Source organism: Bubalus kerabau, chromosome 4, assembly GCF_029407905.1.
Source record: "Bubalus kerabau isolate K-KA32 ecotype Philippines breed swamp buffalo chromosome 4, PCC_UOA_SB_1v2, whole genome shotgun sequence".
In the NCBI taxonomy this organism is placed as follows: domain Eukaryota; kingdom Metazoa; phylum Chordata; class Mammalia; order Artiodactyla; family Bovidae; genus Bubalus; species Bubalus kerabau.
The window spans coordinates 58483921-58608478 of NC_073627.1; the positions used below are offsets into that span (position 1 = coordinate 58483921).

The 124558-nt window shown below is 41.9% G+C and overlaps 2 protein-coding genes and 1 non-coding gene across 5 annotated transcripts; 1 reads left to right on the plus strand and 2 right to left on the minus strand.

Moving 5' to 3' along the window:
• Positions 1–19447: 19447 nt before the first annotated feature.
• LOC129649766 (phosphatidylcholine transfer protein) lies at positions 19448–55213 on the minus strand. 3 transcript variants are annotated; one of them, XM_055577568.1, is made up of 6 exons: positions 54804–55213; positions 28925–29042; positions 26118–26197; positions 23020–23191; positions 21831–21898; positions 19448–20722 (listed from the first exon to the last, which is right to left on the minus strand). In XM_055577568.1, the coding sequence occupies exons 2-6, from the start codon at positions 28965–28967 to the stop codon at positions 20660–20662; spliced, it is 426 nt and encodes a 141-aa protein (XP_055433543.1). In that variant the 5' UTR covers positions 28968–29042; positions 54804–55213; the 3' UTR covers positions 19448–20659. The 3 variants fall into 3 exon arrangements, with proteins under 3 accessions (XP_055433543.1, XP_055433541.1, XP_055433542.1); XM_055577566.1 differs by lacking the exon at positions 54804–55213 and adding an exon at positions 48248–48530; XM_055577567.1 differs by lacking the exons at positions 21831–21898; positions 54804–55213 and adding an exon at positions 48248–48530.
• On the minus strand, positions 30488–119748 carry LOC129649765 (phosphatidylcholine transfer protein-like). The gene is made up of 8 exons (XM_055577565.1): positions 119501–119748; positions 104263–104377; positions 100592–100671; positions 98996–99167; positions 97942–98009; positions 96764–96810; positions 71654–72409; positions 30488–30676 (listed from the first exon to the last, which is right to left on the minus strand). The coding sequence occupies exons 1-7, from the start codon at positions 119639–119641 to the stop codon at positions 72334–72336; spliced, it is 699 nt and encodes a 232-aa protein (XP_055433540.1). The 5' UTR covers positions 119642–119748; the 3' UTR covers positions 30488–30676; positions 71654–72333.
• LOC129651906 (small nucleolar RNA Z195/SNORD33/SNORD32 family) lies at positions 82283–82367 on the plus strand. The gene has a single exon (XR_008714403.1). It is a non-coding gene; the product is annotated as a small nucleolar RNA Z195/SNORD33/SNORD32 family (small nucleolar RNA).
• Positions 119749–124558: the final 4810 nt, after the last annotated feature.

Consider the following 124558-nt stretch of genomic DNA (forward strand, 5'->3'; position numbering starts at 1 on the left):
TAATGTCTCTGCTTTTGAATATGCTGTCTAGATTGGTCATAACTTTCCTTCCAAAGAGTAAGTGTCTTTTAATTTCATGGCTGCAGTCACCATCTGCAGTGATTTTGGAGCCCAGAAAAATAAAGTCCGACACTGTTTCCACTGTTTCCCCATCTATGTCCCATGAAGTGATGGGACTGGATGCCATGATCTTCATTTTCTGAATGTTGAGCTTTAAGCCAACTTTTTCACTCTCCATTTTCACTTTCATCAAGAGGCTTTTTAGTTCCTCTTCACTTTCTGCCATAAAGGTGGTGTCATCTGCATATCTGAGGTTATTGATATTTCTCCCGGCAATCTTGATTCCAGCTTGTGTTTCTTCCAGTCCAGCATTTCTCATGATGTACTCTGCATATAAGTTAAATAAACAGGGTGACAATATACAGCCTTGACGAACTCCTTTTCCTATTTGGAACCAGTCTGTTGTTCCATGTCCAGTTCTAACTGTTGCTTCCTGACCTGCATACAGATTTCCCAAGAGGCAGATCAGGTAGTCTGGTATTCCCATCTCTTGAAGAATTTTCCACAGTTTATTGTGATCCACACAGTCAAAGGCTTTGGCATAGTCAATAAAGCAGAAATAGATGTTTTTCTGGAACTCTCTTGCTTTTTCTATGATCCAGCTGATGTTGGCAATTTGATCTCTGGTTCCTCTGCCTTTTCTAAAACCAGCTTGAACATCAGGAAGTTCACGGTTTACATGTTGCTGAAGCCTGGCTTGTAGAATTTTGAACATTACTTTACTATAGTGCTATTGAATGAACTCTAATACATCTACTGGAATAGAGGAGGGGGTTTTGGTTAAAAAAAATAAAATTATTAGGAAATTGATATTAATCATTAATTGATATGATTAATCAATTAATTGATATTAATCATTAAAGGAAATCGATATTTTTAGACAAAGGAGCAAATATGGGATGATGTGACAAAAATCTACAAATATTTGAATGGCTGATGGAAAAGGAGGTAGAGATAATTTTCAAGATGGCAGCTAAGCTGGCTGTATATGCATATGTGTATATAAAATAGAAATGTCATATTTTATATTTCCATGTTCACATAACTACATACATGAGAATTAAAACAAAGGATTTAAACATAAGAATTGTTATGCTTCATGGTCCAGAAAGAGACAGAACATGGATAAGAACTTTCAAAGGAAGCCAGAGGTCAGGACTCTTGTGGAAGAATCTAGTAAAGGTGGAACACAACACAGATGATCCCTGTTCAGAGGCTGTCTATCTCTTGTGTCTCTCGTTAGAGTAGCCAGGTTAATTAACCACCTTTGACCACTTACACACATACACCAGGGGTAAAGTAACCAGCCTTGAGATGAGATAAGTGACCTTGGGAGCTTCAAGCAGACACGCAGAGCAGTTCCTAGGCTGGGTGATGCAGGAGATGGTCTGGAAGTCTAGCTAACGGCACCATGAGCCCACCACCTCCCAGAGGAAACAGGGGGACAGTGAGCCTCAGCGGTAGCTCCCATACCTCCTCTAAGGAAGCAGAATGCCAAGCTGGAATCTCGACTGCAAAGGTGAACAGCAAATATCCTATGGAAATATACAACGTAACCACAAATTTATGTTCTAAATCTGAGGGGAGGGATAAATTGGAAGACTGGGATTGACACACACACACTACTATATATGAAATAGATTACTAATAAGGACTTACTGTATAGCACAGGGAACTCTACTCAATACTCTGCAATGGCTCTTATGGGAAAAGAATATAAAAAACAGTGCATATATATATATGTATAACAGATTCACTTTGCTGTACACTTTAAACTAATACAACATTGTAAATTAACTATATTCTAACAAGAATTAACGGTTAAATAAAATAAACCTCCTATGTTTAAGCCAAAAAAAAAAAAAAAGCCTACAGCATAAAAAAGAGACAGTAAATTCAATAAACAGATCTTATTCTCAAAGGAGTAGAGTTAATAAAACAATAGAACTGGGTGTGTGGAACACAATTGATATGTTCTTTCCTATTTCTGAGAGGAAAAAGCTAGGGCTAATAAAGGAAAGTAGCAGGAAGTTAGACTGCAGCACAGGGTGAAGTAAGTGATTATCAAATAGTTATTATGACAGTTATGATCAATCAACATGGGACTTCAATTGACAAACTTTTGTCATGCTTTTGAAAACTCAGTAAAAGGCATACAACGGTGCATTACCAAAACGGAACAGTTTAACAACAATAATAATATCTGTATCTATTTATCCATCTCTATATATTTAGCTAGCTGAAATTTGCTGGCCTAGATACCAGGGAAACTATCGTAATTAGACCTGGTGAATAGTAGCCCTGCAACAAGTATCAAATGTATGTAAGCACCATCAATGTAAATATATGTTCATCTAATTTACCAGCAAAATGACAGGCATGGTGTTCACTGGATTTTCATTCTAGTAGGAAAGTTAGCTAATAAGTAAATATATAACATATGCAAGCAGTGATGCTTTCCAGGAAGAAGAATGCAGATCAGTCAGGGATAGAGAACACCCTGTGATCAGTTTGATTGGTTCGGGAGGTGAGGGACTACTTTAGACAAGGAGACACTTGAGCAAAGGCCTGAGTGAAGTGAGTCACCTATCACTGTGCAGCCAGAATCTATAGGCTAAACAGCATTTCTTATCTTAAGGCTTCAGTGTGTCTGGAGCTTGGGTGTGGCTGAGCTGGCCCCAGGGTCTGGCCCAGTGTCTGCTTGCAAAGCTGGACATGATGGTAGGATTCTCTTCAGTCTCAGGAGGTTGTTGGCAGGACTCAGTTCCTCCCAGCCTGTTGGACAGAAGGTCTCAGCTCCTGACTGGCTGCCGGTCAAGCAGCCACCCTCAGCTCTTTGTCACAGAGGCCTCTCCGCAGGAGAGCAACTCACAAATACCAACTTGCTTTGTGAGAGCAAGTGGGAAGTGCCAGAGAGAGTGAGTGAGCAACCTTCTGTGTATCCATCACAGTCTTTCACAGCCTAACCTGTGGGTGACATCCCATCACTGTTGCTCTTCTTTGTGTGCTTAGCTGCTCCGTTGTGTCCGACTCTTTGCGACCCAATGGACCATAGCCCACCAGACTCCTCTGTCCATGGAGTTCTCCAGGCAAGAATACTGGAGTGGGTAGCCATTCCTTTCCCCAGGAGATCTTCCCGACCCAGAGATTGAACCTGGGTCTCCTGAATTGCACAGATTCTTTACTGTCTGAGCCACCTGGGAAGCCCCTTTGCTCCCCTTTATAGCGGGTTTATTTTGGCCTGTTTTTTAGGGGTCCTCTAGCCCTGGGCCTCAGACTGATAGTGATCCGTGGCCTGTTAGAAACCAGGCTGCATAGCAGGAGACGAGTGGCAGGTGAGAGAAGAAAGCATCATCTATATTTACAGCCACTCCCCATCACTGGTATTATTGCCTATGCTCCATCTCCTGTCAAATCAGCACAGCAACAGATTCTCATAGGAGGGGGAACCCTACTGGGAACTGTTCATGTGAGGGATTTAGGTTGTATGCTCCTTATGGGAATCAACCCCCAACCCGGTGCCCATGGAAAAACCATCTTCCACAAAACCAGTCCCTGGTGCCAAAAAAGGTTGGGGAATCACTGCTTTAGAAGCAAGTCACTAGGTCCAGCTCACACACAGGGGAGAATGTCACAGACATGAACCCCAGGAGGCAGGTCCCTGGCAACCAGTCAGAACGCCACCCACCACAGGAGGGCGCTGTCCACAGATTTGGGGGAAGAGCTCTGAAGATGTGGAGAAAAGCAGATGCGAAGAACAGGATGTGTTTGATGGATAGAGAAAGTCTGGAAAGGAAGAAGAGGAGGGGGTGGAGCTTATAGGGTAGGCAGGGCTCAGATCCTAGGTCATATGGCACTTTTCAGGTCTTAGTAGTTCGGTTTTGAATATGAGTGTGAAGAAAATTCCTTGGAGGGATTTGAGTTAAAGAGATTGGAAAAAAACCTTCCTTTTATGAGATCATGGGGATAGCAAATTGTAAATCCATTCTACTTGTTTGTTTGTTATCATTTATTCTTAATGACCTTTCTAAGGTGAAGCTGGCAATTCCATGTCTACAAATACTTCATATTAAAAAAATCATGTTACTTTATTGATTCTTAACACCCTGAATCTGACAGGCTAGTTGTCTATAACGAGATGATTTGTAATTGGGTATTTTAGTATTTGAGCTTCCCTGTGTTTCAAGGGGAAAGAGGATTAGCTGATTTATTATTCATAATTATGATGATTTCATTATTCTTCTTTGTAATCAATTGAACTTGTCCCACTTCAACCACAGGCAAAGTCAGGAAAACAAGGAGCTGGGTTGAGAAGCAATATGGTCAACCTGATTCTGACTGTGCGTGGGGAGCCACAGGGGAGGTTCTCCTAGAGGTAGTCAGGAAGTGCAGGGTCTAACTCCTCCTGGAGAGCACATTTAAATTGCTGATTCCTTCTTCCTAGTTATCTGGGTCAGTTAATCCCAGCACAGCTGCCAGCAAAACTCTTGCCTGGCTAAGCTTCTCTGCGTTGAATTCTCCCCCAAGTTACCTTGCCCAGTGATGTCAGAAGGTATGCATGCCCGCCAACCCTCCCCTAGTGCAAGATGCTGTGTGTGCTCTTTGCTCAGGAAACATCTGCTTGATCCAGCAGGTCACTTGCTGTTTCATAAATTAGTGTCCAGAATCAGATGGGAAGACAGAACTTCAGCAATTACTCAACCCCACCAGCAAGTTACAAACTAAAATGAGAAGAGAGGAAATGGGCTCCCCCGGCCTCCCTCTCCAGAGACCCAGTACCTTGTCTGCACAATCACGTTTCCCAGCTTGTGATAGAAAAGGAATGCTGTTTACAAGAGCCTGATTGCTGGAAGGGGAGAAGAGCCAAGCAGCATGGTGGAAGGGGAGCTCCTACTTGCATGCTTTCAGCAATCCAGCAATTATTCAACACTGGCCTGAAATCAGCCTCCTAATGAAGAGTGTTATTCACTGTCCTTGGAAAATGAAACTCCACATTCATTGGTAAGCAGAATCCATGACCTCTTGGGAACAGACCCAGCCCCTCCGAAGCTGTTTAACACAGAACAAAAGTTGTTGTATGTCCTTTACTGAGCTCTAAGCATTATTTGTATTCTGCTTGGTTTCTGTTGGTTTTCTTCTCAGTTTATGAACCACTAGCAACAGCAGCAGGGGCTTTCTTGGTGGCTTAGCTAGTAAAGAACCCGCCTGCCAGTGCAGGAGACGCAGGTTTGATTCCTGGTCCAGAAGATTCCCTGGAGAAGGAAATGCCCACCCACTCCAGTATTCTTGCCTGGAAAATGCCACCCTCAGAGGAGCCTGGCAGGTGACAGTCCATGTGGTTGTGAAGAGTCAGACATGACTGAGCACTCACTCATACATATACATATGAACCACTAGAGAGGAGCTGAGTAAAATAGACAGGAAACAATGGGTATGGGAACTGCCTCCCACCCCCACCAACCTCTATATCTGTCCCTGAGGCAAGCAGGTCAACTTCCAGCACCCTGGCTGTAAATTAAAAGCGCTTTCCTTCTTGAACTGCTTTGCCTCCTGCCTCTCTCACCTCCCCTAGTTATACCAAAAATAACTTTCTAGTGTTTTAACTTCTAGACAGTCATCATACATTCACCAAAGGTGTTTGAACAGATGAAGAAGCAAAGAAAAAAAGTTGTTTAATTTTTAATAATAATAAGCAAAAAATAACTAAGGCACAAAACAATTATAGTTGTTAAAAATTCATTTCTAAAAGCTCACTCTTTTGTTAAGAAATAAATGGAACACAAGATAAAGTGTAAATTTTTATATCAATCTTTCTGCCACAGGCTCAGATTGAGATCCTGGAGCTTTAGGGTTGCTGTGTCATAATTGATTCATTCACTCCTTCAGCAGATAGTTTAAATGCTGTGTGTCTTCTCTATATTGAGTGCATAGCGGGGAACAAGACAAAGGTCCCCGCCTTCTTGGAGTCTTTATACCTATTGATGTATTAGGATGAAATGATCTAAAATGTGTGACGTGCTCAGACTGTACCTGCCATTTAGAAAGTGGTCAGTAAATATTCACTATTATTCATTATTACCCACCTCTGTGCTTTAGACTCAAGCCATTCCTTTTATCTCCCCAAATTTCAATGGAAATCTTCTTCACATTTGGTCAAATTTCTGTCCAAATTCAATTTTATCACAAGGGATTGGCTCACACACACAATTATGAAGATTGAAAAGTCCCCAAAATATTTGGAAACTATTTGCTTCAGTCATGTCTGACTCTCTGCAACCCCATGGACAGCAGCCCACCAGGCTCCCCTGTTCCTGGGATTCTCCAGGCAATAACACTGGAGTGGGTTGCCATTTCCTTCTCCAATGCATGAAAGTGAAAAATGAAAGTGAAGTCACTCAGTCGTGTCCAACTCCCAGCAACCCCATGGACTGCAGCCCACCAGGCTCCTCTGTCCATGGGATTTTCCAGGCAAGAGTACTGGAGTGGGCTGCCATTGCCTTCTCCGATTTTTTTTTTTTTTTAAGTAGACATAGCATGAAATATAACTGTTGTGAAACTTTTAGTTATATACTTTTACCTGCTTTACATCTACTTGATTTCCTTCTTCTTAACACTTACGTTTAGATCACTCATGAAAATTTCACAAGGTACTAAACAGCTAACCATCAGCTTATTATCTTTCTTGGCTGTGCTGTGTCTCGGTTGCTACTTGCGGGCTTTCTCTATTTGTGACGAGTGGGAGCTACTCTTTGCTGCAGCTCACAGCTTCTAACTGTGGTAGCTTCTCTTGTTGCAGAGCTCCCAGCCCTAGAGCATGGGGACCTCAGGAGCTGTGGCTCAATAGTTGTGACTCACAGGCTTAGTTGCTCCGTGGCATGTGGAACCCTCCCGGGCCAGGGATTAAACCCATGTCCCCTGCATTGGCAGGTGGATTCTTAAGCACTGAACCACCAGGGAAGTCCAGCTTGTCATCTTCCTTGCTACAAATTCTGTAATAGAGACAACATAAACTTATTTGACTTTTAGCAAACATGGGTAGAATAAAATGCTGAAAATGCTAAAGATACACCTGTTTTAATTAAACTGACTAAACTAAAACTAGCTTTTCTTCTTTGACAAGTGTGCACAAACCTTTATGGTGAATCTTGCTTTTCTTTTAGTGATAGAGCACAATGCCGCACATCATGACTTACGCAAAGCCATATTCCTTTATGTGTACTTTTCGAAATGATCCTCCATTGAAAGGGGAATCTCAGGGATTCAGAAAACTTTGGAGTTGTTTTTGGTCCAACCCTCATGAGAACTTAGGTATAATGACTGCCTTGAATGATGTAGGATATCAGAGATGGTGGTACAGCTGCCTATCAAAAATGAGGGCATTTTACTCAAAATTTTTAGTCTGAAGGTGTTGACTAAAAAAAAAATGCACAGCATGAGAATTGTGAGTTAAGCTCATTTGGGGGCAAAATAGGGACTAGAGCCCTGAAGAAAGTTTCTCAGATCGCTTTGAGGAACTGCTCTGAAGAGGTAGGGGCTGAGGGCAGTGTATACGTGATTTTAGTGAAGTGGATACACACTGTCAGGCCCACATTTTGGCAGAAGGCTTCTGCCAGTCACATGAAGTTTGCTACTAGTTATGAGGGGCAGATGTCTCTGCTCCTTAATGATTTTAGTGACTTTCTAGATAGGAGAAGAAGCAAGAAGTTGGGCTCATAAAATCGTCCCTTGAAAATATCTACCTGAAGAGGTGCCTCTTCTACTAGAACTTCCCAGAGAAGAGAGTGCCTTATTCCTGATCTTTGCCCTGAATTTCTTTCAGGGTATGTCAAATATCCGTGACTGCAGTGGCTAGTGGTATCATACTCATAGTGACAGATTGCAAGTGCCAATTTTCAGTGTGCAGTGCGCTATCATGGTCATAAATTGGACCATGGACTGGGAGGCATTTCATGATTATTTTGTGCCAGAGTGCTAGGATCGCTTGCTCCTAGGTCAGGCTAAGATTTCGTTGATGGGCCACTTGGTGTGCTGTTACTGGACTAAGCCCCATAAGAGCCAAAAGTCCCTGGACCATCTGCCTGACTAGTATGTTGTGGTCCAGGAAATGATTCCTTCTTGTTGCTACTTCCCATATCCAAATTTACACTTATTACCACCATTGATTTTATATAGAAATAAATGTCTGGTCAACTGCTTCAGGTCAATTAGTCATTAATTCATGAGAGACTCAGTCACACATTTGGTGAGACATGAAACAGCAATCTTATGAAATAGGCAAAATATAAGTAATATAGTTAGTAGTACTTGTAAGGTTGTAAGTAAGAATTCAAGACAAGAACTTTCATTAGGCGCCACCCAGTGTATCCCCAGGGTATCTGATGTAGTGTATTCTTTTTTTTTTTTCTTTTTTTTTTTAAGTTCCATAGGTTTCTTTATTTAGTCAGTTAGAAAGGTTTATTTCCAAATATTAGTATTTATTATTTCATATCCCCGTATATTTCCTTATATATATTTTTTGTACTTTCGATATCAGTTTGATGTAGTGTATTCTATACTGATCCTTTCCTTTAAAGGAAATGATATACTGGAACTGTTCATAAGGCCAGTCACAGTTCTTCATGTTATTTGGCTGGTTACACTTAGTATTTACTTGCACTTTTCCCAACATAAGGGAAGGGGTCTTTAATGTTCATAGCAATGGTCAGAGTAGCTATGATTGATTGGCCAAGTGAGGGAGTCCCTTCTTTTAGTATCAATAGTGGCCCAAACAGAGTTATAACTTCTTCTTTCCAGAATAATTTCCTAAGGTCATTCAGTTAGAGCCTTGAATGGAGAAATCCACCATGGTAATCCAGAAGTACTGGAAATAGGTGATTGAGTATAAACTCAACAATTCAATTAACTTTATCTGTACATATCATGAAATATGTTTATTTCATAAGCAAGTGTGAGCAATTATCAAAGTAATTGGCGTACAAGCTTGCTTTGGAATCTTGGATCAGCTGTCTACTTTTTCTTACCATCCTGGTCTGATACTTTCTCCTCTGTGTAAGCATTGTTTTAAGGTGATTTTGAAGTCAGCAGTCCTGTGTATAGCTCAGTTAATTTCAGGGACCCTCTCTAAGTGGAAATAGTAATCCAAGCATCAATTTCCTTTAGGTTCACTGTCCATGAGTACCTGATGAGAGTCCTTCCATTTAGGTTGAAGATAGTCCTTTAAATGATGTCTTTCCCAGAATGTATAATCCCCTGGTTGCAGGTTGGGACCTCTGATCTTCATCCAAAGACAGACTAATGAGAAAACTTCAGAAACAAACTAGACTATCCTTTTAATAATTCAACTAAAATTTACAACAATGTAATAGCTAAGAGCTATCTGGGAAGTGACTCAGTAAATAAAGACCTCAGCGAACAAACTTGAATTTACTCTCCACAGAAATATAATCTTTTTCTCTCTAAAATTACCCTTATTTCTACCAAGTATAGCCAAGTAATACTTATTTGTTTACAAATTAATTCTGGTTTCAATAAACTTGGTCTGGTGATTTATACAAGTGTAACTATACAGGCTCTTTTGAAATTGGCTTTGCTGAAAGGAAAAGGCTTTGCTATAAGGAACTTCAGGTTGAATTATCAAAAGGCCTCTTACTGCCAGGAAAGCCACATCAAAGGCTTGTGACAAATTTGACCTGAGTTAACAACAGATATGAGTAAATTCCTACCTTTTAAAGACAAAACACTTTGAAATTCCTCCACCTGTTAGGAAATGGCTTTCCTAATTTGCTTGATTTTTAAAGTTGCTGGGAACCTAAGAGTTTCCCATCTCTGGAAAGATCAAGCAGAGAGAAAAGATAAATATTTCAATTCTGCTTATAAGGTATAATTAACAAGTTTCTCTAACTCATAATTATCTGAAGGGAAGAGTGTCTTTCATCTGGAAAAGAAAAATGTTAGTAATACTTTAAATAGAAACCATAAATTTATAACCTTATTCCCCAGTTCACATAGACCTATATAAATAGTCCTTTTGTTAACAGTTTTATGAAGCCATCAGGTTTTCTAATAGAATTGTTTAATTTCAACCCAGATCACCAGTATGGATCTGAAAGTTATCAGAATCTTGTACTTGTCCAAAAATCTTTGCTAAGAATATTCTTGAAGAGGACCCATTTTTGCAAAGGTGTCAGAATAAAACAGTAACTGTCTATGAATGACAAAATACAAGAAGTCACAGTTAAAGTCCTGCTTACAATGAAACTGAAAAAGAAATTTGTTTACTCCTGTGGCATAAAACATTTTAAAAATGACTAAAATTATGACTGATAATATTTTGTCAGGACACACCAGATTCTTAGAGATTCCATATAATTTCTAGACTAATGACATTTACTCATACAGTATAACCTAAGAAGATTTATTACTTATTTGACAATACTTCCCTTGTAATTTAACATACCAAATAAACCTACTTAATTTATATTTCTTTAGAATGTCGCAGTGCTCCTTTGAAGCATCCAAAACTTCGCTAGAGGTCAAAGGAACTACACTAGAATTTGATTTGGGAAATTTGTCATCAAAATATGGAAAAGTTTCAAAGTACTTGGTCAAACAAGATCATAGGTCACTGTGAATCAATGTTTACTCACTTAAGCAAAAGGACAACCAAAGATTTCAAAGGCAAAATAAGAAAGTTATAACAGACTCCTGGTTAAAAGTAAAATGAACTTTACAATCTGCTATGAAAAACAGGTCAATATTTTAAGAAAGCTGTCCTCTTCACAGAAAAAAAAGCAAATTCTGGTTTTGCACCAGCTTACTTTTTAAACGTACTCAATTAAATTATTCTAAACAGCCAGTTTTTACCATGCACAAAACTTTTTATTCAAGGTTCCTTTACCACAAACCTTCCATCACTTTCTGTATCTGTATTAGTTTGTCATCAATTTTTTTTCCCATCAAGAAACAATCAACTCTAAAACAAAATTACTTCATTTTCCTTTAACAAAATGCAATTCCATTTGTCATACCTTCCTTTATTGAAAACACATATCCTACTTTGCTACTGTATACTGAAATGTTTTTCTTACTGCTTCTAGTAGCTTTAATTATATATTTAAATTCAACCCTTAAAAATCTTAATTTCTAGTGAAAACTAAGAAATAAGCAATTATGAACTTTTATGTTAGCATTCTGTAGATTGGCAAACATAAACACCAATAGTATTTTCTAAAAACATGTGCTTTCTTATAGAAAATATCTCAGTTTGACACCAAACTTATTTATTAATCATCCTAAATACCTTTAGTTTCTTTGTAAAATGAAGTCAATGTTCAGTAATTAATGTTTTAGTATATTGTTTTATTTGGAATGACCTAATCAATAAACTTTCATCATTTAATTTATCACAACTCTTCAAGTTACCAAAATCTAGAGAGACTTTTTAATTTTTTTTTCTAATTTAAATATAATTGATTTACATTGTTGTGCTAGTTTCAGGGAAACAGTAAAGTGATTTGTTTTCTTGCATTATAGGTTATTAATAGTAATTGAGCATAGTTCTCTCTGCTATACATTAGGTCCTTATAGGTTTGAGAGATTATTTTTAAGTAGATATTCCTAATATATAATTATTCCTAAGGAGTTCACCCAAAAGCTCTTATCTCATTTACTTATTAAAATATCATTATACTGTTTGGCTGAAAGTTTAGTTTCAGGTACAAAGGATTTGTTAACAAAAAAAAGCACTCATTACACACAAACAATTTCAATATTTAATAGAGGATTAATTTAATTTCAATATACAATCATTACAAGAAAAGAGAAACAATAGAGAAGAGTAATGGCACATACATCACCAAATTGGGCTGACCAACATCTGGACTTAAACAGTATCCTGGGAAGTCGCTTGTTAACAGCAATCTAGAGTCCAATTGGGAAAAGGTCCTGGGCAGGGTGTCCACTCCATGGGTGAGTCTTCAGATTGTAGTTTCAGGGACTCCCCCTTGTCATTCCAGGCCACAAACTGATATCATCATTTTGGGCACAAAAATGCAGCTCTGGGTTTTACTTTAGTCTTTTTACAATGCTATTTGTTTCAGCTTATGAGTCATAGGCTTATGTTAGGCCCTGAGCAGTTGGCCAGACTTCCAGGGCTCAAGAATTCCAAGACCCACTCCCTCTCTTATCTAAAGTGCTGCCTGATTTGCTGTGCTTTCAGGCAAGCATGGAATCCAAGCAGTGCCCAGGCAGGTGGGTAGCCAGGTCAGAGACCTCCTCTCCTGCTACTGAAGCCTGAACAAGACTTCCTCCATTTTAGTGTCCCTAACACATACAAAGTTATTTTTCTCAATGAAAAATTTACAACAGATATGATAAAACCTTACTTCACTTCTATCAAACCTAGGTACAATTGCCTGAATTTAGAAAAACATAGGGGTTAGTCTATGTTTCTGAGAGTATACTTGATCTGTATAATGCTTGTTCATCTTTAAGCCAATTAAATAGAATTTTAAAAAAATAATTTTGGAAATACCATTCAGAGACACAAACACATCACCATCTATAGCATCCATATACAGAAATACAAAAACATACAAGCAGAGCTCTTCTAAGTTTAATTTAAAACTTTTAGACATAAGAAAGATATAATATGAAACTCACTAGTTTATTAAAAAAAAAAAAACAGGTCCAGTGTATTTCTGGAAGATGAAATAAATTAAGTTTACCTGATCAGATAGTATTTTACTAGTATTTGTAAAAGAGACTTTTAAGATTTTTGATAGTTCTTATTTTTAAAATAAACTTTTCTTTTTTTTTCTCTTCTGATAACAATTCCCTTGCTTCCTAGAGGAGACTCTGTAAATACCTACATCTCAAAGGCACAAAGAATGGAAGTTGCACCACAGACTTTTGTTCCTTAAGTCCAGAACATTGACAATATATGCAAGATTTTTTACATTAAAGGGTACATTTGGGGATTGGTGGAAAGGATAAGCAGGCTTTGAATTATTTCCAGAGCATTTCTGTTGTTAAAAAGGCTTGATCTGTAAGACAGTTACTACAAGTTCTGCTGCTGCTGCTTAGTCACTTTATTCGTGTCTGACTCTCTGTGACCCCATGGACTACATTCTGCCAGGTTCCCCTGTCCATGGGGTTCTCCCGGCAAGAATACTGGGGTTCAGTTTCTCAGGTGGCAATCTGAATGATATGGAGGCCATCTCAGCCATCCAACAATGTTATCCTCAATTCCCTTCTTTACATCAGGAGAAGATCTTCAACTAAGCTGAAGATCAAAAGGTCTTATGTTCCAGATTTAGAGCTATGTGTCTGTGGAGTGCATAGGTAAATTCTTCCACAAAGGCTTCAGAATGTTTCTTTCCCTCTGGTGATATAGTTTCACTTCAGCTTAGAAGAAAAGGCCTTAAAAAAGTTCCCATCTCGTTCTGAACATCAACTTCCACATTTGGCCAATCTCTAATCAGAGGGCTACTCAAAAAAAAAAAAAAATCCTTTGAATATCCCGTCAGGATTCAACTGGACAAACAGTACATGGATATTTCTAGCAGTAAGTATTCAACAACTCCATGGGGGCAAAAGCTATCCCCAAAGAATGCAAAAGACATTATCCTCCCAAGATCCAGAGCTACTCCCAAACATAACCAAAAGAAAAGAAAAAGGCTCAGACAATCCCCGTGAAAGCTGACAGCAGGGACAGGACCCTACCACACATAAGAGTGCAACCCACACTTCCTTCCAGCTAAAATGCTTAGGTCTCAAACTGGTTGTGGCCACGCCAAGTTCTCAGGGCAAAAGAGACAGGAATGCAATGGCTGTGCTTGAGAAAGAAGGGATCTACAGCCACCAGGTACTCAAAAGCAAATTCACAATGCAAAGATCTATTTCTTAAGAATGTTTTCAGCCTGCCAATCCAAATTCATAAAGGAAGGGAGAAAGTGAAATTTTACTTCCTCTATTAGCCAGGCACCACAGATGGAGATAATGATGAGAGAACCGACTTTGGTAAGAATTCTTACCTTTGCTGGCTTCTGGCAGTTTTTCTAGGATCCTGTCTGCAAGCTCTGGAGTGACCAGTGTGATCCAGTAGGTCCCATCCTGGTCATCTAAACTTTTACAGGAGGAAAAGTCATTTTCCCTCTATCTTTGTGATGAGTTCTTGGCTGAGATCCCCCTCCCCGTTTTCTAGATCACATCATACTTGATAAGATTATCTAGGTTACAAGTTTTCCACTGTGGCCACTGTGATTCAAGATTATCTTTGGTAAAGTTAGCCTGCTTGTCCAGCCCTAAAACAAAATTTTATTACCTGAGGCCTCATACTGTATGCAGTCCAACTTAACAGAACCAGTCTGACTCTAGATTCAGTCCAGTTTCTAAGCTTGACCCAGTCCAATCCCAGTCCCAATCCAGTTTTTTAAGTCAGACCCACTCTGACCAGTTTCTGGACAGTCAAGAAGATGTGCTCAAATAAAGTCTGAAATCTCTTGGAAAAGCTGCAGAAGTAGAATCTGAGAGGGACTTACTCACCAACTCCAGAGACAGCAAGAAAGCAGAGTTCAAGGGCTCAACAGGTATCCAAGTCTAGTTGCTTTTGCTTCTGGGGGCCTTTAGGAGGGGGGGTCTCCTTCAGTTCCCTCTTCTCACACCAGAAAGGTTAAAAGATAAAGTGAGGAATATTAAAATTTTTAGGAACTTGTTTAAGCAAAAATCAGTTCAATTGGGTAGCATGCCTCCCAGGAGATAGAAAGGAGCACCAAGCGGAAGTACAAAATAAAGAGACTTTTGTGGGCAGAAGGGAGCAGAAATGAGGTTCTATTAGGAAAACAGCATGCTTGTTATGGCAAGGCTGTTTTCCTTTAGGGGAGGGGTCTATCAGGCAGATTAACCAGCACTGATAAGGCAATTCCTGGTGGACTGGTTTGAGATTCTATTTCTGGGAGAGCCAAGCTGTAATGATTGTCCTGGATTGGGATGCGGGGCTTTGCATGAGGCTCCATTTGAGGCCTGCTGTCTTGTTTTTCCAGAGAAGGCAATGACACCCCACTCCAGTACTCCTGCCTGGAAAATCCCATGGATGGAGGAGCCTGGTAGGCTGCCGTCCATGGGGTCGCTGAGGGTCGGACACAACTTGAGCGACTTCCCTTTCACTTTTCACTTTCATGCATTGGAGAAGGAAATGGCAACCCACTCCAATGTTCTTGCCTGGAGAATCCCAGGGACAGGGGAGCCTAGTGGGCTGTCGTCTATGGGGTCACACAGAGTTGGACACGACTGAAGTGACTTAGCAGCAGCAGCAGTCTTGTTTTTCAAAGCAGTTAGCCACAGAATCCTAGAATAGTACATGTTTTCCTTCCATATGGTGGCGATCACATCCTCTTATTATCATAAACTGTGTGTATCCATGTCTGTAGTCTGCTAATTCCCTTTATGAACTCCACTGCCTAGCATTGAACCTGGCACGCCAGCTGCAGAACTTGCAAACACACTCACATAACATGCTGCCTGGTTGCTATTCCATTATAGATCTGATGAATGGAGAGTATTATATGTGTCCAAGTAGACACAGAAATATACAAATAGATTAGCAATATAAACAGTTTGTTGACATCTTCCCATTTTGTTGGTTCTAAACTCTGAGAACCTAAACCTATTCTGTTTCTATATTCTCAAGGAAAAAAAGAAATCCTCCTTGTAGTTGGGGAGCTGTATAGAAAATTAAGCTTTGGGGAAAGTTTAACAAGCTGGTCTGCTTATTTTTTGCATGACTTCCTTTTTTCTCTAGCTCTTCTGGCTCCTGCACTGACTCTGCTCTGACAGCATGCATGACACACACTAGAAGGCATGTTGATAGCAGCATGGGCCAGGAGCGCCAGGGGGATGGGCATGGATGTTCCCTGCTTCCCTTTTTCTCTGGTTAAACTTCATAGGCTGATGTTCCACCTTCGACACTAGGTGTGGGTGTGGGTACTGAGTGTGCTGCCGGACAGTAACGAAGCTTCGGGATGACAAACTTCCCGCAGCTTGGAGAGCACCTCCATGATGGTGCTGCAGGGATGCTGGAGATGGTGGAGACCCGTGGGGGAGTGAGCAGCTGTTAGGATTGATTATGTCTTATCAGGTCACTGCTGAGCCTAAAATCCTTCAAAGCTTTCTAGTATTCTGGGTATAAAATAAAAGTCCTTGCCATGTCTCTCAGGATCTCCCACAGCCTCACCACCTCCTTCTTCAGCCACATGTGAGATGCCTTCCTCCACTCTCATTGCTCAGATCTCCTGGCCTTTGGTTGCTCCTGCAACATGACTGGCTCTCCTGCTTGACAGATTTTATGGAAATTGTTCCTTCCATGTGGAATACTTTTCTTCTCCAACCTCCATCCAGCCAACTCCAACATGTTCTCCCGGACCCCTCAGAATTGCTTGGTGCCCCAGGTTTAGACTCTCACTCACTTTATCTGCTCTTTCTCACAACTCATCATCCTTCAAGAGCTCCTCCACTGTGTCTTCTTCACTAGATCATAAGCTCCTTAAAGGTGGACTCCAAGCCTGTCTCACTCATCCCAGGAACTACCATGCCTGTCCCCTTGCCAGATGGATGCCAAACCATTGAAAAATATGTGAAGTAAATACAGACCTCAAAGCATTTAAAGTTAATTCTCTGGGCCAACTGGGTGGTGCCCCCAGAAACATGAAAACTGAATGGGCTCTTCCTGCATTTCTTTCAAACCCAGCTGGGAAGGAGTTTTGAAGGGCAGGCATTAGAAGTGGGGATTCTGGGAAAGGAATCTCAGCCAGGGAGCCAGGCCAGGGCCTTCACTGTGATATAGGAACATTTTCAGGAAGTGACCCTCTGCTAGAATTCCTCAGTCCCAAGGTAGTCATTAGCTTTAAACTACTATGCAGTGTGAATAACTCACCTGTGGAAGAAAATTTAGCACTGGTACTAATGCTATTTTCATCATGAAAATCCTGAAATCCTGACTAATCTCAGCTGAACTCAGTCCAGACTGAGCCATTTCCATAACATTAAAGTATAATGCCTCTTGAGAAACCTATATGCAGGTCAGGAAGTAACAGTTAGAACTGGACATGGAAAAACAGACTGGTTGCAAATAGGAAAAGGAGTACGTCAAGGCTGTATATTGTCACCCTGCTTATTTAACTTCTATGCAGAGTACATCATGAGAAATGCTGGACTGGAAGAAGCACAAGCTGGAATCAAGATTGCTGGGAGAAATATCAATAACCTCAGATATGCAGATGACACCACCCTTATGGCAGAAAGTGAAGAGGAACTCAAAGCCTCTTGATGCAAGTGAAAGAGGAGAGTGAAAAAGTTGGCTTAAAGCTCAACATTCAGAAAATGAAGATCATGGCATCTGGTCCCATCACTTCATGGGAAATAGATGGGGAAACAGTGTCAGACTTTATTTTTTGGGGCTCCAAAATCACTGTAGATGGTGATTGCAGCCATGTAATTAAAAGACACTTACTCCTTGGAAGGAAAGTTATGACCAACCTAGATAGCATATTCAAAAGCAGAGACATTACTTTGCCAACAAATGTCCATCTAGTCGAGGCTATGGTTTTTCCAGTGGTCAAGTATGGATGTAAGAGTTGGACTGTGAAGACAGCTGAGCGCCAAAGAATTGATGCTTTTGAACTGTGGTGTTGGAGAAGGCTCTTGAGAGTCCCTTGGACTGCAAGGAGATCCAACCAGTCCATTCTAAAGGAGATCAGCCCTGGGTGTTCTTTGGAAGGACTGATGCTAAAGCTGAAACTCCAATACTTTGGCCACCTCATGCAAAGAGTTGACTCATTGGAAAAGACTCTGATGCTGGGAGGGATTGGGGGCAGGAGGAAAAGGGGATGACAGAGGATGAGATGGTTGGATGGCCTCACCGACTCGATGGACATGAGTTTGAATGAACTCCAGGAGCTGGTGATGGACAGGGAGGCCTGGCGTGCTGCGATTCATGGGGTTGCAAAGAGTCGGACACGACTGAGCGACTGAACTGAACTGAACTGAAAGTATAACCTGTAGCCATGCCAGCAAAGCCACCTCTTAACATGGACCTTTCAAGGATAGACTAAGGAGATCTACAGCAACTTGAACCACTAAAATGATGACTTGGGGAAATAATTTGCCTTGAATTAAATTATTAAATATTAAAGTAGAATTTAATGTAATCCAATCAAATGTCTTTATCTGAATAGATTTTCCCTTCTGGGTGGTGTGTCATTTGGTCAATCTCCAAATCATTAAAGTCACTCACTACATACCATTTGGGTGCCTAGGATACACTCCGTCAGGGGTCAGTAATCTCAGTGAAAGAAGGGTTTCTACCTATGAAGATCTTATTGTCTATTCAGAGAGACAGACATGAGAACACAAGTGAAGCAAAGGGTTAGATGCATGACAATACGCTTACAACTTCCAAATTCCAAATGATACATTCAAACCCTGCAGAATCAGACCCTGAGGAATCCAGCTAAACCTCCATGGGACCATGTGTGTTTCTGGGGTCGCTGGCATTTCCTGTTGGCTCAGGGGTCCTCAGTTCCCACACAATCTCATTTTTCAGTGCTGCTTAGCACCGTCATCTCCAACTTAGCAAGCACGAATGTTACAGGGCCTTTACTAATTATAAGCAAGCTCGGTGACTTTTTTTAAATCGCCTTACCAAGAAATTAAGTATGCTTAGTATTCTCAGTGGTTTTAGCAGATTACTGAACACTGTTAAACGTACACTTTGCATGACACCATTTCATGTGAAGTCTTTGCTCAAAGACTATAATCCTAGTGCTTCTCTTTCAGTGACTTTATACATTAAGAAAAAAAAAAATCACCTTGACTTCTATTACATAAGACATTCAGATTTACTTTACCTAAAATTAAATTCCAGCTACATTACTGAGAGTGATATTGTAATGATACATTTATGAAGTATTCCCTGATGTGTATGACTCTACCCCTATGACCAGTGTCCAGGGCAGGGGTTGACACATGGTTTAAAGTGAATCATGGGATGCTTCACAGTCAACTGGAAAGAAATGCTGTCTTTTATTGACTCGGTGTGAACTCAGGAAGATGCAGGTGTTTCATTTTCTGTTAGCAGCGATCCTGCCACCAAACACGGTCCAACATTAAAGAAACCTTAAAGAAGGACAGGGTTGATTCCCAACATCAGTTTGAGCACCTGTATCAACCCCCACCTGAGGCCATGCTACACCTGGCCTTGCATATAAGTGGGCCTAAAATTCCTTTCTATGTTCAGGGCTATGAGTTAGGTCGGATTTCACTTGCAAACCAGAGAGACCTAACAGTCTCATTCGCAGGGAACAAGGCAGAGAGGAGACTGCAGACAAGACAATTATAAGTCATTCTGTATTTATTTGGTATTCAATACACCTCCCTTCCCAGACAGAAAAGACACAGTCTGAGGCATCCCATTTTAATAAATCTTCCACATCCGGCTTTACATTCTGAATTTTTATGCCCTGTAATTGAGTTTTATTACCATCATACAGAAGTGATTAAAATGTTTCCCTGAGATTATAAGGCTGTGCCTTTGTCCACAGAATACCTTTCCTTCCAAAATTCAAGAGAAAAGTAGGAAAAGGGAAGTCTTCTGGTTGGTGGGAGAGGCAGGTAACTTAGAATTCCTGAGAAAAAGGTGTAGAGTCAACCACACCACTAATAGATTTTCCCTGGCTGTGAACTCTTATCCTTTGAATGTCTCCAAACATTTCAGAATGAAAATTCATTTATTCCATATAAAGACATTTTAGCTCAATTATGTGCAGAGCAGTTTTCTGTTAACTGCTAGAGTTGCCTTGATGCCTCAGTGTCCAGTAAAATGCAGAGCTAGTGAGGTATGGACAGCCCTCCCAGGGGCATATGGGAAAAAGCAAAAGCCGAACATGGATAATGAGAAAAAAATTGTTATCATACTACGCAGTTAGGCCTGCAATGTTTTTCAAAACAGTTTGAAATCAAAACAGCCTATGATCCTCCCCAGCTAGGAATGGGCAGGGACTTAGTGGACGATTATCTCAAATTAGGCAATCCAAGTGAGCAAAGCATAAGGCAAATGGACATGAGTCTTCCAGTCTTGGAGCGATGACAGTCAGCTCTGTAGGCAATGCAACTTCAGCAGGAAATCACCCTCCCAGGTTGCAACAACTCACACGTGGGAAGGAGCTAGCTGAGTGGGATCAGTCCCTCTTAGGCAGTGTTGCAAGCCCTCCACCCAGCATTCCCCTAGAATGGCACAATGGAAGGACTGCGTTCCCTACTGAAGATTCCACGTTTTAAGAACAAAGGTTTAAACAAAGGTTTCTTTGTTTAAAGAAACAAAGGTTTCTATAATCTGACCCACATTCCAGGGTGGAGAAAGGCAGTAGGTCCCGGGGTGGGGAGACTGGGAAAGGGAGCAGATGTCAGGCACACACACACTCAGGGACAAAGTGCTAGAGAGCCTGCAGGCCTCTGAGCACGGAAAAGGGAAAGGCAGGCTGAGCATCGGGGGCGTCGCACTTCTAGGAACAGCATCCCTCGGACACAAAGCTCCCAGCTTCCTCCCCTAGGTTTTCTTGTAGTTCTGACAGGCTTTCACCATGTCTTTCAAGAAGTTAGGAACTCCATTCTGCAAAGGAAAGGAGACTGTCATTTCTGTATCCTCACAGCGATGACTCCTGATTCTTGAGGATGTGGCTAAGGTGAAAGAAGATGGCTTTGGGAATATAGATATGACAATAGGGACCCTGAGCAGATTTCCACAGAATGCTGCCACAGATGATGATAAAAGGGAAGACGCAGGACACAGGGTAGGCGGGGGCAACTGTTGTAAGACCTTGTTACATATTTTGGCTTTTGCTAATAAACAGCTAAGATATTTATGAGAAATCATTTTTTTGAAAGGAAAGATAAAACAGGAAGTGGCATGGCAGGGGAAAGAAATAAGAGCAAAGACTTGCTTTATAAAATTAGACAATGGTAAGGATTGAGGGGCAAGAGTGGGTATGTCATCCTTTAGTTAAAGAGTTGTTCACTGTTTAAGAAACGCCCCACACATTGTTCTATTTACTCCTTCTTTACAGGGTGGGGTTATCTGTCTCCATTTTTAAGGGGGAAGAAATTGATGGTTTCCCTAGATCACACAGTCAGAAGCAGGGCCAAGATTCAAACTATCTCGTGTTTGATTCAAAGCCTTTTCACTCTCCCAGGGAGCTGGTGAGCCCTCTCACCAGTAAGTAGGACCTTACAAAGCAGGCTGAATGGTCAGCATGATTCTAGGTTCTAGGCAGTCTCGAATGACCCGGGTACCACTGGGGTTCCCTCTCCTTACTGAAAAGCAAAAGAATCACAAAGAACCTGGAGACTTCTCCAGGCTTGAATATGGTTGGTTGTCTCCCGAGCTAGGTCAGACTAACTCCTCCATGAGCAGATACAGGGTCCCCGGCACCCTTGTTCCTACAAGGAACAGGCTACTGTTTGGGAGGTTCCAGAGAGTGATCCTGGAGGGGTCTTGGCGCAAAGCAGGGTGGGGCTGGCATTCCTTCTAAAGTTTGTCTTTTGTCCCAGCCTCTATCCTGGGTATTGGCCACGACAGGCCTAACATAGTCCATCAACCAAGCAGTTTCATAAAACAGCATCATGAGGCCTGAGACAGCACATCTCTTCAAGCTGACAGCCCCACAGGCTAAGTCAACAGCTGTCAAACACACCACCCCTCGTGCTTCCTGGGGTCTCACCTTAGCAGCCCAGTTAATGACCCAGGACGGAATCTGGCCACCTGGATTATCGAAGTAATACATGAAAACTAGAGAGAGAGAGAAAGAACAATTCAGGAGGGAACCTGTTAGGAAGATACATACAAACCTTGCAAATCTTCCACTTTCATATCCATCCCAGAAAGTAAGGATGCAGGTTACACAGGACTCCAGCAGACTGTCCCCTCTGCCTTGCCTTGCAGGAGACTTACATAGAAACATTGTGGAAAACAGCGAAGGCACCTTCTGCAGCTATTTATTAATCACCTGGCCCCACTCCCGTACTGTTGCCTGGAAAATCCCATGGATGGAGGAGCCTAGTAGGCTGCAGTCCATGGGGTCACTAAGAGTCGGACACGACTGAGCGACTTCACTTTCACTTTCCACTTTCATGCTTTGGAGAAGGAAATGGCAACCCACTCCAGTGTTCTTGCCTGGAGAATCCCAGGGACGGAGAAGCCTGGTAGGCTGCGGTCCATGGGGTCGCACAGAGTCGGACACGACTGAAGCGACTTAGCAGCAGCAGCAGCAAGCAATACACTTAGACACAGTTTCTCATTTAATTAAGGCTCTCATTAATTATATTAATCCTAAGAAGTTGCTAAGATTAAATGCCCATTTATAAATGATAAAGTGAAGATTCAGAAGAGTGGGATGACATGCCCAAAGCGGCACATCTTAACACACATCACAACTAAGTTTAGATTTCGCCTCAGCCTCAAGCCCACACCCACTCCAGGTCAGCAGGTGGCTGCACGGAACTCCTGCACCCAGTGTCTCTTCTGAGGCTGGAACTCAAGGCAGACAGGTTCTGAGTCCCTGGGTTTTTGCTGAGGAGGAGCTGCCGCAGAGGTGGTCCCACCAGCCCTCCTGCTCACCCCTGTCCAGCTTGTGCATGTACAGGACCTTTCCAAAGTGAGTTTCGAACTTTCTGATTCCCTTAGATGTGCTAATTTCATCTAGACAATTAAAGAGTCAGTAAAGAATGAACTGATCCACATGCTAGTCTACCCAAGCTTCTGGGGGTGAACTTATTCGCTCTTCTTTCTCTTGACCTGTGGCCAGTCTCTGACCTCAGGGAATAAGCATCCTGCATTTTCCGTGCCTGCAGTCAGTGCAGTCTTCACACGGGGGGCCCTGGCAGGCACCCCAACCCGTGCCCGCTTTTTACCTTTGCTCCCCTTCTTGCCATCGCTCTGGATCGCCAGACTCTGCTTGTACTGCTTCACCCGGATCACACCCGACTTCTCTGGAAACTGCGGCTCAGAGGTGCTCTGGGCCAGGATCACGTGGACCTTCTGCCCCTCAAAGTCCAGCTCTTGCCGCTGCCGCACGTAAACATACTACACGGCAAGTCAAGGCTCAACAGCAAGGCCCACATCTCAGCTAAGCGGAAGGGAAGCCCACAACAGAAACAAAGGCACATGATTCCATTCCTCCACTTGGTGACTGCTCCCTTGCTCTGTTAGCTCAGGTCCTGCCCCATCTGCCTACCCACCTTACAACAGTCTGGCTCCTCCCACCTGGTGTTGTCATTTGAGAGGATGCATTACCCACTTGATATTGGTTCCCTGCCACTTTAATTATCTGGGGAACCCACTCCTCCTTTCTCCAAGAAGGCAATGAGATCTCAGACTGGTCACTTATCAGCTGTGTCATCCTGGGTGTGCTACTCAACTTTTCTGCTATTGGTTTCCCTCTACAGGAAAAAAGGGTAACACTGCCCTGCAGATAAGCTTGGTGGGAGCATGGACGAGAGACTGAAGCAGAATCTCACTCACTAGACAATGGGGTCATTGCTCTCTGTCCTCCCCCAAAGGCCCTCATCATTGACCTCTATGTACAGAGGATGGTCAGGCAAGGGTGCTTACACCTGGCAATCATAGGAAGACGCATGAATAATCAAATAATGAGTAGGCAGATGGCCTCACTGGGTCTGGCTCACCAAGTATCACAAAGCCATTTCATCTCAGTAAACACTCCCAGACCAGCCACTATGTCTATGGCACTATTACAGGGAAGGTAATTCGATTTTAAGAAACAACAGAAGTCACCACTTACTGAGCCCTTATCACGTACATATATCATGGACTTTATGTTTAGCATCAGCTTTGAAACTGAGAACATCACTGTGAATTCAGTATAAATATTCCCATCTTACAAATGACGAAATTGAGACTCAGAGCAGTAAAGAAAGTTGCAGAAGATCCCACTGCCCAGCTGATGTGACGGAGTCTGTATTTGAACCCAGATGAGGCTCCAAAACCTGGTGAAATTTTCATAGCTGCAGAGGGCTCAGCTCTTTAATATGTTCATCGGACTTTCCAATGATGGAAATGTAGGCTTCATAGTAGAAGGAATTAAAGCTTAAAAATAATCCAAAAAAATCAGTAAAAGTATAATACAGCTTCACTAACTGCAGCAGCCACGGCCATGGCGGCAGGCTGCTCAGAGTCTCTGCAGCAGCCACAGTGGTCTGGCCCTCCCCAGGCATGCTGCGGGACGTCTGTCACCCCCACATGCTATTCCCTAGCAAGTAAAGTGCTTACGTGTTTTCAGGAAGGGATGATGTTGCCTTAGCTCTGCATTTCCTCTCTCCCAAGCATTCTATTTTTTCCTCAGCAAATACTGTCCCACAACTCGCTCAGTTCACGTGACAGATATCCCCTGACACTCACTGCAGAAACAACTTGATATATTAACTGAATTTTCACAGAGTTCTTTCAGCAGTTGGCAGGTCCAGTGTGGCACCCAGGCTACGACTGGAGAAACACCCGTTCACTGAAGCCCAGGGAAGTGAAGGCCTTTTCCAAGGTCACACAGCAAACCAGGAGTGAGCACACACTCACCCTGGGAGCCTTCCCTCCAAAACTAATGTTCTTTTCTTCTACACTGTTCTCTGTTCTCAAAACCTGAACAGCCCTGTAGATACAAAGACTGAGATGCTCATTATGGGATTGTGTGGCACTGGAAAGACAACGCAACAGAACTGCAAGGAGCCCCAAGCATCTGCTCCCCAGAACGCCCCCCAGCAGGGTCCTGTGAGGTCAGAGAGGTGGGTTTGCTCTGGTCCAGATCACCGTCTCTGGACACAGCTGGACCTGGGTCCACACCTGAGTCTGCTGCCCGTAACGGTGAGACCCTGGCAAGAAGCTGATCAGGGTTCTGAATGTCCCTCTGCCTCAGTTCTCTTCCCTGTCTGAGGGAGACGATGGCTCCTAGCCTGCACAGTTTTGGCAGGATGAGAGAAAACCACGTAAAATCTCAGAGATTAAGTAACCACAATTGGCTGAAATATATACCACCTGTATGCAAACTACCTAGCCAAGAAATAACCCCTTATGGAGTCTGTGATGTGACCGAGCCAGGGTACAGCAATCACACAGGAACAATCCCGACACACACTCCCACGCCCCCTCTCTTTCCAGAGCACAATTATTCAGGAGTACACAGGCTTACAGAATGTTACAGCTGGAAAAGATTCCGGCAGTCATCCAGTTCAGTGGTTTCCAACCATTTTTTTTTTTAACCTCCAAGATCCTTTATTTAAAGGATCCTTTATGGAAATTCAGTGTATAAGACAATCAGCTGCTATGATTGAAGAAAAGAGTGAGGTCAAAATCACACCTACCCCCACCCCTATTCCACCCAATCTGTCTACCCAGCAAATGTTCATCAGACCCTCCTAGCCTGGCCCTAAGGGGGCTTCACAGAACCCTGGAATGTCAGCTAAAACTCCCCACATCTATTCAACTGCTTCATATCATAATCGAGGAGACGGAAGGGGCAAAACATAACGCACAGTGTCCAGAGCCAATAATCAGGAAGGAGGGGAGGTGGACAGAGCTGGAAATGCGGGGCCTGAGTTCAGCCCCCAGTCAGCTGCTACGTAAGTCAGCCTCTGTCGCCTGACTTCTCTGGGTCCCGGCTTTCTCCTCTATAGACTGAGGGAATGTACCGAATACTCTTTGTGAAAAGTTGTTTTCAGATGCCCAATTCTGTGGCACAAGGGCTTCCCAGAAAAGGTTCAAGAAAGTATGAGTCACCTTCCTGTGACCCCAGTTACAGATGCTCCATGTCGTCAGGCCCGGAAGTCACACTCTGGGGTCTCTGAAAGCCACACAAGAAGGGAGAGCTTTAGCAGATGCTTCTGCAAGACTCAAAGACAATGTTCTCCACACCTGCTGGACACGCCACCATTGGGTGACAGTCACAGGGCGCAGAAGCACTTTAGAAAGCTGAGTCACGGTGCACCTCTGGAAAGGATACATCTCTGTTAGACATGGGAAAGGGGTACTTCACTTGCCAGTAGACCACTGTTTCTCCATTGCATTCTTTTTCATAGAGTTCTAAGAAAAGAAACAAAACAAAGAAGTTACTGAATCTGGAAGTCTCTGGTTTCAATTAAGAAAAAGCTTTGATATGCTGCCGACCCTTTAGGGATGATAAAACACTAACTCACAAGGCACAGAATTCTTGGAAAAGTCTGATAGATTCATTACCACTGAAAGCTTGTTGCCAAGAGGCAGAGTCTAATAGATATAAAAATGCCATAAAAATAAAAGAACCCAACAAAAGCTGTTCATCATATAGCATAAACAGTCTCAAAATTCAGTGAAACCAAATTAGGAATTAAAATTTAAGGTTTAAAAATCAGGGTAACCACTAGATGCTGAAGCTGAAACTCTAATACTTTGGCCACCAGATGCGAAAAACTGACTGATTTGAAAAGACCCTGCTGGGAAAGATTGAGGGCAAGAGGAGAAGGGGACGACAGAGGATGAGATGGTTGGATGGCATCACCGATGTGATGGACATGGGTTTGAGTAAACTCCGGGAGTTGGTGATGGACAGGGAGGCCTGGTGTGCTGCAGTCCATGGGGCTGCAGAGTTGGACACGCTGAGCGACTGAACTGAACCACTAGATGTCACTATATTACCAACAGTTACACTGTTGTGCCCTTACTCCCCTCTTTAGACTTCTTGACTCAGTACATGTGTCCTGGGACTAAGCCACCCAGTCTGGTGTGTTCAGTTGAGAAATGAAGGTTCCAGAGAGTTCCATGTCCTTCCTAAAAAGCTAGGAAGTGGCCTAACTGTGCTAACTCTAAGTTTCTTGCCTATCTCCCATGCTGTTTTCTGTCACAGTTACAGGGACCAATCCACCATGCTATTGCATGTAAATAGCATCAGCAATTGGAGGGAGATAGTAAAAGAATGCTATGAAGTGTACAGACTCTGCCCCTAAACTGTATGGGAAGCTTCTAATTAACCATTTAGAGAAGAAGCCAAGCCAAGTCCACTGGAGGAACCAAAAGAGTACCTTTAGGAGATACTGACTTTGGCAATGTGTTAATTTAGCTTTTGAAATAACAAAATCTATTAGAAGCAGACTATGGGTAAAGAGCTTGCCAGTCCATTGGTCCAAGAGGCTGCAGATGCCCTTGAAAGGAAGGGAATGAGTGGATATCTGTTGCTTTGCCTGCTTGGCTTTGACTCCCCTGTTCTTGTACCAGCATCTCATTCTCCTTCAGAGCATCACCTTTCTCTTCTTCACTATGTAGTTTAAGCAGAAGTGACTCAGTGATAATTACAGGGCTGGGAAATTGAGCCAGACATGGCCATGGTGATTAGTTTAGGGAAGGCGTATGTGGACGAGACTTGGCCACTCTTGTAAGTTTAGGTCAAAAGTGCTTTCATAAAGGCTGTCGGGTAACTCACAGAAGATCTAGGAGGACTAGAGTTAGGTGAAGAACCTCAGGATTACTCCAGAGAAGTCAAACTACTGCTGCCTCTGGACTTTATTCCACAGTGGGGACGTCTGATGCCAAGTACCACACATCAGAAACTGCCAATGTCCACAGTACATGACTGAGCCATGGCTGCCAGGGAAATGGACAGGGAACACCTGCCTTCACCCTTGAATAGGTGGGCATCACAATTCCCCCTACATAGGAAGCCTATTTGATAACACTAAGCGACCCAAAATCATGATAAATGTCCCCAGTACATAAGCGCATGATCGATGCTGAGGCAATTAGAGCCTGTCCTGTGACTCTGAATGCAATGAGTGGGAAAATTCCTATTCCTCTGGGGTGATGAACTTTGTTAGAATGTAAGCCTGCCTCTTGTGGTACCAGGCATCTTTGTCATGACACAAGAATCTGCCCGATAACGTGGTCCACACAGGAGAAAACAGAGTAAAGCTGGAGAAATGAAGTAGTGAATGCAGCTGACCTGGAACGAGACACACATGCTGTTTCCAATGTCATAAACCAAAGCAAAAAAAGCTTTTTCCTTTTCTCACACTGGCATTTGTTACCTTTTGTTTCTTGCAACCAAGATTCCTGCCCACAGCAAGGCTCTGTCAAGGTCTCTGCCCCCCCGGGCTAGCTGTATTTATTTCACTGTGACTGACTGGGATGGCAGAAACTACTCCCCGCTGTAAGTGGCAGGAAGATCCTCTATCTATCGCTGCTCATAACTCTCCATTACTTCCAGGGAAAAATCGAACCCTAGCCTGGTGGTTCAGCTTAGGTCCTTGGGGCTCTGGGCCCGCCTTCCAGCCTAGTTCCAGAGTCTGCTCCCCAACTACTCAACAGCACCCAACTACTCACAGTTCTCTAACATTTTATGTTATTTCATGCCTTCTCTACTTTACTCGTGCTGTCCCCTCGGCCTTGAATGCCCTTAAACCACTCAGCCCCTCACCTCCTCACATATATATATATATAAAATCTTGTTGCTTATAAAACATTGATTCAACCTCTAAAACAAAGCTTCAGTACCACCTTTTCCAAGAAGACTTCCACGATCACCTAGGTTTATGGGATGACAACAAAACTTAAAAATAAGAACAAAACAGCCCTCAGAGAGAACTGGAGAGTGACTTTAATAGTATGCAAGGAACAAACCCTGAGAACAGCAAAGTCATATTTAACTTAGCACTTTAAGATGCATTTGCTAAAATTTAAAATGAAAAATATAGCAAAGTTATACCTTTTGCTTACTAATGACTAGAATAAATAACATGGGATTCTACTTTCTAATTGGTTTTTAAAAACTGTGTCACTCACCTTTAACATATTGGTCCCACTGTTTCCTATAGGCTAAGTCCATATAGACATCTGCAAGCAGATCTGGTAAGCAGTCCTCCAGAACACCAAAGACCTTATACGCATACAATCCAGTCTGCTACAAAAACAGAACAGGCAGAAACAACCTGTTGATTGCCACGTTAAGACTACACAGCATCTGAAAAACACCTGTTCATGTAACACCATTATTGAGCACTTTCCCTTGGTCCTGGTGACACAATGGTGAAGGGCCAGACGGGAGCCTGTCCCCATCGGTCCTATATATCCGGCCTTAGGCATTGGTGCTGGTAACAGCTATATGTTACCCTGGCAATTTAAAAGAGGGTTATGTGACAAATGGTGCCTGAGTTTCAGGGGGAGCAGAGCTAGTGGTACTTTCCTATCTTATCAGGTGTTCAGGAAATATCTCCATGAGGAATTTATCCAAAGTGTCTGTTCTAAATGCTAGAAGGAGTTCAGCACGGGAAGATGAGGAAATCCCGTTGCTGGCTTGGGAGAGGGCCCTTAGGTTGATGGGCTGGCTTACTCAGGGAACAGAAAGCCAGGGGTTCTGGAGCACTGTAATAAGGGAGAGCTGTAGCAGCTGAGGCCAGAGAGGTAGCGGGCCTGGGTCCAAAGGGTTTTGCGACTCAGGGTAAAGGGGTCAAGATTTTAGTTTAACTACTGTGGGAAACCAACTCACGACTTCAAACAGGGAAATGACTTTAAATGGGGGTGGGCAACCTTTAAAAGATGATTCTTGCTGCTTGGTAGAACATAGATCACGAGGAGCATGGAGACGGGCCAGAAGACCTGGGCAGTGGTCCAGAAAAGGAATGACGGTGAGTGGACAGGGAGGTAACAACAGTGATGGGGAGAGCTTAGACATTCAGTGACACATTTCGGAAGTAGTATTAGTAGGAACTGCCAGCAGATGGGCTGTGGGGACAGAGAGAGCAAAGAATTGAGGATAACTCTTGGGGTCTTTCTTGAGCAACCAGGTAGATGGGAGAGGAGGTTCTTTGTGGGTTGTGGGGTAACCAAGAGCTCTACCTTGGGCAAGTGGAGTTTGAGATGCTTATTAAATACCCACATGGGTGTATCATATAGGCAGCTGCTGCTGCTGCTGCTGCTAAGTCGCTTCAGTCATGTCCAACTCTGTGCAACCCCATAGATTGCCTCCTACCAGGCTCCTCTGCCCCTGGGATTCTCCAGGCAAGAACACTGGAGTGGGTCGCCATTTCCTCCTCCAATGCATGAAAGTGAAAAGTGAAAGTGAAGTCACTCAGTCGTGTCCGACTCTTAGCGACCTCATGGACTGCAGCCTACCAGGCTCCTCCATCCATGGGCTTTTCCAGGCAAGAGTACTGGAGTGGGGTGCCATTGCCTTCTCTGATATAGGCAGCTAGCACCCAGGATTTAGACTACTATTTTAAATAACCACAGGCATAATGAAACCCAACACATTGTTTTTACCAATTCCAAGACACAATTTTTCACTAATCGCTCCTTTTTTTCCTATAAATGATTTATGTATAAAAGAAATGAATGGGGAAAGAAACATTAGCTTTAAATCATACTAGTCCCTTTTATTCAGGAAAAAGGTCATTTCTATATTCTTAGTTACAAGAGATTCTCTTCTCTTCATGTTAAGCTCCTCTGCGAGGGTTCTGGGCTGGAGTCGGTGACACTATACATTTCACTCCGTACAGTGGCAGCTCACAATTCCTGGCTCCCACCTTGTCAAAGGATCTATTATTAAGATAAAATCAGTGGCTCAGATTAATTTCAGTGCAAAGGCAAACAAACAAAAATGAAACTTTTAGACATACTCATACTTTCAGGTGTGAAAGCAATCCTTTGACTAATCAAACATGAGTCAACTTGTCTTTTTAAACACTGTTCCAGAGAATCATGTGAAGTCAAGGTGTAAACATGGAGAGTCTTTCTAAAGATCCCAAGGTTTCAAGGGTCTCCTGACTCAGGTGGGATAAGTACACCCCAGTCTGGGAATCTCAGATGTACATCAAAGTACCTGGCAGGTAATGGAAGGTAAAATCGAAACTTAATTCATAAGGTTTCAGCTGTAAAAATATACGGCTTTATACCAAGGGTTTCCAACCAGCCAATGACAAACTGGTATGCCTTACCCACTATGTGCTGTGCCATGGATGCCCCACAGGAAGGGCCTTCTCCCCTCAAACTCGCATATGGGAAGATAGTGAGGGTTTATACACAACACACATCTACGCCCACATACACTTAAATCAGCACCGACAGAGAGACAATGCGCTTCTGTGCAGGAATATTGGGTCCCCATTTTCTATACTATTAATCTTGGGCCTAAGACTAACATTGGGTCCAATACTAATAATATTGGGTCCCCATTTTCTATACCATTAATCTTGGGTCTAAGACGAATATTGGGTCCAATACTAATAATATTGGGTCCCCATTTTCTTGATATGGCTTCCCTTGTGGCTCAGCTGGTAAAGAATCTGCCCACAATGCAGAAGATCCCCTGGAGAAGGGAAAGGCTACCCACTCCAGTATTCTGACCTGGAGAATTTCATGGACTGTATAGTCCAGAGGGTTGCAGAGTCGGACACGACTGAGTGACTTTCACTTTCACATTTTCTTTATATAGAGAAATATCAATAACCTCAGATATGCAGATGACATCACCCTTATGGCAGAAAGCAAAGGGGAACTGAACAGCCTCTTGATGAAAGTGAAAGAGGAGTGTGAAAAAGCTAGTTTAAAACTCAACATTCAAAAACCTAAGATCATGGCATCTGGTCCCATCACTTCATGGCAAATAGATGGGAAATAATGGAAACAGTGACAGACTTTCTTGTCTTGGGCTCCAAAATCACTGTAGATAGTGACTGCAGCCATGCAATTAAAAGACACTTGCTCCTTGGAAGAAAAGCTATAACAAACCTAGATAGCATATTAAAAAAACAGAGACATTACTTTGCTCACAAAGGACTGTCTGGTCAACGCTATGGTTTTTCCAATGGTCATGTATGGATGTGAGAGTTGGACCATAAAGAAGGCTGAGCACTGAAAAATTGATGCTTTTGAACTGTAGTGTTGGAGAAGGCTCTTGAGAGTCCCTTGGACTGCAAGGAGATCAAACCAACTAATCCTCAAGGAAATCAGTCCTGAATGTTCATTGGAAGGACTAATGCTGAAGCTCCAACACTTTGGCCACCTGAGGCAAACAACTGACTCCTTAGATGCCGGGAAACTCCTGATGCTGGGAAAGATTGAAGGCAGGAGAAGAAGGGGATGATGGAGGATGAGATGGTTGGTTGGCATCGTTGACTTGATGGACATGAGTTTGAGCAAACTCCAGGGCTGGTGATGTACAGGGAGGCCTGGCGTGCTGCAGTCCATGGGGTCTCAAAGAGTCGTACACGACTGAGTGACTGAACTGAACTGATTTTCTATACAATGAGCAAAAGGGATAATTATGTATAGAAAAAAATGATCTTCTTAGCTTCAGATGAGTTAGCTTTGGTTATCTGGATGCATTAAGACAAAGTGTTTCCTGGAATTAGTCCCTTCCCTCCTGAAGTAGTTTCTGCTCTTAGTGACTTCAGTAATATCACAGAAAAGAAAACAGAAAGCCCTCTAGAAAGAGAAAAATAGAGTGATGCGACTTAACGTGAATACCAAAGAATGAACTACTATGACAACTGCCTTTAAACATTCCCTTCATGGCAGGACTGAGAAATGCCAGAACACCAGAGAAGCAAAATGCTTGGTGATACCTTTGCTAGTCCATCAATAAAATGTTCTTTTCAAGCACTGAGTAGCCCACTCAAGTTCTGGGTCAAAGCAATTTTTTACCCCTCATTTCTTTCAAAAGAAGGGGTTTGTTTCAAAAGAAACAAACTCATATTTTCATTATGTCTCTTAAAAATGAAATTTTCATAATTATAAAAGTAAGTCATATTCATTGAAAAAAATTAGAAGATGCCAAAAATAATAAAGAAAACTAAAACATGTAACTTCATAATCCTCAAACACCAACTGATATTTTGCATATTCTTTGAGTAAATAAATATTTCTGTGTGTTATAAAATGGGAATAAGATAGTATAAACAGACTGTATTCCTATTTTTAACTACATCATTTTGAAACTGAGTGATCACAGCTAATTTTTTTATTCTGTAAGTTATTTCTGTTTCCATATACTTTCACAATTATGAACACTGCTGGAAAAATTCTTCCAAATGGACAAACCTGGTTCATAATTCTAACTTCTTCATTAGGCAAGCAAAATGCTTCTTCAGAGATAAATTTTAGGGTCAATGACATTAACATTTTAATGCTCTTTATACTTTTTATAAATCTTGTTTCTTGAGGTATGCCTGTATTGCTATGAACTTTCCCCTTAGGACTGCTTTTACAGTGTCCCACAGGTTTTGGGTTGTTGTGTTTTCATTTTCATTCATTTCTATGCAAATTTTGATTGCTTTTTTGATTTCTTCTGTGCTTTATTGGTTATTCAGCAGCGTGTTGTTCAGCCTCCATATGTTGGAATTTTTAATAGGTTTTCTCCTGTAATTGAGATCTAATCTTACTGCATTGTGGTCAGAAAAGATGCTTGGAATGATTTCTATTTTTTTTTTTAATTTACCAAGGCTAGATTTATGGCCCAGGATGTGATCTATCCTGGAGAAGGTTCCATGTGCACTTGAGAAAAAGGTGAAATTCATTGTTTTGTGGTGAAATGTCCTATAGATATCAATTAGGTCTAACTGGTCTGTTGTATCATTTAAAGTTTGTGTTTCCTTGTTAATTTTCTGTTTAGTTGATCTATCCATAAGTGTGAGTGGGGTATTAAAGTCCCCCACTATTATTGTGTTATTGTTAATTTCTCCTTTCATACTTGTTAGCATTTGCCTTACATATTGCGGTGCTCCTGTGTTGGGTGCATATATATTTATAATTGTTATATCTTCTTCTTGGATTGATCCTCTGATCATTATGTAGTGACCTTCTTTGTCTCTTTTCACAGCCTTTGTTTTAAACTCTATTTTATCTGATATGAGTATTGCTACTCCTGCTTTCTTTTGGTCCCCATTTGCATGGAAAATCTTTTTCCAGCCCTTCACTTTCAGTCTGTATGTGTCCCCTGTTTTGAGGTGGGTCTCTTGTAGACAACATATGTAGGGGTCTTGTTTTTGTATCCATTCAGCCAGTCTTTGTCTTTTGGTTGGGGCATTCAACCCATTTACGTTTAAGGTAATTACTGATAAGTATGATCCCGTTGCCATTTACTTTATTGTTATGGATTCGAATTTATACACCGTTTTTGTGTTTCCTGTCTAGAGAATATCCTTTAGTATTTGTTGGAGAGCTGGTTTGGTGGTGCTGAACTCTCTCAGCTTTTGCTTGTCTGAAAAGCTTTTGATTTCTCCTTCATACTTGAATGAGATCCTTGCTGGGTACAATAATCTGGGCTGTAGGTTATTTTCTTTCATCATTTTAAGTATGTCTTGCCATTCCCTCCTGGCTTGAAAAGTTTCTATTGAAAAATCAGCTGTTATCCTTATGGGAATTCCCTTGTGTGTTATTTGTTGTTTTTCCCTTGCTGCTTTTAATATTTGTTCTTTGTGTTTGATCTTTGTTAATTTGATTAATATGTGCCGTGGGGTGTTTCGCCTTGGGTTTATCCTGTTTGGGACTCTCTGGGTTTCTTGGACTTGGGTGATTATTTCCTTCCCCATTTTAGGGAAGTTTTCAACTATTATCTCCTCAAGTATTTTCTCATGGTCTTTCTTTTTGTCTTCTTTTTCTGGGACCCCTATGATTCGAATGTTGTAGCGTTTAATATTGTCCTGGAGGTCTCTGAGATTGTCCTCATTTCTTTTAATTTGTTTTTCTTTTATCCTCTCTGATTCATTTATTTCTACCATTCTATCTTCTACTTCACGAATCCTATCTTCTGCCTCTGTTATTCTATTTGTTGCCTCCAGAGTGTTTTTATTTTCATTTATTGCATTATTCATTATATATTGACTTTTTTTTTATTTCTTCTAGGTCCTTGTTAAACCTTTCTTGCATCTCCTCAATCCTTGTCTCCAGGCTATTTATCTGTGATTCCATTTTGATTTCAAGATTTTGGATCAATTTCACTATCATTATTCGGAATTCTTTATCAGGTAGATTCCCTATCTCTTCCTATTTTTTTTGGTTTGGTGGGCATTTATCCTGTTCCTTTATCTGCTGGGTATTCCTCTGTCTCTTCATCTTGTTTAAATTGCTGAGTTTGGGGTGTCCTTTCTGTATTCTGGCAGTTTGTGGAGTTCTCTTTATTGTGGAGTTTCCTCACTGTGTGTGGGTTTGTACAGGTGGCTTGTCAAGGTTTCCTGGTTAGGGAAGTTAGTGTCGGTGTTCTGGTGGGTGGAGCTGGATTTCTTCTCTCTGGAGTGCAATGAAGTGTCCAGTAATGAGTTATGGGATGTCTATGGTTTTGGGGTGACTTTGGGCAGCCTGTATCTTGAAGCTCAGGGCTGAGTTCCTTTGTTGCTGGAGAATTTGCTTGGTATGTCTTGCCCTGGAACTTGTTGGCCCTTGTGTGGTGCTTGGTTTCAGTGTAGGTATGGAGGCGTTTGATGAGCTCCTGTCAATTAAAGTTCCTTGGAGTCAGGAGTTCCCTGGAGTCAGGGTTTGGACTTAAGCCTCCCGCTTCCAGTTATTGGTCTTATTTTTACAGTAGTTTCAAAACTTCTCCTTCTATACAGCACCATTGATAAAACATCTACGTTAAAAAAGAAAAGTTTCTCTACCATGAGGGTCACCCAGAGAGGTTCACAGTGTTATATGGAGGAGAAGAGGGAGGAGGGAGTTAGAGGTGACCCAAATGAGATGAGGTGGAATCAATAGTGGAGAGAGTGGGCTAGCCAGTAGTCACTTCCTTATGTGCACTCGACAACTGGACCACTCCGAGATGTTCACGGAGTTATACAGAGAAGGGAAGAAGGAGGAAGGAGACAGAGGTGGCCAGAAGGATAAAAGGGGGGAATGAAAAGGAGGGAGACAGATCCAGCCAGTAATCAGTTCCCTAAGTGTTCTCCACCGTCTGGAACACACAGAAATTCACAGAGTTGGGTACAGTAGAGAGGGGTTAGGGAGGAGACACAGGCGACCTGGTGGAGAAAAAGGAGAGTCCAAAGGGAGAGAGAGCAGTCAAGCCAGTAATCTCGCTCCCTAGTGAAAAATGGGTACTGAAGATTGGGTTCTTAAAGGTACAAAATTGGTAACAAATACATAAAAGCAAAAATTAAAAATCTAGAGTAGAGTTTGGAATTTCAAAAATACGATGTTAAAGAAAAGAAGGAAAAGACAGAGAGAAAAAATGAACAAACAAAAACAAACAAGGTCGTGAAAATTATAAAGAAAATACAGGTACAAAATTGATAACTAATACCAAAAAGCAAAAGTTAAAAATCTAGAGTAGAGTTTGGAATTTCAAAAATACAATTTAAAAAAAGAAGAAGAAAAAGAAAGAGAGAAAACAAACAAACAAACAAAAACAAACAAAGTCGCAAAAATTATAAAGAAAATACAGGTACAAAATTGATATCAAAGACAAAAAGCATAAATTAAAAATCTAGAGTAGAGTTTGGAATTTCAGATATACAATGTTATATAAAAGAAGAAGAGAAAGAAACAGAGAAAAAAAAAAGTCACAGAAATTATAAAAAAAACTATAGGTACAAAATTGATAACAAATACCAAAAAGCTAAAATTAAAAATCTAGAGTAGAGTTTGGAATTTCAAAAATATAATGTTAAAGAAAAGAAGAAAAAAAAAAGTCAAAAAATTATAAAAAATATATATATATAAAGTTTGCTGAAGAAAAAAAAATAGGGTCTTTTTTTTTTGCAAAGTAATAGGTTATAAAAGTGAAAATTAAAGGAATAATAGAGGACTTAAAATTTTTTTAAAAAATTAAAAAAAAAAGAAAGAATGATCATAAAAACAGTAAAAATATATCTAGGACTTTCTCTGGTTTTGTTACAAATCTTTAAGAAAGAATTTTTCCTATTTATACTCTCACCAGTAGCAAAGAAGCATCTCACCAGGACTGGGTACCACTGTTTGTACAAATAATTTAGTAGAAGGAAGCATAAATCCTTGTTTTATTTCAGCAACGTACTGATGTGTAATTCTCTTTCAAATTAAAGATATAATTCTGGTGCAAAATTTTTTGCAGATACGTTTTGAAATGTTCCAAGATTTCAATAAATGACTCTAAACAAGTCTACTCAAGAGGTACTTGGCTTTTCCTGAAGGTCCTTCAGAAAAACAGTTTTAAGAATGGCTCAATTTCTTTATCTAAAGTAAAATGCAATGCATGCTTTTCTTTTTTAAATTACTTTTAATTGCAGTATAGATGATTTACACTGTTGGGTTACTTTCTGCTGTACAGCAAAGTGAACTACTTGTACAAATATCCACTATTTTTTAAGACCCTGATGTCAGAAAGATTGAGGGCAGGAGGAGAAGGGGGAGACAGAGGATGAGATGGTTGGATGGCATCATTGACTCAATGGACATGAGTTTGAGCAAACTCTGGAAGACAGTGAAGGACAGGAAAGCCTGGCGTGCTGCAGTCCATGGGGTCACAAAGAGTTGGACATGACTGAACAACAGAAAAACAACATACTTTTCTAATGACCCACTGATTACAGGATACTGTGCTTTCCTACACCACAGGTGGTAAAAGAATTATTCAGTGGTAGATAACCAGCTAATATCATGTGTAGAATATAATTCCCAGAAGAAACAGGATATTCATTATAGCATATACTCTCTTTCTTACTAAGAAAATTGCACAGCTGATCTCTTCTATAAGTAGAGGCAGCCATAAGACAATACCTCCTTCTTTTGAATATGGGTATGATGTCTAGAGCTGAAGTAGCTATTTAGTGATTCAGTTCAGTTCAGTTCAGTCGCTCAGTCGTGTCCAACTCTTTGCGACCCCATGAATTGCAGCATGCCAGGCCTCCCTGTCCATCACCAACTCCCGGAGTTCACTCAGACTCACGTCCATTGAGTCAGTGATGCCATCCAGCCATCTCATCCTCTGTCATCCCCTTCTCCTCCTGCCCCCAATCTCTCCCAGCATCAGAGTCTTTTTCAATGAGTCAACTCTTCGCATGAGGTGGCCAAAGTACTGGAGTTTCAGCTTTAGCATCATTCCTTCCAAAGAAATCCCAGGGCTGATCTCCTTCAGAATGGACTGGTTGGATCTCCTTGCAGTCCAAGGGACTCTCAAGAGTCTTCTCCAACACCACAGTTCAAACAATAAAAATGAGAAAGCAGAGTGAAAATATTCAGAGTTTTACTGACATTGTTGATCAACTGATTCAATGCCAGCAACTGCTAACGTCTGGACTACTTGCTGCTGTTGCTGCTGCTAAGTCGCTTCAGTCGTGTCCGACTCTGTTCGACCCCATTGACGGCAGCCCACCAGGCTCCCCCGTCCCTGGGATTCTCCAGGCAAGAACACTGGAGTGGGTTCCTTCTAGGTGAGAAATATAAACCCCTCTTTGGGGACTTCCCTGGTGACTCAGCTGGTAAAGAATCTGCCTGCAATTCGGGAGACCTGGGTTCAATCCCTGGATTAGGAAGATCCCCTGGAGAAGGGAACAGCTACTCACTCCAGTATTCTGGCCTGGAGAATTCCACGGACTGTATAGTTCAGGGGGTCCAAAGAGTCGGACACAACTGAGTAACTTTCACTTTCACTTTTCACTTGTTTAAGACTTTGTTAATCCAGTTGTCTGTTACTTGCAGCTAAAAGCAAGCCTACTTATTACAAGTGGTTCTTATTGAGAATTTTATTTGAGCTCTATGATCCTGAAAAACAACAGAGATTAAGAAACTCTCCCATGCTTTGTGTTTCAAAAAACATCTTATCACAAAAGAATCACTTTTACACACACACACACCCTTTGTTTACCTATCACAAGGCCAGACACAACACTTCTAAATTCCCTTTGACGGTCCCACAAATGATCCGCTAAGCTACTAATTCCAAGGATCAATAGGCACAAAATGCTTGTTAACCAAACTAGTTAAGCATCTCCTTCCTCCAGACTCTAAATTTTGGCCCAGCCTCAGTCTAAGCAGAATCCAGCCCTGCTGAGAATGAATTGGCGTCAGGGTAAGACATTCTGTTCTATTCTCTAGCAGACCACCTTCACCTCACTTCCCCACATGCGGTTTCAGTCTTGCTGACTCCTCTCTCTCTGTTAAAAAAAAAAAAAAAAAAAGACCTTTCTGCCTCTCTCCTGAGAAACTCACGGATCTTATGGTCAAAGTATTCTTCCTAATACAATAACCTCCAACTCTAAGTCCAGGTTTGTTTTTTATTTGACATTAAAGTAGACTGACAAAATAGTACTGATCAGACTTCTGAACATTTCCAAGCATGTAAGACTGTAATTCATTAAAACAGTACAAAAATACATAACCATTACTGAAACAAATAGTTAAGGAAGAGAAATAAGAGATAATGGACACAATTAATGGACATTAAGCTGCAGCATATTTAATTCTGCATAGAAATCTGAAACTTCACACACTCTATTACAGAAAATTCCACCTCCTTCCACTATGTACCACAGGAAAAAAAAAAAAAAAACACAGCAACAACCACCATGGGCCCACTATATTCTTGGGCCTGAGAAAACCGTCAGGCAAGGTGTACACTTGGCTTTCCAGCTTGGAATGGATTTGCCTTGGTGATCCGTCAGCGTCACTACAGCTGCCATGCATTCTGCGCTGGAAGCTGTCCAATCACTCTGCCCTAACTCTTTCAATAATACGAACATTTATTTCTCTAAACACAGTGCAGGTTCCAGTTTTAGGTTCACTATCTTGTGTAATCTCAACAGAGCCCTGTGGTATCAACAGGGACACTGGTGTCATGTCCCTATGACATGAAGCTCAGAGAGGTGACATACTTCCTCGAGTTCTACAGTTGGCTCTGGGGACAGCCAGAGAGAGGAGGACACCGTCCACTTCTTCTCCCCACGACGGCTCCTAATATGGCTCTACTCTCTCCGCACACTTGCTCCAAGCCACTGCTCCAACGACAAGCTAAAGATGTCAGTAAAGATGGCACAGGCTCTCAGAGCTGGAAGGAGTCTTAGATCCTTATGTAAAAAATGACAGAGATGCATCAAAAGGCAGCTGATGACTCCTGCTGGCAAAACCTGGATGGGAAACTTTCCTTCCAGTCCCTAACCCAGTGTTCCTGCCCCAGACCACCCAGAAATATGCAAATCTGCAGAGACACCAAGTAGCTTGGTGGTTGTCTAAGACTGGGAATGGGAACAGGAGATGACTGCAAATGGGGAACAGGTTTCTTTGGGGATAACACAAATATTTGAAAATTAGACTCGGGGAAGGATGTGTGACTCCATAAACTTACTAAAAATTAGTGAACTATACACTTAAAATGAGTAAATTTTGAGGTACTTAAATGATACCTCAAGAAATACAGCTGTTAACACTAGAAGATTATTAAAACTCACTCAAGGTCACACATGTAACGAGCTTGACCTGAAGCTCATTCATTGCAAAAGAACCTGGACCTGAAGCCAGCGATGTGACGGCAGAGTTCACAGCCTATGATCCCGCCTCCAAGAGTCACTGGCCTCTCCCAACATATTATTAGAGAAATAACAAGCCGTCGGAGTAGACAGAGCTGTGGCCAAGGTGACCGTGTGATTGACCATTCTAGCGGACAGTTCTGAGTGAAAGAGCTTTGTCATGTGTTTCATCAGGACAAGCATAATGCAGGTCTTGAAGGGTAGAGAAGAACATAGATCACCCTACTCACAGCAAACACCATTTAATTTACTAGGGCCTTCAAAATGTATCCTCTCATTGGATCCCTGGCACAACTCTGGCAGAAAAGGAATTATCTCCAGCTTACACATGAGGAAGCTGAGACTCAGCTAGGGCCCTAGGTTCATAAATCCCAAAACCTCAGAGCAATTAAGCATCAGAACTGTATTTTAGACCAGGAGTTACTGAATCTGTCATGCTATTTTTCACAGTCCACAAGGTAACAATAGTTTTTAGATTTCATAGTGATTATGTAAGGCAATATACAGCGTCTTAGTCTATAAAGCCTAAAGTAGTTTCTATTTGGCTCTTTACAGGAAAAAAAATTTGCAATCCCTGCTTTAGACCATTGCCGCCACCACTTCTAAAAACATACAGTCCAGAAAAGCTCTGGATTACTAGAGTCATACTGCTATTCCACATGCAAGAGAGGAATCTTTGCATTATAAACCCCAAATATGTTATGTTTTATTTTAAATCACATGTGGGTTTACCATTTAAGCTCAGACCACTCTTCAAAGTAAATCTGTTGATATTGAGCACACCATACAGGATAAACAACAACAATCTTAAACGAAACATATTCAAACTCAGAAAACCAAAGAGAAAAAGAAAATCTTAAAAGAAGCTGTCAGGAAGGAATGGGCCATCACTTTACTTATAGAGGAATACCGATGATAATTATAGCAGATATCTCATCAGAAACCACTCTGCAAAAAACAAAGGGGGTAGGGTGAAATATATACTATTTTGAATAAAATAAATCACTGACCTAGAATTCTATATCCAGTGAAACTGTCCTTCAAAAGTAAAGAAGAAATAAAAACTTTTTCAGACAAACAAAAACAGGGAATTCATCAGCAGCAGACTTGGCTCTGGAAGAAATGTTAAAAGAAGCTTTCCAGGGAGAAAAACATATGATATAGGTCAGGAACTCAGATAGACATTGCATAAAAGGTGCCCATTTTATTGTCTTAAAGTTTCTGGAAGGTATGAACTTTCTGTCTGATGAATACATCAGGCATCACCAAAATGCAGGTACACAATAAGTTCTGAAACACTGCTTGAATGGGTCATGAAGCAGTATTTTGAAGGTTTCTACTCACTAGGGTGTATTCAAACAGCCCCAAACCAGCTGTGCAATACAAAGTCTGACTTATACCCGCAGACAGGCATGGGGGATCCTGCTCCCCACTCCCCGCTAAGGCATGCCTTCAAATCTTGGACCAGCACCTTGCGATCGGTCAGCATCTTCATGCTGCCTCAGACCACAAGCTCATCCTGAGAGAAGTGAGGAGACAGAGAGGTGAGGCTCCAACATTATCTATCCAGTTACACTGAAGGGCGATGGGGCAGGAGAGAGACAGAGAGAGAGAGAGCTGACCTCCACCAGTGGCAGAAATTAGAAGGAGACTACACTTGGTGCTACACATGGCTATTTTAAGCCATGGTGGTCCTACCCACTCGTAAATATGGCTTCACAAGTGTCCTGAATGCATCAACTGCTCCATCAGTCATGTTGGTACCTGGGAAAAGGATGGGAGAAGGATGGGAAAAGGGAGAAGAGTCCTGTCACCCAGAAGTGAAGAGGTCCATGATGCAAGTTGGATTATGATCCCATCTGGGAAATCAGAGTGAAGCTTCTCTCCCACTGAGGCATATCTGTTTCCCTGGCAGTTTACTTTCTGCTTCCTTCCAAAAGGCCAATCTATCTCTCGACGCAGCACGGCTGAACCTAGTTTTCCCAGTAAGGCCAGGATCTCAGTAGTTCAGTAGGGCAACAGCACAGGAAAGAACAGTCCCTGGGAAAGTACTGTCTGCTCTTGACCAAACTCACTGATGAGAAGACCTTTGGAGGGACAAAGGCAGCCACTTCGCACAGTGCCAGACACTTGGTTTCAAATCATAAGAAGTCAAGCCCTCAGTCAGATCTTTCCAGACCAACATTTTCTTGGTCTAAATCAATGATGTGAGCCTCTAAATGCCAGTTTCACACCATGTACAGGCAGGTCACAGTGTCTACTGGCATAGTATCCAGCCTAAAGCTCCAGGGAGACCTGACTGCAGATCTCTGGGAAAGCTTTTGCAAGTGACCCACAACCCTTCTCTCCCGGGGAACCTTCTCCCTGCTGTTCAGGGGACCACATCCACTCCCAAGTGGCCACTAATTTAAAAACCAGGAAGAGTTGGTCTTCAAGTGGACATGACTTCCATCTTAAGATAGTCCTCCTTTTCTCTCTTCCCTCTCCTGCCTCTCGGTGCCACCATGTGGGGTGGTGCAACTTGAGCACCACGTGAGAAGCTCCCCTTATTTCAATGGTTCACAAAGTATAATCCATGGAGCTTCAGTATCACCTGGCATTCGGTAAAAATAAAATGTTAAAAAGAAGAAGGAGGAGAAGTAAAGAAATGTAAAGCCAACTCTCAAGTCCCACCCAGACCCACTGAATCTGAAACGGAGTAGGATATTAACTGTGAATTTTAACAGGCTTTGCAGATAAATGTTAACAGGCTTCGCACATGAGTCTAGTGTTTGCTCAAGGTGAAGAATCACTCTGTCATGTATCATTTCATTCAATGTTCGTAAGAAGCCAATGATCCTAAAAAGCAAGAATTATACTTGTTTTGCAAATGAGGAAGCTGAGATTTTAAAATGAAAAAGCAGCCGGCCAATATCCCCCAAGTAGTAAGTAGGCCCTGACTCCTGGCCACTCTCCAACACCAGGTTCACCCTGGTCCTGCGTCCTTCTGGCCCCTCCTGGAAAGGGAAGATCAGCCTGGCTCTGGAACTTAGCACTCAGCGTTCCCTCTACTGCAATGGTTTATAACACAGCATGCTCATTAAAATTTCTTGGGAAGCTTTCACATTAAAAAACAAAAAGAAGCAACAAAAACATATTTTATTTTGAAGCATTTCAAACACACCAAAGTAGACAGGACAGAATAATCAGCCTCTAGGACAAAGGGGAACTTCTCAAAAGGACCATCCAAGCTCCACTCCAACTCTGTTCACGATGGGGCTCTAATAGGGCTGAGAGGTGTCCTGAGAGCTCCCCAGGCAGCTCTTGAGCTTTGAGGAACACTCTCTGATCCATTTCTCCTCTGATATTTGCAGGACGCAATCTCTTCTTTCATTTATATCTCCACTCAATTGTTAACCTCTGGAAGAGGGTTTTTCCAGATTCCCTGTATCTAAAGCACACCTGGATATCCCCACCTCCACCATAACATCTCTGTATCCCTTCATCCCACTTTGCTTTTTCTGTAGCATGTTCAGCTGCCATTTCATTATATACTATGTTTATTATCTTCAGTGAATACTGTTTATTGTTTAAGAAGCTCATTCACTGAACCAGCAGCTCCAACTGCCTGCTCTCTGCTTATGCCCAGTGTCTGTCAGGGCACTGCCACATGGAGGCACCCAGTGAATGTCTCCTGAATAAATGAATGACAGTGGAACAGAGCAGAGACTGTAACTCAAAACTGTCTGCCTCCAAAATCCATGCTCTTTTCCACAGCACCACATAGACTAGCATAGCACACAGCAGTCTTGCCCTAGCTTCGCTTTCAGTTCCATTCAGTCGCTCAGTCGTGTCCTACTTTTTGCGACCCCATGGACTGCAGCACGCCAGGCCTCCCTGTCCATCACCAGCTCCCGGAGCTTACTCAAACTCATGTCCATCGAGTCGGTGATGCCATCCAACCATCTCATCCTCTGTTGTCCCCTTCTCCTCCTGCCTTCAATCCTTCCCAGCATCAAGGTCTTTTCCAATGAGTCAGTTCTTCATATCAGGTGGCCAAAGTATTGGAATTTCAGCTTCAGCATCAGTCCCCCCAGTCAATATTCAGCACTGATTTTCCTTAGAATTGACTGGTTTAGCTTTGCTTAGCTTGGAGAAAAAGAATGTAGTTCTGAATTGAAGCAAGCTATATATTTGGTACTGAGTTTATCCAAGTACACTGCTTCGTGTCTAAGTACTAGATATGAGGGCTTGTGTGGCTCGCTCTGGGTCTTACTGCCATCCATAAAATAGGAAAATAAACCTGTCTCTACCTATCTTCTATATTTGTTGAGAGGGATATATGAAAACTTATGTGTAATAGCATTTTGTATATTAAGGGGCCATGTAAAGATAAGTTAGCACTACACTTGGGGAGAGAAAAAGAAGGTGAGACCAAGGAAACAGAGTAGGCAAAGAAAGCAGGAGAAAAGCAAAAAGAAAGGGTGATGGTAATTGGACAGAATGGTTGCAAAGAGACTTTCTAAGTCTAAAATTCTGTGATTTATTAGGAAAAGAGAAAATGGAAAAGTATCACAAGGTACTTTTGATGTATCAAAAGTAGCCATTTGTTCAAGAACAAGATTCAGAATTCTTTGTGTCTACTAAAAAGAAGCCACAATCTTTTTTAGTTTAAAATACAATTTATCTGTTATACTGGAAACTCTTTCAAGTACCTCTATGCTTATGTCAGTCTTTTCAAATCATGTGATAGTAACTTTGCTAGAGCATCATTTTTAGATCATGATCACACCTCCCTGATTCAGACTCACAGCAGGTTATTCCCTGTAGAAGAGTCAGCCTGGTTCAACTGGATAAAAGTCACTGAAAAGTCTGAGAAGGGGGACTGTCTGATTCTTCTTATTCCATAAATTCCAAATGGTACGCCCCTGATGAAACAGCTAATATGATTTGTATGCAAACCATGATGGACTGCCTTTATCATAATCAGGACATTCATCCATTGAACATGTCCCTTAGTCAACAAAGATTTAGCAAGAACTTTGATGAAAAGGGTTATTTTTGTATGGGTACCAAACGTAACCTTACTGAAACAAAATCAAGCATTTCAAGAAGCCTTATCGGATTACCTGTCTCAGCTTCTGCTTATGGGTTTCACATTAACAAGAAATAGGAGAGACAGGAAGAATCAAGGGACTCATTCTAGCAGGGTGGAAATCTGTAGATGATTATTAAGAAATAAGATGAATAATGCGTCTATGATGGGACTGAAATAAAGGTCTTAATGCAACTCCATCAAAAGTCAGATGGATCAATAAGACCCCCTGCTAGTCCTCTAACATTAAAGGGCCCCAAACAAGTCCACTTTGTACACGAGTCGGAGGAATTTAAAAAGCCAGACGATAACAATTGCAATGAAAAACCTGACCTGGAATGACCTGGGCAATAGTCTGGTATGTAAACCAAGGTGAAAATTAACAGAGGGGCCAGGATTTGCTGGTTCGACCTCCAGTCAGGGACCTGGGGACCCAAGGCCATATGCACAATGGCTCTGGGCTGGGAAGTGGGTGGAGGAGGAAACAGAGTCACATAATATCAATAGCATGCATGGTGGATGAAACCACACTGGATGACAAGACAGAAGAGGGCACAGGGTTTTGGGGTAGATAAGTGCAGGTCTAGGCAGGCCGGGACAAGCTGAATTTACTTGGACATGGAGTGGCATTCAGAAGACAAGATTTACTAACTGAGGGATTCGAGGGAATTCTCTTCCAGGAGGAAAGTAAAGGATGGGAGTCAACCTGGAAAGAAAATGAGGCTCTATCTAGCAAAATGGGTCAGGCAGCAAATAACACTGGATGTGCAACTAAGGTTCTAGGAAAGGGCTCACACCCGACACAACAGGGTCCCTAGACACTGAACACACATGCAGATCATGGTGGCCATGGGCAGTGGCCCCCAACCTAGCTGCTGGGGCTCAAGGCCATGCCTATGGCCTCCAACTTACAGGAGCTCTCTGGAAAGACTTGTAGCTTACATCAATGTACTATAACTGCCCTCATGCCCAGAACAGGTGGAAATATGACTTATATCATGGTTCAGAGAGATAGGAACTGTTCTGAATACCCATCCTCCCCCCAGGAGGGAGGTGGGCCCTGCTCCATATCAATACACAATGGAAACAATACAAAGCCAGACATTCTGCCTCAGCTCAGGCAGCCGCTGCTGTGGGATAAAAGGCACAAAAGCAAAAGAGCACAAGCCCTTCAAGGGACGTGAGGGGAGTGGTCAGGGCTGACGGGAGGACAGGACCGGTGTGGAGGAGCCATGGGCCCTGGACCAGCCTAGTCCCCCGAGCACAGCCCACCTGGCATACTTGCCCTCTCAGAGTCAGTGGAGGAGTGTATCATAGCACAGGTCTGGAGCTAGAAAGCTGAGTTCCAACCCCAGAGTGAGTCTTGAGCCATCAACTTAATCTTTCCATATATCCATTTCCAAATTGGTAATAAGGTGATAGTCTATATAGTGCCTGACAACATGGCACCGATGTGAGAACTAAGTCAGTGTCTGCAGAGCCTTGAGTGTAAGACAGCATGCAATGAGTAGGCTATTACTGTAGGTTTTATTTTTTACGCAATCAACAGGGCCATTGGAAGGGGCATGATAAGATCACAATCTCTTTCAGGTGCTTGATTTCAGGTGTGCTGGATGGAAGGGAAAGGGTGGAAGGCCAAGAAGCAAGTCAGAAGATCACTGCAATTCTAGGGAAGAGGTGGCACTCAGAGTGACAAAGGTCAGGGGAAAAAAGGGAAGGGGAAGGGGCCAGACATCAGATACATCTGAGCAGTGAATTGCCAACATTTGGCAAATGCCTGGATGTGGCCGGTGCGGAAAATGAAACAATTTTATCCAGAAGATCAAAGGAGTTTTTCTGAAAACATATCCATTTTTGCAGCCAGGTAAATGCTTAAACGACACTCAGATATTAATTCTGCCTGCTCTACACTGAGCTTCCCGCTCATCCTGTTGTACCCAGTGACCCTGTTACACACAGACTCAGAGTTCCTCCCTACTCTAACAGTTTCAGACTCTGGTCTCTACCAGGAAACCTGCACTTCACTTCCCTTGCCTAAAGGCGACTTCTAACCTAGTCACCACGCAGCAGCTAACACACAGAGCAACCGATGACAGACCATCATTCCACCTGGCCGGCTCCAAAGGCCTGCCGGCACACCCGCAACTCCATTCCTCCTACCCTTCAACTATTCCCCAGACTTTTTCTCAGGCTAAAGCTATTCGGTGCAATTTACAAGGAATGGGGCAGCACTCAAAGGAGCAAGTTAGTGAAATGACTAGAGTCGACGGTAGGTCCCTTCTCAGCAACATTCCTCACACCACACATACCACCCTGTACATCCACTCTCTGAAGAGCCCAGTCGCTTTTCTTCCAGGATTCAATCTGAACATACTCCCGGCCACACAGATACCACTGGCACCCACCCGGGAGAGAGGTTCACTTCCCTTGCAGGCAAGTGGGTGGGGCTAAGCAAGAATCCTCAGACCCACGTTTTCACTCTGTCATCAACTTGTAACAAAACACTTGCCCTGTCCGGTCCCCTCACCCCCGCCCCCCGGGAGCACCCCCCACCCTGCCCCCCGCAGACTGCCGCCCGGCGGTCCTCTGGGGGCGGACAGCTACCTGGTCCAGCAGCCGATAGACGCTGATGCCCTGGGTCTCCACCAGCAGCTCCCAGGCGGCCCCGGAGAGTGCGGGCCGCTGGAGTTCGGCGCAGGCCTCCCGGAACTGCTCCTCCGAGAAGGCGCCGGCCCCAGGATCCATCCTTCCGCAGCGGCGGCCCCGGGGCCCGGAAGGGAGAGGGGACAGGCAGGGATCGTGTTCGGAGGCGGGACGAGAGAGTGGCCCAGAGCGACTGGCAGGGACCTGAGAGGGACCCGGACGCGGCTGGGGGCGGGGCCTCGGGAGCTTCGGGGCGGGGTCTATAGGGGCGGGGCCTCGAGGGGTCGGCCTGGAGGATTGGGCGGCCCCAGGGCTGCGCGGTAACGCAAAGGAAATAGAACTAGAGAAAGGTCGGACTTGATCTGCATAAAGGTGGAGGGCTTAGGAAATGGGGAGGCTTTCAACAGACAAATTGCATTATTTCCAAATTGCTTGCATGTCTCTCCTTTACTTTCTCTGAAGAAGGTTAGGGAAGATCTCAGAGCAGTTGAGTAGAAGTGGGAGGTGAGATGGAAAGAGTGGAAATGCTTGAAAATCTCAGGGGTCAGATGCTACAGCAATGTTCCGTTTGCTCTGTTATGCACTTTAAAACATTGTTCTGAGATGAGGTCCATGGGATTCCCCAGAAGGCTAAATTAGGGGTCCATGGTACAAAAAAGATTAAGAACCCTATTCCATAATAGTACAGTGCCACCACCGGGAGGGTGAAAGATGATCTCAAAAGGTATCGTGGTGTCCATCCAAGACTTCTGCTGCTTGTATAATTTAGATCTTTTGTAACTCAAAGACGTTTTTGTTCCCTCAACTCCCTTTGTTTTACTATATTTCTTACCGCCACATTGTACTTGGTTTGGATAAAGTGGACAGTTTAAATGTCAAATCAGATAACACCGCAAGGATGCCAGAAAATTCGCAACCATTTCGTAATCTGTAAAATGGAGTAAAATTGTGCCACCAGTTAGAATTGAGGAGGTGACCACATAAGATAAACATAGAACATGTTTGCACAATGCCTATCAAAGTACATGTTTATAAAAATTTCCACTTGCCTTATATTACTATATTGAAATGTTTGTCTTTCTATAATTGAAAGGAAGACTTGGAAGTTGAAGGCAAACTCTACATTTATGTCCATTTCCAAGAAGAGAAATAAAATAAGACTTGGCAGCATAAATGAATTACGCCTTTATTCAATTCCATGCTGGTTCTGTTCTGTTTCATGAGGATGGAAAGAGGGATGTGGTAGTTCCTGACACAAAATGCATGAAAGATCAGAGACTACTGTTTTGGTAATGCCTTTTAAGTTTAGTCATTTTATTTTAAAACATATTTAGACTAAATTTCAATTGTTTTGAAACATGAATTTCTTCAAAAGCCATTGACTATGAAGTATTTTCATATATTGTCAAGGAATTCTATTTTTAAGGTGGGTGTTGACGAGGCTCCACCTTTATATTTTATACCAATTGGTTAATGAAGACAACCATGAGGGTATAAATAGTATTATGAAAGATATAAGGTAGGAAATTTAAATTGTATTTATTACACATGTTTAAAAGTGTGCTTATCTACTAAATTCAGAAGGTGAATGTATATGTATTTGAGTATACTGAGATTTACAACAATGTTTATTTTATTACAGATAATGAAGGAAAGAATCATATTATAAAATAAATTTTGTGGCAAAAGTCTGAAAAAGACTTGGAAGGGGGTCCAGAAAGACCTGTTTTTCTCCAGGACTTGTCTGTTGTAATAGGCCAGCCTGTTTCGTTTGTGAAAAACACTTTCTAGAGGAATTTCCAACAACAAGGCAAGTGAAGAATAATATATTTGCGGTTGCCGGGTGGCTCAGATGGTAAAGAATCCGCCTCAATGCAGGAGACCCAGGTTCAATCCCTGGGTTGGGGAGATCCCCTGGAGAAGGCCATGGCAACCCACTCTAGTATTCTTGCCTGGGAAATCCCATGGTCAGAGGAGCCTGGCAGGCTACAGAACCTGGGGTTGCAAAGAGTCAGACACAACTAAGGGGCTAACATTTTCACTGTTGAAAATCCAAAAGGACAAAAGTTCCAAGGGCTGGAGTTAGAGTTCTAATACTCTCACTGTGGGCTAGAGATGTAGTGCTGGGCCATAGTGGTGGAAATCTGGCTCAGGGACTCCTTCATAAAGCCTGGCTCCTCTAGGAGCTGCTGCTTCCATTCTATGAAACCAGAAAAGTCCCTGCCTGTAGACCATGGAGCCTTCAAGGAACTCATGCTTTCCCCGAAGCTGTAAGGAAAAAGAAACAGAAAGGCAACTAGGGGAAATCACATCCCAAGCTTATGCCAGAGATGGAATTTAAATTTACATTACCAGCAACTGTATGGGAGTCACAGGAGATAAATTAATACAAACGACCTTTGAAACCCCTGGGACTCTGCCAGAATCAAAGCCAGTGACACTTTCACAACTAGGACCCATGAAATTATCCAAGAGAAAACAATACCCACAGAAGGTGCACGTACAAAAATTGAGTTACAAAGAACTGAGGGAAACACTGTGGAAAACAGTTTGACAATTTCTATAAAAGTTAAGACAGCCTTCAGAATGGGAGAAAATAATAGCAAATGAAGCAACTGACAAAAAATTAATCTCAAAAATATACAAGCAGCTCATGCAGCTCAATACTAGAAAAATAAACGATTCAATTAAAAAAAAAAAATGGACCAAAGAACTAAACAGACATTTCTCCAAAGAAGACATACAGATGGCTAATAAACACATGAAAAGATGTTCAACATCTCTCATTATTAGAGAAATGCAAATCAAAATCACAATGAGGTACCACCTCACACCAGACAGAATGGCTGCTATCAAAAAGTCTACAAAGAATAAATGCTGGAGAGGGTGCAGGGAAAAGGGAACCCTCTTACACTGTTGCAGGGAATGCAAACTAGTACAGCCACTATGGAGAACAGTATGGAGATTCCTTAAAAAGCTGAAAATAGAACTGCCAAACAAGCCAGCAATCCCACTGGGCATACACACTGAGGAAACCAGAACTGAAAGAGACACGTGTACCCCAATGTTCATCGCAACACTGTTTACAATAGCTAGGACATGGAAGTAACCTATCTGTCCATTGGCAGACAAATGGATAAGAAAGCTGTAGTACATAAACACAATGGAATATTACTCAGCTATTAAAAAGAACACGTTTGAGTCAATTCTAATGAGGTGGATGAAACTGGAGCCTATTATACTGAGTGAAGTAAGTCAGAAAGAAAAACACCAATACAGTGTATTAACACATACATATGGAATTTAGAAAGATGGTAACGATGACCCTATATGTGAGACAGCAGAAGAGACCCAGATATAAAGAACAGACTTTTGGACTCTGTGGGAGAAGGCAAGTGTGGGATGATTTGAGAGAATACCATTGAAACATGCATATTATCATATGTGGAATAGGTCACCAGTCCAGGTTCGATGCATGAGACAGGGCACTCAGGGCCAGTGCACTGGGATGACCCTGAGGGATAGGATAGGGAGGGGTTGGGAGGGGGATACTGGATGGGGAACACATGTACACCCATAGCTGATTCATGTATGGCAAAAGCCACCACAGTATTGTAAAGTAATCAGCCTCCAATTAAAATAAATTTAAAAAATAGTTAAACATACAACCTACCATATAATGTAGCCATTCTATTCATAGATATTTTTCCAAGAAAAAAAACTACCACTGCTCATATTGACATAAATGTTCATACCATCTTAAGTTGTAATAGCCAATAACTGGAAGCAACTAAATGTCCTTCAATGGGTGAATTGATAAAAAACAAATTGTGATATATCCACCAATGAATTATTACTCAGCAATACACTTTTAAATGATTCATATATGTGTATGAGTTCATTCCAATCCCTAAGAAAGGCAATGCCAAAGAATGCTCAAACTACCACACAACTGCACTCATCTCACATGCTACCGAGTAATGCTCAAAATTCTCCAAGCCAGGGTTCAGCAATACATGAACGATGAACTTCCAGATGTTCAAGCTGGTTTTAGAAAAGGCAGAGGAACCAGAGATCAAATTGCCAACAACCACTGGATCATCGAAAAAGCAAGAGAGTTCCAGAAATACATCTATTTCTGCTTTATTGACTATGCCAAAGCCTTTGACTGTGTGGATCACAATAAACTGTGGAAAATTCTGAAAGAGACGGGGGTACCAGACCACCTGACCTGCCTCTTGAGAAATCTGTATGCAGCTCAGGTAGCAATAGTTAGAACTGGACATGGAACAACAGACTGGTTCCAAATAGGAAAAGGAGTTCGTCAAGGCTGTATATTGTCACCCTGCTTATTTAATTTACTTGCAGAGTACATCATGAGAAACGCTGGGCTGAATGAAGCACATGCTGGAATCAAGATAGCTGGGAGAAATATCAATAACCTCACATATGCAGATAACACCACACTTATGGCAGAAAGTGAAGAACTAAAGAGCCTCTTGATGAAAGTGAAAGAGGACAGTGAAAAAGTTGGCTTAAAACTCAACATTCAGAAAACAAAGATCATGGCATCCGGTCCCATCACTTCATGGCAAATAGATGGAGAAACAGTGGAAACAGTGGCAGACTATTTTGGGGGGCTCCAAAAATCACTGCAGATGGTGACTACATCCATGAAATTAAAAGACACTTGCTCCTTGAAAGAAACGTTATGACCAACCTAGACAGCATATTAAAAAGCAGAGACATTACTTTGCCAACAAAGGTCCACCTAGTTAAAGCTATGGTTCTTCCAGTAGTCATGTATGGATGTGAGAATTGGACTATAGAGAAAGCTGAGCGCTGAAGAATTGATGCTTTTGAACTGTGGTGTTGGAGAAGACTCTTGAGAGTCCCTTGGACTGCAAGATCCAATCAGTCTATCCTAAAGGAAATCAGTCTGGAATGTTCATTGGAAGGACTGATGTTGAAGCTGAAACTCCAATATTTTGGCCACCTGATGCGAGGAACTGGCTCATTTGAAAAGACCCTGATGCTGGCAAAGATTGAAGGCATGAGGACAAGGGGACGACAGAGGATGAGATGGTTGGATGGCATTACCAACACTATAGACATGAGTTTGAGTAGGTTCCAGGAGTTGGTGATGGACAGGGAGGTCTGGCGTGCTGCAGTCCAAGGGGTCGCAAAGAGTTGGACATGACTGAGCTACTGAAATGAACTGAACTGATAAGTTTGTGTGCAGATGTATGTATAATATATATATTATATTATAAATATAATGTAATATGTGATATATAAATCATTCAATTCAGAGTAAAGTAGCATATAATTGCAACTTATGTTAAAATTGTGTAACCTGTAAATAAAATGTAAAGGTGATAAAAACAACTGATAAATTTAGGTAAAGGTAGTAATATTTTCTGAAGAAGGCAATGGCACCCCACTCCAGTACTCTTGCCTGGAAAATTCCATGGACAGAGGAGCCTGGTGGGCTGCAGTCTATGGGGTCGCGAAAAGTCGGACACGACTGAGCGACTTCACTTTGACTTTTCACTTTCATGCATTGGAAAAGGAAATGGCAACCCACTCCAGTGTTCTTGCCTGCAGAATCCCAGGGACAGGGGAGCCTGGTGGGCTGCCATCTATGGGGTCGCATAGAGTTGGACACAACTGAAGTGACTTAGCAGCAGCAGCAGTAATATTTCCTATTCTATTCCTTTAAAATTTTTGTATATATGTAATTATTCAAAATTCAAATTTTGAGAAAACCCAGCTGTACGTGTTTATATGAGATATAAATAAAATAAATTACACAGAAAATGTAGAGGTAATGTCATGGAAAAAATACACAAGTTAGCTTCAAACTAAAGAAAACTGATGTGGCTGTAAAAATATCAGATAAAACAGGCTTTAAGGCAAGAAAAGAAGTTCCTGAGTTAAAGGACAGAACTTTTCAGGAGTTCTGAATGCCTAAATTTTTATTCACTTCACAGTATAATCTCAAATACATAAGGGAAAAATGTCACCAGTACAGTCTTCCCTCAGTATCTGGGGTATTGATTGTAGGACCCTCAAAGATACCCAAATCCACAGACACCCACATCCCTTATGAAATGGTATAATCTTTGCATATAACCTATGCACATCCACACATACATCGTAAGTTATCTTTAGTTTACTTGTAATGCCTAATACAATGTAAATGTTACAAAAAGAACTGCCTGTGTTAAGCATTTTCAATTTTTTCTTTTTGATACTTTCTGGATTTTTTTTTTCTTTTCAATGTAAGGTTGACTGATATCAAGAAAACTCACGGATATGAAGGGCTCACTGTACAAGGAGAAATCAGCAAATTCACATTCACAGTGGGACATTGTAAAGGTTTTTTTCCAAGAAATAGATAGATCAAATAGACAAAAAATTGGTAAAGATATGAAAGGCTTGAGCATATAGTTTACATGCTTGATATAAAGGTTTTTATAGAACCTCCTAGCCAATAAATAGACACAATACTTACAAACTCTCATAAAATATTCATTAAAGTTGATGATTCCATAAGTCACAAATGATATTTTCAACCAACTGGAAACACTCTATAGCATTCTCTGGTGACAATTGTAAAAGACAAAAGAAGGGAAGAAAAAGGAAACAAAATTAGCCAATCTCTCCCCCCACCCCATATATTTGAAAACAAAACAAAACAAACACACACTTATTCTAGGAACTAAACCAGCAATTAATTCCCTGCATCAAATTCCTTGGTGCTTAAAATAAACAGAAACTTCTTCTTTCCTGCACCTACTCTTGACTGACTATTGTTTACATTAAAACACAGGAACTCCTGTTCAGTTGTATACTATGAATAAATCAAAACCCAACACATAAATTGGTAGAAGACATTTGTTACTCACAAAGCCAACCAAGAATCAATACTGATAATATATACAGAACTAGGAATCAGTGGGAAAAAAAAACTCAAATAACAAAATTGAAAATGCGAATGGGTAGAAAACCCAAACAACATATGAACACATGAAAAGCAGCTAAATTTCCATAGCAATTGGAGAAATGAAAAATAAATTACATCATTAATTGTTTACATTAAATTGGCAAAAACTAAAAAATTAGGTGTTGGTGAATATAGAGGAAAACAATAGCTCTGACAAAGTATTCTAGTTAAAATGCAACTGATAGCATGAAACACAGATTGAAAAGGTCAATTAAATGTGAGGATACACATACTGTATCTCCAACAGTTGCATTCCTATTAGTATATTGAGAGAACTGCTAATATTGCATAAAGAATTCACATTGTTTTAATGGCAAAAAAAAAAAAAAAAACATAAGGACCATCTACCAACCAAAAATCAATAAGTAAATTGTAGTTTATTCATTATACATCTTTTAAAATTAAAGAAAAAAAATCTGTAAATCATGGACAAATCATGAAAATATTGATGAATAAAAAAGCAAGTTATAGAAGGATGTACAGAGTAAGCTACTTAATAGTGTTTACAGACCATAAGTTTGCCCTGAAAACTATGAATGTGAATGAGAAGGATACTGTTAACTTCAGCAATAACTGATTTATTTTATTTCTTTAAAAAGTATGAGTCAAATAAGGAACAATATTAATGTATATGCTGGATGGTGGGTTCAAGAATGTTACACTCTACACATCAGTAATGCTTAAAATTCTCTAAGCTAGGTATGTGAATTGAGAACTTCACATACATGAAGAATCAACAATACATGAATTGAGAACGTCCAGATGTTCAAACAGGATTTAGAAAAGGCAGAGGAACCAGAGATCAAATTGCCAACATCTGTTGGATCATAGAAAAAGCAAGACAATTCCAGAAAAGCATCTACTTCTGCTTCATTGACTACGCTAAAGCCTTTGACTATGTGGATCACAACAAACTGTGGAAAATTCCAAGAGATGGGAATACCAGACCACCTTACCTGCCTCCTGAGAAATCTGTATGCAGGTCAAGAAGCAACAGAACCAAACATGGAACAACAGACTGGTTCCAAATCGGGAAAGGAATACTTCGAGGCTTTATATTGCCATCCTGATTACTTAACTTTTATGCAGAGAACGTCTTGCAACATGCTGGGCTGAATGAAGCACAAACTGGAATCAAGATTCCCTGCTGAAATATCAATAACCTCAGATATGAGACGATACCACCCTTATGGCAGAAAGTGAAGAAGAACTAAAGACCCTCTTGATGAAAGTGAAAGAGGAGAGTGAAAAAGTTGGCTTAAAATTCAACATTCAAGGGAGGAGCTAAGATGGCAGAGGAATAGGATGGGGAGACCACTTTCTCCCCCACAAATTCATCAAAAGAACATTTAAACGCCAAGTAAATTCCACAGAACAACTTCTGAATGCCGGCAGAGGACATCAGGCACACAGAAAAGCAACCCATTGTCTTCAAAAAGAGGTAGGAAAAAATATAAAAGACAAAAAAAGAGACAAAAGAGGGAGGGATGGAGCTCCATTCTGGGAAGGGAGTCTTAAAAAGAGAGAAGTTTCCAAACACCTGGAAACACTTTCACTGCCGAGTCTGTGCCGAGCCTTGGAAGCACAGAGGGCAACATAACAGGGAGGAAAAATAAATAAACAATTAAAACTCACAGATTACGAGCCCAACGGTAACTCCCCCAGCGGAGAAGCAGCGCAGACGCCTTCACCCACCACTAGCAGGAGGGGGCTGGGCAGGGAGGCACGGGATGCATCGCTTAGAGTAAGGATCTGTCCTGAATGTCCCGAGCGCCATCTGAGCGAACTAATTTGGGCTAGCAAACCAGACTGTGGGATAACTACCACGCGAAATGCCAGCTCTAACCTAAGACACCACCAGGCCCGCTCACAGAACAAAGGACTGAACAGAGATAGCTGGCTGCAGACCATCCCCCTCCAGTGACAGGCAGCCAGAGCCGAAAGGGGACAATCGCAGCCCCAGAGAGACATTTTCTACAAAACTGTAAGCAGGCTTCTTTGCTAACTAAGACTTCTTGGGGTTCTGGATGGTCAACATCCACCTGAGAAGGTGTGCTGGTTGTACACCCAGAAAACCGAGCGGCGGGGAGGCGATAAGTCGCACCAACTGCGCTCTCCAAATACCTCATCACCTGAGCTGCTTGGACCTGGGAAGGGCACAAAATGCAGGCCCAGCTGAGTCTGTGCCTCTGAGGACTACCCGAGTGCCTGAACCTGAGTGGCTTAGACCTGGGAGGTGCAAGCAGCCCAGGGCCGGCCTTGGATGGTTCCTGGTGGAGCAACCTAGAGCCTGAGCAGTGTGGGCAGGGAGGATACACACGCCGCGAATGGGGGCAGGCCCAGTGTGGCTGAGGCACTGCGAGCACACACCAGTGTTATTTGTTTGCAGCGTCCCTCCCTCTCCACAGCGCGACTGAACAAGTGAGCCTAAAAAAAAAAAAAAAAAAGTGTCCACCGCTGCCCCCTTTGTATCAGGGCAGAAATCAGACACTGAAGAGACCAGCAAACAGAAGAAGCTGTAACAGAGGGAACCACCTTGGAAGCGACAGGCAATAGATTAAAACCCTGTCATTAGTACTGACTACATAGGAAGGGGCCTATAGATCTTGAGAAATATAAGCCAGACCAAGGAACTAGCCGAAAATGAACTGACCCCACAATACCCACACCACCACCAGAGAAAATCCTAGATATATTTTTACTAATTTATGATCATTCTTTCTTTCTTTTTTTCTATTTTAAATTTTTTTAAAATTTTTAAGTCCTCTATTACTCCTTTAATTTTCACTTTTATAACCTACTATTACTTTGCCAAAAAAAGACCCTATTTTTTTAAAAGCAAACTTCATATATATATTTTAAAAAATTTTTGTGACCTTGTTTATTTTTTCTTTTCTTTTTCTTTCTTTCTTTTTTTTACTTTTTCTTCTTTTCTTTAACATTGTATTTTTGAAATTTCAAACTCTACTCTATATTTTTAATTTATGCTTTTTGGTATTTGTTATCAATTTTGTACCTATATTTTCTTTATAATTTTTGTGACTTTGTTTTTGTTTATATTTTTCTCTTTCTTTTTCTTCTTCTTTTCTTTAAAATTGTATTTTTAAAATTCCAAACTATACTCTAGATTTTTAACTTTTGCTTTTTGGTATTTATTATCAATTTTGTACCTATATTTTCTTTATAATTTTTGTGACTTTGTTTTTCTTTTTCTCTCATTCGTTTCCTTCTTCTTTCCTTTAACATTGTATTTTTGAAATTCCAAACTCTACTCTAGATTTTTAATTTTTGTTTTTAGGTATTTGTTACCAATTTTGTACCTTCAAGAACCCAATCTTCAGTGCCCATTTTTTACTTGGGAGCGAGATTACTGGCTTGACTGCTCTCTCTCCCTTTGGACTCTCCTTTTTCTCCACCAGGTCGCCTGTGTCTCCTCCCTAACCCCACTCTACTCTACACAACTATGTGAATTTCTGTGGGATCCAGACGGTGGAGAACACTTAGGGAACTGATTACTGGCTGGATCTGTCTCCTTTTCATTCCCCCCTTTTATCCTCCTGGCCACCTCTGTCACCTTCCTCCTTCTTCTCTTCTCTGTATAACTCCGTGAACATCTCTGAGCGGTCCAGTTGTCGAGTGCACATAAGGAAGTGATTACTGGCTAGCCCGCTCTCTCCACTATTGATTCCACCTCATCTCATTCGGGTCACTTTTAACTCCCTCCTCCCTCTTCTCTTCTCCATGTAACGCTGTGAACCTCTCTGGGTGACCCTCACGGTGGAGAAACTTTTCATCTTTAACCTAGATGTTTGATCAATGGTGCTGTATAGAAGGAGAAGTGTTGAGACTACTGTAAAAATAAGACCGATAACTGGAAGCAGGAGGCTTAAGTTCAAACCCTGACTCCAGAGAACTCCTGACTCCAGGGAACATTAATTGACAGGAGCTCATCAAACGCCTTTATACCTACACAGAAACCAAGCACCACAGAAGGGCCAACAAATTCCAGGGCAAGACATACCAAGCAAATTCTCCAGCAACACAGGAACGTAGCCCTGAGCTCCAAGATACAGGCTGCCCAAAGTCACCCCAAAACCATAGACATCCCATAACTCATTACTGGACACTTCATTGCACTCCAGAGAGAAGAAATCCAGCTCCACCCACCAGAACACCGACACAAACTTCCCTAACCAGGAAACCTTGACAAGCCACCTGTACAAACCCACACACAGTGAGGAAACTCCACAATAAAGAGAACTCCACAAACTGCCAGAATACAGAAAGGACACCCCAAACTCAGCAATATAAACAAGATGAAGAGACAGAGGAATACCCAGCACATAAAGGAACAGGATAAATGCCCACCAAATCAAACAAAAGAGGAAGAGATAGGAAATCTACCTGATAAAGAATTCCGAATAATGATAGTAAAATTGATCCAAAATCTTGAAATCAAAATGGAATCACAGATTAATAGCCTGGAGACAAGGATTGAGAAGATGCAAAAAAGGTTTAACAAGGACCTAGAAGAAATTTAAAAAGTCAATATATAATGAATAATGCAATAAATGAGATCAAAAACACTCTGGAGGCAACAAATAGTAGAATAACAGAGGCAGAAGATAGGATTAGTGAATTAGAAGATAGAATGGTAGAAATAAATGAATCAGAGAGGAAAAAAGAAAAACTAATTAAGAGAAATGAGGACAATCTCAGAGACCTCCAGGACAATATTAAACGCTACAACATTCGAATCATAGGAGTCCCGGAAGAAGAAGACAAAAAGAAAGACCATGAGAAAATACTTGAGGAGATAATCATTGAAAAATTCCCTAAAATGGGGAAGGAAATAATCACTCAAGTCCAAGAAACCCAGAGAGTCCCAAACAGGATAAACCCAAGGCAAAACACCACAAGACACATATTAATCAAATTAACAAAGATCAAACACAAAGAACAAATATTAAAAACAGCAAGGGGAAAACAACAAATAACACACAAGGGAATTCCCATAAGGATAACAGCTGATCTTTCAAAGAAACTCTTCAAGCCAGGAGGGAATGGCAAGACATACTTAAAGTGATGAAAGAAAATAACCTACAGCCCAGATTATTGTACCCAGCAAGGATCTCATTCAAATATGAAGGAGAAATCAAAAGCTTTACAGACAAGCAAAAGCTGAGAGAATTCAGCACCACCAAACCAGCTCTTCAACAAATACTAAAGGATATCCTCTAGACAGGAAACACAAAAATGGTGTATAAATTCTAACCCAAAACAATAAAGTAAATGGCAACGGGATCATACTTATCAATAATTACCTTAAATGTAGATGGGTTGAATGCCCTAACCAAAAGACAAAGACTGGCTGAATGGATACAAAAACAAGACCCCTACATATGTTGTCTACAAGAGACCCACCTCAAAACAGGGGACACATACAGACTGAAAGTGAAAGGCTGGAAAAAGATTTCCCATGCAAATAGGGACCAAAAGAAAGCAGGAGTAGCAATACTCATATCAGATAAAATAGAGTTTAAAACAAAGGCTGTGAAAAGAGACAAAGAAGGTCACTACATAATGACCAAAGGATCAATCCAAGAAGAAGATATAACAATTATAAATATATATGCACCCAACATAGGAGCACAGCAGTATGTAAGACAAATGCTAATAAGTATGAAAGGAGAAATTAACAATAATGGGATATTTTTATTATCCCATTAACAATAGTGGGAGAATTTAATACCCCACTCACACCTATGGATAGATCAACTAAACAGAAAATTAACAAGAAAACACAAACTTAAAATGATACAATAGACCAGTTAGACCTAATTGATATCTATAGGACGTTTCATCTCAAAACAATGAATTTCACATTTTTCTCAAGTGCACATGGAACCTTCTCCAGGATAGATCACATCCTGGGCCATAAATCTAGCCTTCGTAAATTCAAAAAAATTAAAATCATTCCAAGCATCTTTTCTGACCACAATGCAGTAAGATTAGATCTCAATTACAGGAGAAAAACTATCAAAAATTCCAACATATGGAGACTGAACAACACGCTGCTGAATAACCAACAAATCACAGAAGAAATCAAAAAAGAAATCAAAATGTGCATAGAAACAAATGAAAATGAAAACACAACAACCCAAAACCTGTGGGACACTGTAAAAGCAGTCCTAAGGGGAAAGTTCATAGCAATACAGGCATACCTCAAGAAACAAGAAAAAAAGTCAAATAAATAACCTAACTCTACACCTAAAGCAACTAGAAAAGGAAGAAATGAAGAACCCCAGGGTTAGTAGAAGGAAAGAAATCTTAAAAATTAGGGCAGAAATAAATGCAAAAGAAACAAAAGAGACCATAGCAAAAATCAACAAAGCCAAAAGCTGGTTCTTTGAAAGGATAAATAAAATTGACAAACCATTAGCCAGACTCATCAAGAAACAAAGGGAGAAAAATCAAATCAATAAAATTAGAAATGAAAATGGAGAGATCACAACAGACAACACAGAAATACAAAGGATCATAAGAGACTACTATCAGCAATTATATGCCAATAAAATGGGCAACGTGGAAGAAATGGACAAATTCTTAGAAAAGTACAACTTTCCAAAACTGGACCAGGAAGAAATAGAAAATCTTAACAGACCCATCACAAGCACGGAAATTGAAACTGTAATCAGAAATCTTCCAGCAAACAAAAGCCCAGGTCCAGACGGCTTCACAGCTGAATTCTACCAAAAATTTAGAGAAGAGCTAACATCTATCCTACTCAAACTCTTTCAGAAAATTGCAGAGGAAGGTAAACTTCCAAACTCATTCTATGAGGCCGCCATCACCCTAATACCAAAACCTGACAAAGATGCCACAAGAAAAGAAAACTACAGGCCAATATCACTGATGAACATAGATACAAAAATCCTTAACAAAATTCTAGCAATCAGAATCCAACAACACATTAAAAAGATCATACACCATGACCAAGTGGGCTTTATCCCAGGGATGCAAGGATTCTTCAATATCTGCAAATCAATCAATGTGATACACCACATTAACAAATTGAAAAATAAAAGCCATATGATTATCTCAATAGATGCAGAGAAAGCCTTTGACAAAATTCAACATCCATTTATGATAAAAACTCTCCAGAAAGCAGGAATAGAAGGAACATACCTCAACATAATAAAAGCTATATATGACAAACCCACAGCTAACATTATCTTCAATGGTGAAAAATTGAAAGCATTTCCTCTAAAGTTAGGAACAAGACAAGGGTGCCCACTTTCACCATTCCTATTCAACATAGTTTTGGAAGTTTTGGCCACAGCAATCAGAGCAGAAAAAGAAATAAAAGGAATCCAAATTGGAAAAGAAGAAGTAAAACTCTCACTATTTGCAGATGACATGATCCTCTACAAAGGAAAACCCTAAAGACTCCACCAGAAAATTACTAGAACTAATCAATGACTATAGTAAAGTTGCAGGATATAAAATCAACACACAGAAATCCCTTGCATTCCTATACACTAACAATGAGAAAATAGAAAGAGAAATTAAGGAAACAATTCCATTCACCATTACAATGAAAAGAATAAAATACTTAGGAATATATCTACCTAAGGAAACTAAAGACCTATATATAGAAAACTATAAAACACTCATGAAAGAAATCAAAGAGGACACTAACAGAGAGAGAAATATACCATGTTCATGGATTGGAAGAATCAATATAGTGAAAATGAGTATACTACCCAAAGCAATTTATAGATTCAATGCAATCCCTATCAAGCTACCAACGGTATTCTTCACAGAGCTAGAACAAATAATTTCACAATTTGTATGGAAATACAAAAAGCCTCGAATAGCCAAAGCAATCTTGAGAAAGAAAAATGGAACTGGAAGAATCAACCTGCCTGACTTCAGGCTCTCTTACAAAGCCACAGTCATCAAGACAGTATGGTACTGGCACAAAGAAATATAGATCAATGGAACAAAATAGAAAGCCCAGAGATAAATGCAGGCACATATGGACACCTTATCTTTGACAAAGGGGACAAGAATATACAATGGATTAAAGACAATCTCTTTAACAAGTGGTGCTGGGAAAACTGGTCAACCACTTGTAAAAGAATGAAACTAGAACACTTTCTAACACCATACACAAAAATAAACTCAAAATGGATTAAAGATCTCAACATAAGACCAGAAACTATAAAACTCCTAGAGGAAAACATAGGCAAAACACTCTCCGACATACATCACAGCAGGAATCTCTATGACTCACCTCCCAGAATATTGGAAATAAAAGCAAAAATAAACAAATGGGACCTAATTAAACTTAAAAGCTACTGCACAACAAAGGAAACTAAGAGCAAGGTGAAAAGACAGCCTTCAGAATGGGAGAAAATAATAGCAAATGAAGCAACTGACAAACAACTAATCTCAAAAATATATAAGCAACTCCTACAGCTCAATTCTAGAAAAATAAATGACCCAATCAAAAAATGGGCCAAAGAACTAAACAGACATTTCTCCAAAGAAGACATACAGATGGCTAACAAACACATGAAAAGACGCTCAACATCACTCATTATCAGAGAAATGCAAATCAAAACCACTATGAGGTACCATTTCACGCCAGTCAGAATGGCTGCAATCCAAAAGTCTACAAGCAATAAATGCTGGAGAGGGTGCGGAGAAAAGGGAACCCTCTTACACTGTTGGTGGGAATGCAAACTGGTACAGCCACTATGGAGAACAATGTGGAGATTCCTTAAAAAACTGGAAATAGAACTGTCTTATGACCCAGCAATCCCACTGCTGGGCATACACACTGAGGAAACCAGAAGGGAAAGAGACACGTGTACACCAATGTTCATCGCAGCACTGTTTATAATAGCCAGGACATAGAAGCAACCTAGATGTCCATCAGCAGATGAATGGATAAGAAAGCAGTGGTACATATACACAATGCAGTATTACTCAGCCATTAAAAATACATATGAATCAGTTCTAATGAAGTGGATGAAACTGGAGCCTATTATACAGAGTGAAGTAAGCCAGAAAGAAAAGCACCAGTACAGTATACTAATGCATATATATGGAATTTAGAAAGATGGTAACAATAACCCTGTATACGAGACAGCAAAAGAGACACTGATGTATAGAACAATCTTTTGGACTCTGTGGGAGAAGGAGAGGGTGGGATGATTTGGGAGAATGGCATTGAAACATGTATAATATCATATATGAAATGAGTCACCAGTCCAGCTTCGATGCACGATACTGGATGCTTGGGGCTGGTGCACTGGGACGACCCAGAGGGGTGGTATGGGGAGGGAGGAGGGAGGAGGGTTCAGGATGGGGAACACATGTATACCTGTGGCGGATTCATTTTGATATATGGCAAAACCAATACAACATTGTAAAGTTAAAAAAAAATTTTTTTAAATCAATATTCAAAAAACGAAGATCATGATATCCGGACCCATCACTTCATGGCAAATAGATGGGGAAACAGTGGAAACAGTGACAGACTTTCTTTTCTTGGGCTCCAAAATCACTGCAGATGGTGACTGCAACCACGAAATTAAAAGACACTTGCTTCTCGGAAAAAAGCTATGACAAACCAAGACAGCATATTAAAAACATTACTTTGCTGACAAATGTCCATCTGGTCAAAGCTATGGTTTTTCCATTACTGGTTTTTCCAGTAATCATGCATGGATGAAGAGTTGGACCATAAAGAAAGCTGATGAAGACCATATGAAGACCATAAAGAACGGAGAAGAATTGATGTTTTTAAACTGTGGTGTTGGAGAACTTGAGATTCCCTCGGACTGCAAGGAAATCAAACCAGTCAATCCTCAAGGAAATCAGTCCTGAAAAATCATTGGAAGGACTGATGCTAAAGCTGAAGCTCCAATACTTTGGCCACCTGATGCAAAGAGCTTACTCCTTAGAAAAGACCCTGATGTTGGGAAAGACTGAAGGCAGGAGGAGAAGGGGATGACAGAGGATGAGATGGTTGGATGGCATCACCGACTCAATAGACATGAGTTTGAGCAAGCTCCAGGAGTTGGTGATGGACAGGGAAGCCTGGGATGCTGCAGTCCATGAGGTTTCAAAGAGTCAGACACGACTGAGCAACTGAACTGAACTGAACATTTCTGTATATTTGAAATTTGTGCAATTTAAACCAATAAAAAAAAATTCTAATAAAGTTATGAGACTATAATTGTCATTAATAATAGCAGAAGAAAACGAAAACACCATTCTAAGATACTATGAAAAATGAAGGAATAATGAATGCTCACCAATGCCTAATTTTGCACAGGGAACAAAGTTAGGCTTTACCTATTGTGATTGATCAGTGTTTTTGGTTTTATTTTTAGTTGGGGGACTAAAAGAATATGTGTTCTTATTCACTAATAAAAGGTATTAGGCACCAAGAAACTGAAAAGTTAATGAAACGTATTATATCATAGACAGAAACATCTGTGTATAGATCAGAACTACTTTCCTTGGGACAGTTTTCACAGTACTAATTTGGTTTGTGGATTTCCAAGATAGAGCCATGATCACGAAAACTAGCTTTGCAGTTAAAAAATTTTGGTGTTTAAGAATCAGGCAAGTCACTTCAATTTTTTAAACTTAATTACATAACAGTAATATAAATATAATAATACAAATGAAAGCATTTTGTAAAGTGAAAGCAAACACTTATGAAATGTGTTATCTCAGAGCATGTTCAGTCACCAAGTCATATCCAACTCTTTGCAACCCTATGGTCTGTGGCAAGCCAGGCCACAGATGGTCCCTCACCATCTCCCAGAGACTGACCAAGGTCATGCCCACTGAATCAGTGATGCCATCCAACCATCTCATCCTATATTGCCCTCTTCTTCTGCTTTCAATCTTTCCCAACATCAGGGTCTTTTCCAGTGACTCAGCTATTTGCATCAGGTGGCCAAAGTATTGGAACTTCAGCTTCAGAATCACTCCTTCCAATGAGTATTCAATGTTGATTTCCTTTAGGATGGACTGGTTTGATCTCCTTGCTGCCCAAGGGACTCTCAAGGTTCTTCTAAAGTGCCAGAGTTCAAAAGCATTAATTCTTCAGCACTCTGCCTTCTTTGTGGTCCACCTCACATCCGTACATGACTACTGGGAAGATCATAGCCTTGACTATATGGACCTTTGTCAGCAAAGTGATGTCTTTGCTTTTTAATACACTAGGTTTGTCATTGCTTTCCTGCCAAGAAGCAATGGTCTTCTAACTTCATGGCTGCAGTCAGCATCTGCAGTGATTTTAGAGCCCAAGAAGAGGAAATCTGTCACTGCTTCTACTTTTTCCCCTTCTATTTGCCATGAAGTAATGGAACCTGATGCCAAGATCTTATTTTTTTTAATACTGAGTTTTAAGCTGGATTTTTCACTCTCCTCTTTCACCCTCATCAAAAGGCTCTTTAGTTCTTCTCTTTCTGCCATTAGAGTAGTATCATCTGCATATCTGAGGTTGTTGATATTTCTCTAGCAATCTTGATTCCAGCTTGTAACTCATCCGGCCTGGCATTTCACAAGATGTGCTCTGCATATAAGTTAAAGAAACAGGGTGACAATGAGCAGCCTTGTCACACTCCTTTCTCAGTTTTGAACCAGTCAGTTTTTCATGTAAGGTTCTTACTGTTGCTTCTTGACCTGCATACAGGTTTCTCAGTAGTTAATTCGAACTTCTATAGCTGAGCTGATGTGAATCTGTTTCAAAGGCCATCCGAATCACATTTGTTTTATTCTATTCAACTTGTAATGTTGAATGTTGTCTGTTCCTACTAAAATACTCAAGAGTTTTATCTTACTAGGGCAATGGAGTGGCAAAGTAGGGTGATGAACCTGTTGCCAGGCTCCAAAGCTCATAAAATAGTAACCTATAAATTGGTTAAGAGTAGATTAAGTCTGCTGAATACTTGTTGTAACAGAAAGTGTGCTAAGGGTTTTCATTTAATCTTTAAAATACCAGTTTTAAAATCCATTCTATTACACTCTCCAGATTTTACATGAAGAAACTGAAGTTTAGAAAAGTAAAGTAACTTGTCCAAGTTCGCATGAGTAGATCAGAGGCAGAGCCGAAGTTTGGAGCCAGTTCTGTTCAATTCTAGAACCTATTTCTCATCTCTAAGTCACCTCTTACTGATATGGGATCTATAGACATGAAGCAGAGAACATAACTTTTAGTCCAATTAGATCTGCAAGCATTTTTATGCCTAAAAGACTGTAATGAATCATAGCCTTAAAAATATAAAATGTAATACTAAAAAAGAATTTAGATATCACCCTTAGTTTATTCTTTTACTTATTTAAGTACTCATTTGTTTATAGATGTTTATTGATCAATATTTATCAAAGTGGCTACATTAAAAGATAAAAGAATAAAATTAAATAATAAATAAATAAGAATTCTCCTTAAGTACTGATCCCCTGGAGAAGGGAATGGCTACCCACTCCAGTATTCTTGCCTGGAGAATCCCATGGACAGAGGAGCCTGGTGGGCTACAGTCCATGGGGTTGCAAAGGGTCAGATATGACTGAGTGACTGAACAAGAACAACATGAGATTTTATGCTTTCATGGCTATAATAGCTATTATACGGTACAAAGATGCATGAGATGCAAATTCTTATCTTTAGCTTGCTGTTCACAATAACACAATTTACTACAGAAAATAGTTAGTGTATGTTACATATTATCTAGTCCACCACTTCTATAAATGAGAAAATTGTAGTATAAAGAGTTAATACCTTGAATAAAAACTTGATTATCCAGTTAATCAAATCATGTTGTCACCAATCCAATGAAGACTAAGGGTCCCTAGTGTATTCCACCTGCTAATATAAATACAATGCACACAAATCAGCTGCTAGGGAAAGGACTTTATAGTTTTGCTTGTTGAAATATATACCTTAGATAGTTCAAAAAACTAGATCTGTTTGACTCCTGAAAGGGAACAGAGAATAAAGTTATCCACCACCTTCCAGTAAAGGGATTCAGAGAGTAGCTGGAAGTGTTGTATTACAAAGTCCCTTCCGTTTCCCTGACTAATCACCACAGGGGATGTTTCAGGCCAAGTCTAGGGTTTCACTTCGGTTGTGATCCCCAGACTGAAAAGCTGCACTCTCATATTAATTGGCATAAAAATTGGTGCCTTGAATCTTCCCTTAGAGTAGAGCACTCAAGTTTGGAATCCAAAGCCTGACTGGGATTGTAGACCATGTTCTTCATAACTTCTACCAACTTAATTTAGACCATTTCCACCTGGAAAAGGTCTCTTTCAGGTCCTCTCTGCTCACTGTCTCACTAGGGTTGCATGTCCATGAGAGTAGATCAGATTTCTTTGGAAGTCAAGAAACCTTACAATGATACTACTCTCTTTCCTTCAAAACCAAAATATGATTTTTCAAGTTTTTGCCATTTGTACTTCCCATATGTGAGCTTGGATTTGTCCACTTCTTGCTATATGCACTTCTCACCTCGCCAAAGCTGCAGGACTGCTCCTGACATCCTAGTGACCTGTTGATGGTCTCTCTGCGGGAGTCCACTCCTGACACAGAGACAGAGAGCTGCATTAAAATGCTGAGTCATCCCCTGATCTCACCCCATCCCCTGGCCTCCTTGTAACCATTCCTGGGCTTCAGGGTGCAGTAAATACCATTAACATTTCTTCCCTGGCCTGTAGAGGCCTCTGCCATCTGATTGGACCTTCCTGCACCTCCTCCCCATCTTCTCCACCCTCCCTTAACTCACTAGGCCACAGTCTGCTGTTCTTTAGTTTCTGGTCATACCAAGTGTCTCCTCAGCTCAGAAATGCGGCCCTCACTCTTTTCTCTGCCTCAGCTGCTCTCCTGACACCCTTCACTCATTCCAGTCTTTTGGATTTCAGCCTAAATCTTCCTTCTAGGGACTTTTCCTCAGCCTATTTTATTTGTTATCTCAGCCATTTACCTTTTTTCCTATATAAAATGTACTCCCTCAGTGGGGAGAGTGGAAAAGCAATGAAAAGTAAACAAATAAGTGCTATTTGCTCTCCAATGATGATATTGATCTGTAGTTAGTTGAGCACATGCCTTCTCCATCAGAGCATAAGTCCAACAGCAGAGACCTGTCCATCCCTTTCACCACTGTATTCCCAGTTATAAGCCCATACCTGCACGTAAATAGGGCTTCCCTGGTGGCTCAGCTGGTAAAGAGTCCGGCTGCAATGTGGAGACCTGGGTTCAATCCCTGGGTTGGGAAGTTCCCCTGAAGAAGTGAACAGTTACCCACTCCAGTATTGTGGCCTGGAGAATTCCATGGACTATATACTCCATGGGGTCACAAAGAGTTGGACACAACTGAGCAACTTTCACTTTTACACATAAATATCTGCTGAGTGAATTAATATAAGAATTCTGTGGATCTTCCTATATATTCACATGTATATATATATGAATATGAATTGTGTACCTAATTATTTTGTCAGTACCATTAATTTTTAAGTTGTGCTCAGTTTTCTACACAGACAATCATTTTGTCAGGAGTAGGGAAGATAAATGTTTCATAGCTTATCCAATAACTATACCAAGTATTTTCCTTTCCCATGTTATCATATGGACTGAAACATCTGAGCAGATGTCTCCAGCTCCATCATGGGAAGTAGAGTACATGAGCAGGGAGAGCTCCAGAGCCCCAGTCTTGGTTCAAAACTGAGAGCTAAGCTTTTGTTGGTTTTCTAATCACTTTGCAAAAGAGTTATGAGGGGAAACGGGTTCTACTCTCAAAACTAAACTTGAAAATCACTGGGCTAGAACTTCTGGAACATATGAACAGTGGTATCCCAGCCATCCTTGTCTTTTTTAGAAATGATCATTTATTGACTATTTAATATGAGTCAGGTACAAGCTCTAGGCATTGTATATCAATATTTCCTTTTAACAAATAGTTTTTAAAAGACTAAGTGAAATGTCCATAGATGCAAAGAAAGTAAGTATTACAGTCAGGATTCAAATTCAGTTCTTTCTAATTCTAGCCGTTTCTCATAATTACGAAGTTAAATAAGGCCTTATATAAGGAGATTTTGAAATACTTTCTCCCCGTTAGTAATTTGACAAATTGTACTTTCTAAAACACGGCCACGACAGTGCCTCTCACCCCACATAAGCCCCTGTGTCGTGACTGTGACAGCCACACCAGCGAGAGGCAGAGCCTACGTCCCCTCATCGCGAGCCAGGGTGACCTCTGCCCACACCCAGAAGTGACACGCTATAACTCCTAGGACCAAGTCACAGAAGAGAACACTGCTTCCTGTTCCTCTGGAGGCTTGCCTCAGTTTCTAGACACCATGACGTGAGGAAGGCCAAGAAGCCTTGGAGGGGATCCAAAGGCCCTAGTCCACAGCCCGGGCTGAATTCCTGGCTGGCAGGCAGAACTAGCTTGCCAGCCATGCAAGTGTGTCATCTTGAAAGTAGATCCTCTAACCCACCGTTTGTATACTCCATTGAGTTGCCCCAGCAAACACTGCATGGAGCAGAGGTGAGCTGGCTTCACTGCTGCTGCTGCTGCTGCTAAGTGGTTTCAGTCGTGTCCGACTCTGTGCGACCCCAGAGACGACAGCCCACCAGGCTCCCCCGTCCCTGGGATTCTCCAGGCAAGAACACTGGAGTGGATTGCCATTTCCTTCTCCACTGAGTCCTGCCTAAGTTGCAGATACACAAACAAAACAAATAATGGTTGTTGTTTCAAGCCGCTAAGCTTTGGGGTAGTTTGTTAAGCAGTAATAGATAACTAAAACAGAAGACATTCTATACACCAGAAAAGGTGAAAAAATTCTACTAACAATTAGGTTTTTGAATATACAGATTATATGTATTAGTATCAAGAATACAAAAAACATCGACAAAGCAAAAGACAACCTACTGAATGGGAAAAAGTATTTCCAAATGGTATGACTGATAAGGGCTTAATATCCAACATATATAAACAGCTCGTATAACTCAACATAAAAAAAAAAAAACCTCAGTTGAAAAATGAGCAGAACTGAATAGACATTTTCCAAAGAGGAAATTCAGGTGGCCAACAGGCACATGAAAAGATGCTCACCTTCGACAATCATCTAGGAAATGCAAATCAAAACCTCAATGAGATACCACCTCACACCTGTCAGAATGGCTATCATCCAAAAGAACACAAATACAAATGTTGGCAAGGACGTGGGAAAACGGAACCTTGTTACACTGTTGGCAGGAATGTACTTTGGTGCAGCCACTGTGGAAAACAGTAAGGAGATTACTAAAATAATAAAAATAGAATTACCGTATGATCCAGCGATTCCACTCCTGGTGTATATCAAAAAAAAAAAAAAAAAACACTAATTCAAAAAGACAAATGCACTGCAATGTTCATAGCAGCATTATTTATAACTGCCAAGATATGGAAACAACCTAAGTGTCTGTCAACAGATGAAGGACAAAGAACATGTGGCACAGGCGAGGGGCTGCTGAGTCTCGATATCATCTGCCCACCGTGGTGCTGGGCACTGGCCTGCATTGCCTGTCTCCGGAGGCCCAGGATAAATATAGCAGTGATGCTGATGCTGGCAAACAAACTGAAGCGCGAGGACAGTCTTAAAGGTCCTGGGTGTCACCCACAGCCTCTGACTCCACTCAGGGGGTTTCTGTGACAGACAGGCTGTTTGTTAAAGATGTTGCAGAACTTGAGGCTAATTTACCTTATAGGTGTAAAGTGCATTTTTCCGACCCAAGCGAGCTTCATTACTTTCAGCTGTCACCCTAGATAAGGGTTACTAACAGGTTGGAAAATTTCAGTTTGAAGCTGAAGTTTTCGATGCATACAACACGGTGCTTCCCAAAGTGAACTGCTTGACCCAGATCTGGCACCCCAAGTCCACAGAAAAAGGAGAGATACATCTCAGGGCACTGACTGGGCCCCCACAAGGATGCTGAAGGATGTTGTTTGGAGAAGAAACTCTTTATTTACTGATCCTTTGAATTTTGGTGATCCACTGGATATAGAAGCTGCAGAACATCATTTAGGGGACAAGGAGGTCTTCTGGAATAAAGGGGAAGACTACATTAGCATTACACCAGAGGATATGGGGAGAGGGACTGCAGGGCCCTGGACTGTGCCTTAGAAGTTGGTCTCCAACTGAAACCAGAAGGGAGCCTCCTCCCAAGTACTCAGCTCCCCTCAGTCCCACTGGGCCACCCAAGTCCTGTGATCCCTTGTTGTCCTGAGGAAGAGCCTCTTCCAGGCCACCCATTGCAGAGAGCCCCACATAAATATAGCCAGAAAATATATTTGGAGTTCTAAAAGAGTTATCTGCTTACCTTAAGATGCTTATATTTTGAACTATACCGCATGGACTGTTGATGAGATTCTCGAGAAGTTGTAATGAACTCAGCACTGAGGCTTGAGTTTGCTTTTCCCCCTCTCAGAGTTAGTCCTTACACGGGTGTTGCTAAGGGTGTGTTCAGCGCAGTCACAGATTGGCGCTCAGAACCCTGCTACAGACTGTGATTGGAGGCGAATTCTGGTAGCTGCTCCCATGAATGTCGCCCCTACTTAAATGCAGTGAAGCTTCCCAGAGTACAGAGCCATTCAGTGTAGAGCTCTTACTGCAATGTGTATTTTCCTGAATTTGGAAGAAATAATCCATGTCCCAGGGCTTCCCTTATGGCTCCGAGGGTGAAGAGTCCGCCTGCCATGCGGGACACCCGGGTTTGATGCTTAGGTTCAGAAGATCCCTTGGAGGAGGGCATGGTGACCCCCTCCAGTATTCTTGCCTGGAGACTCCCCATGGACAGAGGAGCCTGGCGGGCTACATTCATGGGGTCTCAAAGAGTCAGACACGACTGAGCAACTGACCACAACATGGCAATCCATGTCCCAAAAGTTCCTGGTGCTGGAAAAGAGACTACAGCAGGCCCTGGGCACCGCCCACTGGGACGGACGGTGATGGGAGGCCGGGAGCCAGCAGGGAGGTCTGGCAGTGGCTGTGGATGGCCTGGCATGTAACATGGTCTCCCCGCAGTTCACATCAGGGGATGCGCTACTCCTCCTCTGATACCCCTGTGAGTCCTACAAGATCTCCCCTCCACCTGGCAGGACTCACGTGTTTGATGTATTTTTGGGGGCTGGATTCTGATTCCCTGAACCTCAACCTCAACCTCCTCACAATACGTGGTTTCCAGGTGATGCATGGTGCTTGACAGTAAAAGATTTTTGTCTCTTAAAAAAGGAAGAAGAAGAAGTGGTTTATATATACAATGAAATGCTACTTGATCATAAAACAGAAGGAAATTTTGCCATTTGCAGCAATATGGATGGACTTGGAGGGCATTATGCTAAGTGAAATAAGTCAGAGAAAGACTGACTGTATGCGATCACTTATATGTGGAATCTAAAGTAGAACAAGCTAATGCCTATAATGAGAAAGAAGCAGACTTACAGATACAGAGAACAAACTAGTGGTTACCAGTTTAGGGAGAAAAGTGGGGAGGAGGGTGAAGAGGTACAAACTGTTAGGGATAAAATAGACTACAAAGACATATTGGACAGCATGTGGAACACAGGCAATGTTTTACAACTAAAAAGGGAGTATAAGCTTTAAGACTGTGAATCAGTGTAGTGTAGACCTGTGACTTACATAGTACTGTGCATCAACTAGACTTCAATATAAAATATTAATCTCATCCCCCCAAAGAAAAAAGTACAGTGATTTTATGCTACCTTTCACTAAGCTATTACTGTTGTGGTTTACAACGTCAATCCTCTCCTTAAAGAATTATATTTTTACTTTTGCAGAATGCTTCAAAACCATGCTTTTATTGTTCAGTTTTAGCTCTTTTAAGCTATGTCTTTACTATTCTTGAATTCTTAATTTTGACCCATCCTCAAAGTTCTGTAAGCATTGATGATTGGCATTTAGCTTTAGGAAGAAGAGCTTGATTTGTGTTCCTTTCTAGAATGCATGACTTTCTGTGTTTTAAAAGCTTCAATTCATGCAGAAAGCTTGGTTTGTCGTTTATATTCAAGAATTTTGCCTTAGTACACCTAGGCATGTGTTTCATTAGTTTTTAGTGAGCCTTTTTTAAAGATTATTTATTATTTTGGTTGCCCTGGCTCTTTGTTGCTGCATGCGGGCTTTCTCCAGCTGTGGTGAGTCGGGTCTACTCTTCCTTGGGGTCGCGGGCTTTTCATGCAGTGACTTCTCTTGCTGCCGAGCACGGGCTCTAGGCGTGCAGGCTTCCATAGCTCAGCACATGGGTACAGTCGCTGCAGCTCCTCGGCTCCAGAACGTGGCCTCAGAAGTTGTGGCGCATGGGCTTAGTTATTCCCCAGCACGTGGAATCTTCCTGGAGCAGGGGTGGAACCTTTGTCTCCTGCATTGGCAGATGAATTCTTATCCACTGGGCCACCAAGGAAGTCTTCAGTTCAGTTCAGTTCAGTTCAGTCGCTCAGTCGTGTCCGACTCTTTGCGACCCCATGAATCGCAGCATGCCAGGCCTCCCTGTGCATCACCAACTCCCGGAGTTCACTAGTGGATCTTTGTAAAGCTTCAAACAAATATTTCTTTAACTCAAAAATGTCTTCTGTCATTTAATTGTTAATTGTGTTCTTCTGGTTTAATTTCCTGCTCTGGAATTCCTATTTTGCATAATTACATCTGTTGGATTCCTTATTTCTTATCTTTTTTCTCATTATTTTCAATTATTGGTTGTTTTCCTGTGAGTCTTGAGAGAGCTCTCAAGTTTTTTTTTTTTTTCAGCTTCATTAATTGATTTTTTTCCAGTATAATTTAGGGCATTCATTCCTTCAGCAGGGGGTGAACATGCCAAAGACATTTCTAATTTTCACTCATTCTTTCCAGACCTCAATTATTTCCTTATTCATGATAATCAATCCTCATTTTGGAGATGAACTATCTTCTTGGGTCCTATTGCAAACAAGATTTTAAATCTTTTAAAATGTTCGCTCTTTGCTTGTGACATATTTTGGTGCAATTTAGTAGGAAAAGATAAGCAGCGCTGGGAATGGGAACTGAAAGGAGAAATATTCGGCAGTACTGTGTACTGTGACTCTTAGTACTGATGTATCTGTTTTAGACTCCAGGGTTAATTATGGAGTGTTATCCATTTTGGCTCTAGTTTCTAACATATCTTCATGGAGAATATGAAGCATAAATATTATGCAAAAATAGCAATGAGAAAAGCTTAGGCAGACTCAAAGTGCTCTCATAAGGATGGGACATCTTGCAAGGCAACACCATGTAGCCGTTTTGATGATACATTTATTGACATGGAAAGATGTTTGCCATATACAGTTAGTGCTAAAAGCACATTTTTGAAAACATATGCAGCCTGATCCTATTTTTTGTGAGAAAAATAGCATACATATTAGTCATAGTCACAGGCTGGAGAACTGTAATCTTTCTGTTCAAAATGGGGCTTCCCTGATAGCTCAATTGGTAAAGAATCCTCCTGCAATGCAGGAAACCTGAGTAAAGAATCCGCCTGCAATGCGGGAGCCCTGGGTTCGATCCCTGGGTTAGGAAGGTCCCCTGAAAAAGGGAACAGCTACCCACTCCAGTATTCTGGCCTGGAGAATTCCATGGACTGTATACTCCATGGGGTCTCAAAGAGTTGGACACGACTGAGCAACTTTCACTTTCACTTTGTTCAAAGCAGTTCAATTTGCTAAATCAATACAAACTTGCAGTCAGTAGAGGGCGCAAGAAGTGAGGTGAAAAAGCTGATGTATGAGTAGGATGAAATTTTTCATAACATAAAGATTATTCTGATTTTCTCTCCATTTGTTTATCAAAGAAAATTTCAAAAGGATCACAGAAGCATAATTGCAGCTTGACTATCATTCTGCAGAATGTTTGGTGTTAGCTAGAGAGTCAAAGCATATACTTTCAGTGGGTAAAGGGAACAGAAAATTATAGAGTGCCTATTTTGTGCCAGGCACTAACATATACATAATACACTGTAGTATGCTACATAGAACATATTTTGATATTGCATCAGACACTGCAAGCAGATTAACACAGTCTTGATTAAACTATAAATCTTGGAGATACTGACAAAATCTCACAGCTACAGATCACTTTGCAGTTATTAAATGCTTTCAGATTTACTATTTCTTTTCATACAACATTCTGTAGAACAGACTCTTCTTTTAAAGATGAAGGTGGGGTGGTTTCTGGAGGTGTGTCAAGATGAGAGATTCTCTGAGCAAGGTTTTTATTTCTGGGTATGCTGATTTCCTCATGCTGTCTCTCAAATAATCAAGAAATCTTCAGATATAAACAACACCTTGGCCTCATGAAAGAAGCTCATGATACTAGCAATAAATAATACCAACATACATCAAAGGATTTGTGTTCTCCATTATTTTTTTTATAGGATTTGACATGATACCTCACATCTCTGACTCTTGGATTAATTAATATAGATTTGGTGGTTTCCAAAAGTCAGTGCTGTGAGAAGGCTCAAGAGAGGACCCCAGTGACAACTAGAAAGAAAGAGGGGCCCTCAGCCTTATAGCTACAAGGAACTGAATTCTGCTGACAGCCCCACAAGCTTGGAAGAGGATCCTGAGATCCAGAAAGGAATACACCCCACTGATATCCTGATGGCAGCCTTGTGAGAACCTGAGCAGGAAACTCAGGATGGTCTACAATAAATAATCAAACTGATCACATGGACCACAGCCTTGTCTGATTCAGTGAAACTATGAGCCAAACCATGTAGGGCCACCCAAGAGAGACGGATCATGGTACAGAGTTCTGATAAAACGTGGAGAAGGGAATAGTAAACCACTTCCTCATTCATGCCTTGAGAACCCCATGAAAAGGCAAAAAGGTATGACACTGAAAGATGAACTCTCCAGGATGGTAGGTGCCCAATGTGCTACTGGAGAAGAGGGGAGAAATAGCTCCAGAAAGAATGAAGAAGCTGAGCCAAAGTGAAAACAACACACAGTTATGGATGTGACTGGTGGTCAAACAAAGTCCAATGCTATAAAGAAGAATATTGCATAGGAACCTGGAATGTTAAGTTCATGAATCAACATAAATTGGAAGTGGTCAAACAGGAGATAGCAATGGCACCCCACTCCAGTACTCATGCCTGGAAAATCCCATGGACAGAGGAGCCTGGTGGGCTGCAGTCCATGGGGTCGCGACGAGTCGGACACGACTGAGCGACTTCACATTCACTTTTGACTTTCCTGCATTGGAGAAGGAAATGGCAACCCACTCCAGTGTTGCCTGGAGAATCCCAGGGACGGGGAAGCCTGGTGGGCTGCCGTCTATAGGGTCGCACAGAGTCGGACACGACTGAAGCAACTTAGCAACAAACAGGAGATGGCAAGAGTGAACACTGACATTTTTGGAAACAGTGAACTAAAAGGGACTGAAATGGGTGAATTTAACTCAGATGACCATTATATCTACTACTGTGGGCAAGAATCACTTAGAAGAAATGGAGTAGCCCTCATAGTCAACAAAGAATCCGAAATGCAGTGCTTGGATTCAATCTCAAAAGCAACAGAATTATCTATGTTCATTTTCTGGGCTATCTATTCAATATCATTAATCCAAGTCTATGCCCCAACCACTAATGCCAAAGAAGCTGAATTTGAATGGTTCTATGAAGACCTACAGGACCTTCTAGAACTAACACCAAAAAAAAAAAAAAAAAAAAAAGATGTCCTTTTCATCATAGTGGACTGGAAAGCAAAAGTAGGAAGTCAAGAGATACCTAGAGTAATAGGCAAGTTTGGCCGTGGTGGACAAAATGAAGCAGGGCAAAGGCCAACAGAGTTTTGCCAAAAGAACACACTGGTCACAGAACAATCCCTCTTCCATAAACAAAAGAAATGACTCTACACATGTACATTACCAGATTGTCAATACTGAAATCAGACTAATTATATTCTTTGCAGTCAAAGATTGAGAAGCTCTATACAGACAGCTAAAACAAGACTGGGAGCTGACTGTGGCTCAGCTCATGAACTCCTTATTGCAAAACTCAGACTTATACTGAGGAAAGTAGAGAAAACCACTAGACCATTCAGGTAACTTATGATTATACAGTGGAAGTGACAAACAAATTGAAGGGGTTCGATCTGATAGACAGAGTACCTAAGAACTATGGATGGTGATTTGGGACATTGTACAAGATGTTGTGATCAAGACTATCCCTAAGAAAAGGAAATTCAAAAGGGAAAAATGGTTGTCTGAGGACGCCTTAGAAAGAGCTGAGAAATAAGAGAAGTGAAAGGCAAAGAAGAAAAAGAAAGATATATCCAACTGGATGCAGAGTTCCAAAGAATAGCAAGGAGCAATAAGAAAGCCTTCCTCAGTGATCAATGCAAAGAAGTAGAGAAAACAATAGAATGGGAAAGACTAAAGATCTCTTTAAGAAAATTAGAGATACCAAGGGACATTCCATACAAAGATGAACACAATAAAGGAGAGAAATGGTATGGACCTAAAAGAAGCAGAAGATATTCAGAAAGGTGGCAAGAATACATAGAAGAAATATACAAAAGTGATCTTAATGGCCCAGATAATCACAATGATGTGATCACTCACCAAGGGCCAGATATCCTGGATTGTCAAGTCAAGTGGGCCTTAGGAAGCATCATTACAAACAAAGCTAGTGGAGGTGATTGAATTCCAGCTGAGGTATTTCAAATCCTATAAGACCATGCTCTTAATGTGCTTCACTCAATGTGCCAGCAAATTTGGAAAACTCAGCAGTGGCCACAGGACTGGAAAAGGTTAGTTTTAATTCCAATGCCAAAGACAGGCAATGCCAAAGAATGTTCAAACTACTGCACTTTTGCACTTATTTCACATGCTAGCAAGGTCATGATCAAAATTCTCCAACTAGGCTTCAACAGAACATGAACCGAGAACTTCCAGATGTGCAAGCAGGATTTAGAAAAGGCAGAGAAACCAGAGATCAAATTGCCAACATCTGTAGAATCATAGAAAAATTAAAAGAATTCCAGAAAAACACCTACTTCTGCTTCACTGACTAAGCCTTTGACTGGGTAGATCACAACAAATTGTGGAAAATTCTTAAAGAGATGCGAATACCAGACCACCTTACATGCCTCCCGAGAAATCTGTATGCAGGTCAAAAAACAACAGAACGGGACATGGAGCAACAGACTGGTGCCAAATTGGGAAAGGAGTACATCAAAGCTGTTTATTATCACCTTGCTTATTTAACTTATATGCAGAGTACATCATGCAAAATGCCAGGCTGGATGAAGCAAAAGCTGGAATCAATATTGCCAGGTGAAATATCAATAACCTTAGATATGCAGATGACACCAACTTTATGGCAGAAAGTAAAGAGGAAATAAAGAGCCTCTTGATGAAAGTAAAAGAGGAGAGTGAAAAATCTGGCTTAAAACTCAACATTCAAGAAATGAAGATCATGGCATCCAGTCCCATCACTTCATGGCAAATAGATAGGGAAACAATGGAAACAGTGACAGACTTTCTTTTCTTGGGCTCCAAAATCACTGCAGATGGTGACTGCAGCCATGAAATTAAAAGTCACTTGCTCCTTAGGAAAAAGCTATGTCAAACCTAGACAGCATATTAAAAGCAGAGATATTACTTGGCTGACAAGGATCAGTCTAGCCAAAGCCATGATTTTTCCAGTAGTCATGTATGGATGAGAGAGTTGGTCCGTAAAGAAAGCTGAGTGGTGTAAAATTGATGCTTTTAAACTGTGGTATTGGAGAAGGCTCTTGAGAGTCCCTTGGACTGCAAGGAGATCAAACCAGTCAATCTTACAGGAACTCAGTCCTGAATATTCATTGGAAGGACTGGTGCTGAAACTGAAATCCGATACTTTGGCCACCTGATGGGAAGAACTGACTCACTGAAAAAGACCCTGATGCTGGGTAAGGTTGAAGGCAAGAGAAGGGGTTGACAGAGGATGAGATGGTTGGATGGCATCAGCGACTCTATGGACGTGAGTTTGAGCAAGCTCCAGGAGTTGGTGAAGAACCAAGAAGTCTGGCATGCTGCAGTCCATGGGGTCACAAAGAGTAGGACACGACTGAGCGACTGAACTGACCTGAGCTGATTTGGAGAGATGCACTGAAAAAAATATGAAAAATAAAAGCAGTGTGGAGAGGATATGTCCTGTTTGTTGTTTTTCCTCTAAAGTGGTCTCTCTTTTAAAAAGTAATCATGATTGTGAATGGTGGTACTCTTGTTCTTTTTAGTACTTATTTAGCAAAAGACAGCAAGCACATAGATACAGAGGACAGATTAGTGTTTGGATTGGGTGTCATAGGTGAATTGGAGCTTTTTTGTTCATTTGGATTTAAATAAGTCAAATCGTTCTTTGAAAAAAAAAATTATATCATTTACACAAAATCTGTCCCATTAGTGTTAACTCTATCCCCAGAGATGCCAGCTGAGACTCACATGGGACCTTTGTCAATGTCTGCTGTGACATGACATTTACTGCTTGCCAATTCTTGGCCCATTCCAATTCCCAACCATCATTGTTCTGAGATAATTTTCCCAGAGTGTGAGAGGGAACAGGGAGAAGAAACTCATTCAGGAGGAATCATTCCTAAGGCATCTGGATACAGATGAGATCTCCTCCTATGTGCATGTCATGCAGACTTCATTTAGATACAAAGGGATGGGACTGGGTTCCTAGTGAGAAATTTAGTCTCTTCACTTCTGCTTGGTCTGTATGGAGCAGTTCCCTGGTTACTTCCCCTGATTTGTGACTGGTTGACCACGCAAGGGAGGGAGGAGGGAAGTCAGCTGAAGGGGCAGCAGCATCCCTCTGTCAAAGGCCCTGGGAGGGGCAAAGGGGGTTGAGCAGCACAGGGGAGAGTGAGTCATTTCTCTCCACTGACTGCAAACTCCACACTCACAGCTCACATCTCTCAGGAATCCAGAGTCCTCTTTGCCACAGTGGTGGATATTTTCTTCCTGATGCTCTTTGCCATCATGAAGTGAAGTGAAGTGAATGAAAGTCGTTCAGGCATGTCTGACTCTTTGGGACCCCATGGACTGTAGCCTGCCAGGCTCCTCTGTCCACGGAATTCTCCAGGCAAGAATACTGGAGTGGGTAGCCATTCCCTTCTTTAGAGGATCTTTGCAACCCTGGGATAAAACTCAGGTCTCAGGCATTGCAGGCAGATTCTTGACCATCTGAGCCACCAGTGAAGCCCATCATAAGTCTGCTCGTTTTGTCCTACATTATTTATCTGTTCTAGGGGCCTGCAGAGGCGATGTGGAGTCCACAGCTTGGGGAGGTGGGGGAAGATGAATCGGACTGGCCTAGAATCCTGCTTGGGGATGCACCAGTGAGTTTTTGCTTCTGGTCACTATTTTAGGCATTGATTGAAAAACAAAACTGTTAAAAATCTTGTTTTCCTATTTTTTCCTTAGATGCATTGATATAGCATTTCTCAGAACACTCTGAAAAGTGTAAGAGGCACCAACTTCTTTCTTAAAGACCTAATTTAAAATGTAATTATTGGGAGGGGAGTTCAGGATTGGGAACACATGTACACCCGTGGTGGATTCATGTTGATGTATGGCAAAACCAATACAATATTGTAAAGTAATTAGTATCCAATTAAAATAAATAAATAAAAAGAAAAAAACAAAAATAAAACCGTAAATGTGAAGAATTTTGCAGTAGAATGACTTTGGAATAGTGTCAGGGCAGGGGGAGGACTATTAATTCTCAGCTTTCTCTTCAAGGTGGGTGCTCAAAAAAAGTTTGAAATCCTACACCAGTCTCTCCCTCCTCATTTTGATTTTTACTGGTCTGAAATTCCCAAGCACACACTATTCTCGATCAGCAATGAAAACTACTGGGGTTCTAGGCTGCCAAGCTTCTCAGTCAAGCTCTCCAGGAGGCCAGCGATGAGGACTTTACCCACACATGTTCATGTCTCCCACTCATGAGATGAATCCACAGGCACTGCCATCCGTGGCCACCATTCCGCCTGCTTGGCAGGGGCAGCAATGTCTTCGCATGCCCCACTGAGCAAGCCTGCTGTCCTCTGCCCACAGGCATACTGCCCCGAGGACCACACGAGGCCAGGCTGCTCTGGACTGCCTCGGGGCATTTCAGGGATCCCAGCACTCCATGACAAAAAAGTGGATGATGTTCCTGCTGCTCTCTGAGTCCTGCGTCTGAACCTTATGCAGAAGTTTCCCTACCTAGGGCACCTGGCTCAGGAGGCTGGCTGGAGAACCAGGCAGTTACAGCCACCCTGGAGGAGAAGAGGAAGAAGAAGGTCAAGATCTATTTCCACAAGAAGCAGCAGCTCATGAGACTATGGAAGCAGGACAAAAAGAACAGAGAAGGAAATTTACAAGTTCCCAGAGATCCTCAATACCCATGCATTCCTACTCTGAGCACTCAATAAAACAGACTGCTTATTCTTTTTTAAAAAAACAAAAGCCAAAAACTGTCCATGAGCTCTTCAGATAACCTAATAGCAGATGCGTGGCATCCAGTCCCATCTCTTCATGGCAAATAGATGGGGAAACAGTGGAAATAGTGACAGACTTTATTTGGGGGGGCTCCAAAATCACTGCAGATGGTGACTGCAGCCATGAAATTAAAAGATGCTTGCTCCTTGGAAGAAAAACTATGGCAAACCTAGATAGCATATTAAAAAGCAGAGTCATTATTTTGCCAACAAATGTCCATCTAGTCGAAGCTATGGTTTTTCCAGTAGTGATGTATGGATGTGAAAGTTGGACTATAAAGAAAGCTGAGTGCTGAAGAAGACTCTTGAGAGCCTTGCAAGCAGTTCCAACCAGTCCATTTTCAAGAAAATCAGTCCTCAATATTTATTGGAAGGACTGATGCTGAAACTGAAACTCCAATACTTTGCCCACCTGATGCGAAGAACTGACTCCTTGGAAAAGACCCTGATGCTGGGAAAGATTGAGGGCAGGAGGAGAAGGGAACGACAGAGGATGAGATGGTTGGATGGCATCACTGACTCAATGGACATGAGTTTGAGCAGGCTTCAGGAGTTGGTGAAGGACAGGGAAGCCTGGCATGCTGCAGTCCATGCGGTCACAAAGAGTCAGACACAATTGAGCAACTGAACTGACTGAGATGGGGAAAAGTGGAAACAGTGACAAATTTATTTTCTTGAGCTCAAAAATCACTGCAGACAGTGACTGCAGTCACAAAATTAAAAGATGCTTACTCCTTGGAAGAAAAGCTATAACAAACCCAGACAGCATATTAAACAGCAGAGACATCACTTTGCAGACAAAGGCCCATAGACTCAAAGCTACAGTGTTTCCTGTAGTCACTTACAGATGTGAGATTTAGGCCACAAAGAAGGCTGAGGGACAAAGAATTGATGCTTTTCTAATTGTGGTGCTGAAGAAGACTCTTGAGAGTCCCTTGGACTGCAAGGATAAAACCAGTCAATCCAAAAGGAAATCAACCCTGAATATTTATTGGAAGGATTGTTGCCGTAGCTGAAGCTCCAATACTTTGGCCACCTGATACGAAGAGCTGTATCATTGGAAAAGACATGATGCTGGGAAAGATTGAAGGCAGGAGGAGAAAGGGATGACAGAGGATGAGATGGTTGGATGGCATTACCGACTCAATGGACATGACTTTGATTTAACTCCAGGAGCTAGTGAAGGACAGGGAAACCTGGCATGCTTTTAGTCTATGGGGTCACAAAGAGTCTACTTAGGGACTGAACAATGACGACAATGGGAAAAACATCCTGTTCATTGCTCTAAACCATGTGTTACTGTAAAAATACTTAGACCTCACCATTTTAGAAACACCTACCACTTCTTTCAGATGAGATATCTCCAAGCCTTGTATTGAAAGGAAATTATTATTTTAACCTTAGAGAAGGATCATGAAGTACAGAAAAAGTTGGAATATAGAGATTATCTGTGATGCATTTAAAGAGGAACAGAATGATTCAGGGTGGTTTTTTGAGATGGTCAGACTGCAAAGAAAATACTCTGAGGAAGTCAGGCTTCAATAGTCACAAACTTCAAATGGAAGAGCTAGATTAAATGGTAACCAAGCTCTCTTGTAGCCCTAACAGTATATGCATTCAGGACTTTTTGACATGTCTGTGTAGTTTTAATATTTGTGAATGCTTGTAGCCTTCATGTTTGGGATGTGAAATAATTAATGGGGAAGTTCTGGCTGACTGCAGCTGGATGGTGGCATACACACACACACACACACACACACACACACACACACACACACAAAGTATCAAAGCCTACGTTATCATGCAGCAGAGGTTTTTCTCAGCTGAACTCAACATGGAAACTAATTCATTCTGTTAAAAAAGGGAGGGAGGTATATAAACCAGCCCACCACAGTGCTGGGAGAGCACAGAGGCCACAGCGATGGAATGCCCAGGGTGTAAAGGAAGTCATAAAGTAGGTAAGCAAAGAGAGAGAGACAGAGTGGGGGGAGACCCTTCCTGAAGATAATAAATAACTGGAGAGGAATTCCATAGGCTGTACTAGAGGAAAAACTCTTTACAAAGAGTGAAGAGGCTCCCTTATTAATGCCACGTATTCTGTGCAATTACAGATGTAAAACCTGGTAACTTCCTGCACTGACATTCAAGGCCAGGAAACAAGGGAGCCCCAGCACAGAACAGAACAGAATGGTGCTAAGGAAAGTGTTTGACAGCCTCTGGAGGCCACAGAACACTGGACCAGACTTGGGCAGAGAGGGCCCCCTCAGGCCCGGCTGGGTCCTTATTAGACCCACAAGGCCTATCTTGGGCAGGGAGTTGAGCCTTTAAGGCTTCCACAGTCTGTTCATTTTAACAAAGTTCCTTGTGTTTATAATGCTCCAGATTAAAGATCTCTTCCAGATATTGGTACAGGGCACTGTACTGTTTGCATAACCTGAATTTTCAGTACTCCCCAAGCTTTGTGTCTGGAGAAAACATGAGAGAACCCTGTCTTCCTCACGTTGCCTTCAGCAGGCTTCCTTCTCCACTTTGCACTTTTACAGACCCATTCTCATTCCATCCATGGGCAACGCAAAGGCACAAGGCTGAGGGTTACAAGTGAGGGAAACCGAGGCACAGGGATGCTAACTGGTTTGTCCAGCGTCACCACATCTGAAACATAGAGCCCACCAGGATAAGCTAAAATGTAACTCTTCTGACACCTAGTGCGTCAGTCAAGTTTTGCTAAGGGGACTTCCCTGGAGGCCCAGTGCTTAACAACCCACCTGCTCAGCTGCAGGGGACCTTCAGGGGACGCAGCTGAGATCCCTAGTTGGGGAGATAAGCTCTCAGATGCCTCGGAGCAACGAAGCCTGTTCGTGGCAACTGCTGAAGCCCTCACATTCCGGAGTCCACACGCCACACGAAAGATCCCTCATGACACAACAGGAGTCAACAGTGAAGGCCTCATGCAGCCAAATAAATAGACCTTTTTTTTTTTTTTTAAGTTTTAAGGTTTAAGGCGCTGTGCGTTGGCACCGGGGACACAAGGATACACTAGGCAAAACCCCTACTCTGGAACTCGGGATCTCAGGGGAGATAAATGAGCAGCAACTGCCCACATGACTTGGTTCGGGCTATGATGTTTGTAAGTCTAGGGCAGTGCCCTCAACCAGGTACAGCTTTGCTCCTCAAGAGACATTTGGCGGTGCCTGAAGACATTTCCGGTTCTCATAACTCGGGAGCTGCTACTGGCATCTCGTGGGTAGAGCCAAGAATGCTGCTAAGATTCGTCAATAAACAAGACAGCCTCCCACAGCAAAGAGCTATCCAGCCCCAAATGTCCAAAGAGCCTAGGTTGAGAAAAACCCTAGCATAGAGCAGTATAGGGATACAGTGTAAGAAACTCAACTCTGCCTGGTCCTAAAATTGTGGAAGCAGGTGATGCTTGAAGTATCAGGAAAAATGAGTAAATAGCATCCCGAGTATCCAAAAGAACCAACAGGTGAGAGGAACATGAAATAGTCTATTGTACAGATATCTATAATTTTATCTAAGCTGAAGGTGACTCTTTAATGAAGTGGAACCATTGATGGTATTAACCAGAGACGTGTAGGCTCATGCACTCAATAGATTGTTATATTAGTGTTGAGCAGAAGATCTCAAACTTCATGTGGGGTATGAATAAAAAATACAGATTCCAGATCTACCAACATACACACACATGCACAAATATCCTGATGCAGTAACACAGTAGGTCTAGAGTAGAGCCCTGAAACCAGTACTTTTTATAAGTACTCCGTGCAAGTCTAAAGCAGGTAATCCAACTCCTCACTGGTATACAGAATATATTTGACAGTGGTAAAATTGCAAACTCAAAGAAAATAAAAAGGAATTTCAGAAAGAGACTAAACAAGTAGACTAAATCTTTTCTCTGTTCTGAACTGGGTGCTTATATAGGAATCTACTGCTTTAGTACAAGTCACACAGCAGGATAGCTACTCTTCCTGGATTCCTGGGATGGGAGAAGCACTGAAGAATTGCACACTCCAAGTGACACTTTCTGGGCAGTTCTTGGGGATCCCAATTGCTTCTCCAACTTCAAAAATTCTGTGTCCCCAAACCTTGCAGACACAGCAGTACTTGCTTCCTGTCCCCAAAGAGACTCATCCCTGGGCTTCCCCATCAGTCATATCACGAGAGCTTGGGTAGTTTTGTTAGCTCTTTCCCTTAGTCCTCTCATCTATGTGCTCTGATAATGATATGGGAAATTATAGAAGCCCAAATAGGATTTTTAAAATAGAAAGAAAAGAATAGTAAAGAATCTACAAGACAGGACCCTGAGATCTGACAGATGGGACTCAGAGGTTGGGTGTCTTGCCCAAGGCCACAAAGAGGAAAAAAGCTTCAAACTCATTCATGTTGATATATGGCAAAACTAATACAATATTGTAAAGTAATTAGCCTCTAATTAAAATAAATTTAAATTAAAAAAAAAAAAAAAAAAAAACTCAGATTTCCTGACTTTCAGTTTATGGTTGCTTTCATTGCTCAAGAGTGAAGAGTCAGAAATGTTAATTTTGTTGTGGAAACGACCCAAAACCTTACCCTGTAACCCTAGAAAGAAAGAAGGAGTCATATCAGAACTGTAAAGAAAATTTTCCAAACTAAGTTTACCTTAGAAAATAAATAGAAATAAATAGGGGAGAGAGGCCCCGCTGAGATCATGGAACCCCTCAAGTTAGAAGTCATCCAGAGATGCCAATGGCAAACTTACTGACCAGGCTCTGTGGTCCGTTGGAGTTCAAGGTGGACTTGGAGCCCTCAGTGAGAAGGAGGAAAGAAAATGCATTCTCATTCTTTGGCCATGTGCTATCTTAGGGCATTAGTTTTACCAAGTTTTACAATTGCTTTCACAAAGACAATAATGCCTGTTTCCTAGGTAGTTTATCTAAGTAAACAAGGAGACAGAAAGGTACCTTTGTGAAACAAGACTTTAAAATTTTTATCTAAAGAAAGAAGCGAGAGATCTGTTCTCCACTATTCCATAAGATAAGTTCGTTAAGATAAATAGTTCTAGTTTGACCTCAGTTCTTCTTGGCAAATGGCTCCCTTTCCCACCACCCACCCACGTCGAGAACATCAAAGTTTTAAAGTGAATAAAAATGTTTCCAAACAGTTTCTTCAGCTGATCCTATTCTCATCAATGGGTCGCTACAGAGGTTCTGTGGGAAGGTGATTGTATGTTTCTGGCAAAACAAGCTTGTCCAAACCCAGAGTTTACTCTGTTGTGACTGTAAATTCCTGTGAGCAACAGAAAGAATGCATATCATCTGAACACAGAAACGATAATGCACAGGAATTAGGAGGTAATCTTTAAACAGGCTGTGATTCTAGTTTCACCATTTTCCAAATAGTGACTTCCCCAAACAAGTCACTTAATCTCTTCATTTGTATATCAACACTGTCTGACACCTACCTGTCGGATTACTTATGAGTATTAAATGAAAAATAAATCTATAAAAAGCATATAACAATATAATACCAAGTAACTGTTCAATAAATATGTGTTTCTTATTAGGTAAAGCCATTGCAGAGTCTACAGGATGCCCACCACCCAAGAATCTTGGAAAACTGCAAATATTAAATGAATAATTAGTTACAACTAAATAACTAATGTACTTAGCACTAAATATCTGGACACTTTAAAGTAATCCATTTGAATAATATCTCAGTTTTCAAGTTTATATCTGACTTCAGTGTAGAGTCATCCTTTTATTTGTTTACTTATTTGGCAAAAATTTTCCTTACTCATTCACACAATTACTGATACTGATACAAAAAACTTATGAGGGATTTTCTAGTTAACCTGATCCTGGAAAATCCAACTGTGAAAGCTTACTTACACTGAGTGAGGCCCCAAAGAGGACATTTCTAAAGAAATCCAGAGTGAACTGGACTGCATTTATCAGTTCAGTTCAGTTCAGTCATTCAGTCATGTCCGCTCTTTGCCACCCCATGAATCGCAGCACGCCAGGCCTCCCCGTCCATCACCATCTCCCGGAGTTCACTCAGACTCACGTCCATCGAGTCAGTGATGCCATCCACCCATCTCATCCTCTGTCGTCCCCTTCTCCTCTTGCCCCCAATCCCCCCCAGCATCAGAGTCTTTTTCAATGAGTCAACTCTTCGCATGAGGTGGCCAAACTATTGGAGTTTCAGCTTTAGCATCATTCCTTCCAAAGAAATCCCAGGGCAAATGTCCATCAGAATAGACTGGTTGGATCTCCTTGCAGTCCAAGGGGGCTCTCAAGAGTCTTCCCAACACTACAATTAAAAAGCATCAATTCTTTGGTGCTCAGCCTTCTTCACAGTCCAACTCTCACATCCATACATGACCACTGGAAAACCAAAGCCTTGACTAGACGGACCTTTGTTGGCAAAGTAATGTCATGCTTTTCAATATGCTATCTAGGGTGGTCATAACTTTCCTTCCAATGAGCAAGCATTTTTTAATTTCATGACTGCAGTCACCATCTGCAGTGATTTTGGAGTCCCCCCAAAATAAAGTCTGACACTGTTTCCACTGTTTCCCCAACAATTTCCCATGAAGTGAAGGGACCGGATGCCATGATCTTGGTTTTCTGAATGTTGAGCTTTAAGCCAACTTTTTCACTCTCCACTTTCAATTTCATCAAGAGGCTTTTGAGTTCCTCTTCACTTTCTGCCATAAGGGTGGTGTCATATGCATATCTGAGGTTATTGATATTTCTCCCAGCAATCTTGATTCCAGCTTGTGTTTCTCCAAGTCCAGCGTTTCTCATGATGTACTCTGCATAGACGTTAAATAAGCAAGGTGACAATATACAGCCTTGAGGTACTCCTTTACCTATATGGAACCAGTCTGTTGTTCCATGTCCAGCTCTAACTGTTGCTTCCTGACCCGCATATAAATTTCTCAAGAGGCAGATCAGGTGGTCTGGTATTCCCATCTCTTTCAGAATTTCCCACAGTTTATTGTGATCCACACAGTCAAAGGCTTTGGCATAGTCAATAAAGCACAAATAGATGTTTTTCTGGAACTCTCTTGATTTTTCCATGATCCAGCAGATGTTGACAATTTGATCTCTGGTTCCTCTGCCTTTTCTAAAACCAGCTTAAACATCAGGAAGTTCACAGTTCACATATTGCTGAAGCCTGGCTTGGAGAATTTTGAGCATTACTTTACTAGCATGTGAAATGAGTGCAATTGTGTGGTAGTTTGAGCATTCTTTGGCATTGCCTTTCTTTGGGATTGGAATGAAAACTGACCTTTTACAGTCCTGTGGCCACTGCTGAGTTTTCCAAATTTGCTGGAATATTGAGTGCAGCACTTTCACAGCATCATCTTTCAGATTTGAAATAGCCCCACTGGAATTCCATCACCTCCACTAGTTTTGTTTGTAGTGATGCTTTCTAAGGCCCACTTGACTTCACATTCCAGATGTCTGGCTCTAGGTCAGTGAACACACCATCGTGATTATCTGGGTCGTGAAGATCTTTTTTGTTCAGTTCTTCTGTGTATTCTTGCCATCTCTTCTTAATATCTTCTGCTTCTCTTAGGTCCATACCATTTCTGTCCTTTACCGAGCCCATCTTTGCATGAAATGTTCCCTTGGTATCTCTAATTTTCTTGAAGAGATCTCCAGTCTTTCCCATTCTGTTGTTTTCCTCTATTTCTTTGCATTGATCGCTGAAGAAGGCTTTCTTATCTCTTCTTGCTATTCTTTGGAACTCTGCATTCAGATGCTTATATCTTTCCTTTTCTGCTTTGCTTTTTGTTTCTCTTCTTTTCACAGCTATTTGTAAGGCCTCCCCAGACAGCCATTTTGCTTTTTTGCATTTCTTTTCCATGGGGATTGTCTTGATCCCTGTCTCCTGTACAATGTCACGAGCCTCATTCCATAGTTCATCAGGCACTCTATCAGATCTAGGCCCTTAAATCTATTTCTCACTTACACTATATAATCATAAGGGATTTGATTTAGGTCATACCTGAATGATGTAGTGGTTTTCCCTACTCTCTTCAATTTAAGTCTGAATTTGGCAATAAGGACTTCATGATCTGAGCCATAGTCAGCTCCTGGTCTTGTTTTTGCTGACTGTATAGAGCTTCTCCATCTTTGGCTGCAAACAACATAATCAATCTCATTTAGGTGTTGACCACCTGGTGATGTCCATGTATAGAGTCAATTGAGGAAATATGTCAGATCAGCTTCCTATCTTAACACTCAGTCCCAGGTCATTCAGTGTCGTTGAACAGAGCAAATTAATTTCTTTCCACTGGGTAGGCAATTTCCACAGTGTCTTTCAGTTGTCCCCCTCCCCCCAGTATCTTTCAACTGGGGGCCAGATACCTATTCAGATCACATCAGTCACTCAGTTGTGTCCGACTCTTTGCGACCCCATGAATCACAGCACGCCAGGCCTCCCTGTCCATCACTAACTCCCGGAGTTTACTCAGACTCATGTCCATCGTGTCAGTGATGCCATCAAGCCATCTCATCCCCTGTCGTCCCCTTCTCCTCCTGCCCCCAATCCCTCCCAGCATCAGAGTCTTTTCCAACGAGTCAACTCTTCGCATGAGGTGGCCAAACTACTGGAGTTTCAGTTTTAGCATATTTCCTTCCAAAGAAATCCTAGGGCTGATTTCCTTCAGAATGGACTGATTGGATCTCCTTGCAGTCCAAGGGAATCTCAACAGTCTTCTCCAACACCACAGTTCAAAAGCATCAATTCTCGGCACTAGCCTTCTTCACAGTCCAACTCTCACATCCATACATGACCACAGGAAAAACCATAGCCTCGACAACACAAACCTTTGTTTGCAAAGTAATGTCTCTGCTTTTGAATATGCTATCTAGGTTAGTCATAACTTTCCTTCCAAGGAGTAAGTGTCGTTTAATTTCATGGCTGCAGTCACCATCTGTAGTGATTTTTGAGCCGAGAAAAATCAAGTCTGACACTGTTTCCACTGTTTTTCCAAGCCAGTCTTCAGCAGTATGTGAACCGTGAACTTCCTGATGTTCAAGCTGGTTTTAGAAAAGACAGAGGAACCAGAGATCAAATTGCCAACATCCGCTGGATCATTGAAAAGGAAAGAGAGTTTCAGAAAATCATCTATTTCTGCTTTATTGACTATGCCAAAGCCTTTGACTGTGTGGATCACAATAAACTGTGGGAAATTCTGAAAGAGATGGGAATACCAGACCACCTGATCTGCCTCTTGAGAAATTTTTATACAGGTCAGGAGGCAACAGTTAGAACTGGACATGGAACTACAGACTCGTTCCAAATAGGAAAAGGAGTTCGTCAAGGCTGTATATTGTCACCCTGTTTATTTAATTTATATGCAGAGTACATCATGAGAAACGCTGGACTGGAAGAAACACAAGCTTGAATCAAGATTGCTGGGAGAAATATCAATAACCTCAGATATGCAGGTGACACCACCCTTATGGCAGAAAGTGAAGAGGAACTCAAAAGCCTCTTGATGAAATTGAAAGTGGAGAGTGAAAAAGTTGGCTTAAAGCTCAACATTCAGAAAACCAAGATCATGGCATCCGGTCCCTTCACTTCATGGGAAATAGACGGGGAAACAGTGGAAACAGATACCTCTTATAGACCACCAAATAGAGCTCAGGATCATAAACCTATAAGCGAGATGCAAGAACCAAGACAGACTCACTCTAAATCATGTGAACTCTCTGAGAAGGTGGATGGGCACAGAAGGTCTCTTGATACCAACCTCGGGTTCTTCATAAAGTTCAGAAGAGGGCTACAAGTCTGCTCTGGGTCTCTTTGTTGATTGCCAAAGGTGTCAACAACAACAAAAAAGCACCATGTGAGAGCTGTGAGTTTAGTTTTACTTGAGACAAAATGAGAACTATAGCCCAGGGTTCAGCCTCTCGGATATCTCTGAGGAACTGCTTTGAAAAGTAGGCAAGGGAGGTCAATATATATGTGATTTTAGTGAAGGGGGATACGTGAAGTCAAGCAAACATTTTGGCAGAGGGTTTCCACTAGTCTCAGAAAGATTGCTGCTATTCATGTGGAACAGATGTCCAATAATAGTCTTAGTGATTTTCTAGATATAAGAAAAAGCAAGAAATTGGGCTAATAAAATCTTCTCCTGAAAATGTCCAACTATGCAAAAACCAAAGCACCGAATGCTTCATTCCTAATTTCTGCCCTGAACTCCTTGCAAGGTCTATTGAAGGGCAGTTACTGCAGTAACTGGGGTGTTCACTCTTGTAGTGCCAGGTGGCGAGTGATAATTTTTAGTTGGCAAAGGAAAAACAAAAAGATTCGTTTTATAGATGAAGGAATGTTTTATAGTAATTTAATTGGCTCCTATTGCTGAACCATTTCTTGGTGAGAAGTTTGGGCATAAGTTCAGTTCAGTTCAGTCACTCAGTCATGTCCGACTATTTGGGACCCCATGAATCGCAGCACACCAGGCCTCCCTGTCCATCGCCAACTCCCGGAGTTCATTCAGACTCACGTTCATCAAGTCAGTGATGCGATCCAGTCATCTCATCCTCTGTCGTCCCCTTCTCCTCCTGCCCCCAGTCCCTCCAAGCATCAGAGTCTTTTTCAATGAGTCAAGTCTTCGCATGAGGTGGCCAAAGTACTGGAGTTTCAGCTTTAGCATCAGTCCTTCCAAAGAAATCCCAGGGCTGATCTCCTTCAGAATGGACTGGTTGGATCTCCTTGCAGTCCAAGGGACTCTCAAGAGACTTCTCCAACACCACAGTTCAAAGGCATCAATTCTTCGGCACTCAGCTTTCTTCACAGTCCAACTCTGACATCCATACATGACTACTGGAAAAACCATAGCCTTGACTAGATGGACTTTGTTGGCAAAGTAATGTCTCTGCTTTTCAATATGTTATCTAGGGTGGTCATAACTTTCCTTCCAAGGAGTAAGTGTCTTTTAATTTCATGGCAGCAGTCACCATCTGCAGTGATTTTGGAGGCCTAAAAAATAAAGTTTGACACTGTTTCCACTGTGTCCCCATCTATTTCCCATTAAGTGATGGGACCAGATGCCATGATCTTCGTTTTCTGAATGTTGAGCTTTAAGTCAACATTTTCACTCTCCTCTTTCACTTTCATCAAGAGGCTTTTTAGTTCCTTTTCACTTTCTGCCATAAGGGTGGTGTCATCTGCATATCTGAGGTTATTGATATTCTCCAGGCAATCTTGATTCCAGCTTGTGTTTCCTCCAGTCCAGCGTTTCTCATGATGTACTCTGCACAGACGTTAAATAAGCAGGCTGACAATATACAGCCTTGACGAACTCCTTTTCCTATTTGGAATCAGTCTGTTGTTCCATGTCCAGTTGTAAGTGTTGCTTCCTGACCTGCATACAGGTTTCTCAAGAGGCAGGTCAGGTGGTCTGGTATTCCCATCTCTTTCAGAATTTCCCACAGTTTATTGTGATCAACACAGTCAAAGGCTTTTGCATAATCCATAAAGCAGAAATAGATGTTTTTTTCTGGAACCCTCCTGCTTTTTCGATCATCCAGCAGATATTGGCAATTTGATATCTGGTTCCTCTGCCTTTTCTAAAACCAGCTTGAACATCTGGAAGTCCATGGTTCATGTATTGCTGAAGCCTGGCTTCGAGAATTTTGAGCATTACTTTACTAGCATGTGAGATGAGTGCAATTGTCCGATAGTTTGAGCATTCTTTGGCATTGCTTTACTTTGGGATTGGAATGAAAACTGACCTTTTCCAGTCCTGGAAAAGGCCTGCTTTTCCAGGTGGCCACTGCTGTTTTCCAAATTTGCTGGCATATTGAGTATAGCATTTTAACAGCATCATCTTTCAGGATTTGAAATAGCTCCATTGGAATTCCATCACCTCCACTAGCTTTGTTCATAGTGATGCTTTCTAAGGCCCACTTGACTTCACATTCCAGAATGTCTGGCTCTAGGTGAGTGATCACACCTTGGTGATTATCTGGGTCGTGAACATCCACTTTGTACAGTTCTTCTGTGTATTCCTGCCAACTCGTCTTAATATCTACTGCTTCTGCTAGGTCCATACCATTTCTGTCCTTTATCGAGCCCATCTTTGCATGAAATGTTCCCTTGATATCTCTAATTTTCTTGAAGAGATCTCTTGTCTTTCCCATTCTGTTTCCTGACCGCGGACGTGGGGTACTTCCTCTCGGCCGTGCTCTCTGCGCCGTCGCAGCTGCCTGCGCTCCATGCCCCATTGCAGCCGCCCACGCTCTGCTTTGCGCCTTGCCGGAGCAGCCATGAAGAGATACCCCACATCCAAGGTAAGAGAAACCCAAGTAAGACGGTAGGTGTTGCAAGAGGGCAGACACACTGAAACCATAATCACAGAAAACTAGTCAGTCTAATCACACTAGGACCACAGCCTTGTCTAACTCAATGAAACTAAGCCATGCCTGTGGGGCCACCCAAGTTGGGCGGGTCATGGTGGAGAGGTCTGACAGAATGTGGTCCACTGGAGAAGGAATGGCAAACCACTTCAGTATTCTTGCCTTGAGAACCCCATGAATAGTATAAAAGTTTGGGCATAGAACCAGATTAAAATGAGGGTATTTTCAGTGTTTTTGTAGCACCACTCAATTGTCCTTGTAAAATAGGTTTATTTACCAAATATTATCCCTGATCACATGAATCTGGAAAACATTTGGATTAGTTTCTATAATTCTGATAGTACACTTGATTTGTGTATTTCTTGTTGAACTTCAAGTCAATTACTGGAGCCTGTAAAAAAAACTTTGGAAATATCATTCAGAAATACAAAAAATTCATTAGAGCATATAGATAGAGAAAGAAATAAACAGATATGATAATATGAAACTCAGTGGTTTATAAAAGAAGATTTGGGTCCATTGTGATTTTGGAAGATGGAGTAAATCAAGGTTATCTGCTCAGATAGTTTTTTACTAATATTTCCAAGTGAGACTTTTAAGATGTTTCCTACTTCTAATTATCAAAATGGACTTTTTCTTTCCTTCTTATGAGATTCCTTTGTATCCTAGGGAAGACTATGTAGAATATTTATATCTCAAGGACACAAAGAAAGAATGGAAGTTGCACCAGGGACTTTTGTTCCTTAAGTTCATAACTTTTAGAATATCTGCAAACATTTTGAGATGAAAAGGGTACATTTGGGCACTGGTAAAAAGGACAAGTGGGCTTTGAATTCTTCCTAGAGCCTCCTTTTCAGTTATAATAAAGGCCTGGTTTGTAAGATAATATAGGTTTCTTTAATTCCTCAAAGAATTGAATGGCAACTTGAACAATATGGAGGACACCCCACCCATCCATCTTTATTATCCTCAGTTTGCTTCTTTACATCAGGGAGAAGATCTGCAACTAAGATGGAAATCAAAAGATTCCTATGTTCTCAACCTAGAGGGGTGGGATGGGGAGGGAGATGGGAGGGAAGTTCAAAAGGGAGGAGATATATATATATGCCATTCATGTTCAGGTTTGACAGAAAATGACAAAATTCTGTAAAACAATTATCTTTCAATAAGAAAATATATTATATATAAAAAAAGATTCCTATGTTCTTGATTTAGAATTGTATGTCTTTGGAGCATTTTGGTACGTCCATCCACAAAAAGCTCTGAGTTTTTCTTCAAGGGTTTTCCGAATCTGACCCACATTCTACAGTGAAACAAGGCAGGCTGTCCCAGAGTGAGGAGAATGGGAAAGGAAGCTAGGCATCAGGCTGGCACCCTTGGGCACAAGGTGCTGGAGTGTGTGCAGGCTTCTGAGATGGAAAAATGACAGACATCCTGAGCAGCAGTAGTTGAGGCACTTGCAGGGACATCATTCATGAATAAAAAGCTCCTAAATCTCTCTTAGGTTCTCCCCGGGTACCTCAGGCAGGCATCCTCCAGGTCAGCCAGGAAGCCAGGAATTCCATTCTGCAAAGAAAAGGAGATTGTCATTATTCTGTACTAACAGCAACTACTCTTGATTCTCAGGATGTGGCAAAGGTGAAGCAAGATGCCTTGGGGAATAATAAATATGATAATAGGGCTCCTGGTAAGATTTCAACAGAATGTTGTTACTGATGATGAAAAAGGTAAGACTCCGGGCACAGGTAAGATAGAGGCCACAGGTTTCAGACCTTGCATATTTTAGCTTTTGCTAGTAGAAAGCTAAGACAAGTCTAAGACACTATTTTTGAAAAGAAAAAGAAAACTCAGGAAATGGGACTGGGCTGGGCTGTGCGATTTTTCCAAGAAGATGAAAGAAAGGACTTGCTTTACAAAATTAGAAATTGGTAAGAATTGGGAGCAAGAGGCAGGATATGGCATCCCTTACTGTTGAACATTGCCCAGACTTTCCCCAAATGTTGTTTTGGTTACTCCTTCTCTACATTGTGGAAATATCCATCCCCGTGTATTTTTTTGTTTGTTTTTTTTTGTTTGTTTGTTTTTTTGGAGGGGAGAAACTGACAGCTTCCCTAGATTACATAGTCAGAAGTAGGGACCAGAATTCAAAATATGATGTGTTTTACTCAAGTTTGTGTACTTTTTCACTCTCCCTGTGAATTGGTGAGCCACCAGCCCGTAAGTAGGACACAAAGCACACTGAATGGTCTCCAGGAGTGATCTGCATACCACTGAAGTCCCTTCTCCTTATAGAAAGAAAACACAAAAATGAAACTGGAGGCTTCCCCAGGCTTGAGCATATCTCATTGTCTCCCAAGCCATGTTGGCCTAACTCCTCCATAAGCAGATACAGGGTCCACAAGCACCCTTGTTCCTACAAGGACCAGGTTATTGTCCAAAGGTTCCAGAGAGTGATGCTGGTGGGATCTTGGTGGGAAAGTAGTGGAGAGCTGATATTCCAGGTAAAGATTTTAGTCTGTTGTCCCAACCTCAGTCCTGGGTGTTGGCAACCCCAGTCCTAACCAGAGTCAGTCAACCATGCTGCTTCGTAAAAGAGCATCATGAGGCCTGAGACTGCACATCTCTTCAGTCTAACAGCCCCACAGGGTAAGTCAACATTTGTCAAGCACGCTTCCCCCCTGCCTCTGGGGGTCTCACCTTGACAAGCAAGTTGATGAGCCAGGATGGAATCCAGCCACCAGGGTTTACGAAGCAGTAAATAAATACTAGAGAGGGAAAGAAGGGACAATTCAAAAGGAGAAAAAAATACAGCAGCAAACATCCAGGTTTACATTCAGGCCAGGAAATTAAGGAGGGAGGTAACACACAATTCAAGTGGCCTCTCCCATCTCCTTTATGGGACACTTATATACACACTTTGGCAAACAGTCAAAGCACATTCTGCTGCTATTTATTAAACCCATGGCAAGTGCTAGATGGGGAGGGCATGGCAATCCACTCCAGTATTCTTGCCTGGAGAATCCTCATGGACAGAGGAGCATGGGGGGCTACAGTCCATATGGTTGGACATGACTGAAGTGACTTAGCATAGCATTGCATAGCATAACATAAGTGCTAGATATTTGGATATATATCTCACTTAGTTATTTCTCAATTATCTTAATTATAAACGTTGATAAAATTAAACTCCAGTTTATAAATGATAAAACTGAGACTTGGAAGAGTGGGGTGATGCATCCAAAGCGGCAGATCTAACACACACCAGAACAACTGATCAGATTTCCCTGCCGTCTACAGGCCACGCCCATTCCAGTCCAGCAGGTGGCCACGTAAACCCTCCCAGATTCTCTCCTGAGTATGGAACTCAAGGCAGACAGGTCCTGAGCCCCTCAGTTTTTGCTGAGTGAGAGGTACCTCCTCAGAGACGGTCCCACCAGCCTTCCTGCTCACCTCCAGCCAGAATGTGCAGAACAAGAGCAGCCTGAAGTCAATTCCTAAACCTTGTGGTTCACTTCCATGTTCTGATTTCATTTGCACAATGCAAGAGTAAGTAAAAAATAGATTGATCAGATTTAAACATCCACCTTGCATTGTAGCCAAACTTCAGGGGTGGATTGAGTCTCCTCTGTTTCCTCTGAAGCCATGCCCAGTTCTCTGACCTCAGGGGAAATGCATCCTGCATTTCCTGAGCCTCACAGTCACCGCAGCCTTCATAGGGCGCGCCACACACCAACTGCTGCCTTCCTTTTACCTTTGCTCCGGTTATGGCCAGCGCTCTCCACGGCCAGCTTCACCTGGCACTGGCTCACCCGGATGAAGCCTGGCCTCTCTGGAAACTGTGGCAGCGAGGTGCCCTTGGCCAGGACCACCTGAATCTTCCGCCCTCTGAAGTCCAGTTCTCGCCTCTGCTTCACATAGACGCACTATACTGCCAGTCAAGGCAAGGCCAGAGTCAAACCTCTCAGATGGATAAAAGGAAAGCCCACAAGTCAGAAGCAAAAGGCAATTGTTTTGTTGCCTCCACTTGGTGTTTGCTCCCTTAATCTGCCAGTTCACTTCCTGCTTGGTCTGCCTAACTTCCCTGCAGAGCCCTGTCACTCCCACCTGCTGTTCTCTTTTCATAGCAGGCGTGGTGTACATACTCAGCTCCCAGCTGGTCTCTGACTCTTTGTGACCCCATGGACTGTAGCCTGACAGGTTCTTCTGTCCATAGGATTTCCCAGGCAGGAATACTGGAGTGGGTTGCCATGTCCTCCTCCAGGGAATCTTCCTGACCCAGGGCTCAAACCCACAGCTCTCCTGCATATCTTGTACTGGCAGGCAGATTCTTCACCACTGAGCCCCCTGGGAAGCTCAAGAGCATGCATTACCCACCTATCAATGATTCTTTGCTGCTCTAATTATGAGGGGAACCCACTCCTCCTTTCTCCAATAAAGCAATGAGATCTCAGAGGATTGGTCATTTATCAGCTGTGATCCTGGGTAACTTAATTTTTCTGAGATTCAGCTTCACTGCGCAAGAAAAGAGAGGAACACTGCCTGTAGACAGGCTTGGTGGGGGCATTGGAGAAAGACTGGAGCAGAATCTCACGCAGGAAACAATGGTTCCTCTCCTTGCTCTCTGTCCTCCCCTTAAGCCCTAATCATTGACCTCTGGGCACAGAGGATGCTCAGGCAAGGTTACTTCCACCTGGTGACCACAGGAAGATATGTGGATATCCAAATAGTAGTAGGCAAATGTCCTCACTGGTTCTGGTTCACCAAGAGTAATATAATCATTTTCATCGCAATAAAGATTCACAGACCAGCCACCATGTCTAAGGCACTATTACAGGGAAGGTAATTCAATGTTAAGAAACTGAGCAGGAAACACACACACACAGGGTCCTGAGCCAATGCTGGGGGAGGAGGGGCGGTGGAGAGAGCTGGAAACGTGGGGCCCGAGTTCCATCCCCGAATCGGCTGCTCACCGCCTGACTGTGTGCCTCGGTCACCTTAACTTTCTGGGGCCCGGCTTCCTCCTCTACAGACTGAGGGAGTGTATTGAATACTCTGAAGGAAAAGTTGTTTTCAGGCCCCCAAATCTGTGGTACAAGGATTTTCTAGGAAAAATCTCAGGAAAGTATGTGCTGCCTTCCCACAATTATAGATGCTCCATGTCGTCAGACCCAGAAATCACACTGAGATCTCTGAAAGCTACACAAGAACCAACAGCTTTAGCAGATGCTTATGCAAGAGTCAAAGACAATGTTGTCCACACCTTCTGGATATACCACCATTGAGTCACAGCCATGAAGAACAAAGACAGTTAGAAAGCTGAATAATAGTATGCATTCGAAAAGGATACATCTCTGCTGGACACAAAAAAAGGGAACTCCATTTTCATGTAGGTCACTGTTTCTCCATTGCATTCTGTTTCATAGGCTTCTATTAGACAAAGCAAAACAAACAAACAAACAAACAAAAAAACAACACAAAAGACGTTATTGCATCTGGAAGTCCCTTTGGCTTCAATTCACAAGAAGCTTTGATATGACAACCCTGTAGGGTGATAAACCACTAACTCACGAGGCATTGAATTTTAGAGAAAGGCAGATATTTAGAACCACTGCAATCTTGTTGTCCAGAGACAGTGTCTGGTAGATAGAATAACACAGTAAAAACAAAAGAATCCAACAAAACTTGTTCATTGTATACCACAAACAACATCCTAAGAGAATGCAGTGAAACAAAATTAGGCATCCAAAAATAAATTTTCAAGTTCTAAAATCTTGGTAATCATCAGATGACACTGCAGTGCCAATAATTTTTCTGTTGTAACCTTTCTCCTCATCTTAAATTTTGTGACATATTACAGGTGTCCTGGAACTGAGCAATGCAGATTAGAAATGAAGTTTCAAGAGAGGTTAGTGTCCCTCAGAAAAAGCTAGAAAGTGGCTTAACTATGTTAACTGTAAGATGCTTGCCTCTCTACCGTGTTGCTTTATCTCATAGTTACAGGGACCAAATCTCCTTAATATCCACCATGCTACTGTGTGCAAATAGCATCGGCTCTTGGAGAGAGAGCAAAGCGATGCTATGAAGTGCACAGCCTCTGCCCTCAAGCTGTGTGGGAAGCTTCTAACTAACCATTTAGAAGAGGAGCCAAGCCTAAGCTTCTGAAGGAACCAAGAGAATCCCTAGAGAAGGTGCTGACAGCTCAGAAAGGTGTTATTTAATTCAGCTTTTGAAAGAAAGAAAACCTATTAGAAGCAGAACATGGAGTAAAGAATTTATCAGTCCATACTACAAGAGGTTGAAGATGACCTTGAAAGAAAAGGAATGAGTGGACATCTGCTGCTTTTGCCTGCTCTGCTATGACTCTCCCATTCTTGCACCAGAATCTCATTCTCCTTCAGAGCATCACCTTTTACCTTCTTCCCCACTATGTAGTTTAAGCAGGACTGTTCAGTTCAGTTCAGTAGCTCAGTCGTGTCTGACTCTGAGACCCCATGGACCGCAGCACGCCAGGCCTCCCTGTCCATCATCAACTCCCAGGGTTTACTCAAACTCATGTCCATTGAGTTGGTGATGCCATCCAACCATCTCATCCTCTGTCCTCCCCCCACCTTCAATCTTTCCCAGCATCAGGATCTTTTCAAATGAGTCAGCTCTTTGCATCAGGTGGCCAAAGTATTTGAGTTTCAGCTTCAACATCAGTCCTTCCAAGGAACACTCAGGACTGTTCTCCTTTAGGATGGACAGGTTGGATCTCCCCACAGTCCAAGGGACTCTCAAGAGTCTTCTCCAACACCACAGTTCAAAGGCATCAATTCTTCGGTGCTCAGCTTTCTTTATAGTCCAACTCTCACATCCATACATGACTACTGGAAAAAAGATAGCTTTGACTATGTGGACTTTCGTTGGCAAAGTAATGTCTCTGCTTTTTAATATAATGTCTAGGTTGATCATCACTTTCCTTCCAAGGAGTAAGCGTCTTTATATTTCATGGCTGCAGTCACCATCTGCAGTGATTTTTGGAGCCCCCCCAAAATAAAATCAGCCACTGTTTCCAAATCTATTTTCCATGAAGTGATGGGGCCAGATGCCATGATCTTCATTTTCTGAATGTTGAGCTTTAAGCCAACTTTTTCACTCTCCTCTTTCACCTTCATCAAGAGGGTTCTTCACTTTCTGCCAGAAGGGTGGTGTCCTCTGCATATCTGAGGTTATTGATATTTCTCCCAGGAATCTTGATTCCAGCCTGTGCTTCATCCAGCCCAGCATTTCTAATGATGTACTCTGCATATAAGTTACATAAGCAGGGCGACAATATACAGCCTTGACATACTCCTTTCCTGATTTTGAAGCAGTCTGTTATTCCATGTCCAGTTTTAACTGTTGCTTCCTGACCTGCATACAGATTTCTCAAGAGGTAGGTCAGGTGGTCTGGTATTCCCAGACTGACTCAGTGTTAATTTCAGGGCTGGGAAAATGAGCAGAACATGGTCACAGTGATTAGTTCAGGGAAGGCATATGTGGACAGAATCCTGGCTTGCCACTCTCGCAAGTTTAGGCCCAAAAGTGGCTTTGTAAAGTTCTCAGGTAGCTTATAGAAGATCTGGGAGGACCAGAGTTAGGTTAAGAACCTCAGGATGATTCCAGAAAAGACAAACTACTGCAGCCTCTGGACCATACTCCATAGTGTGGATTGTTGATGGCAAGTACCACACATCAGAGGCTTTGTAAATGGCTACAGCACATGACTGAATCACAACTGGCAGGGAGATGGACAGAGAACATCTGGCTTCTCCCTCGAATATACGGCACCACCATTCCCCATAAAGTAAGAGTAGCTGAAAATAGTATGTGGCCCTAAACCATGACAAGCATGCTGAAGGAAATAATATATGATCCAGGCTGAGGCGATAAGAGCCAATCCTGAGACTCTGGATGCCATCAGTAGGAAAGTTCCTGTTCCTCTGGGGTTGTGTACTTGGTTAGAATGTTAGCCTGCATCTTCTGGTGGCCTCTCTGTATGACACAGAATCTGCCTGAGAATGTGGTCAATACAGAAGAAGGCAGAGTCCAGCTGGAGAATGAACTATTATGTGCAGCTATCCTGGAAGCCAGACAACTGTGGATTTTCAATGTCATGAACCAATAAATGCTTTTTCCTTTCATTACACTGCAATTTGCTAGCTTTTCTTCCTTGCAACCAGCATTCCTAACCACAGCAAGTGCCTGTCAGGGTTTCTGGCCCCTGGGCTAGCTGTGTCTATTCCATTGTGCCTGGGACAGCAGACATCACTCCCCACTCTAAGTGCCAGAAAGATCCCCTATCTAATGCCACTCATAATTCTCCATCATTTCTGGGAAAAAATTAAGAAGTGTAGCCAGGTGACCAGCCTAGGCCCCTGGGTCTCTGGACTCTCCTCCCGGGCTAATTACAGATTCTGCTACCCCAACAACCCAAAAGCACCCAACTGCTCACAGATTAAAAAAAAAAAAAATCATTTTGTTTCATGCCTTCTTCATTTTACTCATACTTTCCCTGGGCCAAACGTCCTTAACCCACTCACCCTTCACTTTTCACCTCACCATGTATATATATTCTTGCTGTTTATAAAACGTTGATTCAATTTGTCAAATAAAGCTCAGACACCACTTTCTCCAAGAAGTCTTCCATGCTCTTCCAGGTGTATATGTGTGTGTGTGTATATATATATATGTGTGTGTGTGTGTGTGTGTGTGTATATATATATATATATATATATATATATATATGTATATGATGACAACAAACTTTTAATAAGTTCAAACAGAAGCAAACAGGAGAGTGAATCTATTAAAGTATAAAAAGGAAGTCCTAGAAATATTGAAGGCCTATTTCAGCGCAGCACCTCAGATATTTAAGCCAAAATTTAAAATGAAACATAGTATAATAGAAAGTAAACCTATTGATCTCTGCTGGTTAGAGAAAATAGCAATAGATTCTACCTTCTAATTGATTTTTTTAAAGGAATACATGTCACTCACCTGTAACTTGTGGGATCTGCCGTCTTATATAGCCTAAATCCATACCGATATCTACAAGTAGATCTGGTGGAGCTCTCAGAGTACCAATGAACTTATACTCATAAAGTCCAGTTGGCTGTAAAATGAGAACAAATAGAAACAGCCTATTGATTCCCAAGTTGCTATTACACAGCATATGAAAAATAGTTGCTTGTGCCATCTCATTACTGGGCATCTCCCATGCAGTCTTGGAAATGCAATGGTGAAAAAACAGGTGAAGAGCTTGCTGATCTTGCTCTCATAGTTCTATTTGTTCTTTGCCACAGGTGCTGGTGATAGCTATCCAGGTAATTTAAGTAGGATAAAAGAAGGTTATGTGATAAATGGTATCTAGTTTTGGGGGGCTGGTGGTTTGCATATCACCAGGTGTTCAGGGAATGTCTTTATGAGGGATTTATCAGAAGAGTTTCTTCTGAGTATTAGAAGGAGCTGGCCATGGGAAGATGAGAAAAGCCCATTCCTGGGAGAAGGGAGAAGGCCCACAGGCTGATGGATTGGTTGTCTTCCTCAAAGAACAGAAAGTCAGGGAGACCAGGGAACTGTGATGGGAAAGTGATAGGAGCTGCTGTCAGAGAAGTAGTGGGGGCTGGGTCCAGAGGACTTTGTGAACCAAGGCAGTGGGCACAAAGATTTTATTCTAGTAGCTATGGAAAGCCAGTCAATAACTTCAAATAGGGAAATTATTTTTTTTTTATTAGTTCTTGCTTCTTAGTAGAAAATAGAACATAAATGAGTAAGGAGATGGGTTAGAAGACCAGCACAATGATCCAGAGAAGAGAAGTTGACGACTGGCCAGAGCGGTAACAATAGTGATGGGGAGAAGTCAGTAATTTAGGGTAACATTTTGGAAGTAATGTCAGCAGAAATTGCTGACAGGTTGGCTGTAGAGACAGAGATAGCTAGAACAGATCTTCTAACATTTGCTTAAACAACCAGGTAGATGGGAGATCCATTTTCTGAGAGAGAGAAAGCTTGCAGAGGTGGTGACCTGTGGGCTGACCGAGAGTTCTACTTTGAGCATGTTGAGTTTGAAGTGCTTATTAAACACTCATGTGGAAATGTCACATAGGCAGAGTTCAGACTATTTTAGATAACCATGGGCCATAATGAAACTGAAAACATTATTGTTTTACCAATTCTAAGATGGAATTTTTCAGCAACTGTTTTTTTTTTTTTCTATAAAAAACTTGTGTATAAAAGAAAGAAAAAGGGATACATGTAGATAGAGAACAGATTTGTGGATACAACAGAAGAAGGAGAGGGTGGGACAAATTGAAAGAGTAGCATTGAAACATATACATATGTGAAATAGAAAGCTGGTTGAAGCTGTTGTAAAACACAGGGAGCTAAGCCTAGTGCTCTGTGACAACCTAGAGAGGAGGGATGAAGGGGTAGGAATGGAGGAGACGTACAAGAGGGAGGGGATATATGTATACTATGGCTGATTCATGCTGTTGTATTGTATTGCAGAAACCAACACAATATTGTAAAGCAATTATCCTCCAATTAAAAATTTTTTAAAAGATTAAAGAATGAAATGGGGGAAGAAACACCAGCTTCAAACCACACTAGTCCTTTTTATTCAGGAAAAAAAGATCATTTCTAAAGGTCTAAGTACAAGAGATTTTCCTTGTTTTCAAGCCATATTCTGTGAGGATGTAGGCTGGAGGGGATACACTTCACTCTCTGTACAATGGCAACTAATTCCTGACACCCCTGCCAAAAAGTTTATCGTACAATTCCTGACCCTCTTGGCAAAGGGTTCTTTGTTAAGATTAAACTAATGACTTAATTCCAGTACAGAAACAAACAAACAAAAGAAACAAAAATGAACCTTTTAAATGTACCTACACTTCCAGGTGCTAACGCAGTCCTAATGGCTAACCCCAGAGGAATGAACCTACATCCTTAAACACTGTTCCAAGAACTTATGTGAAGTCAAGTTGGAAACGTGAAAATCTTTCTAGAGATCCTGAGGCTTCAAGGGTCTCCTGACTTAGGTGGCATAACCATAATTCTCAGTTTAGGAATCTCAGATGTCTGTGAAAGTACCTGGCAGAAAATGGAAAGTAAAGTTGAAACTGAATTCATAAGGATGTTTCAGCTCTGAGAGCATGTGGCATTATACCAAGAGTCTCCAATCAGCAAATGAGAGACTGGTAGGTCTGACCTCCACACGTGCTGTGCCATGGATGCCCCACAGGAGGGAGGGATTCAAGAGAAAAGTCTTCTTTCTCTTGTCTCCTCCCATCAACTTCACAGAGGATGAGGCTTTATACCAGCACACATCTACACCCACACACGTTTTAGTTAGCTTGGGAAGACAAAGATTTAGCTTCTGTTCAGGAATAGTGTGGCCCCGTTTTCTATACCCAGTGAGCAAAAGGGATAGCTATGTGTAGAGATTATGATCTCCCCAACTTCACATGAATCAGCTTTGGTTGTCTGGATAAATGAAGACAAACTGCTTCCTGGAACTGGTTCACAGCCCTCCTGCATGTATTGATCATTTGAGCCCTTAGTGACTTCAGTCCTGTAATAGTACAGAAAAGAAAAAAGAAAGCCCTCAAGGAAGAGAAAAATAAAACAGTGTGATTTATGTGAATACCCAAGAATGAACGATCATGACAACTTTCTTTAAGCACTGTCTTCATGGCAGCACTGAGAAATGCCAGAACACCAGAGGACAAATTGTGGGATGACACATTTCCTTGTCTATCAATAAAATGTTCTTTACAGGTGTTTAGCAGCCCCATCCAAATTCTTGCATCAAAGAATCATTTCCTTTGAAAGAGGACCTCAGCAAGCATATTCACAACTTCATTTTGTCTTTGAAACAATAAAGTGAATTTTTATAACTATAAAAATAATTCATATTCATTAAGAAAAATTATAAAATGTGAAGAAAATTTAAATGGCATGTAATGCTAAAATCCACAAATCCCTAATTGCAATATATGATATATTGCTTCTCTTTTTACCATTTTTTATTGAAGTATAGTTGATTTACAATGTTGTATTAAATTCTGCTGTTTAGTAAAGTGACTCAGTTATAGATATACATACCTTCTTTTCCATGGTCTTTTCCATTATGTTTTAATTTATCACAGGATATTGAATGTAGTTCCTGAGCTATACAGTAGGGTTTTTTGTTCACCCGTCTTACACGTAAAAGTTTGCATCTGCCAGCCCCAAACTCCCAATCCTTCCCACCCCCGATCTATCTCCCCCAGACAACCACAAGTCTGTTCTCTATATCTGTTGGTCTGTTTTCATTGCATAAACATGCTCATTTGTGTTCTACTTTAGATTCCATATATAAGTGATAGCATATCACTTATAGGCTGAAGGACTGATGCTGAAGCTCCAACACTTTGGCCACCTGAGGCGAAGAACTGATTCCTTAGAAAAGACTCTGATGCTGGGAAAGATCGAAGGCAGGAGAAGAAGGGGATGACGAAGGATAAGATGGTTGGATGGCATCATTGACTTATGGACATGAGTTTGAGCAAATTCCAGGGTTGGTGATGGACAGGGAGGCCTGGCGTGCTGCAGTCCATGGGGTCTCAAAGAGTCGTACACGACTGAGTGACTGAATTGAACTGATTTTCTATACAGTGAGCAAAAGGGATAATTATGTATAGAAAAAAAGATCTTCTCAGCTTCCATGAGTTAGCTTTGGTTATCTGGACGCATGAAGACAAAGTGTTTCCTGAAATTAGTCCCCTTCCCTTCTGAATGTAGTTTCTGCGGTTAGTGACTTCACTCCAGTAATACCACAGAAAACAGAAAGCCCTCTAGAAAGAGAAAAATAGAGTGATGCAACTTACGTGAATACCCAAGTAGGAACTACTATGACAACTTCCTTTAAACAGTCCCTTCATGGCAGGACTGAGAAATGCCAGAACACCAGAGAAGCAAAATGCTTGGTGACACCTTTGCTAGTCCATCCATAAAATGTTCTTTTCAATCACAGAATAGCTCCACTCAAATTCCGGGTCAAAGCAATTTTTTACCCCTCATTTCCTTCAAAAGAAGGGGTTTGTTTCAAAAGAAACAAACTCACATTTTCTTTATGTCTCTTAAAAATGAAATTTTCATCATTATAAAAGTAAGTCATATTCATTGAGAAAAATTAGAAGATGCCAAAAATAATAAAGAAAACTAAAACATGTAACTTCATAATCCTCAAATACCAACAATATTTTGCATATTTTTGAGTAAATAAATATTTCTATGTGTTATAAAATGGGAGTAATTTAGTATAAACAGACTGTATTCCTATTTTTAACTACATCATTTTGAAACTGAGTGATCAGCTAATTTTATTATTCTGTAAGTTATTTCTGTTTCCATATATATATTTTCACAATTATGAACACTGCTGGAAAAATTATTCCAAATGGACAAACCTGGTTCATAATACTAACTTCCTCATTAGGCAAGCAAAATGTTTCTTCAGAGATCAATTTTAGGGTCAATGACATTAACATTTTAATGCTCTTTATACTTGTTATAAATCTTTAAGAAAGAATTTTACCTATTTATACTCTCACCAGTAGCAAAGAAACATCTCACCAGGACTGGGTACCACTGTTTGTACAAATAATTTAGTAGGAGGAAGCATAAATCTTAGTTTTATTTGGGCAATGTACTAATGTGTAAATCTCTTACAAATTAGAGATGTAATTCTGGTGCAAAATTTTTTGCAGATACATTTTGAAATTCTAACATTTCAATAAATGACTAAACAAGTATACTCAAAAGGTGCTTGGCTTTTCCTGAAGGTCCTCCAGGAAAACACTTCTAAGAATGGCTCAATTTCTGTATCCAAAGTAAAATGCAATGCATGCTTTTCTTTTTTACATTACTTTTAATTGCAGTATAGATGATTTACACTGTTGGGTTACTTTCTGCTGTACAGCAAAGTGAACTACTTGTACAAATATCCACTATTTTTAAGACCCTGATGTCAGAAAGATTGAGGGCAGGAGGAGAAGGGGGAGACAGAGAATGAGATGGTTGGATGGCATCATTGACTAAATGGACATGAGTTTAAGCAAACTCTGGAAGACAGTGAAGGACAGGAAACCCTGGTGTGCTGCAGTCCATGGGGTCACAAAGAGTTGGACACGACTGAACAACAGAAAAACAACATACTTTTCTAATGACTCACTGATTACAGGATACTGTGCTTTCCTACACCACAGGTGGTAAAAGAATTAGTCAGTGGTAGAGAATCAGTTGATACCATGTGTAGAATATAATTCCCAGAAGAAACGGGAGATTCATTATAGCATATACTCTCTTTCTTACTAAGAAAATTGCACAGCTGATAATTTTCCTCATCTCTTTTACAGGTAGAGGCAGCCATAAGACAATTCTTTCTTCTTTTGAATATGGGTATGATGTCTAGAGCTTAAGCAGCTATTTTGTGATTAAGAGACAATAAAAATGAGAAAGCAGAGTGAAAATATTCAGAGTTTTACTGACATTGTTGATCAAATGATTCAACGCCAGCAACTGCTAACCTCTGGACTACTGGCTAGGTGAGAAATACAAACCTCTCTTTGGGGACTTCCTTGGTGACTCAGCTGGTAAAGAATCTGCCTGCAATGCGGGAGACTGCGTTCGATCCCTGGATTGGGAAGATCCCCTGGAGAAGGGAATGGCTACCCACTCCAGTATTCTGCCCTGGAGAATTCCATGGACTGTACAGTTCAGGGGGTCCAAAGAGTCGGACACAACTGAGTAACTTTCACTTTTCACTTGTTTAAGACTTTGTTAATCCAGTTTTCTGTTACTTGCAGCTACAAGCAATCCTACTTATTACAAGTGGTTCTTATTGAGAATTTTATTTGAGCTCTGTGATCCTGAAAAACTACAGAGATTAAGAAACTCTCCCATGCTTTGTGTTTCAAAAAACAGCTATCACAAAACAATCACTTTTACACACACACACACACCCTTTCTTTATCTATCACAAGGCCAGACACAATACCTCAAAATTCCCTTTGTTGGTCCCACAAATGCTAAGCTACTAATTCCAAGGATCAATAGGCACAAAATGCCTGTTCACCAAACTAGTTAAGCATCTCCTTCCTCGAGACTCTAAATTTTGGCCCAGCCTCAGTCTAAGCAGCATCCAGCCCTGCTGAGAATGAACAGGCCTCAGGGTAAGACATTCTGTTCTATTCTTCAGCAGACCACCTTCACCTCACTTCCCCACATGTGGTTTCAGTCTTGCTGACTCCTCTCTCTCTGTTAAAAAAAAAAAAAAAAAAAAAAGATTTTTCTGCCTCTCTCCTGAGAAACTCATGGATCTTATGGTCAAAGTATTCTTCCTAATATAATATCCTCCAACTCTTAAAGTCCAGTCTAAACTTCAAGTCCAGGTTTGCTTTTTATTTGACATTAAAGTAGACTGACAAAATAGTACTGAGCAGACTTCTGAATAGTTCCAAGCATGTAAGACTATGTAATTCATTAAAATAGTACACAATACTACACTATGTAATTCATTAAAATAGTACAAAAATACATAAGCATTACTAAAACGAATAGTTAAGGAAGAGAAATAAGAGATAATGGACACAATTAATGGACACTGAACTGCAGCATATTTAATTCTGCATAGAAATCTGAAACTTCACACACTCTATTACAGAAAGTTCCACCTCCTTCTACTATGTACCACGCGGGGAAAAAAAACAGCAACAACCATCATGGGCCCACTATATTCTTGGGCCTGAGAAAACCGTCAGGCAAGGTGTACACTTGGCTTTCCAGCTTGGAATGGATTTGCCTTGGTGATCCGTCAGCGTCACTACAGCTGCCATGCATTCTGCGCTGGAAGCTGTCCAATCACTCTGCCCTAACTCTTTCAATAATACGAACATTTATTTCTCTAAACACAGTGCAGGTTCCAGTTTTAGGTTCACTATCTTGTGTAATCTCAACAGAGCCCTGTGGTATCAACAGGGACACTGGTGTCATGTCCCTATGACATGAAGCTCAGAGAGGTGACATACTTCCTCGAGTTCTACAGTTGGCTCGGGACAGCCAGAGAGAGGAGGACACCGTCCACTTCTTCTCCCCACGACGGCTCCTAATATGGCTCTACTCTCTCTGCACACTTGCTCCAAGCCACTGCTCCAACGACAAGCTAAGAATGTCAGTAAAGACGGCACAGGCTCTCAGAGCTGGAAGGAGTCTTAGATCCTTATGTAAAAAATGACAGAGACGCATCAAAAGGCAGCTGATGACTCCTGCTGGCAAAACCTGGATGGGAAACTTTCCTTCCAGTCCCTAACCCAGTGTTCTTGCCCCAGACCACCCAGAAAAATGCAAATCTGCAGAGACACCAAGTAGCTTGGTGGCTGTCTAAGACTGGGAACTGGAACAGGAGATGACTGCAAATGGGGAACAGGTTTCTTTGGGGATAACACAAATATTCGAAAATTAGACTCGGGGAAGGATGTGTGACTCCATAAACTTACTAAAAATTAGTGAACTATACATTTAAAATGAGTAAACTTTGAGGTACTTAAATGATACCTCAAGAAATACAGCTGTTAACACTAGAAGATAATGAAACTCACTCAAGGTCACACAAGTAACGAGCATGACCTGAAGCTCATTCATTGCAAAAGAACCTGGACCTGAAGCCAGCGATGTGACGGCAGAGTTCACAGCCTATGATCCCGCCTCCAAGCGTCACTGGCCTCTCCCAACATATTATTAGAGAAATAACAAGCTGTCAGAGTAGACAGAGCTGTGGCCAAGGTGACCGTGTGATTGACCATTCTAGTGGACAGTTCTGAGTGAAAGAGCTTTGTCATGTGTTTCACCAGGACAAGCATAATGCAGGTCTTGAAGGGTAGAGTAGAATATAGATCACCCTACTCACAGCAAACACCATTTAATTTACTAGGGGCTTCAAAATGTATCCTCTCATTGGATCCCTGGCACAACTCTGGCAGAAAAGGAATTATCTCCAACTTACACATGAGGAAGCTGAGACTCAGCTAGGGCCCTAGGTTCATAAATCCCAAAACCTCAGAGCAATTAAGCATCAGAACTGTATTTTAGACCAGGAGTTACTGAATCTGTCATGCTGTCTATTTTTCACAGTCCACAGCTAACAATAGTTTCTAGATTTCAAAGTGGTTATGTAAGGCAATATACAGCCTCTTAGTCTATAAAGCCTAAAGTAGTTTCTATTTGGCTCTTAACAGTAAAAAAAAAAAAAAATTTTCCAATCCCTGCTTTAGACCATTTCCGCCACCACTTCTTAAAAACATACAGTCCAGAAAAGCTCTGGATTACTAGAGTCATACTGCTACTCCACATGCAAGAGAGGAATCTTTGCATTATAAACCCCAAATATATTATGTTTTATTTTAAATCACATGTGGGTTTACCATTTAAGCTCAGACCACTCTTCAAAGTAAATCTGCTGATCTTGAGCACACCATACAGGATAAGCAACAACACTCTTAAACAAAACATATGCAAACTCAGAAAACCAAACAGAAAAAAATATCTTAAAAGAAGCTGTCAGGAAGGAATGGGCCATCATTTTACTTATAGAGGAATACCGATGATAATTATAGCAGATATCTCATCAGAAACCACTCTGCAAAAAAAGAAAAGGTAGGGTGAAATATATACTAAATCAATCACTGACCTAGAATTCTATATCCAATGAACCCATCCTTCAAAAGTAAAGAAGAAATAAAAACTTTTTCAGACAAACAAAAACAGGGAATTCATCAGCAGCAGACTTGGCTCTGGAAGAAATGTTAAAAGAAGCTTTTCAGGGAGAAAAACATACGATATAAGTCAGGAACTCAGATAGACATTGCATAAAAGGTGCCTGTTTTATTGTCTTAAAGTTTCTGGTAAGTATGAACTTTCTGTCTGATGAATACATCAGGCATCACCAAAATGCAGGCACACAGTAAGTTCTGAAACACTGCTTGAATGGGTCATGAAGCAGTATTTTGAAGGTTTCTTCTCACTAGGGTGTATTCAAACAGCCCCAAACCAGCTGTGGAATACAAAGTCTGACTTATACTTGCAGACAGGCATGGGGGATCCTGCTCTCCCCTCCCCACCAAGGCATGCCTTCAAATCTTGGACCAGCACCTTGCAATCGGTCAGCATCTTCATGCTGCCTCACACCACAAGCTCATCCTGAGAGAAGTGAGGAGACAGAGAGAGAGCTGAGGCTCCAACATTATCTATCCAGTTACACTGAGGGGCGATGGGACAGGAGAGAGACAGAGAGAGAGCTGACCTCCACCAGTGGCAGCAAGTAGAGGAAGGCTACACATGGTGCTCAGCTTTAAGCCACGGTGGTCCTACCCACACGTAAATATGGCTCTGTAAGTGTCCCCAGTGTATCAACTGCTCCATCGATCATGTTGGTACCTAGAAGGATGGGAAAAGGGAAGAGAGTCCTGGCACCCAGAAGTGAAGAGGTCCGTGATGCAAGTCGGATTACGATCCCATCTGGGAAATCAGAGTGAAGCTTCTCACCCACTGAGGTAATCAGTTTCCATGGCAGTTGAATCACTGCTTCCTTCCAAAAGGCCAAGCTATCTCTCGACACAGCACGGCTGAACCTAGTTTTCCAGTGAGGCCAGGCTCTCAGTAGTTCAGTAGGGCAACAGCAAGGAAAAGAACAGTCCCTGGGAAAGTACTGTCTGCTCTTGACCAAACTCACTGATGAGAAGACCTTTGCAAGGACAAAGGCAGCCGCTTCACACAGTGCCAGACACTTGGTTTCAAATCGTAAGAAGTCAAGCCCTCAGTCAGATCTTTCCAGACCAATATTTTCTTGGTCTAAATCAAGATGTGAGCCTCTGCATGCCAGTTTCACGCCATGTACAGGCAGGTCACAGTGTCTACTGGCATGGTATCCAGCCTAAAGCTCCAGGGAGACCTGACTGCATATCTCTGGGAAGGCTTTTGCAAATGACCCACGAACCTTCTCTCCAAGGGAACCTTCTCCCTGCTGTTCAGGGGACCACATCCACTCCCAAGTGGCCACTACTTGAAAAACCAGGAAGAGTTGGTCTTCACGTGGACATGACTTCCACCTTAAGATAGTCCTCCTTTTCACTCTTCCCTCTCCTGCCTCTCAGTGCCATCACGTGGGGTGGTGCACCTCAAACACCACATGAGAAGCTCCCCTTACATCAGTGGTTCGCAAAGTATAATCCATGGAGCTTCAGTATCACGTGGTCATTCGGTAAAAACAAAATGTTAAAAAGGAGGAGGAGGAGAAGTAAAGTAATGTAAAGCCAACTCTCAAGTCCCACCCAGATCCACTGAATCTGAAACGGAGTAGGATATTAACTGTGAATTTTAACAGGCTTTGCAGATGAATGTTAACAGGCTTTGCAGATGAGTCTAGTGTATGCTCAAGGTTAAGAATCACTCTGCCATGGATCATTTCATTCAATGTTTGTCAGAAGCCAATGATCCTAAAAAGCAAGAATTATACTTGTTTTGCAAATGAGGAAGCTGAGATTTTAAAATGAAACAGCAGCCGGCCAATATCCCCCAAGTAGTAAGTGGGGGCCACTCTCCAACATCAGGTTCACCATGGTCCTGCGTCCTTCTGGCCCCTCCTGGAAAAGGAGGGAAGGTCAGCCTGGAACTTAGCTCTCAGCGTTCCCTCTACTGCAATGGTTTATAACACAGCACACTCATTACAATTTCTTGGGAAGCTTTCACATGAAAAAACAAAAAGAAGCAACAAAAACATATTTTATTTTGAAGCATTTCAAACACACCAAAGTAGACAGGACAGAATAATCAGCCTCTAGGACAAAGGGGAACTTCTCAAAAGGACCATCCAAGCTCCACTCCAACTCTGTTCACGATGGGGCTCTAATAGGGCTGAGAGGTGACCTGAGAGCTCCCCAGCAGCTCTTGAGCTTTGAGGAACACTCTCTGGTCCATTTCTCCTCTGATATTTGCAGGGCACAATCTCTTCTTTCGTTTATATCTCCACTCAATTGTTAACCTCTGGAAGAGGGTTTTTCCAGATTCCCTGTATCTAAAGCACACCTGGATATCCCCACCTCCGCCATAACATCTCTGTATCCCTTCATCCCACTTTACTGTTTCTGTAGCATGTTCAGCTGTCATTTCATTATATACTATGTTTATTATCCTCAGTGAATACTGTTTATTGTTTAAGAAGCTCATTCACTGAACCAGCAGCTCCAACTGCCTGCTCTCTGCTTATGCCCAGTGTCTGTCAGGGCACTGCCACATGGAGGCACGCAGTGAATGTCTCCTGAGTAAATGAATGACAGTGGAACAGAGCAGAGACTGTAACTCAAGACTGTCTGCCTCCAAAATCCATGCTCTTTTCCACAGCACCACATAGACTAGCATAGCACACAGCAGTGTTGCCCTAGCTTCGCTTTCAGGTCAGTTCAGTCGCTCAGTCGTGTCCTACTTTTTGCGACCCCATGGACTGCAGCACGCCAGGCCTCCCTGTCCATCACCAGCTCCCGGAGCTTACTCAAACTCATGTCCATCGAGTCGGTGATGCCATCCAACCATCTCATCCTCTGCTGTCCCCGTCTCCTCCCTCCTTCAATCTCTCCCAGCATCAGGGTATTTTCCAATGAGTCAGTTCTTCATATCAGGTGGCCAAAGTATTGGAATTTCAGCTTCAGCATCAGTCCCCCCTGCCAATATTCAGGACTGATTTCCTTTAGAATTGACTGGTTTAGCTTTGCTTAGCTTGGAGAAAAAGAATGTAGTTCTGAATTGAAGCAAACTATATATTTGGTACTGAGTTTATCCAAGTACACTGGTTCGTGTCTAAGTACTAGCTATGAGGGCTTGTGTGGCTCACTCTGGGTCTTACTGCCATCCATAAAATAGGAAAATAAACCTGTCTCTACCTATCTTCTATATTTGTTGAGAGGGATAAATGAAAACTTACATGTAATAGCATTTTGTATATTAAGGGGCCATGTAAAGATAAGTTAGCACTACACTTGGGGAGAGAAAAAGAAGGTGAGACCAAGGAAACAGAGTAGGCAAAGAAAGCAGGACAAAAGCAAAAAGAAAGGGTGATGGTAATTGGACAGAATGGTTGCAAAGAGACTTTCTAAGTCTAAAATTCTGTGATTTAATAGGAAAAGAGAAAATGGAAAAGTATCACAAGGTACTTTTGATGTATCAAGAGTAGCCATTTGTTCAAGAACAAGATTCAGAATTCTTTGTGTCTACTAAAAAGAAGCCACAATTTTTTTTACTTTAAAATACAATTTATCTGTCATACTGCAAACTCTTTCAAGTACCTCTATGCTTATGTCAATCTTTTCAAATCATGTGATAGAAACTTTGTTACAGCATCATTTTTAGATCATGATCACACCTCCCTGATTCAGACTCACAGCAGGTTATTCCCTGTGGAACAGCCAGCCTGGTTCAACTGGATAAAAGTCACTGAAAAGTCTGAGAAGGGAGACTGTCTGATTCTTCTTATTCCATAAATTCCAAATGGTACACCCCTGATGAAACAGCTAATATGATTTGTATGCAAACATTCATCCATTGAACATGTCCCTTACTCAACAAAGATTTAGCAAGAACTTTGATGAAAAGGGTTATTTTTGTATGGGTACCAAACATAACCTTACTGAAACAAAATCAAGCATTTCAAGAAGCCTTATCAGATTACCTGTCTCAGCTTCTGCTTATGGGTTTCACATTAACAAGAAATAGGAAGAGACAGGAAGAAGCAAGGGACTCATTCCAGCAGGGTGGAAATCTGAAGACGGTTATTAAGAAATAAGATGAATAATGTGTCTATTGATGGGACTGAAGGAAAGGTCTTGATGCAACTCCATCAAAAGTCAGGTGGATCAATAAGACCCTCTGCTAGTCCCCTAACATTAAAGGGCCCCAAACAAGCCCACTCTGTACACCAGTCGGAAGAATTTAAAAAGCCAGATGATAACAATTGCAATGAAAACCCTGACCTGGAATGACCTGGGCAATAGTCTGGTATGTAAACCAAGGTGAAAATTAACAGAGGGGCCAGGATTTTCTGGTTGGACCTCCAGTCAGGGACCTGGGGACCCAAGGCCATATGCACAGTGGCTCTAGGCAGGGAAGTGTGGGGAAGAGGAAACAGAGTCACATAATATCAACAGCATGCATGGTGGATGAAACCACACTGGATCACAAGACCGAAGAGGGCACAGGGTTTTAGGGGAGATAAGTGCAGGTCTAGGCAGGCCAGGACAAGCTGAATTCACTTGGCTATGGAGTGGCATTCAGAAGACAAGATTTACTAACTGAGGGATTCGAGGGAATTCTCTTCCAGGAGGAAAGTAAAGGATGGGAGTCAACCTGGAAAGAAAATGAGGCTCTATCTAGCAAAATGGGTCAGGCAGCAAATAACACTGGATGTGCAACTAAGGTTCTAGGAAAGGGCTCACACCCGACACAACAGGGTCCCTAGACACTGAACACACATGCAGATCATGGTGGCCATGGGCAGTGGCCCCCAACCTAGCTGCTGGGGCTCAAGGCCACGACGCCTATAGCCTCCAACTTACGGGAGCTCTCTGGAAAGACTTGTAGCTTACATCAATGTACTATAACTGCCCTCATGCCCAGAACAGGTAGAAATATGACTTATATCATGGTTCAGAGAGATAGGAACAGTTCTGAATACCCATCCTCCCCCCAAGAGGGAGGTGGGCCCTGCTCCATGTCAATACACAATGGAAGCAATACAAAGCCAGACATTCTGCCTCAGCTTAGGCAGCGGCTGCTGTGGGATAAAAGGCACAAAAGCAAAAGAGCACAAGCCCTTCAGGGGACGTGAAGGGAGTGGTCAGGGCTGACGGGAGGACAGGACCGGTGTGGAGGAGCCATGGGCCCTGGACCAGCCTAGTCCCCCGAGCACAGCCCACCTGGCATACTTGCCCTCTCAGAGTCCGTGGAGGAGTGTATCATAGCATAGGTCTGGAGCTAGAAAGCTGAGTTCCAACCCCAGAGTGAGTCTTGAGCCATCAATTTAATCTTTCCATATATCCATTTCCAAATTGGTAATAAGGTGATAGTCTATATAGTGCCTGACAACATGGCACCGATGTGAGGACTAAATCAGTGTCTGCAGAGCACTTAACCGTGCCTTGAGCGTAAGACAGCATGAAATGAGTAGGCTATTACTGTAGGTTTTATTTTTTACGCAATCAACAGGGCCATTGGAAGGGGCATGATAAGATCACAATCTCTTTCAGGTGCTTGATTTCAGGTGTGCAGGATGGAAGGGAAAGGATGGAAGGCCAAGAAGCAAGTCAGAAGATCACTGCAATTCTAGGGAAGAGGTGGCACTCCGAGTGACAAAGGTCAAGGGGAAAAAGGGAAGGGGAAGGGGCCAGACATCAGATACATCTGAGCAGTGAATTGCCAACATTTGGCAAATGCCTGGAAGTGGCCGGTGCAGAAAATGAAACAATTTTATCCAGAAGATAAAAGGATTTTTTCTGAAAACATGTCCATTTTTGCAGCCAGGTAAATGCTTAAATGACACTCAGAAATTAATTCTGCCTGCTCTGCACTGAGCTTCCTGATCATTGACCCTGGGACACACCCGATGACAGGCCATCATTCCACCTGGCCGGTTACCTGGCTCCAAAGGCCTGCCGCCACACCCGCAACTCCATTCCTCCTACCCTTCAACTTTTCCCCAGACTTTTTCTCAGGCTAAAGCTATTCGGTGCAATTTACAAGGAATGGGGCAGCACTCAAAGGAGCAAGTTAGTGAAATGACTAGACGACGGTAGGTCCCTTCTCAGCAACATTCCTCACACCACACATACCACCCTGTACATCCACTCTCTGAACACCCCAGTGGCTTTACTTCCTGGATTCAATCTTAACACAGTCCCCGCCACACAGATACCACTGGCACCCACGTGGGAAAGAAGCTCACATCACTTGAAGGCAAGTGGTGAGGCTAAGCAAGAATCCTCAGACCCACGTTTTCACTCTGTCATCAACTTGTAACAAAACACTTGCCCTGTCTGGTCCCCTCACCCCCGCCCCCCGGGAGCACCTCCCACTCCCACCCCCACCCCCCGGAAGCACCCCCCACCCTGCCCCCCGCAGACTGCCGCCCGGCGGTCCTCTGGGGGCGGACAGCTACCTGGTCCAGCAGCCGGTAGACGCTGATGCCCTGGGTCTCCTCCAGCAGCTCCCAGGCGGCCCCGGAGAGTGCGGGCCGCTGGAGCTCGGCGCAGGCCTCCCAGAACTCCTCCACCGAGAAGGCGCCGGTCCCAGGCTCCATCCTTCTGCAGCGGCTGCCCCGGGGCCCGGAAGGAAGAAGGAAAAGGCAGGGCTCATGTTCGGAGGCGGGACTAGACAGTGGCCCAGCCCTACTGGAAGGGACCAGAGAGGGTCCGGAACGCGGCTGGGGGCGGGGCCTATAGGGGCGGAGCCTTGAGGGCCTCAAGGGGGCGGGGCCTCGAGGGGTCGGCCTGGAGGATTGGGCGGACCCAGGGCTGCCCGGGAATGCAAAGCAAATAGAACTAGAGAAAGGTCGGACTTGATCTGCATAGGTGGAGGGATTAGGAAATGGGGAGGCTTCTAAAGCGGAGACATTACTTTCCCAACGAAGGTTCATCTAGTCAAGGCTATGGTTTTTCCTGTGGTCATGTATGGATGTGAGAGTTGGACTGTGAAGAAGGCTGAGCGCTGAATAATTGATGCTTTGGAACTGTGGTGTTGGAGAAGACTCTTAAGAGTCCCTTGGACTGCAAGGAGATCCAACCAGTCCATTCTAGAGGAGATCAGCCCTGGGATTTCTTTGGAAGGAATGATGCTAAAGCTGAAACTCCAGTACTTTGGCCACCTCATGCGAAGAGTTGACTCATTGGAAAAGACTCTAACGCTGGGAGGGATTAGGGACAGGAGGAGAAGGGGACGACAGAGGATGAGATGGCTGGATGGCATCACTGACTCGATGGACGTGAGTCTGAGTGAACACCGGGAGTTGGTGATGGACAGGGAGGCCTGGCGTGCTGCGATTCATGGGGTCGCAAAGAGTCGGACTCTACTGAGCGACTGATCTGATCTGATCTGATCAACTAGAATAGAAAAAGAAGACACTACAAATATCTCAGAAACATAATTTCCAAATTGCGTAATTTCCAAATTGCTTGCATGTCTCTCCTTTACTTTCTCTGAAGAAGGTTAGGGAAGGTCTCAGAGCAGTTGAGTACAAGTGGGAGATGAGATGGACAGAGTGGAAATGCTTGAAAATCTCAGGGGTCAGATGCTACAGCAATGTTCCGTTTGCTCTGTTACGCACTTTAAAACATTGTTCTGAGAAGAGGTCCATGGGATTCCCCAGAAGGCTAAATTAGGGGAACATGGTACAAAAAAGATTAAGAACCCTATTCCATAATAGTACAGTGCCACCACCGGGAGGGTGAAAGATGATCTCAAAAGGTATCATGGTGTCCATCCAAGACTTCTGCTGCTCGTATAATTTAGATCTTTTGTAACTCAAAGACGTTTTTGTTCCCTCAAGTCCCTTTGTTTTACTATATTTCTTACCACCACATTGTACTTTGGTTTGGATAAAGTGGACAGTTTAAATGTCAAATCAGATAACACCGCATGGATGCCAGAAAACTCACAACCATTTCCCTAATCTGTAAAATGGGGTAAAATAGTGACACCAGTTAGAATTGAGGAGGTGACCACATAAACATAGAACATATTTGCACAGTTCAGTTCAGTTCAGTTCAGTCGCTCAGTCGAGTCCGACTCTTTGCGACCCCATGAATCGCAGCACGCCAGGCCTCCCTGTCCATCACCAACTCCCGGAGTTCACTCAGACTCATGTCCATCGAGTCAGTGATGCCATCCAGCCATCTCATCCTCTGTCGTCCCCTTCTTCTCCTGCCCCCAATCCCTCCCAGCATCAGAGTCTTTTCCAATGAGTCAACTCTTCGCATGAGGTGGCCAAAGTACTGGAGTTTCAGCTTTAGCATCATTCCTTCCAAAGAAATCCCAGGGCTGATCTCCTCTAGAATGGACTGGTTGGATCTCCTTGCAGTCCAAGGGACTCTCAAGAGTCTTCTCCAACACCACAGTTCAAAAGCATCAATTATTCAGCGCTCAGCCTTCTTCACAGTCCAACTCTCACATCCATACATGACCACAGGAAAAACCATAGCCTTGACTAGACGGACCTTTGTTGGCAAAGTAATGTCTCTGCTTTTCAATATGCTATCTAGGTTGGTCATAACTTTCCTTCCAAGGAGTAAACGTCTTTTAATTTCATGGTTGCAGTCACCATCTGCAGTGATTTTGGAGCCCAGAAAAATAAAGTCTGACACTGTTTCCACTGTTTCCCCATCTATTTCCCATGAAGTGCTGGGACCGGATGCCATGATCTTGGTTTTCTGAATGTTGAGCTTTAAGCCAACTTTTTCAATCTCCACTTTCACTTTCATCAAGAGGCTTTTTAGTTCCTCTTCACTTTCTGCCATAAGGGTGGTGTCATCTGCATATCTGAGGTTATTGATATTTCCCGGGGCAGTCTTGATTCCGGCTAGTGTTTCTTCCAGTCCAGCGTTTCTCATGACGTATCTGCATATAAGTTAAATAAGCAGGGTGACAATATACACCCTTGATGTACTCCTTTTCCTATTTGGAACCAGTCTCTGTTCCAAGTCCAGTTCTAACTCTTGCTTCCTGAGCTGCATATAAGTTTCTCAAGAGGCAGATCAGTGGTCTGGTATTCCCATCTCTTGAAGAATTTTCCACACTTTATTGTGATCCACACAGTCAAAGGCTTTGGTATAGTCAATAAAGCAGAAACAGATGTTTTTCTGGAACTCATTTGCTTTTTCCATGATCCAGCAGATGTTGGCAATTTGATCTCTGGTTCCTCTGCCTTTTCTAAAACCAGCTTAAACATCAAGAAGTTCACAGTTCACGTATTGCTGAAGCCTGGCTTGGAGAATTTTCAGCATTACTTTACTAGCATGTGAGATGAGTGCAATTGTGTGGTAGCTTGAGCATTCTTTGGCACTGCCTTTCTTTGGGATCGGAATGAAAACTGACGTTTTCCAGTCCTGTGGCCACTGCTGAGTTTTCCAAATATGCTGGCATATTGAGTGAGGCACTTTCACAGCATCATCTTTCAGGATTTGGAATAGCTCAACTGGAATTCATCACCTCCACTAGCTTTGTTCGTAGTGATGCTTTCTAAGGCCCACTTGACTTCCCATTCCAGAATGTCTGGCTCTAGGTCAGTGATCACACCATGGTGATTATCTTGGTGGTGAAGATCTTTTTTGTACAGTTCTTCTGTGTATTCTAGCCATCTCTTCTTAATATCTTCTGCTTCTCTTAGGTCCATACCATTTCGGTCCTTTATCGAGCCCATCTTTGCATGAAATGTTCCCTTAGTATCTCTAATTTTATTGAAGAGATCTCTAGCCTTTCCCATTTTGTTGTTTTCCTCTATTTCTTTGCATTGATCGCTGAGAAGGCTTTCTTATCTCTTCTTGCTAGTCTTTGGAACTCTGCATTCAGATGCTTATATCTTTCCTTTTCTCATTTGCTTTTTGCTTCTCTTCTTTTCACAGCTATTTGTAAGGCCTCTGCAGACAGCCATTTTGCTTTTTTGCATTTCTTTTCCACGGAGATGGTCTTGATCCCTGTCTCCTGTACAACATCATGAACCTCATTCCATAGTTCATCAGGCACTCTATCCATCAGATCTAGGCCCTTAAACTTATTTCTCACTTCCACTGTATAATCATAAGGGATTTGATTTAGGTCATACCTGAATGGTCTAGTGGTTTTCCCTACTCTCTTCAATGTCAGTCTGAATTTGGCAATAAGGAGTTCATGATCTGAGCCACAGTCAGCTCCTGGTCTTATTTTTGCTGACTGTATAGAGCTTCTCCATCTTTGGCTGCAAACCACATAATCAATCTGATTTCAGTATTGACCATCTGGTGATGTCCATGTATAGAGTCAATTGAGGAAATGTGTCAGATCAGCCTCCTATCTTAACGCTCAGTCCCAGGTCATTCAGTGTCTTTGAACTGAGCAAACTAATTTCTTTCAACTGGGTAGGCAATTTCCCCAGTGTCTTTCAGTTGTCCCACTCCCCCCAGTATCTTTCAAATGGGGGCCAGATACCTATTATAGACCACCAAAGAGAACTCAGGATCATCAACCCATAAGCAAGATGCAAGAACCAAGACAGACTCACTCTAAATTCATCTGAACTCTCTGAGAAGGTGGATGGGCACAGAAGGTCTCTATTGGTACCAACTACGGGTTCTTCATAAAGTTCAGAAGAGGGCTACAAGTCTGCTCTGGGTCTCTTTGTTGATTGCCAAAGGTGTCAACAACAAAAAAAAAGCACCATGTGAGAGCAGTGAGTTAAGTTTTTTTTTTTTTTTTTATAATTTAAAATAATTTTTTTAATTTAATTTTATTTTTTAATCTTTACATAATTGTATTAGTTTTGCCAAATATCAAAATGAATCCACGACAGGTATACATGTGTTCCCCATCCTGAACCCTCCTCCCTCCTCCCTCCCCATTCCATCCCTCTGGGTCGTCCCAGTGCACCAGCCCCAAGCATCCAGTATCGTGCATCGAACCTGGACTGGCAACTCGTTTCATACATGATATTTTACATGTTTCAATGCCATTCTCCTAAATCTTCCCACCCCCTCCCTCTCCCAGAGTCCATAAGACTGTTCTATACATCAGTGTCTCTTTTGCTGTCTCGTACACAGGGTTATTGTTACCATCTTTCTAAATTCCATATATATGCGTTAGTATACTGTATTGGTGTTTTTCTTTCTGGCTTACTTCACTCTGTATAATAGGCTCCAGTTTCATCCACCTTATTAGAACTGATTCAAATGTATTCTTTTTAATGGCTGAGTAATACTCCATTGTGTATATGTACCATAGCTTTCTTATCCATCCGTCTGCTGATGGACATCTAGGTTGCTTCCATGTCCTGGCTATTATAAACCAGAAAATTACTAGAACTAGTCAATGACTATAGTAAAGTTGCAGGATATAAAATCAACACACAGAAATCACTTGCATTCCTATACACTAATAATGAGAAAACAGAAAGAGAAATTAAGGAAACAATTCCATTCACCATTGCAACGGAAAGAATAAAATACTTAGGAATATATCTACCTTAAGAAAC

Excerpts from the sequence above, each read along its gene's own strand:
- LOC129649766 (XM_055577566.1), bottom strand. The coding sequence starts at position 48,388 with ATGGATCCTGGGGCCGGCGCCTTCTCGGAGGAGCAGTTCCGGGAGGCC. Across the intron at positions 26,198-28,924 it reads GTGGGACCAATATGTTAAAG|AACTCTATGAAAAAGAATGC; the intron begins GTGAGTGACACA and ends TTCTTTTCTTAG. Across the intron at positions 21,899-23,019 it reads TGGCAAGAAGGGGAGCAAAG|TTTTCATGTATTACTTCGAT; the intron begins GTAAAAAGCGGG and ends CTCTCTCTCTAG.
- LOC129649765 (XM_055577565.1), bottom strand. The coding sequence starts at position 119,641 with ATGGAGCCTGGGACCGGCGCCTTCTCGGTGGAGGAGTTCTGGGAGGCC. Across the intron at positions 99,168-100,591 it reads TTTTTGTGTCCAGCAGAGAT|TGCGTCTATGTGAAGCAGAG; the intron begins GTATCCTTTTCG and ends CTGGCAGTATAG. Across the intron at positions 96,811-97,941 it reads TCATCAACTTGCTTGTCAAG|AATGGAATTCCTGGCTTCCT; the intron begins GTGAGACCCCCA and ends TTTTCTTTGCAG.